This window comes from Physella acuta, unplaced genomic scaffold (assembly GCF_028476545.2).
Source record: "Physella acuta isolate Inbredline_101_S28 unplaced genomic scaffold, ASM2847654v3 ptg001476l, whole genome shotgun sequence".
Classification (NCBI taxonomy): domain Eukaryota; kingdom Metazoa; phylum Mollusca; class Gastropoda; family Physidae; genus Physella; species Physella acuta.
The window spans coordinates 5,001-139,184 of NW_026732991.1; the positions used below are offsets into that span (position 1 = coordinate 5,001).

The 134,184-nt window shown below is 39.7% G+C and overlaps 6 protein-coding genes and 1 long non-coding RNA gene across 7 annotated transcripts; 3 read left to right on the forward strand and 4 right to left on the reverse strand.

The window, feature by feature from the left end:
• Positions 1-9,803: 9,803 nt before the first annotated feature.
• On the reverse strand, positions 9,804-17,665 carry LOC131928205 (10 kDa heat shock protein, mitochondrial). Its single transcript, XM_059284150.1, has 4 exons — positions 17,525-17,665; positions 10,744-10,905; positions 10,183-10,272; positions 9,804-10,086 (listed from the first exon to the last, which is right to left on the reverse strand). Exons 1-4 carry the CDS (start codon positions 17,525-17,527, stop codon positions 10,036-10,038), a joined length of 306 nt encoding a protein of 101 aa, XP_059140133.1. The 5' UTR covers positions 17,528-17,665; the 3' UTR covers positions 9,804-10,035.
• Positions 17,666-17,889: 224 nt separating this feature from the next.
• Positions 17,890-23,323, forward strand: LOC131928204 (60 kDa heat shock protein, mitochondrial). Its single transcript, XM_059284149.1, has 13 exons — positions 17,890-17,970; positions 18,408-18,603; positions 19,418-19,670; positions 19,904-19,986; positions 20,085-20,180; positions 20,280-20,373; positions 20,467-20,635; positions 20,956-21,055; positions 21,141-21,248; positions 21,463-21,600; positions 21,868-22,042; positions 22,280-22,458; positions 22,713-23,323. The coding sequence occupies exons 2-13, from the start codon at positions 18,436-18,438 to the stop codon at positions 22,863-22,865; spliced, it is 1,716 nt and encodes a 571-aa protein (XP_059140132.1). The 5' UTR covers positions 17,890-17,970; positions 18,408-18,435; the 3' UTR covers positions 22,866-23,323.
• A 13,937-nt stretch (positions 23,324-37,260) lies between these two features.
• LOC131928206 (cingulin-like) lies at positions 37,261-52,138 on the forward strand. Its single transcript, XM_059284151.1, has 8 exons — positions 37,261-37,574; positions 38,052-38,168; positions 38,363-38,566; positions 46,903-47,151; positions 47,553-47,681; positions 49,373-49,483; positions 50,432-50,771; positions 51,626-52,138. Exons 1-8 carry the CDS (start codon positions 37,350-37,352, stop codon positions 52,015-52,017), a joined length of 1,767 nt encoding a protein of 588 aa, XP_059140134.1. The 5' UTR covers positions 37,261-37,349; the 3' UTR covers positions 52,018-52,138.
• Positions 38,879-45,359, reverse strand: LOC131928207 (cilia- and flagella-associated protein 299). The gene is made up of 5 exons (XM_059284152.1): positions 45,238-45,359; positions 44,425-44,602; positions 43,495-43,621; positions 42,757-42,920; positions 38,879-39,212 (listed from the first exon to the last, which is right to left on the reverse strand). Exons 1-5 carry the CDS (start codon positions 45,288-45,290, stop codon positions 39,039-39,041), a joined length of 696 nt encoding a protein of 231 aa, XP_059140135.1. The 5' UTR covers positions 45,291-45,359; the 3' UTR covers positions 38,879-39,038.
• A 1,599-nt stretch (positions 52,139-53,737) lies between the features above and the next one.
• LOC131928208 (cilia- and flagella-associated protein 299-like) lies at positions 53,738-58,946 on the reverse strand. The gene is made up of 5 exons (XM_059284153.1): positions 58,767-58,946; positions 57,541-57,718; positions 56,329-56,455; positions 55,575-55,738; positions 53,738-54,211 (listed from the first exon to the last, which is right to left on the reverse strand). Exons 1-5 carry the CDS (start codon positions 58,820-58,822, stop codon positions 54,047-54,049), a joined length of 690 nt encoding a protein of 229 aa, XP_059140136.1. The 5' UTR covers positions 58,823-58,946; the 3' UTR covers positions 53,738-54,046.
• A 1,966-nt stretch (positions 58,947-60,912) lies between these two features.
• LOC131928203 (uncharacterized) lies at positions 60,913-63,440 on the reverse strand. The gene is made up of 3 exons (XR_009383741.1): positions 63,307-63,440; positions 62,081-62,143; positions 60,913-61,046 (listed from the first exon to the last, which is right to left on the reverse strand). It is a non-coding gene; the product is annotated as an uncharacterized LOC131928203 (long non-coding RNA).
• A 535-nt stretch (positions 63,441-63,975) lies between these two features.
• Positions 63,976-69,145, forward strand: LOC131928209 (proline-rich protein PRCC). The gene is made up of 7 exons (XM_059284154.1): positions 63,976-64,338; positions 65,475-65,641; positions 66,000-66,050; positions 66,212-66,892; positions 67,186-67,263; positions 67,703-67,906; positions 68,094-69,145. The coding sequence occupies exons 1-7, from the start codon at positions 64,059-64,061 to the stop codon at positions 68,178-68,180; spliced, it is 1,548 nt and encodes a 515-aa protein (XP_059140137.1). The 5' UTR covers positions 63,976-64,058; the 3' UTR covers positions 68,181-69,145.
• The last annotated feature ends 65,039 nt before the right edge of the window (positions 69,146-134,184 follow it).

The following is a 134,184-nucleotide window of genomic DNA, read 5'->3' on the forward strand; positions in this document are numbered from 1 at the left end:
AATGATCGTTTGGCCATTGGTTGTTGATGAACCAGTAAAACCTTGGTTTAGCTCCTAAAACACTCCAGGCTATAATAGAAAACCTAGCGAATATCATATCTTGACCATCGCCTCGTGTTAGTCTAAACACAAACTAGGTCTGCCCAGCGCCTTGATGCACGTATGAGCAAAGTCTGATATTCTTAAAGTCAAGCTCAGGACCCAGCAGTACATATAGAATACTAACCTAACTAGAAGTGCTAGCCATAACGTATAATCCAGTACATTGTAGTAGGTCCAAGATACTACTCAGTTCTGCTTCTCAAACAGTTAATACACTTTATATCTCCACCCGTTTTAATGTACACGTGTGACGCAACAACAAAAAAAGTAGGTTGAAATTTTTTTTTTCTTGCTCAGATTTAACCCAAAAAAAACAAAAACAACGAACAACTCTAAACTGAATTTCCTACCTAAATAATTAAAATGAATATCTTGTTGAGCGGTATTGTTTGAATGAATTCCCTAAACATTAGACATCAACCCGCGTTGTCAACTATTGTTGAATCTTTCAAAAGCACCATCTGACTCCAGACAAGAACAGATAACTCTGTCATCACAAAGGACAGTTAGACCGCGCCACATCAGAATCGATGACTGGCTGCGACCGAATATAGGGGCGCAGTATGTACGCACAACGGTGCGTAACTCAGATTCAGGGGATGAGGGGATAACTCATTTTCATGATCATAGCTTTAAAAGCATTTTATTTTCAGAGGTGATGGGCCATTATGTTAGACAGGCGGTGTGATGTATTCATACTAATTGATTAGCTTGTCGCGTTATGCCAATGTGGTGTATGCAAATGAGTGGATAGTTGTCCCACAATGAAAGCTGTAATTATTCTTGTTTTAAAACAGCTTGTTGTTGCAGGAAAATGGTTGTAGCTGACAGCAGATTTCATGTGGTAATGTAACTATATATATATATATATATATATATATATATATATATATATATATATATATATATATATATATATATATATATTTATTTATTTATTTATATTTATATATGTTCTGTATAAGTGTAAGCATGAGTAAAATTTGACTATCGTGTGACCTTCCGAAAATAGCATTACAGTAGATAAGGAAAACGGAAGTTTACTTAGCATAGAAGATTACATAATAAAAACTTGACGATTAGCATTTAAATCTAAGGGAGCCAACTACCCCGATCAGATTGGGGTCAAGAAAGACAACTTGCTGCACAGATATCTTGGCTAAATCAGCAAGACCAGCCTGACTGGGGGTGGATTACGACGGCTTTACTGAATGGGTGCGTAGGTCTGTATGGTGTTTTATATGCTGCGTGCATCTTATATGTTCCCGTGTATTTTATCTGATCATAATATATTCATGTATTTTTTCTTATCCTTATGGATGTTATTGGACGACGTGGCCAAGCGGTAGAGCGCTAAACGGCTAACTCGACAATCTCGAGTTCAAATCCAGGTTCAAGTTTGAAGAATGTCCCTGAGTCCACCCAGCTCTAATGAGTACCTAACTCCACGTCACGTGCCCCATGAACCATGAGTTTGTACATAAAAGAAGCTAGAGTTCTCTGTAGAAGTAATTAAAAAATCGTTTTGAACCACCATTAAGATGCCAGAATTTAAGGTATAAAACCAGGTAAACAGTTGGTTCACCTGCTGCCACTAGAGCTCTGGGACCAGGCGTCTTTTTAACATTCAGGTAAATCATGAGTTTCTATAATAAAACTATTCGATGAACCATTCACGTGATCCGGAAACTTCAATACTAACATTACCAAGGTAACAATTTCGCGTCAATCGGGACCTTCAATACTAAAATTACTTGTGGAACCATTTACGTGAATCGTGAGCTTAAAAAAAATTATTCGCGTAACCATTTGCGTGAATCTGGAATATCAATGCTAAAATTTTTCATGAAACAATTTCATGTTAATGGGAAATGTCAAAGCTAGGATTATGTATGTGACAATTTTTGTGGATGGTAACTTCAATACTCAAATTACTAAGGTAACGATTTCGAGTAAATATGGAACTTCAATACTCAAATTTTTCTAGAGAATGTAGAAGAAATAAAACAAAACCGATGTTGTTTCATTAATTTGTGTAGAATGTTCGTGTTTGGTGATGGCGTTTGGAGATACAGCCGGGAATAAAAGAAGCGCCCTTTAGAGCAGGATAGAACTATGATACTCATGATGGATTCAGGATAATCCTAAAAAAAAACAGGATAATCCTGACAAAACCAAGAGAATCCTGACAAAACCATGATAATCTTGACAAAACCAGGATAATCCTGACAAAACCAGGAGAATCCTGACAAAACCAGGATAATCCTGATAAAACCAGGATAATCCGGACATAACCTAGATGATCCTGACAAAACCAGGATAATCCGGACAAAACCAGGATAATCTTGACAAAACCTGGATAATCCTGATCCTGACAAAACCAGGATAATCCTGACAAAACCAGGATAATCCTGACAAAACCAGGATACTTCTTATAAAAAAGACACTCCTGATAGAACCAAGACACTCCAGTTCAGTACTTAGAAGATGTTTTCGAATGTCCATAACTTTGTATATCCACATCCATGGAATCACGAATTTCAGCTCATCACAGTTTACTTTTCACATTTTTTTAAACACAGTAAATATAATTTTCATTTAAAAGTTAAACTATAAAAAACACACATCCAGGTGAAGAAATATATCCAATATTTTGAACAAAAACACACACACCACCTTACACATACAGTATTTTTTATTGTCATATCTAAGGCATGGATATGTCATATGTAAGACATGGATATACCTTATTTAAGGTATGGATATGTCATATCTAAGGTATGGATATGTCATATTTAAGAGATGGATGTAACAATCACAAACTGTAAGTATCCGTGTTGTCGTTGTACCAATACACTAAGGCCGAACCAATGAGATCTACTTAGACAATAAGTTAGTAAGCCAGAGCGCAGTCTTGTGGTCTGTCCCTTCATGCGTCGCCATTTCTAGCGCGCGGGGCACATTTTCGACCAGCGCACGTGTGGACGGAGCTAGAGAATTGGCGCGTGGCTCCACGTTTGGCTTCACGCGCTGGTGGGGAGAAACTTCATTGAGGCAGTCGACTGCGGGACATTCTCAATGGGCTTGGGGTTTTTTGTTTCAAAGAAAGGAATCGGCAACACCTTTGTGGATGTCTGCGTTTGTAAATACTAAATGAATTCATAAAATACTAACAGAGACAAATGGGAACACATTTTTCAACATTAGGAAACATACACACACACACACATATATATATATATATATATATATATATATATATATATATATATATATATATATATATATATATATATATATATATATATATATATATATATATATATATTATATATATATATATATATATATATATATATATATATATATATATATAATATATATATATATATATATATATATATATATATACATATATATATATATATATATATATATATATATATATATATATATATATATATATATATATATATATATATATATATATATATATATATATGTATATATATATATATATATGCCATCTTTGTTTTCTATATCAATTGTTAGACCAGTTAAACAAAAAAAAAAGTGAACTTGTTTCACTACACTAAATTATCATGTTCCAAGTATATCCTCATGTAGAGTTGATGCGATGTCGTCTGCGTAGCTTGGCAGGTAAAGCTCATGGTTACTAAAACAGAAAAGTCCCCGGTTCGAATCCCGAATCAGATGAGGCTTGATAGTATGGGACAGCATTCCATAGTTGGTTCTTGGAAGCAAATCCAGAAAGAAAAGAGGTCTGAAATCGAAATCAACGGTCCATATGACGTACAACTTACTGACACGTAATACTTAATTGTGTTGAAAGAAATTTTAGAAATCCCCCAAATCCCAATTAAGAACGAAGAAGAGTGAATTGTTTTATCATTGTGAGACTAAAAATGTTTTAATCATTACTTCCCTTGTGACAGTTGTTTCAATCATTACTTCCCTTGTCAGCGTGAACTCTATGATAGCCATCGGTGAGTGATCTCTTTTTCGATTTTTAACCCAGACTAGGTGAACTTTCGTTGAAGTTATTTCCCTTGCCTGGGTGGCTGCGGCACAGTAACTGTCAAATCCTCGTTTTTACACCTTGCACACCCACATAAGTAACTCATCTCCAGCGAATGGATAGATTAAACGCTGGACAGCAATAGACAGACACTCTTTAGTTTTATTTTAAAAATTAAAATAAATAAATAGATATCCAGACAAATAAAATAAAAATAAAATCCCTTTCCAACTGGGTAATAATTTATTGAAAAGCAAACACAAAACGTATGCCGAGCTAAATATAGATTCCGGTATGGTTTTGTTACACGACAATCACTGAGGTTTCCAGCAATCATTTCAAATAATCATTAGATTAAAATGAGTGTGTTGACAATAATATAGTGTTGTTTTCAACAAAATACCATTAAAACAGCGATTTCTCTGTAAAACATTTGCTGAGCCCGTTAAAAATTAAGTATATCGATTTTATATGTCGAGTTTATTTGTATTTCACATTTAAAAAGTCTTCAGTTTCCAAAATATACTTTTTAAAATTCAAAAGCGGGTCTTCACACTTTCTAAAACTCCCCATTTCCCTACCCTTCGTTATAGCCTACATCTTACTTCCAGTTACCGTTCTTATCCCATTCTTGCATTTAAAAAAAAAATTAGAAAAATCAGAAAAGATAAAGAACAGTCATAAATAAATTCACTAAACAAAAAATCTACTTTCATCACAAAGTCAGGGGCCATATGCAAGGAATAAAAATTATTTCTCCAACATTTCTCTTTAAATGGGATAAGAACGGTAACTGGAAATAAGACAGTGCCCAGACAAAAATTACTGGAGTTATCGTCACTTGGTAGGATTCAGCTAGTTAACAGCACATAAAATAATTACCAGAAGGAATGGTGTTTAGCTATGTTTTCTTGAATAAATGAGGACAATTTTTAGAAGTGCACAAATTAGGCCTAAGGCAAAAAATATAATTGAAATATTTTGTTTTCACTCATTTTTAAAAGTAAGCATTGTTAATCGATTTTATAAAGTAGGTCATTATAATAATTATAACTGATTTCAAGTGATAGGGGTCGTCCATAAATGACGTCACACTCGTAGAGGGGTGTGGGTGGGGGGGGGGAGTGGGGTCCGTAATTTTGTGACCCATTGTGTAATGATGGGGGTGGGGGGTTGTTCAGATGGTGTGTCGTCACACTTTTGCATTATAAAAAAAGCAATGAAACTAATTTAAGCCGTTATTTCGCGTTTTAGAAAACTGTTTTAATAAATTGTAATAAACAATTGATTAAAATTCTCTATGTTGACAGAGTTCAGACAAGATTTTGGAAAAAAATATCGTGTTTTTATGAAAAATCCAACTGCAATTTTGAGGGGGGGGGGGGTTGTAGGCTGAGGTGTGACGTCATTTTAGGGGGGGGTCTGGCTTTTTGTGACGATGTATAAAGGAGGAGGAGAGGGGGGGAGGTAACATTCTCAAAAAAGGGCGTGACATTTATGGATGACCCCCATAAATATAAATAATTTTAAAATTAAAAATATCTTGTAAATGAATTTTTTTACGGTCTTACTCTGAAGCTTACCATCTAAGATTTTTTTTTTTCTTCTTAAAACTCTTTCATAAAATAAATTCACAAAACAAAGGGCTAATTGTTTTGTTTTTGAAGATTGATGTTGATGCATGTGTGATTTTGTCCACCAGTACAATGTACACGTATGTTTAGAATTTGAAAAAAAAAATAAAACTTGCATATGACGTCACGGATCGTTTAGTATGTAAACATCCGCCATCGCGGTGTACATGTCCGCATTCAAAATGGCGATCTGTGCTGTGATACTCGAAGTGGCAAATCTAAAGTGATTCCTTTATTTCGACCTGGCCAAGGGTTATATTAAACCAAGGTGATAGAGATCAGCAATCAGCAGAACGTAGACGGTGTCAATGTTTAGCCAATAGGCCTATTTATCGAAGTGGTGTGAGTGAAGCAGCGGAAAATAAAGTTAGGGACAATAAACTTCATTTCAATTAACAAAACAACTGTTGATTAAAACAAATATGCCCGGCCTTCATAAATATTAATAGCAATTGACCAAAGTCAAAAGTAATAATAAAATCTAATTGGAATATTTATTTAATATTTAGATCTCGATCTAGAATTCAGCTCTAAATCTAATCATGCTGTTAACCGAAATTAAATCTAGATTATAAGTTTAGAGTGACTGGCTACGCCGGGTAGGCATAGAATCTAGAATCTACGTATTAAATTTAATTTAATTACAAAATTAATTACATTTAATTAGGCCTACAAAATTTAGACCAATATTCGATTCATAATACAAACAATAATTAACATATTAAAAAAGGCCTAATAATAAAAATGTAATTGTCTCTAAGATCTAGAATCTAGCTCTAGATTCTAATCATTTTATTTAGCAAACGAAATTATCTGAAATTGACATAGATTGTATGACTAGACTTAGATCTAGAATCTGCTACTGAAGATTGTAAAAGTAGTTGATATTTTAATTTTTTGTTGTTGTAGAAAGCTTTAATAAATTACTTAGGCCTACCTACCCAGTGTTTTCTTCCAGACTTTTTTCTCCGGGGGTGCACTTGAAATTTTCGGGGGGGGGGGGGGGGCTGACAACAATTTCCGGGGGACGGACGGACACTGTCAAAAGTATATATTTTCCTATATAAATTCCATTTCGTTTGGGGGGGGGGGGGGGGGGCGGTAGACTTTCTTCGGGGGGGGGGGGGAGCCTAAACCCCCCCCCCCCCCCCCCCACCCCCGAAGAGGAAGCCTGGAAGAAACTCTGCTACCTAGAATGTGTGTAATTACAGTACTATGTATCTGATACTGGACTGAGTTTAGTTAAATTTAGAGGCAGATCAGTGGTACTGATTTCCCCTTTGTTTCCCTGCTGGGCCCTGAGGGTAATAAATTACATAAGAGATGCTATCTCTCGTTGGCTGATATCTAAGAGCAGCAATCCATGTTACCTACAAGGAAATCACGTTTTATGATTGGTGTAGAAACGATTGGGGGCTGCGTGTGAAGTAGAAAATAGGTAAGAAATTTTGAGGGAGGGAAGTGGTACTGATTCCCAGAGTTTTTTCCAGACATCTCGTCGGGGGGAGTGGGGGGGGGGGAAGGAGTAGGTAAGCCTACCGCCCCCCCCCCCCCCCCCCGAACGAAATGGAATTTATATAGAAAAATATATACTTTAACAGCAAGGCTCTCAATATATAATGAACACATTTTTGAGACACGCCCACCGCTGCGAACAGCTGATTGTTTACTCGCAAGTGTTCACCACCGTGGCGGCGGACGTAGGTATCACGTGATTTAGGTCACGTGTTTGCAAAGACTCCGTAAATGTGCATATTAAGCTGGAGTTCGTTACCTCCAAATCACTGATTTACATGCAAATCTACATTGAACACATCATACATTTTTTTTTTAATTTAGATTAAATTCTGATTATTTTATGTGAATTATTTTAACATTTTATTTTTTAAGGTTCATTTTGATCACCCCACACAAATTGAACTTAAATTCAAGTACTAACACAATGCAAACATTCTCAAAAGCCCGAATAATCCAAACGTGTGTTTCCTACAATCAATCAGTGGGATTACATGGTAAACTAAAGAACTGAATATTCACAGTATGTTACTGAATTTATCCAGCTCTTATAGGGTTCGTCCATAAATGACGTCACACTAGTAGGGGGAGGGGGGTCAGTAATTTTGTGGCGGTGTGTGATCTGAGTTTCTTCCAGGCATCTCTTCGGGGGGGGGGGGGGCTTTAGCCCCCCCCCCCCCGAAATTTTTTTACCGCCCCCCCCCCCCCCCCGAACAAAATGAAATTTATAAAATTTATATAGAAAATATATACTTTTAACAGTGTCCGCCCCCCCCCCCCCGAAGAAAGTCTACCGCCCTCCCCCCCCCCCGAAAATTTCAAGTGCCCCCCCCCCCCCCCCGAGAAAAAAGTCTGGAAGAAACACTGTGTGTGATGAGGGGGAAGGGGGATTCAGATAGTGCGACGTCACACTTTTGCATTATAAAAAAACAATTTTAGACGTTATTTTCTTATATTTTGCGTTTTAGAAAACGGTTTTAATAAATTGTTATAGGAATTGATTAAAATACTTTATTTTGACAGAGTTCAGACAAGATTTTTGGTTTTTCGTGACGACGTGTGACGGAGGGGAGGTAAAAATCGTCCAAAAAAGCGTGACGTCATTTATGGATGACCCCATAGGTTCCTGATTCAAAGTAGTTAATAGTAAGTCAATGTTAAGGCTCCACAGTTGATTTTCTTATACTGACTTATACCTTGCTGTCATGGGCTCAGTTGCTCTGATGAGTTCTGAAACTAGCAGACCTGTCTTTACCTTTCCTTTTTTTCTCTCTCCCGGCCCAGTGCCTTAGAATACTGCTTTGCCTAGGCCATGTCAGTTTTTTTTTTGTTTTCACTATGCTCAGTATACTCTTAGTGTAAGGTTTTTTTTTTTTTTGTGAAGTTGCATTTGTGACCCTTTCCTGTATTTCATGAGTTATGTGATCTGTTGAATCAGGTACTGTAGGTAGTACAAAACCCTTCCCTTGTGCAGACCCCCCCCCCCCATCAACAGATCCAAGGTGCTAAGATCACTGTAGTGCTCACATGGGTGTCCGCCTACTAAACTGCCAGGATACATTCCTCCCCAGTATTCTCAACAGCTTCCCAAACATAGTGATCAGATGAAAGGTCTAGTAATCCATGAGACAAACACACCCACAGACATTCTATCAACTTTACAAATATATTGACTAGTCATGTCAATTCTTAACAATGGCTATAGATATCTACACTGTGAAGGGTATTGCAATCTGTTTCTTTTCCAAGTATGTAACTGCAACTGACTCCCAACCCAGTGTCAATTTCATATTTACATTAGCAAAAGTGCCCCCCCCCCCCCTGGAAAGTTGGATTTTCTATATTGGTAACACTCTTAAAGGTAATTTTCTTTATGGTCACATCAGCGTATTAAGGTTTGTAGCCCTTTAATCCCCTAACACAGCAGGTCAGAAGTGGTACTAACACACCGGCAGTCTAACCCTTCTGTTGCCCTATAAGGGCCGGCTGTCCCACATCCTAGCTACACCTCCAGTACTATCAACTTACATATTTAATATGAAAGCAATTAGTCTGGAGTAGTCAAGTGCTTCTACTTCTAGTAATTATCACAAAAGTTTATCATCCCTAGATCAATGGTAGCAAATTATTGATATTTATATTTTACGAAAATAGGGCATACAAATGCCCTTTTCAGCAATTCACTGTAGAATGTCAACATCAGTTGTGACTTGGTAATGGTATTGACAAAAAGTTAAACTATGCAAGTCTTTTAGAATAGGTACACAACACAATTTATAATCTTAAGTGTTGCCAAAGAATCTATAATTCCTCCTGGACTATCATTGTTAATAACTCAAACTGGTTGCTTAAAGTAAGTTAAAGGTTGTCAGGCAGGAGACAACACAAATCAGATATACAAATACATTAATGCATGTATATAGCACAGGGAGGGGAAAAAAAAAATATAAGGGAACAAGCTATAAATGCACTTTAGAACTTTCATATTTTGAACAGATACTACATATGACACAGGCATTTTTTAAAAAATCTGAGATTTATTGTCAAATAAAACAAAAGTAAAAATATTCAGTCAGACTAATCATTTGGACAATCAAATCACATTTAGCAAATATCTATAAATGCCTCTCATATCAGAACACATTGGTCAGTGAAGTATTGTAGAACTTCATAACTGATTACATCAAAGTCAAGCATGTATACATAATAGTCAAATCCAGCCACAACTACATTTATGTCCTATCCTTAGCTCTCGAACTTCCCAAGAAGATCGCTGTCTCTGAATAAATAATACTCCTGAAAAAAAAAAGCAATGTAGTACAAATAAGTGACGATACATATCTAAAATATTGCTAAGGGGATTGGCAATTACAAACAATATTAGCTACCCACCTTTTCTTCCAATACAACTTTAGTTCCACCATACTCTGGAAGCAAAACTTTGTCTCCAACTTTCACACTAGGTGGCACAACAGTACCATTCTGTGGAATGAAAAAGTCATAGTGCGTCTATTCCCCAAATAAATCAAAGAAGCTCTATATTCATTTTCTCATCAAGAGGGACCATCTAATTCACATCTACAGAGAGAAATTTTCAAATTTAAAATTACTGAGAAAAATATTCACTCCTTATTTAACAAACATCAAAGCTCATGAACTCAACAAAAGTAACAGGAAGGAAATTAATTTTTAATAGTTGTATCCCTTTAAAACCAATATATATTCACTGGCAATTTTAACAGCGCACAATATATGCCTATGATCAGTTGTTACGACAGTTCGTGGCTTAATAAAATGACAAGTACTTCTAAACTTCTTTAGTCTAAAAAACCGTTGTTACTAATTTACATACTTAAGTGAACACTTATCCTAGACCTCACATTTGGTACCAGTGACAAGTTTATAGTCTACAGCCACGAAGAAAATGAATTCAGAAAACAAGTGGAAGCTTACATCTTTCCTAGCACCAGTTCCTGTAGCAACAACTGTGGCCTCTACAACTTTTCCTTGCGATTTCTCTGGAAGCATGATACCACCTTTGGTTTTAACTTCTGGGAGAAATCTTTCAACAAGCACCCTATCAAACATGGGGATGAATCTTTTAAATGCTTGTGCCTAAATGAAGAAGATAAATGATTAAACACCAGGTCACCAGCCTTAGTCATACATGTTTAACATGATAATAGTGGTTTACTATTAATCACATAAATGAAAAATGTGATTTAGTGCATTATTAAGGTTAAAATGAGATAAAAGACCTTAAATTCAACAACTCGTCCTAATATTTTTCATATTATGGGAGGGGGAAGGGCTGCTGGAAAGACCAGTCTAATACTCTTTGACTTTTGACAGTAGATCTAGATAGATGGGTTGAGGCACTGGACAGTCATAAATTTTATAGAATCTAGAAAGGCTTACATATTTGTACATAGATCTATATTCTATATACTAGTTACTAGATCTAGTATATAGATCTAGCAAGATCTACCTAGCTAGATCGTTTAGCAGTAAAAAACAGGAAAAAAATGACAAAGTCTGTCACGCAGTTCCGGAATCCACCGGAAGAACTGGAAACCATACTTTCTATGGCGTCATCTTTTATCTTTAAAAAAAATGTTTACAATTTGGATAGATTTATTTTAATATTTATTTTAATTGTGCGTTAAATACTGTTTTATTGATTACGAGCCGACCCGCAGCGTATCATACGCCGCTATTTAGTTGTTTTATTTTCTACTTTTCAGTAATTCATAATTTGTGAATTCGACAGTACCAATGCTGCCACTGAAAATATTTGCTTTAAAACACCAAACCCCCCCCCCCCCGTGAAAGCAGCCTCCTCTTAGTTATTTCTTAGTTACCTCCTGTAAGTTTAATATCGAACTAAATTATCTGCCCCCTAATAGAAACCCGGCTCTACGATTTGTAAACATTTAGCGTGACCACAACTCACCAGACAATGTGGGGGTGGTAGTGATAGTGATAGAGGGGACTGCAAGGAGGCGCTTGCAGCTTGTTTTCTAACGGCTCCCAGAAGAGAATTATATATAGGCCCTATAGATTTACTATATTTAGTAGGCCTATACTAGATCTATAACTATTTATTTTATTTTAAAGTGTTTCAGCTAACTATTTCTGCTACTAAACATAGTTTAACAGGGTTCATAAGCAGCCTGGAAAAAAGTCTTGAATTTAGAAAAGTGAATTTCAGACTTTAAAAGTCTGGACGATTTTAAGTGAATTTCAGACTTTAAAAGTCTGGACGATTTCTCAGTTACTAGAGTAAAGTTCCACGTGTGGTCACACATAGCGAAAAATTCCGAACTCCCGATTTTCATCGGGCGCTATTTTATAACCGTTTCACACAGAAACAAACCGAAAGTACTTTATTACTCCACTGCCATTCTACTCTAATATGCATAAGTTGTTTTGTATTCATACGCATAGTATTTGAGATATTCATGTTTTAGTGACGAACCTCCTTGTGATCTATTTTTTCCCCCTTCTTTTTTTGCCTGCGGTCACCTGTCCCTGCTTGTGATCACTAGCGTATTTTTTACATTTTGATCCAATTTTAATAATTGAAATTAACATTTTACTCATTTAAACGTGTTGTTGATTGTATAATTAATAGATTTGCAAAACCAAATAATAACACGTGAATTAAATTTATTAACTACAAATTACGGATGACCCAGTGATGACTCAAGGGACGCAACAATAATAATCATAACAAAGGGACGTAACAATCACTAACAAGACAAAACGTAACATTTGCTTCAATTGGATTGTATGTAGAGACACAAACTAGATTTAGAAGACGTAGATGATTGAAATAATTTAAAACAACAGAAAAAAATAGAAATTATACAGGTCCTAGACTTAGCTTGAAATATAGAGCATCTAGATCTAGGCTAGTCTAGCTAAAGTCGTTGGTGACCACAGCGAGGGTAAAACACAAAAATCGTTACCCCAGCTGTGGTCACCCCCATTTCACCACTAAGATTCTTTTAATAGCCTTAACTACAGTATTTTGAGTGTCCCGCACATAAATAGAAGCTATTTATAGTTAACCTAGTTATAAAAAGCTTTGATTGGTTGGTTTTATTCATCTCATCCAGGACCTAGAGGAGTTTACACTTTTCGGACACACACCAAAAATTACGTAGGAGCGAACACTTCGTCGGTTTTTGGCTCATAGAAACTTTAATTAGCATGTCTCACGCGAAACCACGGCGCCTGCACGTAAACTGTTCATTTATGAACACTTCCGTGTCAAGTACTTCCGTTTCCTTTCTCAAGAATTATTTTTAGAAATTTTTTAACGTTGCATGGTACGCACATTTCTATTTTTACACCAGCCGGATGAAGTGACCTAGGGGCAAAACTTGAACCAATCAATGCTTAGCTAAAAGGTTACACTATAAATAGCTTCTATATATGTATGGAACATCGTAAATGTCAAGGTTAATGGGTTTTTTTTGTGCTTGAACAATAAAAAAGGGGTGTTCGCTAACTTATTTGGCCTTACATGGGAGCGGACAGCAACACAAAAATATTATTTAATAAGAATTTAGAGCATAAAAGGGGCTGGTTATTGAAGGGAAAGGGTCAAAATAAGGTCAAGAAGGCAATGGAATGCGAAAGAGGAGGGGGAATCATGTGACATGGCTGGCTTAGCAGCGTACTGCGCGAGCCGCAATGGCTGAATGGGATGAACTTTGGGAGTGTGGGAAAAAGGTTTTATACTATTAAAATTACCTCACAAACAATCAATAACACAATATAAATGCATATAATCTGTTTTTATTCATTAAATTGACTTTAAATTATTCTAAATGAACAAAAAGTGCTATGTCCGATGACGGGTAAAGGTGTCCGAACACATGTAAAACTGTATTACATGTGTTCGAACACACGTTAAGACCCCCCAGTCACTATAACAAGAATAGCTTAAGTTCTATGCGTATGAATACAAAATGACACACACATTATTAAAGTAGAATGGTTGCGGATAGATATGATACTTTTTTTTGTTTTCTATGTTAAGCGGTTACTGAATGAGACCGCATGGAATTTTTACGTTGCGTTTTTTCGCTATGTGTCCGAAAAGTGTAAGCTCCTCTAGAGCGAAAAAACGCAACGTAAAAATTCCATGCGGTCTCATTCAGTAACCGCTTAACATAGAAAACAAAAAAAAGTATCAAATCTATCCGCAACCATTTTACTTTAATAAAAAGATTTTTGTGTTGCTGTCCGCTCCCATGTAAGGCCAAATAAGTTAGCGAACACCCCTTTTTTATTGTTCAAGCACAAAAAAACCCATTAACCTTGACATTTACGATGTTCCATACATATATAGAAGCTATTTATAGTGTAACCTTTTAGCTAAGCATTGATTGGTTCAAGTTTTGCCCCTAAGTCCAACCCTAGGTCACTTCATCCGGCTGGTGTAAAAATAGAAATGTGCGTACCATGCAACGTTAAAAAATTTCTAAAAATAATTCTTGAGAAAGGAAACGGAAGTACTTGACACGGAAGTGTTCATAAATGAACAGTTTACGTGCAGGCGCCGTGGTTTCGCGTGAGACATGCTAATTAAAGTTTCTATGAGCCAAAAACCGACGAAGTGTTCGCTCCTACGTAATTTTTGGTGTGTGTCCGAAAAGTGTAAACTCCTCTAGTGCTTTTCATATGGGGGAACTAGAATCGCCTACGACGTCATACCTCTAAACTTGAAAATTTAAAAACTCGTCTTCCAGAAGGAGGGAAACAAAAGAATTTGACCTGGATATAGGCCTATTTAGAAATGGACATGCTTACAGTAGATATTGGTAGTTTCGTATAAAACATCTAAAAAAATATTATACGAAGCCATAAACAGGAATGTGACCACACCGTGGTTTTGACCACACGAGGAACTTTACATCATTTGGAGGGGGGGGGGGGGATGTGGGCATAAAAGTTTAGTCAGGCCTAGATCTACTTGATTTATTTAATTCTTTGATTACCAGAGTCTAGATCTTGGTAAAATCACGATATAGCGTCGGAAATTATTGGGTAATGTTCGTTGAGTTTCGGTAACATTCGTTACTGTAAACCATAGTTTATTTGACCGTTGGAAAAAAAATAAAGTCAAGTGCATTAAATTAATGTTTTAACTTAATTTAATGTTTAACTGACAAAATTAGCAACAATTAGTAAATCTAAATATTATTAATAAAGTCGAGTGTAGTAATTAATGTTTTTTTAAGAAAAACAGAAAAAACCTGCAGAAGATTTGCGACAACCAGCTCTAGTTCTATTAGTAAAATAAGACGATTAGATTTACTAAAGTTAAAAGTAGTAAGAAGAACTAGAATAATGTTTAGTAGCAGCAATAATTAGCACATACACTTAAAATAATTAGAAATACAAAATAATTAGCAAAACAGTATTTAAAATGCAACTAAAATCAATCCTTGCACATTTTTAAACATAATGTATTAAAAATAATATGGCGGCAAATAAATGATGGTTTACAGTATTTCCGGTGGTTTCCGGAACGGCTCGACACCGAACGCCATGGTTTTATTGTTTTTTACTGCTGTACAGTTCCGGAATAATAACCGACGCTATATCGTGATTTTACCTAGATCTTTATTCTAGTAACACTACAGACTACAGTACAGAAAGGCAGGCTAATAATAAAACTAATTTTATAGGCCAATATATATAATATAGTTATAGGATAGATCTAGATTCTAGATATAGAGAGTCTAGACAGGCCCTAAACCACGTGAGCTAGCTAGTCTCATAACGCGAGTTGAATTACCTCCCCTGACCCGCTTTTTTATGGCCACTTTCTAGTTCGTTTTTTTCGATCGCGTCTCGGCACTGTTGCTAAAAATAGCATTCGCGCAATACCATTCGGGTAAATCTGTATGGCGTCTGCTACACGTGATAGATCGTTGAATGGCCGACAAGCTGATATAAAAATTATTGCAACCGGATGCGATTTTCGTGGAAATTGAGCTAGATTTAGCAAAAGGCAGCTATATTTGTGTAAAATATTATTATTTATACTTCTACTTACACAGATATTTTGATAACTGCAGTTCAGCCGTCCATTTTTCTTTTAAAATGTATCTTTAGAATTTCTGTACCTTTTGGCAATCGGTCAGGAGCATTTGCGCACTAAACCCACCCCCCTACGGCAGATCCGATTTTTTTCCCAGTGAACTCGTACTGACCTCCCACATAGCTAAGATAGTACATTGATACTGATGGGAAAGCCTCTAAAATCTGTATTTCTACTAGAGATCTAGAAATAAATCTAGATCGTGGAGTTTTTATAATGCCTTTAAATTGAATGTCTCCAGTTTAAGATATTTTTTTTTCAAAACATAGCTACTTTTAGTACTATATTTAAGTATTTCAAACCCTTTTGGTAATTTCTTCTTAAACTTAGACCTAGATCTAGTGATTAGATATCTATATTTTGTACTTATAACTTGCAGGCCTATTAAAATAATAATAAAACAGTTTGCTTGATAACTTCATTAGGTCATTTCATAAACACAAATGTTATAAACATATAAAAATCACAAATCCATAGGTAATATCTGAATTCTGTAGCCTACCTTACATTTAAGCTAATACTGAATTAAAAAGAAATTACATTAAGGTTTGAAATTAATACAACTTGTAATTAAGAAAGAAAGCTTCAATTCTAAATACTACAAGATATAATAACAAACAATGAAACAAATTCAAAGCTTTTTTCAACCCATTTAGTCGAAAAGATTTTTATTTTTTCCGATATTGACCAAAATAAGTTTTTAAAGCTTAGGCCTACTGTTTTTACAAACATAACTCAATTTTATTAGGCCCCTGTAAACATTAATTAAGATTCCTCTGTAGACAAAGCAATCTATTTGGCAGATGAAGTAGAGTTCATGTTTCTTGACCTCGGCATATGAAGTGATTGTCCGTGTGGTCAGCGATATTCACAGCCGCCTTTACTTTTTACCTTTAATTTCCCCAATGTATATCAGGTACCCATCAGAAATGGGTGGACTCTAATTGAATTTTATTAAACAAACATTTTGATATAGGCCTAGATCTATAATCTATAACATTCCAAACAACATCTGTTCTGTAGAATTTACCTTTCTGCTTCCAAATGCGGTATTTTCCAATTGAAAATTCATCACAAAACATACAATAAATTATATAAATGGCATTTTATAAATTTATATAAACTATTTACTTTCACCTTGGTGTAAAAAAATGTAGGTATAAGCAAACAGATTTCAATAGTAAGAAAGAATCATGTCTTTTCTTGCTTACTAATTACTAGCTTTAAAACAAGTGAATTTGACTTTTTACCTGCGTTTTTGGTCGCGTTTCTATATATTTTATTTGCGACACTAAAAAAATTATATTTAATCAACCGATAATGCTAAATTAATAAAATTGGTACTGTTGGATTGCATTTTTAAAGCTCTACAATTATATGCTATTCTTTTTATAATTAGAAGAAAATTGAATTTATATGAGACTAACTATGAGATGTATGCATGCCATGCGTGAACAATCACAATACCGGTACAATTAACAATTCAATCAATTATTAATTACGTAGTAACATAGATCTAGATCTAGATTTAGATCTACAAACATTTCTTTGAGAACTTCACAGCATAAGCATGCATTTCAGCACAAAACAGATCTAAATTTTACGGACACCTACCATTGTGAAAATAACTCGACAAAATGTTCAGTCTTGATTCTAAACAGGCAGGATTATGAAATACTGAATAAGAAGGTGCCCTAGACCTGAACTAGTAGTACAAGCAGTCAGTAAATTCTAGAATAGCCTTTGACCTGTACGCTTAGGAGTGCGCATGTGCATAACCCGGTTTTAAGGGATCATTCATAATAATTAATTTAGCATTTTATTTATATGCATGTATTAACATAAAATAAACATAATCTTATAATTAGAAATTTTATTTTATCCGTATATGTATACTATATTTTTTTAAAACATTTAATTTCAATTTTAAAATAACATATTTTATGTCAATAAAACTTTTAACATACACCTCTTTGCAGCGAGGGCTGATGACATCTTTCATTTCAAGGTCTGCAGCAGTACGTTTTCTCAGTCTGATCTTGCGAGCTGAAACGACCAAGGTGGGTTAACTTAACTCAAGATACTAATTATTAAACCTTCTTTATTTTGTCATCAGTTATTCAACACTAATTTAATGCAGTATAGAGTAGTATAGACTCTAGATCTAATTATATTTTTGATGCATTTAATAATGTAGTATGGTTTTCGCTCTCCACGTGACGCATAGAACAAGCTTCTAGACTACCTCCACGTGGGTACTGGTAACCGGCAGCGTATGAATTAGTCACAAGTCTAAAATATGCACCATAACGTTTTCGACTTGCTTTTTGATACTTTTTTCGGTTAACAAATACCATTAAAATCTTGGTCGAGCTAGTCTAGATTTAGAATCTAGATTCTAGATCTGATGTCTTACGCAGTTCAATAAAAAGTGTTACATTTTAAATCTCAACTGGGCTAGATCTAGCTTTTGAGTTGTCAATTTTTTCTTTCTCAGGCTGATAAAAAATTAGCCTCACATCAAAATGTTGCGTGTAGCAAGTGTTTTCCGCACTGCAGCTGCAAAGAATCTGCTCCCAGCAATAACCAGACATTATGCTAAAGATATCAAGTTTGGTGCTGATGCTCGTGCCCTGATGTTGCAGGGAGTCGATCTTTTGGCTGATGCTGTAGCAGTTACGATGGGACCTAAGGTATCAATTTTTTTGTGCTGATTATTAAATGCACCTGTGCATTTATGACAGTTAAGTTCATCTTTTGAAGTTTGAGCGTTCAGTTATTTACGACCTACAGTTGGACAATCTAGATCAGTCTCATAAAATGGCTTTGTTAGCCTTCCTAATCCCTGCATCCTTCTAGCAGGAGTAAAACTATTGCTGTATCTATCACCATGCTAGCATAAAATTTCATATATCTGCCGCTTTTCACCAATTATTACTTAAAGCCTAAATTCACCTTCATTTGACCTTTGAGCTTCTTTAAAGTTACCTGCATAATATAAAAATACTTGTACACATTTTATGCTCTGCACTACTTTTTTAATTGTAGCCGTAGACCTAATTTTAAAAAAAAAGGATGGTTGAGGATACCAATGTCAAATACTATTACCCATCCAAAACTAGGTTGTCTGTAGTATCCTGATTAGTTTTTGAAATTAGGGATAGGGTTAGCATTGACATTAGTAAAACAAGTGTTTTTAGACTACTGTTAACCAAAGATATCTTTTATAGGAAGGTTCTATTATCTGAAACGGGTTTAAAAAATCCAGCAATCTGAAATTGCAGCCGTAAAGCAAATTTAGCAGTTGACTAGTATCATGGCAGATGGATTAGTCATTTACCCCTTTATTGCCATACAACCCTTTGATGACTGGCCTGCCCACAGCACAGTTTAGCATAACCCACATAATTTTTGCATTTTAATAGTCTCTACTAAACTACCTTAATCTCTAATTTCATAGGCTTATATTAAACTAATTGAATGTAGCCATTGTTTCTGTTCTTCTAGGGTCGCAATGTGATTTTAGAACAGAGCTGGGGTAGTCCAAAAATTACCAAGGATGGTGTAACAGTTGCTAAAGGAATTGATCTGAAGGACAAGTTTCAAAATATTGGTGCCAAACTGGTACAAGATGTTGCCAACAACACCAATGAGGAAGCAGGTGATGGTACCACAACAGCCACTGTCCTTGCAAGGGCTATTGCAAAGGAAGGTTTTGAAAGAATTAGCAGAGGTGCAAATCCTGTTGAGATTAGAAGAGGTATTTATTTTTTCTTTTTTTTTTTTTTTTTATTAACACCAACTATACCACCATTTTTCCTCATATGGATTAATGGTATGTCAATGGTGTGATATTATATTCCCATTTCTTGACTGCTACCTAATTTAGATTAGTAGTCTCTCTCTTGGGGAACATTTACATATTTGTTTTGTGCTTTGATGTTTAATTTTTGAAATAGGGTCTAATATATTTATTGTTCACTTGAAATGTAGGTGTAATGTTGGCTGTTGATGCTGTTGTTGAGCATTTGAAAAAAATGTCAAGGCAAGTAACGACACCAGAAGAAATTGCACAGGTATAAATCTGTTCATTTTGTTAGCTGAATTTTTTTTATTTTAAAAGTTTGTAAGGATATTTTATTACATTCAGCAATTTTGCCTGTATTTTTCTCAGGTTGCCACAATATCGGCGAATGGTGACAAATCAATAGGTGATTTAATTTCCAGTGCAATGAAGAAAGTTGGAAGGGATGGCGTTATTACAGTCAAGGTGAGTACACATAAATGCAGGTTTAATCACTTGTGTTTTACTGGGTTAATAAAGGTTTGTTTAGATGGGGTATTACTATGTCCACCATTTAATCTACAGGATGGGAAAACACTCAAGGATGAACTAGAAACCATTGAGGGCATGAAGTTTGACAGAGGCTACATTTCTCCTTATTTTATGAACACTGCTAAGGGTATGCTGTTTAATCAGATTTTTAGGGCGGGGAGATACTCTGGTTACCTATTTTCACACTTTCTAAACGTCAATTAAAAAATTTCCTTTCCAGGTGCCAAATGTGAATTCCAAGATGCACTGGTACTACTTAGTGAAAAAAAGATCTCAAGTATTCAGTCGATTATTCCAGCATTGGAACTTGCCAATCAAGCTCGTAAACCATTGCTTATCGTGGCTGAGGATGTTGATGGAGAAGCTCTTAGCACATTGGTTTTAAACAGGTAAACATTTTTCTCAATGCACTGCACTCGCATTGTTGTGATGATGAGACTTTGGACTAGAGTCACTGAATTTTATGTGATGACATTTAAGTCTTCTGAACTTCATAATTGCAGTTTCACATTTAATTTGCTTTGTTAAAAGGAATTTCTAAGCTAGTGAATGTTTTAGTCAATGATTCTACCCTGTACATTATGCACTTTCTGATATAATTGTTTATTACATAGTCACACATTTTATGTTCCAGATCTTATTTCTACTGGTATAATTTTCATTTTGTGATATTTTACAAGTATGAATATAGCAGCTGATTATTTTTCAGAATTAAAGTGGGACTTCAGGTATGTGCTGTTAAAGCACCCGGATTTGGGGACAACAGAAAAAACACACTGCAGGATATGGCTATTGCCACTGGTGGTGTGGTAAGTTCACTTGTGGATTTTGGCTTAATAAATTTTTTACACGCATAGTTAGCTTGTGTAAAATTTTAAACATTGCTATTAACAGGTTTTTGGTGATGATGGAAATCTGTACAAATTGGAAGATGTTCAAATGCAAGATTTTGGTAGCGTCGGAGAAGTGTCAGTAACTAAAGATGACACATTGTTAATGAAGGTACTTTTTTCCTACATACATTTTTTTTTATCAATATTTTCCTTGCACAAACCGGATTGGTGCCTGTCTTGTTGACTTTACACCCAACAATGTTGTGCTAGATTATCAGCTTGCAGCATTTTGTGTTGCAGTATTTAACTGCATTAAAATGCTCAGCTTACAAGTAAAAAATGAATCTGTATTTTTTTTTTTAACATGTTAATGTATTTTCCAGGGTAAGGGTAATAAAACAGAAATAGATAAACGTATTGCTCAGATCAAGGATGAAATAGAAATTAGTACTTCTGATTACGAGAAAGAAAAGTTCAGTGAGAGATTAGCCAAACTTTCAAATGGAGTTGCTGTTTTAAAGGTACAGTAAATTTAAATTTAGTGTTCTTATACTCTATTTAATGCTGATCCTGCCATTTGGTTTATTTTAAGCCACTTGCATTTATAGTCTACTCTGATTGATTGGTTTCACTCAGAATAATATGAATGCAATATTATTTGCAAGACACTTTCCAGACTGTATGTATCACCTCTGGCATTCAACTTGCAACATTTTGCATTCGCTTATATATATATTTTTTTTAAATTTTATTCTACTTTCTTTCATAAAATGAAAATGTATTTATAGATCGGAGGAACAAGTGAAGTGGAAGTGAATGAGAAGAAAGACAGAATCAATGATGCTTTAAATGCTACCAGAGCTGCGGTTGAAGAGGGTATTGTCCCTGGTGGTGGCACTGCTTTGCTCAGGTGTATATCAATCTTAGATTCTGTAAAAACAGAAAACGAGGATCAGATAACTGGTAAGATATCTTTGTATAGCTTGCTTTAAACTTACTTGTGCATCAACTCCTCCATTTAGTGACTATTCCTATATGGCTGTCATATGATGCTAAAGAAAGAGTAGCTCAATTTGCTTTTAAATGGCCTTGATGTCATTACATTTTGAGCTGACATTTAGTATGCATGTTATTTTAAATATGTCGCAGTATTGAGTTGAGACTAAAATAACCATATTCAACTTGTTTTTTTTTTACTAGGTGTAAACATTGTGAGGAAGGCACTAAGGGTTCCTGCTCTGCAGATTGCCCAGAATTCTGGTGTTGATGCTCATGTAGTTGTTGAAAAGGTTCTCAACTCTGCTGGTGATATCGGATATGACGCTTTAAATAATGTATATGTTAATCTCATTGAACAAGGAATCATTGATCCAACAAAGGTGAGTCTTACATTAGTTTGTGTGTATTGATGTATTTACAGATGCACTTTTGCCCTTTGGAAGATTTTCATAATCTTTCAAAATAATTTTATAAAGTGCTACATTAAAAGCTACCAACCTTTTTCATGTTTACATTTATTGTTAATGTGACAGAACGGTAGGCGACAATCTCATTTATTTTTTGTTATATTTATAAACAAAAATTTAGATGTTAAGAACTTGAGTATTTTTTAAAAAAAATAATTGTCCAACAGGTTGTTAGGACTGCACTTGTGGATGCTGCTGGTGTTGCCTCACTGCTTACCACAGCAGAAGCTGTTGTTGTAGACTTGCCCAAAGAAGAAAAAGAGATGGGAGGTATGGGTGGTGGCATGGGAGGTATGGGGGGCATGGGTGGTATGATGTAAATTTGTTGCATTAAGTTTTTATCAATCATACCTTTATAGCTGCAGTGGGATTTTACAGATTGTGTTCAATACTTTCAGTTGTTAGAATTTTCTATCCTATAAACTGTAATGAGAATATTAGGTGTTTGACTCTTGTAGCAAGCAGTGCCAGTTTAAAGATGTGAGTCAGGGGTAGTTTATAAAGACGTGATATTTAAGTGGTCCAGGCATTTATTGTGATTATTACATCCAATGAATATTGCAATTATCATCTATTCATACTGTTGATTAGCTATAAGCTGCCAATGTCTAGATATGTTGTACTGCTATTAGCAGTCACTTTTTTTGTTTCATAAACCATTATTTGCAGTATGCAAGAAGGAGAGGGTTATGTAAAGGAAGTTGAATGCTGTTTGAAAGTATTTGAATGTGGATAAATTTGATTTTTATATTTATAAATAATAAAACAATGTCTTTTACTTTTTTTTGTCAATTTTGTTTGTAACTCATTAGAAATGACTAGACTAAGATTTGAGTTGCACAAGATAGGTCCTAAAAAAAAGGACTGATAAAATCCTAAGGGCCTTAAAGTGGCATTTGAGGAATACCAGTTATTTTAAATCAAGATGGTCTCCAACTCTTATCAGCTGTTACCAATCTGAAAATAACTAACCTCTTTATTAAAGTAGTAAAAGAAGAAAATGTAATGTATGAACTGATTTTGGGGGTTTTAATTACCTCAGACTTAATAGAATACTTATATAGTTTGGATTTCAAAAATTCTGAATGTAAACTAAAGACTAACAAATTATTCAGCTAGTATGAATCTGAGGTTTGTTAACAGTTAAAGGGAAATAACCACACAATCAACTTGTCTACACCTCTACAATAGTTTACTTTCTTTTTTTTGTAATAATTGGGCTGGTCATGAAAAGTTGCACTATGTTCAGCAGATGTTTCCCGAATGAGCAAAATAATAATTTTGCTTCATGAACATCTTTCTTAATTATACTGTTGACGTTCGCTTCAGCAATAGGACAATTCTAATCGAGTCTCCAAATATGTTGTGCAAAGCATCATTTCTTTCTGAGCACGTAATTGTGAAAAAAGCTAAAGTGTTATCAGAGTTCTTTAAATTTCAATGGCTAGGTCGGGTGTCGCCCCCATCACGCACCAAAAAGAATTATAGGCTCTATATATATATATATATATATACTTTGTCGCCCTCCCCCACCCATTTTGCCAAATAGCATCAATTTAAAACTATACTTAATCAATAATTGAACTGACAAAAAGCTTAAGATTTTTTTTTACAACTTACAAGAAAAGGTTTTTATATTAATTACTATACAGCCCAGAATATTTTGTAGTTACCATAGGTATATAAGGTAACCATATTATTACATATTGGAAGCTCCAATTTCGACTTCCGAATGTTGAGATTTTTCACCGCTTAAATGCTACCATCGCGATATAAACATTACAATATTAATCTGGAGTACAGGCCGCTGTTGCCAGTTAAGCCTACAAATGCAAAAGTGCCTAGAGCTAAAAACGTTCCTGTATGCAGAAGTTACTATAAGTACTACTATAATGATTGAAAGATGGCAATGTGTGGAGAGCACTAAAGAACCAGAAAAATAAAGCCCTCACTAACGACCCGTTTTCTAACAAGCTATTGCACACGAAACTGGCGAGAATAATTGCCAGATACCCTGTTGTGAGGAATGGCAAAATACAGTAGGTGTCAGTCACAACTGTAGGGGTCCCGGGTCTAACGGCCATCTGCTGTGAATGGCTAGACTCACACGATCGATACAATAAGATCACCGTAGGCTGTATTCTGCTGTAAGAGAAAACTCAGAAATAGAACACTAAAATATCTAACACTAAAAAACTTGTTGAACAGATAAAACCTTTAAATATTAATATACTTGCTGACTTCAGTGGAGTTTTTTTTTCTTTCTGTTAAACGCAAAAAATGAGAAAATAAATATACTTAGGAAAGTCTAACACGGAAATATCTCTACAAATGCTACCCCTTCCCACCCCCAACCCAGACTAAAAGCCGCTTAATGTATTCACAAAACCACCCAAAGACTGGCACTGCATTGATTAGAGACATGGCCTGTTAATCAATAGAAATAGCGGCCAGATAGTGCTGCTACCCCAGTTGCTGTTGGCACACGGGGCTTAACGTAACGCCACTGTCTCAACATACCCATAGTGCTGGACTATTCTTATAAATATATGGCTACCTAAAGGTAAGTTGAAATATATATATATATATATATATATATATATATATATATATATATATATATATATATATATATATATATATATATATATATATATATATGTGTGTGTGTGTGTGTATAGGCATATATATAGGTATACAGATATATGTAATATACTTAGGCATATACGTAGGAATATATATACGCCTATATATATTTATATAAGCCTAAATAAATATGTGTATATATATAAATATATATAGGCCTATATATGTATATGTGTATATATATATATATAACACAAAAATAAATCTAAAAAATACTGTGAAAAACAGATACATGTGTACGTGGTGCTCACTTTTTTCTTCCTCTACGTTCTTAATTCTAGCAGTGGATTACCTCCACCACAATTACGTATTACGTGTTAACTGGTTAAGCGCCGTGCTAACTTTAAAGTTCAGTGATAATCCAATACCTTTCTGGTGGTGCTCGATCTGTTTACATAATTTAATCTTAAAGATTCTTTATATTCTTCCGTGTCTGTAAGTTTTGGATGATAATATCAGTTGTATTGAACAAGTCATTCGAGAATGATGTCACGATTTAACGTCATGGAAACCACTGTTTAAAATTATGGTAAACTAAACAATCAAAAACCTCCCGTTTAGCGAATTCCCGAGGACTTAATAATGTTCATTTAGTTTCTGGAGAACATACGTTTGTATACGGGTCCCTACATATTTCTTTTTGTTTGTCGATCTTCACGGGTCTGCAAGTCAATCGCCAGAATACCTGGCCAATGTATGAAGAGCGATTAAGCGTGACACGTTATACAAAGGGCCGTTGTGTGCCTCGGCTGACTTTAATTTTGTACCACTCGACGGAGTAGCCGCCCCTTTTGAGTGACTTGTAGCGAACTACGGAGTGCAAATGTTTATTTTCTTTCAGAGTTATCGATCTTGGTTGACGTTCAAAATAAGGGATTTAGGAGAGACAACACGGTTATAGGCGTAATAACAGACTTTATTCAAGTCAAAGCTGTTGGGATGTAGGCCTCTATCTGGCACACCATGACATTTACACAACAAGAAGCACGCCATTTTAGATAGTTTTCCTTTGATTTTCATCAGTCACAACATTTATAAAAAAAATGTAAAAAAAAAAAAAAAAAAAAAAACCCGGTAGGATGATCTACTAAAAAAATGTAAAAAAAGATTAGAAATAAAAATAATGTCAAATAAAATAACTTGTTAGTAATGAAAGATTTAACACTAGAGCTGTTCTTGACGACACAAACACGAAATCTTCATATCTACCTCACCACGGCCGTCACTGATAAGCTTTTTGTTGCTTCTAAAATCAATCACTGTCAATATGATAAGCTATAAATATTGCACACACCTTTCAGACGTAAATATTACACGGTAATTTCTGACATAAATATTAGACATACATTTCAAACATAAATTATACTAGCCGTCCCGGCCAGGCCCTGCTCTGGCTTCTGTGAAAAACCTTTCTGTTAAAGACCATTACCTGTGTGTTTAGTAATCATCATAAACCCGGCATTGCCCACCCAAACCACAACCAACCAAAACAATAAAACGCAAACATAACGCTAACACAATTACAAATACAAACGAAAACAAAAATCTAACAACAAACCCAACCACAACCACAAACACCAATACAAACACAAAGAAAAAACAAACAAAAAAGCAAACGAAAACAAAAACCTAACAACAAACCCAACCACAAACACCAATACCAAAAAAAAAAAAAAAAAAAAAAAAAAGGAAACGAAAACAAACCAAATCCAGACGCAAAACCAACCAAAAACACAAATACAACCCCAAACAAAAAAACACAAACAAAAACGAAAAAAGAAAGAACAAAAACGAACCAAATCAAAACGCAAACCCACCTAAACACAAAGAAAACACTAACGCGAACATAAACGCCCGGGGCGGAATCACCTGTTTTAGCTTAATGAACGACTATAGTACCCCAACTTATTCATAGTCTTTTGCACTCACTTAAACGAACGCGCCTGTTTCAATTTAATGAACAATTTTAATACTCCAAGCTTATCCGTAAAATACCTACAACATTTGCACTTGATCAATCCCCGCTAATTATGTAATTATTTTTTTTCCCAACACCAAAACAAAGTAATTAAAAAGTAAATTCTTTTCCACAAAATGCAATGGTTTTATAAAGGGAAGTAATTGTGTTTTCCTAATTTATCAAAGGGAAGTAAGTGCTATAGGGCTAAATAAAGACATAATTAGAATTTTTGTAAAAGATGATATTTTTTTAAAACTTGCGTTTAATGAACATGCCGACAATTATTACTATAATTTGAAAAAAAATGAAAATTATTTCCCAACACTTTCAATAGTAATTTTTTAACTCATAAATTTAGACAAATGCGCACGATAATTGTCTAACACTTAAATCCATCCAAGACCAACGACAAACATATGCGTTACATACAGAACTGAGCTTTATATATTAGATTAGACATACTTTTTCAGAAGTAATTATTAAGTAGGATTTCAAAGATAAATATTAGACGCAAATCTTCAGTTATCAAAGAAAACAAAGCGTGAGTGACCTCCCCTTAACTTTCTCAAATGTTCTTAAATTACACTACGGGGAATGGCAACTGTGGATATAGACATGATTTTTAATCAATTTAAATACTTAAAGTTTTAAAAATAGAATAGAATCGCGCAGAGTCGTAGCGACGGGGGGGGGGGGGGGGGGGGGGGGGTCATATGTCCCCATGCGCCGAACCTAGGGGCGCCAAAATAAGCTATTTTGAATTATAAATATAGAAAAAAAGGGGGTGGGCGCCAAAAACGAAAGTTTGTCCCCGGGCGTCGGGAGGGGTCGCTACGCCTCTGTAATCGCGATGAAAAAAAATTGCACACAAAGTGAACAGCAAACAATGTGTGTATAATAGTGCGGAACGTTAGGACTATATAAATTCAAAGGCGTTTTTTAAGAAATCGGAAATAGCATATTATAGTACTGCTTCCGGTCACAGGAAATAACATTAAATTTCAAAGAAATTACAGAATTAGATTATTTACTTACTTGTGGGGAAGTTTCATTTATCTATCAGAGACAGTACTAGAGTTATAGGCTTTTGAAAAACCGAAAGTAGAATACATTCCACTTCCGGTTATCGGAAATCGCTGAAAAGTTGATACAGAATAGATAAAATTTCATCAACCTAGCAGTAATGGCACACACGTTATCGTGTTCACAGACGTAAAACGCTGAGATTTTGATAAAACTGGATTTAGAATTTTTGCCCGATTAAAATAAGTACCTTATACTCCGTAAATGTGGTGTAAACGTTGAAAAATGTCAAAATTTCAAGTGATTTTTGTACACGATTACAATATTTCTTCTATACTCTGTATACGAGAAAGAAAAATAATTTAATTAATTACAAACCTATTCGCCTCAAAATTAATTAAAAAAAAAACTGAAATCAAAAAGTTCCCTCCTAAAGATTACTCTACGGATACTAATGTATGCTGATTACGTTTTTCCCAGTCGTTTTTAGTTTTGTCTCCATCTTCGATTTGTTACATTTACGAATTTTAATTTTTGGTTGACTTCCTTGTGCGGTGTGGTTAAAAATACCGTCTGAGTTAATTGACATTGAATATTTCTGGGTGAGGTTCCTATTTTAACTTCTCAATATTGCTCTAATAACAACAGAGTATTAATTTTTTAAAGGAACTTTTAATTTATCAAATGCGTCGATAGCAAGAAAATTGCAATTTGGCAATAAGGCCTATGAAGGTAAATTGATTAACACAACACGATCTATCCACTAATCCAACGTGCCCAGACCAGTCTAATCTCTAATACAAACAACGTGTCAATAAAACTAACAAACTTGAATCTACACTAAGTTCAAATAAACCGGGAGTGATATCCCCTAAACTTTCTCGAATATTCTTATATAACATTACGTGGGATGGCAACACGGAATATAGACATGATTTTTAATTGCTTACACTTTTAAAAATAAAATAGAATCTCGTAGAAAAAAGAATTGCGCACCAAGCGAACGCCAAAACAAAATGCGCATAATAGTGCGGAATATTATTAGTACTTTATAAATTTACATGCTTTTTGAGAAATCGGAAATAGCGTAAATTACTACTTCAGGTCAACGGAAATTACTCAAAATTTGAAAGAAGGTAGAGGATTAGATATTTTACTAACATGTGAAATTTCATTTATTTATCTGAAATAGTACTCAAGTTATAGGCTTTTGAAAAGTTCAAAGTGGAAAAAGTACCACTTCCGGTTATCGGAAATTGCTCAAAAGTTGATACGGATCTACGATTTTGATGAAATACTTATATACGAAATTTCATCAACCTATCTCTAACGGTACTCAAGTTATCGTGTTTACAGACACACAGACAGACACACAGACATACACACAGACATATGGACAAGATTGCAAAAATATGTTTTTTCCGACTCAGGGAGGTGTAAAACGTCGAGATTAGTAAAAATCTCAATTTTTTTTCACGATTACAAGACTTTCTCTATACTTCGTATATACGAGAAAGTAAAAACATTTTTTTGTCTAACCTACACAAAGATAATTTATTTCTAGTGAATATTTTTGTTAAGTTTTGTTTTTAAATTTCTCGATTTAAAATATTTTCTTATCCAATCCTACATTAAGTGCAATATTGTGTAGTTCTTCCATAAATTGATCTTATTAATTGCGAGGTTAAAGAATCAAATGGCAATTAATATAGATCTAGCACACCAACCTTCAATAAGCGATATATTGATTTTAAATGCTTTTTTTTGCGTCGTTAAACGCATGTGAATTAAAAGACAAAGAGCCATTGTGAAAAAAAAATCCAGCATGTTTTATCGACGTGACTGGGAAAGAGCAGCTAATTAACCATAACTCTGGACAGAAGATAGACGGTAGAGGCAAAATGTTGTTGGAGATTTTTAGGCGATACAGCAACGGGCATTTGAATTTAGATGACTTTTTAAAATTGCCAATGCAAAAGTATTCCGGATATTAATGCTAAATGAATTTTTTTTAAATTTTTTTTAAACTGGGGTCAGAAATGCCAGTTTGACCCAACCCTAGTCTGTCACATGTCAGGTACAGGCCAGGGACTATTGACACGACTGTGGTCAGTCACATGTCAGGTACAGGCTAGGGACTATTGACACGACTGTGGTCAGTCACTTGTCTGTGACAAGGACTATTGACACGACTGTGGTTAGTCACATGTCAGGTACAGGCCAGGGACTATTGACACGACTGTGGTCAGTCACCTGTCAGATACAGGCCACGGACTATTGACACGACTGTGGTTAGTCACATGTCAGGTAGAGGCCAGGAACTATTGGCACGACTGTGGTCACTCACCTGTCAGGTACAGGCAAGGGACTATTGACACGACTGTGGTCAGTCACCTTTCAAGACGGTGGTCAGTTAAATGCCAGTGACAGGTCAGGGACTATTGACACGACTGTGGTCAGTCACCTGTCAAGACGGTGGTCAGTCAAATGCCAGTGACAGGTCAGGGACTATTGACACGACTGTGGTCAGTCAAATGTCAGTGACAGGTCAGGGACTATTGACACGACTGTGGTCAGTCAAATGTCAGTGACAGGTCAGGGACTATTGACACGACTGTGGTCAGTCACCTTTCAAGACGGTGGTCAGTCAAATGCCAGTGACAGGTCAGGGACTATTGACACGTCTGTGGTCAGTCACCTGTCAAATACAGGCCAGGGACTATTGACACGACTGTGGTCAGTCACCTGTCAAGACGGTGGTCAGTCAAATGTCAGTGACAGGTCAGGGACTATTGACACGACTGTGGTCAGTCAAATGTCAGTGACAGGTCAGGGACTATTGACACGACTGTGGTCAGTCAAATGTCAGTGACAGGCCAGGGACTATTGACACGACTGTGGTCAGTCAAATGTCAGTGACAGGTCAGGGACTATTGACACGACTGTGGTCAGTCAAATGTCAGTGACAGGTCAGGGACTATTGACACGACTGTGGTCAGTCAAATGTCAGTGACAAGGACTATTAACACGTCTGTGGTCAGTCACATGTTAGGTACAGGCCAGGGACTATTGACACGACTGTGGTCAGTCACTTGTCTGTGACAAGGACTATTGACACGATTGTAGTCATTCGCATTATATTTGTCAATTTTTTTTTCTTAAAACGAATTACAGCTTTTTGAATTAGAATCTAACTTTCAGAAAACACAATGGTCTTCTAATACGGTTTAAAAAGTTTTTTAGCTTGACCCAAGAAGGCAATCGAATCAAATCGTACGCGACTAATTGGTCAACAAATATCACATTTTATCAGAGCTTACATCCTCAAGGGTCGGAAATTTGTTTTGGCTGATTGGCTGATTAGCCGTACCGGGGAGGAAATAAACGATAAAACCCAGTTCAAATCAAAATAACGATCTTAGCCCGTATCATAGTTAAGCTAATCGATAACGGAATCAATACGGATTAGGTATCGTCTCAAAGGTGCCAAATTTCCACCTGTATGTACGCTTCAGGGTTACCTGGGTCCGTCTTTTGTTTTCTTTCTCAAAGCACAAAGGGTTAACAAGACAATTTTTAATTTAACCCCTTCAACCCTGTGGCGGGCACACATAAAACGTCATGCAGGATATGTGTGTTACTTGAAAGTTTAGAAGGTACGATAACATTTTTTGTGTATTTGTGGCCAGACATTCTGATAACATTTGTTTTATATTGGTGTCATTGTCAAGAGAGTCTGATAACATTTGTTTTATATTGGTGCCAAGAAAGTCTGATAACATTTGTTTTATATTGGTGGCCAAAAAGTCTGATAACATTTGTTTTATATTAGTGCCAAGAAAGCCTGATAACATTTGTTTTATATTGGTGAGAAGAAAGTCTGATAACATTTGTTTTATATTAGTGCCAAGAAAGTCTGATAACATTTGTTTTATATTGGTGCCAAGAAAGTCTGATAACATTTGTTTTATATTGGTGGCCAAAAAGTTTGATAACATTTGTTTTATATTGGTGTCCGGAAAGTCTGATAACATTTGTTTTATATTGGTGTCCGGAAAGTCTTATAACATTTGTTTTATATTGGTGTCAAGAAAGTATGATAACATTTGTTTTATATTGGTGGCCAGAAAGTCTGATAACATTTGTTTTATATTGGTGGCCAGAAAGTATGATAACATTTGTTTTATATTGGTGGCCAGAAAGTATGATAACATTTGTTTTATATTGGTGGCCAGAAAGTATGATAACATTTGTTTTATATTGGTGGCCAGAAAGTATGATAACATTTGTTTTATATTGGTGGCCAGAAAGTCTGATAACATTTGTTTTATATTGGTTGCCAGAAAGTCTGATAACATTTTGTGTATGTTCTTCTTAATCCCGTTCGTGCCCAAGACACAAGGGGCAGATGAAGTAGAGTTCATCTGTTTCATTGACCTCGGCATATGAAGGGAAAGTGTGGTCAGCGTTATGCCCAGCTGCCTTTGTTTCCCTAACGAAAGTTAGATACCCATCAGAGGTGGGTGGAGGTTGCAATGATTCGAGACTCTCGGGTTAGCAGTCTGCCTCTCTGCTGCGAGGTCACGCTGTCCCATGTTTTGTGTATTAGTAGCCAGATAGTCTGATAATATCAGCCTATATTTTTCCACGCTTTTGTTTTAAATCGTATATAACGCCATACAAAATGGGGTTTAAAACCCCAAAATGATCAAATATATAAAATAAAAACAATTTGACTACTCTTAAGCCTTACTGCTACTAGACAAGCCCCTCTCCCCCACCCAACAGTACTTTCTACACTACAAGCCCCTCCCCCCAACAGTACTTTCTAAACTACAAGCCCCTCTTCCCCAACAGTACTTGCTACACTACAAGCCCCTCCCCCACCCAACAGTACTTTCTACACTACAAGCTCCCCCCCCCCCCCCAATAGTACTTTCTACACTACAAGCCCCTCCCCCCAACAGTACTTTCTACACTACAAGCCCCTCCCCCCAACAGTACTTTCTACACTACAAGCCCCTCCCCCCAATAGTACTTTCTACACTACAAGCCCCTCCCCCACCCAACAGTACTTTCTACACTACAAGCCCCTCTCCCCCACCCAACAGTACTTTCTACACTACAAGCCCCTCTCCCCAAACAGTACTTTCTACACTACAAGCCCCTCCCCCCACCCAACAGTACTTTCTACACTACAAGCCCCTCCCCCCCCCCCCCACCCAACAGTACTTTCTACACTACAAGCCCCTCCCCCCCCACCCAACAGTACTTTCTACACTACAAGCTCCTCCCCCAACAGTACTTTCTACACTACAAGCTCTTTCCCCAATAGTACTTTCTACACTACAAGCCCCTCCCCCCACCCAACAGTACTTTCTACACTACAAGCCCCTCCCCCCCACCCAACAGTACTTTCTACACTACAAGCTCCCCCCCCCCAACAGTACTTTCTACACTACAAGCCCCTCCCCCCCACCCAACAGTACTTTCTACACTACAAGCCCCTCCCCCCACCCAACAGTACTTTCTACACTACAAGCTCCTCCCCCCACCCAACAGTACTTTCTACACTACAAGCCCCTCCCCCCACCCAACAGTACTTTCTACACTACAAGCCCCTCCCCCCACCCAACAGTACTTTCTACACTACAAGCCCCTCCCCCCACCCAACAGTACTTTCTACACTACAAGCTCCTCCCCCCACCCAACAGTACTTTCTACACTACAAGCCCCTCCCCCCACCCAACAGTACTTTCTACACTACAAGCCCCTCCCCCCACCCAACAGTACTTTCTACACTACAAGCCCCTCCCCCCACCCAACAGTACTTTCTACACTACAAGCTCCTCCCCCAACAGTACTTTCTACACTACAAGCCCCTCCCCCCACCCAACAGTACTTTCTACACTACAAGCTCTTCCCCCAATAGTACTTTCTACACTACAAGCTCCTGTTTCCCAACAGTACTTTCTACACTACAAGCCCCTCCCCCCACCCAACAGTACTTTCTACACTACAAGCCCCTCCCCCCACCCAACAGTACTTTCTACACTACAAGCTCCTCCCCCAACAGTACTTTCTACACTACAAGCCCCTCCCCCCACCCAACAGTACTTTCTACACTACAAGCTCTTCCCCCAATAGTACTTTCTACACTACAAGCCCCTCTTCCCCAACAGTACTTTCTACACTACAAGCTCCTCCCCCAATAGTACTTTCTACACTACAAGCCCCTCTTCCCCAACAGTACTTTCTACACTACAAGCTCCTCCCCCCCACCCAACAGTACTTTTTACACTACAAGCTCCTCCCCCCACCCAACAGTACTTTCTACACTACAAGCCCCTCTTCCCCAACAGTACTTTCTACACTACAAGCTCCTCCCCCCCACCCAACAGTACTTTTTACACTACAAGCTCCTCCCCCCACCCAACAGTACTTTCTACACTACAAGCCCCTCTTCCCCAATAGTACTTTCTACACTACAAGCCCCTCTTCCCCAACAGTACTTTCTACACTACAAGCTCCTCCCCCCCACCCAACAGTACTTTCTACACTACAAGCCCCTCCCCCCACCCAACAGTACTTTCTACACTACAAGCTCCTCCCCCCACCCAACAGTACTTTCTACTCTACAAGCCCCTCCCCCCACCCAACAGTACTTTCTACACTACAAGCCCCTCCCCCCACCCAACAGTACTTTCTACACTACAAGCTCCTCCCCCCACCCAACAGTACTTTCTACACTACAAGCCCCTCCCCCCACCCAACAGTACTTTCTACACTACAAGCCCCTCCCCCCACCCAACAGTACTTTCTACACTACAAGCTCCTCCCCCAACAGTACTTTCTACACTACAAGCTCCTCCCCCAATAGTTCTTTCTACACTACAAGCTCCTCCCCCAACAGTACTTTCTACACTACAAGCTCCTCCCCCAATAGTACTTTCTACACTACAAGCCCCTCCCCCCACCCAACAGTACTTTCTACACTACAAGCCCCTCTTCCCCAACAGTACTTTCTACACTACAAGCTCCTCCCCCCCACCCAACAGTACTTTCTACACTACAAGCCCCTCCCCCCACCCAACAGTACTTTCTACACTACAAGCCCCTCCCCCCAAATACTTTCTGCTACACAATCTCCCCTTCCCCATACTGAACTTTCTGCAATATAAGCCCTACTCCTTTCACAAGTGCTTTCAACCACACAAGTCCCCCCCCCCCCCTTCCCAAGCTGAACTTTCTACTACACTTGTCTCTTATATACATAATAAAACATTTATCGGGGTTTTGCCTTAGCGCAGCAAGCAGACAAAAGCGTTGTGGTGAGATATGTATCAATTATGCATTCATTGTGTGTTGATATATTTCTGTTTCATTGGCCGCACCTATTTATTAGTTTGCTTTCAGCGTAGCGTTGTTTAAAGTTTTACACTTTAAAACATTGCACACGTCCTATTGATCTTTATTTATTTTTATTTATTTACACACATTATAGGCCGACACCTTCACCTCTATTATTATTACAATCTATGACACAAATATCTGCTTTGAAATGTGTAAAGTCTTTTAGGTTTATAGGAAGACTAAAAGAAAAAAAAATGTAAGAATAGGCAACCCTATTTTTTAAAAAAATATTACAATCTTATTCAGGCTTTTAATCAACTCAGAGGCGTAGCGACCCTTCCCGGCGCCCGGGGACATACTTTCAATTTGGCGCCCCCCTCGGGAGCAAATTTTCGATTTGCACCCCCCCCTCGAACTTTTCATTTGCACCCCCCCTCAAACTTTCAATTTGGCGCCCCCCTAAGGTCGGCGCCCGGGGACATATGTCCGTCCACCCCGCCCCCCCCCCTCGCTACGCCTCTGCATCAACTGTCAAGCCCACTAAATTCTAATTTCAGTTTGCAATATTTAAAAAAAAATTCGATTTTAAAATGGAAGATGTCCTTATTTTAAATACCATTTTTTTTTGCGAGTATCACAGTTATAGCCAACATTATAGAGTTAGGGTTAGGTTCAGGGGTGGCAGGTTAAGGTTATGGTTTAAGCCAGAGTTAGGATTAGGGTAACTACTCCAAGCGACTGTTTTAATAACTACAAACAAAACGTTTCTTATAGGTTAAACCAGTTGATAACGACCCCCCACCCCCACCCCACTACCGCACCCTGTCGGTGAAATAAGAGCTACCCCAGAGGTTTTGTCCTCCGATTAGATTGTAATTAAATCCACACAATGGCGGGGAGGCGTAAAACGCGGACTTATCCAAAGGTTTTAATTAGTTTTTTTTGTCTACGTAAACCTTTTCTTTTATGACGCACATCGATCTATCGGACTTAAAATTTCTATTCAGTAACCAATAAATAATTCATAAACACGGTCTGTTGGTAAAGAAGAAATAGCTTTAGTTAAGGTTTTGTTTCATTGAACAATGTTTGAAAGGGCGGGGCTAGTAGTCGATACTGTAACTACGGCATCGGTTTGGTCCAGGCATAAAGGAAGAATCGATATTGCTTCTCATTATACGAGACTAGTTGCCAAGTTTATACTTATAAATAAAAAATACGTCTGAAAAGCTGGTTGATAGGGTGCAGGAATTTTGAACGCAGCCGTGTTGATTAATTGGTAAATAAACAGAGCGTTTCTAGTATGTGTTATGGCGTATCAATCTTACATAAAGTTAAAATAGAAGTTTGATACTTTTGGAAATATTACTTTTAGGATAGGCGTGTGTAACTATAAGTTAAATATTTCGCTCATTTTATGCAAAAAGTGTGAGTTTATAGTTAGGTTACAAAGTGTATATTTTATAGTTTTATACATAATTAAAAAATACAAAGCAGGTGGTTTGTTTACTATAATTGTTTGGCGTTTTCATAGCCAACTTATCTGGCAACACGTATAGGAAAGTACGTAGTGTCTTTCATTGTAAAGGAGGAGATTTGTAACGTTGTATATCAAGATAATAAAACCATTACAAAATATGATGTTATTTAAGTCATAAGTAATAGCAGTGCATGTAAACTTTATTACTATTATTATTATTGTATTCACTGTGTTTATTTCTTCCAGATTTGACTCGTCTATCAACCGTGACTTAAAGTAATATTTTGTAAGTTAGGACTAAAATAAAAGTACTATGGACTACACGTAAAATAAAATTCTTACATGGATTCAATGGCACCAGGAACCAGCCTCAACTTCTATCGCAAGCGGCAAACGTTTTCAGCCCTGGGCTCCGAGCGGCCCCAGAGCCTTCAGTCGGTGTATAACATCGCCAGGGAGGTGGTGGCGGCCGTCCAGGGGAGGCTGCTCAACCTGGAGGTGTCGTACTACGGTCCTGAGGGAACGGCTGAGTCTCAGGCTAAACAGTGGCACGTCCCGCTACAGCTGGTACGTGTCTCTGTTCTGCGGGGGGGGGGGGGGGGGGGGGCAGGCAGGGGAGGTGGGTACCTGTGTTGGTGGGGGAGGTGGGTTTCAGTTTTGATGGGGGAGGTGTGATGGTAGGTGTCTCTGTTGGTAGGGTAGAGGGGGTGTCTTTCTTGATGGGGTAGGTAGGTGTCTCTGTCTTGGCTGTCTAGGTAGCTGTTTCTGTCTTGGTAGTGCAGGTGGGGTGGAAGGTGTTTTTATCTTGGTGGGGTAGGTGTGTGTGTCTTGGTAGGGTAGGTGGGTATCTCTGTTTTGTTGGGGTAGATACGGTGAAAGGTGTCTCTGTCTTGGTGGAGGTGTCTCTGTCTTAGTGGTGTAGGTGTCTTGTTTGTTCAGGCGGGTGTATCTGTATGTATGGTGCAGGTACGGGGGTGGATGTTACCGTCATAATTGTGTTTGTATGGTAAGCACATCCTTCTGATATGGTTGTTGTTTCCCCAGATCCTGCGTCCAGCGAGGCTCTCAGGACTGGTCAGCTTGCAGCAGTTGACGGACATAAGTGAACGACACTCGGACAGCACCGACATATTGACGGTAGACGAGGAATCTCTGATCACCGTAAGAAGATGAGATGTGTTTTGAAGATTAGAAAGAAACCACTCTCACATTTACGCAGTTGGCAGACTAATTAACATCAACAATAACAAGCTTGTATTATGATAAATTAAAAAAATCTTAAAATAATTACTAATAATTAATGATTCATTAATTCTAAAAAGAATAATACATTTTTTTAAACTTGTTTTTTTCAGATTCAAACGTTAGTTAACAAAACAATAAAGACAGTTCGCGAGGGTTTTTCCGAATCTATTTATAGCTTGACGAAACTGCTGGAGTACATGAAGAAATATTGTCTGAGCTTTAGTCAGCAGGAGGGCGAGGCGTACCTCGAGACGGCGACCAACTACGAGAAGCAGAGGCGTGACCTGGAGCACGCTATCAGGAGTAACTTAGAGGTGAGTAGGCGTGGCCTGCTATCCAGAGTTTCTTCCAGACTTTTTTCTTCGGGGTTGCACTTGAAATTTTCGGGGGGGGGGGGGGGGGGGGGCGGACAATGTCAAAAGCATATATGGGGCGGTGCCGAAGAGATGACTGGAAGAAACTATGCTGCTATCAGGAGTAACTTAGAGGTGAGTAGGCGTGGCCTGCTATCAGGAATAATTTAGAGGTTAGTATGACAAGTTCAACACAAATTTGAATCTCAAGATAAGAAATTTGAAACCATTGAGTTTGAAAAAAAATATAATTTTTATTTTAGTAAGTTAAGTTTAGGTAAAATATGCGTCAAATGTAAAAAAAAAAGTAAAAAGAAATATTAAAACACTGTTTGTGCATGTAAAAAGATCAATTCAAAGATGTCGTCATATGTTGCTGTCTCGCGCATGCGCCTCGTCACCCTCTGTGCATCAAGGGTTGATGACGACAAGATTACAACTTCCGCCGGTTGTAATGGTCGAACACCACCACGCTGATGTAGTCGGAGGCCCGCACTATGGTACGGGACGAGTTGTCCCCGGGGGTGTTGAGGGTCGGGTCAGGGTTGACGATTTTACCATCACGTTTGTTGCGGAATACCATCCCGTTGGGGCTTTTGGCGATTACCTGTGGATGGTATCGACACTGGGGGTTAAAGCCAAACGCGTTTGTACATCTAAGTAATGATCCAAAAGTTTTGATACATGTTAAACCAAATGTTCGTTTTTTTTTTACTTTGTAAAATTAGTATCTCTCTTAATGAAACAAGTTAATAAAAAGTCTAGTGACAATTTAAGCGCAATTTCCTTAATTAATTTTTTAAATTATAAATAAATTAATAGGGTACAAAAATAACGTTTGAATTAATAAGTAAAAAAAAAAGACAACTATATTAACCTATATCAACGGAAATAGTTTTATTTTAACGAGTAGGCCTACAAGATGCTCAGTTTAAATTAATAAAAAGTCTTGTGACAATTTAAGCGCAATTTCCTTAATTGATTTTTTTTTAAAATGTGAAAAAATGATTAGGCCTAGCGAAACAATACCTTGTAATTGTAACTCCCTATCACTCTCATATAAATTGTAAATAAATTAATAGGGTACAAAAATAACGTTTGAATTAATAAGTAAAAAAAAAAAAAGACAACTATATTAACCTATATCAACGGAAATAGTTTTATTTTAACGAGTAGGCCTACAAAATGCTCAGTTTAAATGTTCTTAATTAATTTTTTGTGACCGAACGAAAGGATATTTTTGAAAACTTTCTTCGGCAATATTGTTCTAAATTATGGCAGGAATCGATTGGTAAATGTTTCAAGTCGCTAAGTGGTCTGGTTCTCGAGAAATGGAGCAAAAACAACTGCATTTGTTCGAGGTTTTTTTTGGCTTTTCCGGGAAATCCAGGAAGGAATTCCGGGAATTTTTTTGGCACACAATCATCCTTGGAACTTGCTTAACATATTTGCTTTTGGAACTAGTCCTCGATATTGCTTCGTTGAGGAGGAGATACGACTTAAAGCTGCGGACACACATCCATCCATCCATCCATCCATCCATCCAGAAATAACGAATTAATAATCGCAATTGTCAGTATGGAAATTGCGCTAAAAATAACAGCGAAGAAAAGTCACGAACATATCACAATAATTAAATTGAAAACTATAGAAAGTAATGACCATATTACAATAATTAATTAAGTAATGACTTTGAGCTTTAGTATACACCAGTATCATTACCTCATAGTTAGGAGAACTTCTTATATCATTACCTCATAGGAGAACTTCTTGTATCATTACCTTATAGTTAGGAGAACTTCTTATATCATTACCTCATAGTTAGCAGAACTTCTAGTATCATTACCTCATAGTTAGGAGCTTCTAGTATCATTAGATCATAGTTAGGAGAACTTCTTGTATCATTACCATATAGGTAGAGAACTTGTATCATTACCTCATAGTTTGGAGAACTTCTTGTATCATTACCTCATAGTTAGGAGTGCTTGTATCATTACCTCATAGTTAGGAGAGCTTGTATCATTACCTCATAGTTAGGAGAACTTGTATCATTACCTCATAGTTAGGAGAACTTGTATCATTACCTCATAGTTAGGAGAGCTTGTATCATTACCTCATAGTTAGGAGAACTTGTATCATTACCTCATAGTTAGGAGAACTTGTATCATTACCTCATAGTTAGGAGAACTTCTTGTATCATTACCTCATAGTTAGGAGAACTTGTATCATTACCTCATAGTTAGGAGAGCTTATATCATTACCTCATAGTTAGGAGAACTTGTATCATTACCTCATAGTTAGGAGAACTTGTATCATTACCTCATAGTTAGGAGAACTTGTATCATTACCTCATAGTTAGGAGAACTTGTATCATTACCTCATAGTTAGGAGAACTTGTATCATTACCTCATAGTTAGGATAACTTGTATCATTACCTCATAGTTAGGAGAACTTGTATCATTACCTCATAGTTAGGAGAACTTGTATCATTACCTCATAGTTAGGAGAACTTGTATCATTACCTCATAGTTAGGAGAACTTGTATCATTACCTCATAGTTTGGAGAACTTGTATCATTACCTCATAGTTAGGAGAGCTTGTATCATTACCTCATAGTTAGGAGAACTTGTATTATTACCTCATAGTTAGGAGAACTTGTATCATTACCTCATAGTTAGGAGAGCTTGTATCATTACCTCATAGTTAGGAGAACTTGTATCATTACCTCATAGTTAGGAGAGCTTGTATCATTACCTCATAGTTAGGAGAGCTTGTATCATTACCTCATAGTTAGGAGAACTTGTATCATTACCTCATATTTAGGATAACTTGTATCATTACCTCATAGTTAGGAGAACTTGTATCATTACCTCATAGTTAGGAGTGCTTGTATCATTACCTCATAGTTAGGAGAACTTGTATCATTACCTCATATTTAGGATAACTTGTATCATTACCTCATAGTTAGGAGAACTTGTAGTATAATTACCTCATATTTAGGATAACTTGTATCATTACCTCATAGTTAGGAGAACTTGTATCATTACCTCATAGTTAGGAGAATTTGTATCATTACCTCATAGTTAGGAGAGCTTGTATCATTGCCTCATAGTTAGGAGAGCTTGTATCATTACCTCATAGTTAGGAGAGCTTGTATCATTACCTCATAGTTAGGAGAGCTTGTATCATTACCTCATAGTTAGGAGAGCTTGTATCATTACCTCATAGTTAGGAGAATTTGTATCATTACCTCACAGTTAGGAGAGCTTGTATCATTACCTCATAGTTAGGAGAACTTGTTGTATCATTACCTCATAGGAGAGCTTATATCATTACCTCATAGTTAGGAGAACTTGTATCATTACCTCATAGTTAGGAGAACTTGTATCATTACCTCATAGTTAGGAGAACTTGTATCATTACCTTACAGTTAGGAGAGCTTGTATCATTACCTCATAGTTAGGAGAACTTGTATCATTACCTCATAGTTAGGAGAACTTGTATCATAACCTCATAGTTAGGAGAACTTGTATCATTACCTCATAGTTAGGAGAGCTTGTATCATAACCTCATAGTTAGGAGAACTTGTATCATTACCTCATAGTTAGGAGAACTTGTATCATTACCTCACAGTTAGGAGAACTTGTATCATTACCTCATAGTTAGGAGAACTTGTATCATTACCTCATAGTTAGGAGAACTTGTATCATTACCTCATAGTTAGGAGTGCTTGTATCATTACCTCATAGTTAGGATAACTTGTATCATTACCTCATAGTTAGGAGAACTTGTATCATTACCTCATAGTTAGGAGAACTTGTATCATTAGCTCATAGTTAGGAGAACTTCTTGTATCATTACCTCACAGTTAGGAGAACTTGTATCATTACCTCATAGTTAGGAGAACTTGTATCATTACCTCATAATTAGGAGAACTTGTATCATTACCTCATAATTAGGAGAACTTGTATCATTACCTCATAGTTAGGAGTGCTTGTATCATTACCTCATAGTTAGGAGAACTTGTATCATTACCTCATAGTTAGGAGAACTTGTATCATAACCTCATAGTTAGGAGAACTTGTATCATTACCTCATAGTTAGGAGAGCTTGTATCATAACCTCATAGTTAGGAGAACTTGTATCATTACCTCATAGTTAGGCGAGCTCCGACTGCCGACGTTCATTGTGTCCCAGTTAAAAAAACTCAGGTCAGTCTTCTGGGGCAGAAAACGTTTCTCCAGGTTGAAGATGGGACGGAAGTCTTCAGTGGCCAGTCGGTGGGAGTAGTCAATGTAGCCAGAGATCTCCTGGCCTGGTGGGTGGGGGGGGGGGGGGGGCGGGGGAAGGGGGGGTGCTAGCCGTTGGTCATTTGTATTCAACACGAAGCACTCTCATTCAACACGGATCACTCACATTCAACAAGGATCATTCGCATTTAACACGGATCACTCGCATTTAACACGGATCAAACCCACAAGTTTAAAAGGTCAAAGGTCTCAGTAGATGGAAACAGTGACCTAAAGAAACATGCATGTGACTAGCATAAATTTAAATATAAGATAGTAGGTATCGAGGTTATGTTTGCCTCATACAACTTAACGATGGTTTAGTGTTAACCAGTCATTTCTTGAGGCCTTTATCTCGAGGTGGGGGCTGGATGGGGGAGGGGTACTCTGAATCTTCCATGGAACACCTGAAACTTTGGGATGAAAGGGTTGGGCGGATAATGGCTAAAGTATATAATTTTTCTATTTAGATTTGATTTTGTTTTCTATTTTGGCTTTTTATTTGGGGGGGGGGGGGGGAAGTTATAAACACTCGTGTAAAGACCTAAAAACTAAGATCAAATTCCTCATATTCAAACACTTGCAATTTCTTTCAATTACCTTTTTCGTTGCGGTCGCGAATAAAAAATATGGAGGCACTTTTCCCCGTCCTGTTGCCCTCCTCTCTCATCTGCATAGCCCTCAGCATGGCGCTCTCATACTCCACTCCCGCACTCAGGAGGGTTTTCTGGGGAGAAACAGGATCAAACCTTCAGAACAGGCATATGTGACATGAGAGAAATAGGTTTAAACCTTCAGAACAGGCATATGTCACATCAGAGAAACAGGTTTCAACCTTTAGAACAGACATATATGACATGAGAGAAATAGGTTTAAACCTTCAGAATAGGCATATGAGACATCAGAAAAAGATGTTTAAACCATTAGAACAAGCATATGCAGCATCAGAATAATAATAAAAAAAACAATATCGTCTCCCAGAAACAAATTTGACAATCAGAAATAAAGATCTTAGTTTTCATACTCAGAAAGTCATATCAATCATCAGACAGGCTGCCGTCAGAAAAAGACAATTATTTAAAAAATAGACATCCAATAAAGTAGACAAGTATCGTGAGTCTAGCAATAGATCCCTACCACATTAAAAGTCATAAGTCATATTTTATAATAGTGATAAATGAAAAAATATCAGCCACAAATCCATACCACCTTAAAAATCTATTTTTAGCTACAGATCCATACAAACTAGTAATCTAGTACCAGTCTCCCATTCATACCACGTTAAAAATCTAGTACCAACAACACATCCATACCACGTTAAAAATCTAGTACCAACAACACATCCATACCACGTTAAAAATCTAGTACCAACAACACATCCATACCACGTTGAAAATCTAGTATCAATCAACACATCCATACCACGTTAAAAATCTAGAACCAGCCTCCCATTCATACCACGTTAAAAATCTAGAACCACCCACACATCCATACCACGTTAAAAATCTAGTGCTAACAACACATCCATACCACGTTAAAAATGGCCCTGCGGACTTCTATGGCGGCTTTCATGGCATTGAACTCCTCCTCTGAGAAGCCCTCTCTGGCACCACGGTAGCCCAGCTCCACCAGCTTCCTCGCGATGTGGATGTCATCCACGTAATCCAAGTCCATCTTTGTCACCTGGGAGGACAGGAAGTCCTCATACCTGTGGGATACAGGACAGTTTACATAGCTGACCGACATTGGGATAAGGGAAGTTTACATAGGTGACAGACATTGGGATAGGGACAGTTTACATCGCAGGTGGACATTGGGATACAGGACAGTTTACATAGCAGATGGATATTGGGATAGGGACAGTTTACATAGCTGATGGATATTTGGATAAGGATAGTTTACATGTTTATATCCTCTTTGTGTTAGTGTTGTGTTTAGATGTTTATTTTCTCTTAACTCTTTGTGTTACTGTTGTGTTTAGATAATGTCTGTTTTCTCTTTGTGTTACAGTTGTGTTTAAATGTTTGTTTCCTCTTTGTGTTACTGTCGTGTTTAGATAATGTTTGTTTTCTCTTTGTGTTACTGTTGTGTTTAAATGTTTGTTTCCTTTTTGTTTTACCGTTGTGTTTAGATAATGTTTGTTCTTAAGCACAGCGGTAGTCATATCAGCGTATTGTTGTGTTGATTCCTGGAAAGATTGTGTTGTGTTTAACTAGCAGTTGACTAGCATTACTAGTTTACAGTGTAACACTAGATCAATGGCCGACCTGTCTTCACATCTACACAGAAATCTACAACTAAGCCTAGATTTACCCTGTAGGGTATTAAGATGTACCAACTTACGTTGCGAATTCCGCAATACTTTTGCCCCCCGGCGCAAGAAAATCTTCCTCCATGGTTAAGTTTTCCGGAGTACGAACTAAACTGTTATTTTTAAAAAAAATTAATTTAATGCTACACAATAAAAACTTGACTCTGTCGTTATGGTCGCGGCGTTCAATATACATTTCTTTTGGTGCGGATGCAACTTTCAGAGGTTATACGACGTATAACAACTCTTTTCTATTGTACGTAGTTTTAAGCTTTTATTCACAGAATACGCGCTTGAAATCAATATTTCTTAAAGCATGGGTATAAACAATTCTGGCGCCAATATAAATAAAACTACGCTAATAATATGTTGGGGATTTTTACTTTCTCGTATATACGAAGTATAGAGAAAGTCTTGTAATCGTGCAAAAAAAAAATCGAGATTTTTGCAAATCTCACTGATACGGAAAAACATAATTTTGCAATCTTGTCCGTATGTCTGTGTGTGTGTGTGTGTGTCTGTCTGTCTGTCTGTCCGCGTGTAAACACGATAACTTGAGTACCATTAAAGCTAGGTTGATGAAATTTCATATACAAGTATTTTATCAAAATCGTAGATCCGTATCAACTTTTGAGCGATTTCCGATAACCGGAAGTGGTACTTTTCCTACTTTGAATTTTTCAAAAGCCTATAACTTGAGTACTATTTCAGTTAGATAAATGAAATTTCACATGTAAGTAAAAGATCTAATTCTCTACCTTCTGTTAAATTTTGAGTAATTTCCGTTGACTGGAAGTAGTACTTTACGCTACTTCCGATTTCTCAAAAAACTAATGTAAATTTTAAAAGTACTAATAATATTGCGCACTATTATGCGCTTTTTTATTTGGCATTCACTTGGTGTGCAATTAATTTGTCTACGAGATTTTATTCTATTTTTAAAACTTTAAGTATTTAAAATGGATTAAAAATCATGTCTATAGCCCGAGTTCCCATCCCCTGTTATTTTATATAAGAATATTCGAGAAAGTTTAGGGGAGATCACTCCCGGTTTATTTTTAAACTGCGCTTTTAAAAGTTAAATTTCAGAGTTTAACATTGAAAGAGGCCATGCTTGCATGAAAAACTAGCTGAACATTTATTCATTAAATTAATTTGATACAGAAAATCACTCTCATGGCTGACTTACTCTAATAAAAAACATTTAAATCATTAATATATTAAAATTAATAAAACTACCCATAAATAAATTCGAACACTTTGATATCAGAGAGATTTTATTGGAAAACTATCTTAACTTTTAGTTTACTAAATGAATTTAATGACCAATGACTAATTTGTCCCAGAATATCACCGTGATGGCGGACATTTTACAATAAACACTACTTTAACACAATTAATTAACCTAATGAATCATGACTAATTTTCCCCAGAATATCACTGTGATGGCGGACATTTTACAATAAACACTACTTAAACACAATTAACCTAAATCAATGAACCATGACTAATCTGCCCCAGAATATCACCGTGATGGCGGACATTTTACAATAAACACTATTTAAACACAATTAACCTAAATCAATGAACCATGACTAATCTGCCCCAGAATATCATCGTGATGGTGGACATTTTACAATAAACACTACTTAAACACAATTAACCTAAATCAATGAACCATGACTAATTTGCCCTAGAATATCACCGTGATGGCCGACAAGTTTGAGAAAGAATCCCTGCACGTGCAGCACTTTGACCAGACGATGAAGGAGATGTGTGAGCGGTACAGGGTCGAGCACAGCCCCATCGCCATGTTGTTCACTGTCGCCTGCAGTAACCTGCGCAACGCCTGCAAGGGTATCGTCATGTGGGTGGAGGCCGATATGGCCTACCCAGAGTTCCTCAGCTTTGACATCAAGGATTTGGAGAAGAAGAAGGAGCAACAGGTAATTGTTTCAGCTTAATTAAGACTATAACGCTTTTCTCTTCTGATATAGGGATGGCGTGGTCTAGCGGTAGAGCGCTAGACTCCTAACCGCGAAAGAGTTCGAATCCTGGTTCAAGTCCCTGAGTCCATCCAGCTCTGATGGGTGCCAGACTCACGTTAGGTAAAGTAAAGGTAGCTGGGCATAGTACTGACCACTCTATCCTTTCATATGCCGAAGTCGCAGAAGCAGGCGAACTCTACTTCATTAGCCCCATCAACCGCGAGGTTAAACAATGGAAATTCTTCATCTAATTAACTAAGATCAGATGGACCGTATCTAATGCTGATATTAGTCTCATACAGTCAATTCATGTGTTAAACCCTAACTTAACTAAAACCAAACAACCCTTCTCGAGCTAGACGCGGCTACACAGAGAAGCCCAGATGAAGGCCAGTATGAACGAATTCAGTGCTAAAAGTCTGAAAAAAAGTATCAGCGAAGGTCTGGAGGAGATAAAGAAGTTACGTCCTAAACAGAAGGCGTTACAGGTCAGTAGTTTTCTATACACAAGTGGAGGGGGAGGAGAAGGGTAAACTTAATCGATCTATGTATCTGTCACTTAATCAAACCTATCTGTCCCGTTGTCTGATTGACCGTTGGGCAGCTACTAGTGTACTTTAACAAGTATCTTCCATCCCCTTGTTTACTATCATCTTCATTGTCTCTCCCATAACTAGACTCTCTACTGTTACCCTCTCTCAGTGTTTCTACATGCCTATGTTTTTCTGGTACCTGGCGCAGTGCCTTGTATGACCATCTTTACCAATCTCGATGGCCTTGTAAAGCCATTGCAGCCTCTGAGTTTTCTATATGAACAATAATCATGAGGTCCCCAGTCCAGGGCTGTTGATACTTCTCTGTACCAATTGAAAGCCTGCTTTATTGTATAATCCGTGATTGAATTCTATGACATGCATTTAAAACACTACAAAATTGTATAATCCATTGAATGACACATGCAATGACATGCACATAACACACCACTCAAGTGGACGATCAAACATTCACATAACACACCACTCAAGTAGATGATCCAACATTCACATAACACACCACTCAAGTAGACGATCCAACATTCACATAACACACCACTCAAGTAGACGATCCAACATTCACATAACACACCACTCAAGTAGACGATCCAACATTCACATAACACACCACTCAAGTAGACCCAACATTCACATAACACACCACTCAAGTAGACGATCCAACATTCACATAACACACCACTCAAGTAGACCCAACATTCACATAACACACAACTCAAGTAGACGATCCAACATTCACATAACACACCACTCAAGTAGACCCAACATTCACATAACACACCACTCAAGTAGACGATCCAACATTCACATAACACACCACTCAAGTAGACGATCCAACATTCACATAACACACCACTCAAGTAGACCCAACATTCACATAACACACCACTCATGTAGACGATCCAACATTCACATAACACACCACTCAAGTAGACGATCCAACATTCACATAACACACCACTCAAGTAGACGATCCAACATTCACATAACACACCACTCAAGTAGACGATCCAACATTCACATAACACACCACTCAAGTAGACGATCCAACATTCACATAACACACCACTCAAGTAGACCCAACATTCACATAACACACCACTCAAGTAGACGATCCAACATTCACATAACGCACCACTCAAGTAGACCCAACATTCACATAACTCACCACTCAAGTAGACCCAACATTCACATAACACACCACTCAAGTAGACCCAACATTCACATAACACACCACTCAAGTAGACGATCCAACATTCACATAACACACCACTCAAGTAGACGATCCAACATTCACATAACACACCACTCAAGTAGACCCAACATTCACATAACACACCACTCAAGTAGACGATCCAACATTCACATAACACACCACTCAAGTAGACCCAACATTCACATAACACACCACTCAAGTAGACCCAACATTCACATAACACACCACTCAAGTAGACGATCCAACATTCACATAACACACCACTCAAGTAGACGATCCAACATTCACATAACACACCACTCAAGTAGACCCAACATTCACATAACACACCACTCAAGTGAACGATCCAACATACACACAACACACCAGTAGACGATCCAACATTCACACCACAACATCTTATGTGGTCCAGGACGAAGAGAAAAAGCTGCGGGTGGCCAACAAGGAGGTCCTGGAGGATCTCAACATCAAGGAGTACAGGAAGCTGGAGATGAAGATCAATGGCAGTGACAGGGAGACTCAGGTATGTCACAATACAGCTGGCACTGACAGTGGCAGTGACAGGGAGACTCAGGTATGTCACGATACAGCTGGCACTGGCAGTGACAGGGAGACTCAGGTATGTCACGATACAGCTGGCACTGGGTGAGATTCAGGTGACACTGACAGATATTGAGGTGACACTGACAGATTCATCTGTCACTGACAGAGATTTAGCTGTCACTGACAGAGATTTAGCTGTCACTGACAGAGATTTAGCTGTCACTGACAGAGATTTCGGTGTCACTGACAATATTTAGGTGTCACTGAGATAGCTTCATTAGCTACTGACGTAGACAAGATTATTGACTGGACATGCTCGTATCTCAAGTCAGGGGGCTTAGGTATTCTGACTGAGAATATAAAGCAAACAGACAGACACGGTAAACAATATAAAAAAACACCTAGTACAACAAAAGATAAATAGGTTGACTGATAGGATGGCAGATAGTTAAACAAAAGCATACACTGTAGTGTAGTCGGTCTTTAGAATGGCAGGCTTGTTGTTTCTGTTATTCCATGCCCGTCATGTATGAAATGTCACAGATATTTAGACAACAGTTGCTGCCTGGCATAGACAATTTAAATCAATAAAAATGTATTTCAATGCCCTTATCAAACAACTTTTTCATGGGGTAGGTGGAGTAGAGTTAACCTGTTGATGTGACTTCCGCATATGAAAGGATACTTGTAGGCAGCACTATGCCCAGCCACCTTTACTTTCCCTAACGTAAGTCAGGAACCCATCTCAGCTGGGTGTACTTAGTGACGTGTCATGACTCTAGTAAGGGACCCGAACTCGCTACTTTCGGGTTAGCAGACAAACGCTCTACAATTCGACCACGCCATCCCAAAAGTTTAGGCGTGGAAACAACACAAAAATCCCAATTATCCCCTCAGACTATTAATACACGAGCATTAAAAATTTTAGGAACAGTTCGAACGTCTCCAAACTGAAATTATCGACCTGAAAACTCGAAAACCCGCCATAGAAAGACGCCTTACGGACCTTGAGAAACAGCAGACGTGGATCAACGGCCGAGAGGTGCAGCTGCAGCAGAAGCAGGAGGCCCTGGAGAAGGTGCTGCAGGAACTCAAACTGTCCAGGAAGTCGGCTAGAAAAGCCGAGGTGGAGCTGGAGGCCTTGGACACGTGTATAGCCAGGCTGAAGGAGATTTATTTGCTGAAAGCCAGCAACGAAACGCTTAAAAAGATATTCCACAATATGCCGGTGTATTCCAAAACCAATCAAGGATTGAAAAAGAAAAAAGGTTAGTCTAGATACCGACGTTTAAAATCTTCGACCTATTTTTGATGAATTTACAACGTTATAAATTAAAAAAATCAATAAAAAGGCATACATTTTAAAATAATGTGAATCAAAATTAAAACAAACGATCCATATAGACCAATCGACTGTTTAGAATATTTTTTTCTCCCGCTAAAATCAAATCCTGAAAACTAGTCAGACAATTTTACAACTGTCACAATAGTAACATGCAGTAACGCCCACATGTGGATATATGTGTGTTTCTGTATGCCTGTGTGTGTGTGTGTGTGTGAGTGTTTCTTCCAGGCATCACTTCTATCACCCCCTCCCCCGAACAAAATGGAATTTATGGAATTTATAAGGAAAATATATAATTTTAACAGTGTCCGCCCCCCAAATTTTTTAGTTCCAGCCCCCCCCCCCCCCCGAAAATTTCAAGTGCCCCCCCCCGAGAAAAAAGTCTGGAAGAAACATTGGTGTGTGTGTGTGTGTCTGTATGCCAGTTTGTGTATCTGTCTGTATACCAGTGTGCGTGTGTGTATGTTTAATATAAAATAAAATGTCCCGTCATCTGCTATAACAACCACATCTTTACCCTCCAGACGGCCTGGAGAGATTGTGCCGATGTGTGTGTGTGTGTGTTTCTGTATTCCTGTGTGTGTGTGTCTGTATGCCATTGTGTGTGTTGACAGTAAAATCAAATGTCCCGTCCCCTGCTATAACAACCAGCATATTTACATTACAGACGGCCTGGAGAGACTGTGCCGGTTTGTGTGTCTGTATGTCAGTGTGTGTGTGTTGACCGTAAAATAAAATGTCCCGCCCTCTGCAATAACCAGCATATTTACCCTCCAGACGGCCTAGAGAGACTGTGCCGGTTTGTTGAAGCTGAGATCGGCCCCAAGTGGAGCCGCCTCTACCGCTGCCTGCCCTTCTACCCGAGCCGGGGTGTCGAGACTATCTCCTCAGACATCGACGACATCTCATCCAGGTTCCTGAGGAACACGCAGGAACAGGCGCACCACGCCTTGTGCAGGTGGCGACGGATGCACACCCGCGCATGCGTGGCGGACCTGCGTGACGCATTGGTGTCGATGAGGCGGAAAGACGTTGTCGAGAAATACGATGAGATCCGGCGGGCAAAGATGGGGCGAGATAAAACCACGTCTCCCAGGATATACCGCATGGTCCATTTTCCCAAGCTCAACCAGGGGGCCAGGAAAATTCATAACTACCTTGACTTTTAGTTTGTGTCGAGACAGTTTTTATTTTATATTTGCATTTATAGTGTTATATTTATGTTTAAGTTTTAAATAATCATTATGATTTTATGTTGAATTGTGTATTGTCATTTTACAGTAAACTACCATTGACAGTATATTTTATTTTTACACTTGATCACAAAATTAAAACTTTAATTTACAAATTGACTTGTGTGTGTGTGTCAGTGTGAGTGTAGGTTAAGGTTTTTATTTTGTTTTAAGTAAAACAAAGCTCAGTTTGAAGTAAAAGTTGTTTAAGTTGTAAACAAAAAGTTGTAGCCTGTCTGGCACTACCAAGTTTTGCAGATACGGGTTAAAAGGTTAAAATGTAAATTTCCTATATAATCGATATATTTTTAAAATTTTGTCCGGGGAAGGGTAGACTGGGGCGAGGGGAGGTGGTAACCCCCCCCCCCCCCCCCACCCACACCCTAGAAAAGATGCTGAAAGAAACAATGGTAACCAAGAAAACAGAGTAAACTAGAATAACATAAAGAAACAATGGTAACCAACAAAACAGAGTAAACCAGAATAACAGTAAGAAACAATGGTAACCAAGGAAACAGAGTAAACCAGAATAACAGTAAGAAACAATGGTAACCAAGGAAACAGAGTAAACTAGAATAACAGTAAGAAACAATGGTAACCAAGAAAACAGAGTAAACCAGAATAACATTAAGAAACAATGGTAACCAAGTACAGAGTAAACTAGAATAACAGTAAGAAACAATGGTAACCAAGAAAACAGAGTAAACCAGAATAACATTAAGAAACAATGGTAACCAAGTACAGAGTAAACTAGAATAACAGTAAGAAACAATGGTAACCAAGAAAACAGAGTAAACCAGAATAACATTAAGAAACAATGGTAACCAAGTACAGAGTAAACTAGAATAACAGTAAGAAACAATGGTAACCAAGGAAACAGAGTAAACTAGAACTACAGTAATAAACAAGGCAGTGAGATGTGTGGGTCCACCATTGTACTAGTTACACAGCAGATGTTTACTTGTTCTGTTGGTCAGATAGTCAATGACCGGGGTAAACAATGAGTGAAGGATGTACGGAGACGATGTATGTAACACGTCTGTCTCGTTGTCTCTACGTTTATTTAACTGACATCTACCACTAATCTAGATGACATATACCACTTATCTAGCTGACATCTACCACTTATCTAGATAACATATACCACTTATCTAGCTGACATCTACCACTTATCTAGCTGACATCTACCACTTATTTAGAAGTTATCTACCACTTATCTATATGACATCTACCACTTATCTAGCTGACATTTACCCCTTATCTGGATAACAAATACCACTTATCTAGATGACATCTACCACTTATTTAGAAGTTATCTACCACTTATCTATATGACATCTACCACTTATCTAACTGACATTTACCCCTTATCTGGATAACAAATACCACTTATCTAGATGACATCTACCACTTATTTAGAAGTTATCTACCACTTATCTATATGACATCTACCACTTATCTAGCTGACATTTACCCCTTATCTGGATAACAAATACCACTTATCTAGATGACATATACCACTACCTAGACGACATCTACTACTTATCTAGATAACAAACACCACTTATCTAGCTGACATCAACCTCTTATCTAGTTGACATCTACCACTTATCTATCTGACATCAACCTCTTATCTAGTTGACATCTACCACTTATCTATCTGACATCAACCTCTTATCTAGTTGACATCTACCACTTATCTATCTGACATCAACCTCTTATCTAGTTGACATCTACCACTTATCTAGATGACATCTACCACTTATCTAGATGACATACACCACTTATCTAGCTGACATCTACTACTTATCTAGATGACAGCTACCACTTATCTAGATGACATATACCACTCATTGGATACACTATATTTTGTTTGTTTATTCTTGTGTCCATAAGCCATAATGTGTGATGTATTGATGACGGCCGCTATCGACTCCAATAAAAATAAAAAGGTGAGAGGCCGGCTCTAACGTCGGTGATAGTGATCCATGACGAAAGCACTGAGGTACTCGTCAGTGCAGATGTTGGTGCGGCTCGAGTTGTCGCCGAACGGAGTGCCATAGTCGGGGTTGACAGATTTGCCATCCCGTTTGTTTCTGAAAACCATCCCGCGGGGGTTGGAGGCGACAACCTGTTGGAGGAAGAATTCGAAGCGGATAATAATGTAAAATGAAATAATTTAAACTCAATCTCTTATCTTTGATTTGTGGAGTTTACTTTTGTCTGCTGACCTACCTACCAGAGTTTCTTCCAGGCATCTCTTCGGGGGGGGGGGGGGGGGGGCGAAGCCCTCCCGAAAAATTTTTACCGCCCCTCCCGAACGAAATTAAATTTATATAATTTATATAGAAAATATATACTTTTAACAGTGTCCGCCCCCCCCCCCCCCGAAGAAAGTCTACCGCCCCCCCCGAAAATTTCAAGTGCCCCCCCCCCCCCGGAGAAAAAAGTTTGGAAGAAACACTGCTACCAACCTTGGCAGTTGTAGCACCCTCCGTAGGTGAGAGGGCAGTGATCTTGATATTTAACTTATCCTAATATAATAAAGCTGCATATTTGTAATTTATAACATTAATGATACTTTTACACGTATAGCATTGACGGTCAATAGAGCGTATTAACTGGGGTTTAGAAAAATGCTTGTTTGTTTTAGGCTAACCGCTAGTCGAATTTTGGACGTCTGAGAATGTTCTACTCAGCAAGTAGGAGCATAGTGTGTCTCGGCTGGCAATCTTGTGATCTGCCAATCCAATAATGAACCTCCCTCTTCTATTGGTTTGTTAGTAACGTGTTCCATTGATTTAACCTTTGACCTCCACCGCCCTCGACTCGAGGCGCGGTGTTGTGATGGTATCGAAGATGTTGTCGGCAGAGTTTCTTCCAGGCATCTCTTCGGGAAATCTACCGCCCCGAACGAAATTGAATTTATAAAGAAAAATTACTTTTATTAGTGTCCGCCCACTCTCCACCCCCCCCCCCCCGGAAAATGTTGTTCGCCCCCCAAAAATATCAAGTGCCCCCCCCCCCCCTCCTGGAAAAAAAGTCTGGAGGAAACATTAATTTTCGGTGCTTGTCCTGATCTACTGTGTATCCAACGAATACAAAGTAAATCACAGCTCAACCTCTGTCACAATTTGTAGGCAGTTTATGATACAGGGGTAAATAGTTACGTCAACAATTTAGGTATTGTTATCCAATAACATCAAAATAGTATTATTATTTTCATACAGCCCTACCATAATTATTAACTTTTATTTTAGACATTATTTTATGATATAAACCACAAAAAGGGATCTTTGGTCAAGTATAGTGTGTGTGTGTGGGGGGGGGGGGGGTTGGGGGGGGTGCTGCCAGTATTAGGTTGGGGTTTATGTCGCGGGTCATTTATATTCAAGGTGTTTGTTGACACGACACCGACTCGCATTTCACAATTTCACTTTAGTCAGAGACGTTTCTTACTTCTCTTAAAAAGAGCTACACAACATTTTCCTTACCTCGTAGTTGGGAGAGCTACATCCAGAAATTTGTGTCGTTTCCCAGTTATAATAGCTCAGGTCTGTGACGCGCGGCTCAAACTTTTTCTCCATGTTGAAGATGGGACGGAAATCTTCTGTTGCTAACCTGTAGGCGTAATCTATATAGGCCGAGATCTCTTGACCTATAACATATCAGAAAAAATACTGATGTAAGAAAATATGTCGACAACGAATATCACATTAAAAATTTAGAGTATGTTCTTGACTAAAGGTGATGGATCTTTAGACGAAAAATCTCGATTTTTGCGTCTGTTGATATCACTTGTAAAGTCGTGATTGGTATTAGAATCAATGCTAGAGTGAGTTCAAAGGTTACTTAGGACTAGGGGGGGGGGAGGTGGAAAGGGCTGTTAAGACTTCCAGGTGGGCACATCAAACTTGTGTGTGAGTGGGGGCAGTGGGGGGGGGGGGGACGGGGGTGGGGACATTGGTTAAATTATAAGTTTTCTCTATACGTATAGCCTATATTTTCTACTTTGACTGATTGGGAGAATGGGGGGGGGGGGGGGGGGGCGGAGGGCGATGGATGTGCTTCTGGGAGGAAGAGGGGGGGGGCTGAGAGCAGTCTGAAAGTAACACTGCCAAGATGTGGAGAGATATTCCAGAATAGATTATGTAGTAGATTACATTTTTAGTAGATTACATTTTGTAGTCTGTATTACGAAGTAGAATACATTATGTTGTAGATTACACAATACATGAGTGTACTGACCTTGTTTGTTGTATGTTCTGACGTAAAAGATGGACGCGTTTTTCCCGTTTCTGTTTCCCTCCTCTCTCATCTGCATAGCTCGCAAAAAGCCGTCCTCGTACGTTTTGCCGGCGCTTAACAAAATTTTCTGAAACATTCAGAGTCACGACAAGACAGACTTTATGTAATGGGTTCGTTAATTACACGTCAGTACCACTCCGTAACAACCTAACTCACCAGACAAGAAAAACATGTCACACAACACCGATTTAAACTAATTCACCATTCTCCATACTGTAACAACCTAACTCAACAGACCGTAAAAACCTAACTCACCATTCACCAGACCGTAACAACCTAACTCACCAGACCGTAACAACCTAACCCACCAGACCGTAACAACCTAACTCACCAGACCGTAACAACCTAACCCACCAGACCGTAACAACCTACCTCACCAGACCGTAACAACCTAACTCACCAGACCGTAACAACCTAACCCACCATTCACCAGACCGTAACAACCTAACTCACCAGACCGTAACAACCTAACTCACCAGACCGTAAAAACCTAACTCACCAGACCGTAACAACCTAACCCACCAGACCGTAACAACCTAACTCACCAGACCGTAACAACCTAACCCACCAGACCGTAACAACCTAACTCACCAGACCGTAACAACCTAACCCACCAGACCGTAAGAACCTACCTCACCAGACCGTAACAACCTAACTCACCAGACCGTAACAACCTAACCCACCATTCACCAGACCGTAACAACCTAACTCACCAGACCGTAACAACCTAACTCACCAGACCGTAAAAACCTAACTCACCAGACCGTAACAACCTAACCCACCAGACCGTAACAACCTAACTCACCAGACCGTACCAACCTAACTCACCAGACCGTACCAACCTAACTCACCAGACCGTACCAACCTACCTCACCAGACCGTAGCAACCTAACTCACCAGACCGTAACAATCTAACTCACCAGACCGTAACAACCTAACCACCATTCACCATACTGTAACAACCTAACTCACCAGACCGTACCAACCTAACTCACCAGACCGTACCAACCTACCTCACCAGACCGTAGCAACCTAACTCACCAGACCGTAGCAACCTAACTCACCAGACCGTAACAACCTAACTCACCATTCACCGTACTGTAACAACCTGACCCACACTACAGAAACAAGCCACCTCCCACCCCAACTCACCACATTACGTATAGCCTTGCTGATCTCAAATTTATTTTTGAGCATGTAGAACTCGTCCTGTGTGAAGCCATCGCGAGAGCCACGGAAACCCAGCTCGACAAGTTTTCTGGCAATGTGAGCATCTTCAAGGTAGTCCAGGTCGGATTTAGACACCTGGCTGTTCAGGTAATCCTCGAACCTGGGGAGGGAGAGAGATTATCGTGTTAGTGGGAGGAGATTATCCTGTGGGAAGTTATACGACATCACCTGGTAATGGTTATTAAGATTAGTGGAGTTGCTTCTAGCGGCGTTACCAGCTCTAGTGTCACTCGCTGCGGTAGTCTATGGTATCACCATATACGTCAACGAGGATATATGACATACTAAAACTATAGGTAATTCGTTGTCATCCCAGACTAATGGTGTCACCCCCACACCGATGGTGTCACCCCCACATAGATGGTGTCACCCCCAAACCGATGGTGTCACCCCCAAACCGATGGTGTCACCCCCCACTGATGGTGTCACCCTTACACCGATGGTGTCACCCCCAAACCGATGGTGTCACCCCCCACCGATGGTGTCACCCCTACACCGATGGTGTCACCCCTACACCGATGGTGTCACCCCCGCACCGATGGTGTCACCCCCACACCGATGGTGTCACCCCACACCGATGGTGTCACCCTGTATCTAATGATGAATATTTCCATAACAACTTATGTAAGTAACTGTGAAAAGTATTTCTCATTTTATTTGGCTAGATTTTGTTTCGGTGTCACCCTAAAGTATGGCACTACTCGGTGGTATCTGCACCCCTCACCCTTGCCTTATGTGGGGGGGGGGGTGGGGGTGGGGATGCTACTGGGTATTATTTCAACTGTCAATAATCCTAACTCTATCCTTTCCTGATAGTTGTACAATATTATACTGATCGCTGTTTAATACAGTGCGGTATTTATTTAGGGTGTTTCGCCTGGTGATATGACTGTGATGGGTACAGTTTGGGCATTAGCTAGGCTTGGTCTACCAAGTAAACGTATGAGACATATTTAGAAAACTCACTGGTATTGTTAAAATTACAGTTAAAAGTTTACTGCTAGTTCAGTGAACATGTGATTAACATAGTAGACTCTCGGTTTTAATTATATCTAGATTCTAGATCTAGATCTAGAGTAAGTGCTTGGTCTAGAATAGGGCCTAGATTCTAGATCATGGGAATTAAAAATCCCACCCATTAGACTTACGTAGAGAACTCCACTACGCTTCTCCCACCAGGAGTTATGTATTCATCCGCGTCCATGATTTGAAGTTTTCAACCGATCAGAATGAGGCCGCGCTGACAGATGTTTAAAGTTAAATCAATAGACAAGTAGCCTGGACACAGTTGTTTCATCTACAGGCTGATGCGCGTCTGTTTTTTGTTGTCTGTGTGGTGCGCACTTGTGCGTGAGTACTTCCTGTAGTCAGTATCACATTTTTTTTTGCTGCGTATTTATTTAGTTTTAGATCTATAGCCATTGAGATGATAAGCATTGATAAAGTCAGGACCTTGAGTACGTAGATGAAAAGCGTTATTGAGATTTTTATAAACAGAATGACGGGCTGTATAATATACAGTACTAATGATAGTGTGTATTATAGGGCGACACATGGACGCTGAGTTTTGATGGGCGACAATACCATACTCTGTTCTTTGATGACAATATTTGAGTTATCGTTAGCTTGAAGAAACATGTACATTGTGTTTTGTGACATCTATTTCTTTGACTGTATGCAATTATTTGTTATCGAGCTCAGAAATATACTACACATAGCCTCATGGGCACTATGCTTTGACCCTTTGTTGGCCTAGGTTGTTGAAAATTCTTTTCAAGTTCTCTCTTATGAAAATTCTTTACATAAAGAATTAAAATTTCTAAATTTGTACAGATTTAGGTTTAAATTTAAAAAAAAAAAAAAAACAGCTTAAAAAATTTCTAACCAACAAACACAAAATTATTGTTCGGACTCCAGTAGTCTTTATTTTTGTACTTTTCTTCAGTAAAATAACGCCGTTGTGGTTTTAGTTGACCAACTTAACACCATACCTTTATTTTGTTGTCAGATATTTTGTATTGAATGCTTAAATCACACCTTTTTATTGAAATGTTGATTTTTTTTAATTTAAAAAAAAAACTTAAAAATTGGTCTTTTATAAATTTTGGTCTTAATAGGAAAGTACAGTGAATTTTTGTCTTAATGTTAAAACATTCTAACGTTTACACCTCAGCATATACTACTGTACCATACATTACATAGGGCTGGAATCCTGTTTTTGATAAATAGCATTTAGTGAAGCGTTAAAAGTCATAGTGTTATAGATGTTTATATAAACAAATATTTAAAAAACATTTATAATAATAAGCTTTTAAATGTTAAATTCTACGTGAATTAAAAAGCTTATTATAGAAAAATTTCTTTATCCAAACTAAGTAGATAATGGATATCTGTTTACCAGTAAGTAGATGATGGGTGTCTATACATCATCGATAAATAGATGATGGGTACCTATTCATCATCGATAAATAGATAATGTGTGCCTGTTCTTATCGATACATAGATGATGGGTGTCTATTCATCATCGATAGATGATGGGTACCTATTCATCATCGATAGATGATGGGTGTCTATTCATCATCGATAAATAGATGACGAGTGCCTATTCATCATCGATAAATAGATGATGGGTGCCTATTCATCATCGATAAATAGATGACGAGTACCTATTCATCATCGATAAATAGATGATGGGTGCCTATTCTTCATCAGTAAGTGGAGGATAATATATTGATAGGGACATCATTCATGTCCATTAATTCTATAAGGAAGGGATTTCCTCCGACACAAGTATTACGTGTCAGCTGGTAAGGCGCCCTACCAGACCGTTGGCCACAATTTCAGCCTGCTTTTCTTTCTGAATTTGTTTTCATAGCATTAATCCAACCAAGAGCAAACTACAATGTTGCAATTTAGGAGTTTTCTTCCCTATCGAGCCTCATCTACCCGGGAGTTCGAACTCTGGTCTCTGCGGTTTAGCAGCAATGATCTCTATCGACCCGACCACGACGACCCATACCATGGGTATGTGATGATTTCAGCTACTCTGTAGGCTATCTGATTTAGGTGCTGACCATTTTTGTGCTTATATGTCTCACACAAACAAAAGGATGGCAAACCTTTTCAATTATTCCCCCCCCCTCCCACCAAACAACTAGTATTCATTTCAAACAAAACTTGACATTTTACACATTTACCCCGAGGTCGATCCAAAATGACAAACACGAGAACTATATGGGCGAACCGAAACCAATACAGCAGAAAAATAAATAAAAACGAACTTCCAACTTTTAACACATTTTTAAAATTTTTAATTTACATTTGGCTTTGAAACAAAAAAAAAAAAACTGGCAATGGCTAGGGCTTTTCTGGAGTCGCTGATGTGACGTTGTTGTCAGCTTTATTCGCTTTACGACGGGGGTTCTTCACTGTGGATAAATAGATTACATTTTATACGATCTTCACTGTGGATAAATGGATTACATTGAATACATTCTTCTCTGTGGATAAATGGATTACATTTGATACAACCTTCATGGTGGATAAATGGATTACATTGTATACAATCTGCGCTGTGGATAATTGTATTACATGCTGCAGTCCCCACCATCCCACCCCACCCTCAGTGTCCAACACCCTCAGGGTCCAACACCCTCAGGGCCCAACACCCTCAGGGCCCAACACCCTCAGGGTCCAACACCCTCAGGGTCCAACACCCTTAGGGTCCAACACCCTCAGGGTCCAACACCCTCAGGGTCCAACACCCTCAGGGTCCAACACCCTTAGGGTCCAACACCCTCAGGGTCCAACACCCTCAGGGTCCAACACCCTTAGGGTCCAACACCCTCAGGGTCCAACACCCTTAGGGTCCAACACCCTCAGGGTCCAACACCCTTAGTGTCCAACACCCTCAGGGTCCAACACCCTTAGGGTCCAACACCCTCAGGGTCCAACACCGCAGCTGATATTCTGGTAGGATGGAATAAGCAGCGTGATTCTAAGCCTAATTAAGCAGTGTTTACTTCATCATTAAAAAAATTAGTTACCCTTTCTAACCTTGCGGTGCATTGGGCCGATGAAGTGGGGTTCGTATGTTTCTGTGATTGCGGCATATGAAAGGATACTAAGGTCAGCACTATTCCCAAACCGTCTTCACTTTCCCTAACGTGTGTCAGGTACCCATCAAAGCTGGGTGGACTCATGGATGTCCTAAGTACTCGGTATCCGACTTCTAGACAGTCGGGTTAGCAGTCGCGCTCTATACCATCAGATCACGCCCTCCACACCAGTGCTTACATCATAATACCAATCTATCTACTAATATTTTTACTCAGGTCCCAGGCGGGGGGGGGGGGGGGGTGGGGAGGTCAGCCCCAGGCTTTTCTAGCGACACAAAGAATACGTTGATTTGATTCAGCATGTCGACGTGTTTACAACAAGAACCAAACCAGTATCCACTCACATTCTTTTAGACGGTTCTTTCTGCCATCATGTCCTGTTGTGGTGTCTGGACGCTCATTCAGTTCTGGTAGTGATTATATATATATATATATATTATATATATATATATATATATATATATACACATGTATAGGACCAATACAATAATGTTCTCATCAATAAAACACACATGACACTGTAGACTTCAACTAAAACAGTAGCAGGTAAGCGTACAAGGTGGAGTGGGCCATTGGCGTCACGTGCATGGTTTCTTTCAGACTTTTTTTTCCGCGGATGGCACTTTAAAATTCCGGGGGGGGGGGGGGGGGGGGGGGGCTAAAGTTTTCGAGTGGGGGGGGGGGGAGAACTTGTAAAAGTATGTTTTCCATATAAATTACATGGCAATGTCTATGCGTATTTACACTGTAAGGCAACATCTACTCAAAGTATTACCATTTATGGCAACATATAACACTGTATTGCAACATCTATATATAGTATAACACTGTATTGCAACATCTATCTATAGTATAACAATGTATTGCAACATCAAGCTATCGTATAACACTGTATTGCAACATCTAGCTATCTATAGTATAACAATGTATTGCAACATCTAGCTATCGTATAACACTGTATTGCAACATCTAGCTATCGTATAACACTGTATTGCAACATCTAGATATAGTATAACACTGAATTTGAAACATCTAGCTATAGTATAAGACTGTATTGCAAGATCTAGCTATAATATAACACTGTATTGCAACATTTAGCTATAGTATAACACTGAATTTAAACATCTAGCTATAGTATAACACTGTATTGCAACATCTAGTTATAGTATAACACTGTATTGCAACATCTAGGTATAGTATAACACTGTATTGCAACATCTAGTTATAGTATAACACTGTATTGCAACATCTAGTTATAGTATAACACTGTATTGCAACATCTAGCTATAGTATAACACTGTATTGCAACATCTAGGTATAGTATAACACTGTATTGCAACATCTAGATCTAGCTATGGTATAACACTGAATTTGAAACATCTAGCTATAGTATAGACACTGTATTGCAACATCTAGACAGAGGATCTAGATCTAGCTACAGTATAACACTGTATTGCAGAGATCTAGCTATGGTATAACACTGAATTTGAAACATCTATATAGTATAGTAAAAAACACTAGATCTAGCTACAGTATAACACTGTATTGCAACATCTAGCTATAGTATTACTTTTAGGCCTTGGACCACTTCCCTGTGCACCGTGTCCGTCCATTCTGTTTTGAAGTCAATATTAATTTTATTATTTAGATCTATGGATAAGGCAGTCTATCAATAATATCATTAATGAACCTGTTGCTCGGGAAAAAAAGTAGACGTCATAACCTTTTATCGAAAATGAGGCCATATTTATGCCTAATTAGGCGATGGTTTTGAGATTTCTTTCCAATTTTTTTTTTTTTTAGTTCTATTTTTTTTTTTATTTGGTTGGAGATGGGGGCAGTGGAGAGTTAATTTAAAAAAAAAAATATTCGCGTAGTGTGTCCGTTCCCCATTAAATCAACATTCATCATTGCGATAAAATTTTAAAATTTAAAATCCTTGATTTGGCAGGACTAATGATAACGCCTTCTGTGACATCAGTCTGAGGACTTTAAAATCGAATACTTTATAATAAGAGAACTGGAGAAGCTGATACGTTTTAGGAGTCGTGACGAAATATTTTTTTGTTATAAATTATTTGACCGACTAGATTATTTATAATTTTAATCAAGTCCCCCCCCCCCCCCAAACCTTACAAATACGAAATAGAAACGATGAAGGGAGTTAACTATCTTTGATATTTTACTTATTATGCTAATTTAGAGTAGCTCCCCTTTATTATCTTAGATAAATTGCACTTCCGGCCAAACATAAACAGTAGTATCGTGGAAAGACAACAAACCCATTGTGCAACTCATTTCTTGACGTTTTGAAAGTGTGCAATGTCGTTAGGTCTAGTAGCATACGGAGCTAGCGACGATAGTGATGCTAGTGATACGGAAGATGTTTCCAATATTCCAATGTCATCAGACGCACCTGATGTTACTTCGGGTCACATCAGTGACGAGGATGACATGGGAGCTGTTAGCTCAACATCAGTTTTCCCATCTGCAGTTGTAACTACAACAAGCAGTGAATTAAATAATGAAGTTTTGCAGACTACATTTACGTTAACAAAGAATGATGATGCAGTGAATTCAACGTCACTTACATCATTAGAAGGTAGGCTAGGTAAATTCCGTTAATCTCACGACAGCGTCAGAAATTATTCGGTTATGTTTGTTGAGTTTCATTAGCATTCGTTAGGCCTACTGTAAACCATAGTTTATTTGATAGTTGAAATAAGAAAAAGTCAAGTGCATAAAATTATTGCTTTAACTTAATTTAAAGTTTAAAGTTTGACAGAAAATATGCAACAATTAGGCCTAATTAGTAGTAATTAGGGGGCCTAGTTGATCTAAAATCTAAATATTATTAATAAAGTTGAGTGTAGCAATTAACGTTTTTTTAAGAAACTCAGAGAAAAACGTGCAGAAGATTTGCGAAAACTAGATCTAGTAAAATAAGAAAATTATATTTACTGAAGTTAAAAGTAGTAAGAACTACAACAATGTTTAGTGGCAGCAATAATTAGCACATACACTTAAAATAATTAGAAATACATAGGCCTAATAATTAGCAAAACACTATATTTAAAATGCAACTAAAATCAATCTATGCACATTTTAAACATTTTGTATTAAAAATAATAAAGCGCCAAATAAATGATGGTTTACAGTATTTCTGTTGGTTTCTAGAACACCGTGACAGACTATGCCATATTTTACTGTTTCTTACTGCTGTACCATTCCGGAATAGTAACCAACATTATATCGTTATGTATTACCGTAAATTGCTTATGCTAGCAGACAGTACCCCAAAGACAAAGTTTTTTTTAGTTTGGTAGTTATTCTTGCTACATCCAAAATTTACTCAACTTTTCATAACATACTTGTCAGGAATACTATTTAATTCAATACTCCTAAATAATTAATGAACTCTAAAATAGTACATGTTCTAGATAATCTACTATTTGTGTAAAGGAATAGATTTTAATACAATGTTAATTTTTTTCACTTGATAAATTATATTTGGAATCACTGTGAGTGACAATACATTTTAAATGAAATAATTTTGAGCTAACACCCTCAAATTTAGTGCCCTCAAATAATAGATTAAATATGGATGTTTATTATTTAGTGGCTATGTTTTTTTTAAACCATCATACTATTATCTTTAAAATAAAATGTTTTTTTGGCATGGTTTGTTTAGTTAATGGTTTGAAATAAAATATTGTGACATTTGAAATTTTTCATTAGATTTACCAACACCAAACCAGCTGTCTGCTGATGTGAACTCTGAAGTTGAGGAAGAAGAATTAGAAGATGAAGTGAAACCAAAAGCAGCAGAGATTGCTGATGCTCCACAGCCACCTAAGAAAAAGTTGAAACAACCAGTGAAAATTACAATTCCATCATTACAAGAGGTATTTGTGTAAATAGACATTCATAGCGCTCATTAAATGACATGTTGAAGACTAAGGATTGAGCGTATATAACACTAAACTTAAAATGAGTCACTTTTGCTCACATCTTTATCTTGAATAAAATTATCAAAATCAACCACCTCTATATATCAAGAAGATATACATTTCTATGAATGATGTGTGTGCCAGCTTATTAATTCATTTGCAAAAACTAAAATATGACAATGTTTTAGTTATAACATTGCTCCATATTATCTATGCCACATAAACTACAAAATATCAGCCATTCACACTTTATGTGTATAAAATATATACATAATGCATTAAACTAAATAGGAAAAATTCTTTTATCCTTAAGGTGCCACAAGAGGATGAAACAACTCATGAAAAACAAACTGCACCATCTTTGGTAAGAGATATGTATTGATATATTCCTATATTTCTACTTAAATTAAAAGATGACATAATGTATATAGAAATTAGTCAGAAAATATGTGTTGAAAAAATTACTTATATGATTTATATATTTTCACTATTAGCTAATGTATAATAAATGATATTCATTTACAGGTGAGATCAAGTCTGTTCTCTTTGCTGCCTGCGCCAATGCATTCAGCTAAAAAGGAAATCAACAGACCCCTGATCCCACATAGTCTCGGCAAAAAACCAGTGCAGACGAAAGCGGCTGCTAGCAACGTTGCTTCAAAGAGTTCTAACCAGTCCTCACAGTCCCACACATCATCTGAGGCAGCCATGTCTCCTAAACGTCTCACAACTTTCAATGCACTGACAGGCTATGAGAGTGACAGTGATGATGAAGCCGGATACAAAGATAGCGCAACCAATTTTTTTTCATTAGATGTCACGTCCGAAGTGAATCCAGCTCAGACCTCAACCAAAGCACATGAAAGGCTTCAGAGCGAGGAGGTCTCTAGTTCAGAGGTGGAACTGAACCCAGCCAAACGGGGTGTGGGTGATGAAGATGTGGATAACAACGCAGTCACAGAGGAGGGCCCAGCTGAACCTCCTGAAGAGCCTGAGCCTGGTGCTGTGAATGACGCCCCACTTGATTTTAGAAGTGTCAATCGTCTCTCCTCCTGGACTGGTTCATCCTACAGTTTTCTCAGTCCTGTTGGGCCATCTGGTCCTGTTGGGCCATCTGGTCCCGTTCACCAGCAGCCATCATTTTCTACCTACAGCAGCTCATTTTCAGTGCCTTCTAATTCACAGTATAACCTAGTGAATTCAGAGGTAAGATAGAAGAGCTGATGCTTCTAAAGATTATGTTTAAAGAAAAGGGTATATAGCAAAGTACATTTACTTCTGATATTACTATCCCTAGAACTGATTGAGTATAGTTCTTATGACTGTGATACATTAAGTGAGTGTATAATAAGCGCATTTACTTTTCTCAGCATCACATGTTTATGAAAGTCCTTTTAAAATTAATTAAACTTTGAGTAAAATGAAAATTACCATACTTATTTTTAAAAATTATCATGCACTGTATCATTTTTTAAAGATTAATACTGATTCTTCTTAAGGGCCTACAAGAAGATATAGACAATATGCAGAATACTGGGACAGATGAAGACTTGCAGAAATTTATGAATGATAAAGAGGTAAAACTATAATCACTGGAAATTTTAAAACTACATGTAAAAGAATTTTAATAATGCCTCTATGATGTTGTGTTACATATTTTTATATTGATCTGTATGTGTGTGTAATGTAGTAAGTAAAGTGCCCTTTTGAACCTGATGGGTCCATGGAGCAGTTGGAGTAAGTTCCCATTTCAGTAAGCCTGGCATATCAGGGGATAATGTGCACTATTTCCAGCTGCCTTTACTTTCTTTTACATGAATTTGGTACCTATCAGACTCAGGGACATCCTATGCACTTAAGCTTGGGATCTAACTCGAGACTTTTGAGTTAGCAATTTTACTCTCTACCATCCAACTACATGCATGTGTATGAATATATTAATGGTTAGTGAGCTCTAGTTGGAACATTAAAGGCTTATATGTCAGTAATATATTGGTTTTGTTCTGCTCTTTAAAGTTCCAGAAATTACAAGGCAAGCGCAAACGAGGATTTGACGAGGCCATCAGTTTTGTAGATGCTAATGTTGATGATTATGTAGATCCAACTGAAGCGTCCAAGCACCTGACTGAAGAAAGTGAATATGTCTCCCACAAAAGCAAGGACAACCTGCCCACAGCCCAACAAAGACGTAAGAAGCAGATCACATATCTTGCATACCAGGTACTTACTATTTTTACATGTATAAGTACAATTGTGATACCGTAACACCATCTTTAACATAGGCTCTTGCAATCCAGGCACTCCATTTATTTTTTTAATAATGTTTTCTTTCAAGATCTAACAGTTTTTTTATAAGTACTAGTACAAACATGTGATGTTGAAAGTATCTTTTAATATTTTTTTTCAGGCCAAAGAACGAGAGCTTGAACTTAAAAATACTTGGGCTCAAAACAGGTTGACAAAAAAACAGACACAGTCCAAATATGGGTTCTAAGTCATTGACACAGTCTAGCCTGGGTTCTAAACCATTGGCTATGTCTGTAGAGTGAGAGACCATCCCTGTGTAGTCTGGTCACAGTCTCTGGTTTAGCAGCTAATAGTTTCATAGTATATACTAGCATTCTGCTCTTTTTCTTAAGCAGTTTTATTCTCTATTTGTTAATTGCTGTTGTTGATGCAGCAATTATTTTAAAATATTTTCACTTATTTCCACTAACATAAGAGCAGCCAAACCAATTTTTTTTTGCATAATGTATCCCAGGACAATTGTATTGGGATTATATTAAAACAATGTACACTTTAAGTTCAGTGGGGCAGCATGTTGCAAGTACCTGGCTGGTCATACAGATGCAACTCTTGAATTCTACAAAGTTTCACACTTTGGGTTCCTCGTTGCCTGGATTTGTAGGCATTGTGGGAATCAGTTAAGTTTACACTCCAGGGTTTCAATGTACCATTGGAAAGAATTTCTAGATAAACTGCACTTTTACAAATGTTCTGTTTTTAAAAATCTGAAAATGCTTTGCTCCATTGTTTGGCATGTTTTTTTTTATAATTGTGATGTGGTGTGAGGTATGTTGCTTATTTTGGTGATAATTAATTCAATACTTACTCAAAGAAGTATATTTCTGGCTTGGAAAATTACTAAGTGTGGATAAAATGAACTCGAAGAAAGTTTCTAGTATGCAAGTTTGAGTGTATAGTGAATTTTTTTCTACAAGTTTGGTGCATGTTCTGTCCTTTCATCATAAAAAAAAGTCACCTAACAGAAATGATAGCAGGTGAATCTTATCACTAATGCCACCCATTATACGATGAATTTTCTGGAAGTATCATGATTTTTTATGTGAAAAATTGTAATTATAAATGTCATCCCTCTAATGTTTGACAGCTTGTTTATTGGAATAGTTTCCTGTAGTCAGGATTTTGTGGAATAAAGTTCATTTTTTATCCAAACTACTCAAATTTTTTGTTTTCAGACATTGTTTCAATAATCATTTGTTAATCCAGACTGTTGAATTGTCAGCTTTGATACATACTATAACATGGGTTTAGTATTTTAAAAGAAAACAAAACACAAAAGTTTATGAAATACTTTTATTACCATGATAAATGTGAACATTTATTATTGAAGATGACAAATATTAAAACTTTAAATTAAAAGTGTAACAATAGAATGAACAAATATAAATACTTTTTGCAAAAGTGTGAGTCTGCTCTAACTTGTTTATATAATTCCTATCCCAGCCTTGTAACAATTGCAATCAATAGCTGCGGGTGTATGTTACCATTCATGCATCATTCCAAAAGTGGACACAGTCAACAAGTAACATATAATTGTTAATTTTTATAGCTACTCAAAAGGGTAACTTCAATTATTCGCCTCTCTTATGTTTCCAATTTAAACAAAAAAAACCAAAATGAATAGAGAGAATAACTACATGACAAATGACTGAGAATGGCAGAAGATATACCCAGGATACGGTTTGACGCTCTGGTCTTTCCCGTGAGCTCTATGGTGACTACGTTCATTCTAAACAGTGTGATAGACAATGGATAAGATGGGGCGCTACAGTCGCTCCCTAAATTGAATCAGGCGTGCAATTTGGCTGCAAAAAAAAAATTTCAGTTTCGGTTCCCAAAGGCTCACATGGGCCACTGAGGGGCCTGTAATACATTTTCGGTTTAACGATTTAGGTTATGGGTAACGAGTTGAAGGTTAGGGGTAATGAGTTGCAGGTTAGGGGTAACGAGTTGCAGGTTAGGGGTAACGAGTTGCAGGTTACTGGTTATGAGTTTCAGGTTAAGGGTTATAATTTTTTTGGTTTACCAGGTTTTCGTTTTTCGGGTTAATGTTTTTGGTTTAATATTTTAGGTTAAATGTTTTAGGTTACGGGTTACGATTTGCAGGTTATGGATTATGGTGTTTTGCAGTTTACCGGTTACGCTTTACGGTTCAATTTTAGGTTTTTAGATTTCAGGTTTTTGGTTTTTGTTTTAACTTTTTGGGTTTAACATTTTAGGTTTAATATTTTAGGTTAATAGTAATGAGTTGCAGGTTACGGGTTATGGATTACTGTTGCAGGTTATGGGCTACAGTTTTTGCAGTTTACAGGTTATGCTCTAAGTTTAAGGTTTTAGATTTAAGGTTTTAGTTTCAACGTCATAGGTTTAATATTTTATGTTACGCATAACGAGTTGCAAGTTACGGAAATAGGGTTACAGTTTTTGCAGTATACGGGATACATATTAGGTTTTAAGATTTTACATTTTACGGGTTGCAGGTTATGGGTTTAAAGTATAACATTTGAGGTTTAATGTTTATGGTTTTTTGGTTTTGGTTTTATGTTTTAAGTTTAACAGGTTACGGGTTATGTTGTACTGTTTTCAGTTTAAGTTTAGGATTTGTGTACTTGCAGTTTTTATAGCAGTTATTTTTTTACGAGATAAGGTTGCTGGCCTTATATTTCAACCCCCAACCTGGAGGACCAGTGTGCTAGCTTTGGTCTGATCCCTACCCACGAAGATCTTCCCAGCTTGGTTGAACCTACCAGGAGTTTACACTCCCGCTGGTATAGCTCTTGGGGTCATCGAGATACACAAGCTGCCAAGCCACGACAAGGCTCTAGCACCTGATGGCAGTCGCGTGACGGGTTTTCGAGTAACGGGTTTACGGATATTCGGTTACCGGTTATCGATTGCGGATTACGGGTTATTAACGGTTACGGTTTACGTTGTACAGGTTACGGTTTTCGGTTTACGGGTACGGTTTACGAATTAAGGTATATGGATTACAGTTTGACGATTACAGATTTTGGGTTACCAGTTGTCGATTACTGGTTACGGGTTACGATGTAAGGGTTACATTTTACGAATTAAGTTGGTTTGATTATGTTTCACGGTTTACGTTGTTTCGGTTATGGTTTTTGAGTTGCGGGAATGAATTACGGTGTAAGGGTTATGGTTTACGGTTTGCCTTTTACGGTTTACGTTGTACTGGTTATGGTTTTGGGGTAACGGGTTATGAATTACGGTACATAGGTTATGGGTAACGATTTCACGGCTACGATTTTACGGTTCCTGGTTATCGATTACTGGTTACAGCTTGCCGAGTACGGGTACGGGTTACGAATTACTGTATATGGGTTACAGTTTGAAGGTTACGGTATTCGAGATCGATTACGGGTTACGGGATACGTCGTACGGGTAACGGTTTTTTGGTTAATGGTACGGGCTACGAATTAAGGTATATGAGTTACGGGCTACGGTTTGACGGTTACAGTTTTCGGCTTACGGGTTATTGATTACGGGTTACGGTTTGACGGTTAGATTTGTCGGGTTGCGTTTCTCGATTAAGGGTAACGGTGAAACGGGTTATCGATTACGGGTTACCGATTACGGAAATATGGTTACGGGTTATGTTTAAGTTGTTTCGGTTACGTTTTTCGGGTACGGGTTACGGTGTAAGGGTTTCGGTTTTTTGGTTTGCCACTTACGGTTTATAATGTACTGGTTACGGTTTTGGGGTTACGGGTTTGGGTTAGGAGTTTCATTATATGGGTTACGGGTTACGATTTCATGGTGACGGATTTCAGCTTACGGGTTATCGATTACGGGTTATCGAATACGGGTTACGGTTTGACGGTTACATTTGTCGGGTTACGTTTCTCGATTACGGGTTACGGTGTAACGAGTTATCGATTACGGGTTACGGATTACGGAAATACGGTTACGGGTTACGGTTAAAGTTATTTTGGTTACGGTTTTCGGGTTACGGTTATCGATTACGGGTTACGTTTCGACGGTTACAGTTTTCGCTTTAGGCATTATTGTTTACGGGTTACGGTGTAACGGGTTATCAATTACGGGTTACGGATTATGGTAATTCGGTTAAGGGTTACGGTTGAAGTTGTTTCGGTTACGGTTTTCGGGTTGCGGGTACGGGTAACGTTTAAGTTGTTTCGGTTACGGTTTTCGGGTTGCGGGTACGAGTTATGGTGTAAGGGTTTCGGTTTTCGGTTTGCCACTTACGGTTTACGTTGCACTGGTTACGGTTTTGGGGTTACGGGTTCGGGTTAGGAATATCGGTATATGGGTTACGGGTTACGATTTCATGGCGACGGTTTTCAGGTTACGGGTTATCGATTACGGGTTACGGTTTGACGGTTACATTTTCGGTTTACGCTTTATCGATTACGGGTTACGGTGTAACCCTTTATCGATTACGGATTATAGTAATACGGTTACGGGTTACGGTTAAAGTTATTTCGGTTACGGTTTTCGATTACGGGTTTCGTTTCGAAGGTTACAGTTTTCGGTTTAGGCATTATCGTTTACGGGTTACGGTGTAACGGGTTATCGATTACGGGTTACGGATTACGGTAATTCGGTTACGGGTTACGGTTAAAGTTGTTTCGGTTACGTTTTTCGGGTTGCGGATACGGGTTACGGTGTAAGGGTTACCGTTTACGGTTTGCCATTTACGGATTACGTTGTACTGGTTACGGTTTTTGGGTTACGGGTGCGGGTTAGGAATTTCGGTATATGGGTTACGGGTTACGATTTCTCGGCGACGGTTTTCAGGTTACGGGTTATCGATTACGGGTTATCGATTACGGGTTACATTTGTCGGGTTGCGTTTCTCGATTAAGGGTAACGATTTAACGGGTTATCGATTACGGGTTACGGATTACGGAAATACGGTTACGGGTTACGTTTAAGTTGTTTTGGTTACGTTTTTCGGGTTGCGGGTACGGGTTACGGTGTAAGGGTTTCGGTTTTCGGTTTGCCACTTACGGTTTATAATGTACTGGTTACGGTTTTGGGGTTACGGGTTCGGGTTAGGAATTTTGGTATATGGGTTACGGGTTACGATTTCACGGCGACGGTTTTCGGGTTATCGATTACGGGTTGCGTTTCGACGGTTACAGTTTTCGGATTACGCTTTCACGATTACGGGTTACGGTATAAGGGTTACGGTTCACGGTTTGCCATTTACGGTTTACGTTGTACTGGTTACGGTTTCTGGGTTACGGGTTCGGGTTAGGAATTTTGGTATAAGGGTTACGGGTTACGATTTCATGGCGACAGTTTTCAGGTTACGGGTTATCGATTACGGGTTACGGTTTGACGGTTACATTTGTCGGGTTACGTTTCTCGATTACGGGTTATGGTGCAACGGGTTATCGATTACGGGTTACGGATTACGGTAATACGGTTAGGGGTTACGTTTAAGTTGTTTCGGTTAAGGTTTTTGGGTTGCGGGTACGAGTTATGGTGTAAGGGTTACGGTATTTGTTTTGCCCCTTACGGTTTATGTTGTACTGGTTACGGTTTTGGGGTTACGGATTCGGTTTAGGAATTTTGGTATATGGGTTACGGTTTACGATTTCATGGCGACGGTTTTCAGATTACGGGTTATCGATTACGGGTTATCGATTACGGGTTACGGTTTGACGGTTACATTTGTCGGGTTGCGTTTCTAGATTACGGGTAACGGTGTAACGTGTTTTCGATTGCGGATTACAGTAATACGGTTACGGGTTACGGTTAAAGTTATTTCGGTTGCGATTTTCGGGTTACTGTTATCGATTACGGGTTTCGTTTTGAAGGTTACAGTTTTCGGATTACGCGTTATCGATTACGGGTTACGGGATAAGGGTTACGGTTCACGGTTTGCCATTTACGGTTTACGTTGTACTGGTTACGGTTTTGGGGTTACGGGTGCGGGTTAGGGATTTCGGTATATGGGTTACGGGTTACGATTTCTCGGCGACGGTTTTCAGGTTACGGGTTATCGATTACGGGTTATCGATTACGGGTTACGGTTTGACGGTTACATTTGTTGGGTTGCGTTTCTCGATTACGGGTAACGGTGTAACGGGTTATCGATTACAGGTTTCGGATTACGGAAATACGGTTACTGGTTACGTTTAAGTTGTTTCGGTTACGTTTTTCGGGTTGTGGGTACGGGTTATGGTGTAAGGGTTTCGGTTTTCGGTTTGCCACTTACGGTTTATAATGTACTGGTTACGGTTTTGGGGTTACGGGTTCGGGTTAGGAATTTCGGTATATGGGTTACGGGTTACGATTTCATGGTGACGGTTTTCAGCTTACGGGTTATCGATTACGGGTTATCGTATACGGGTTATCGATTACGGGTTATCGATTACGGGTTAAGGTTTGACGGTAATATTTGTCGGGTTACGTTTCTCGATTACGGGTTACGATGTAACGGGTTATCGATTACGGATTACGGCAATACGGTTACGGGTTACGATTAAAGTTATTTCGTTTACGGTTTTCGGGTTACGGTTATCGATTACGGGTTACGTTTCGACGGTAACAGTTTTCGGTTTAGGCATTATCGTTTACGGGTTACGGTGTAACGGGTTATCGATTACGGGTTACGGATTACGGTAATTCGGTTAAGGGTGACGGTTAAAGTTGTTTCGGTTACAGTTTTCGGGTTGCGGGTACGGGTCACGGTGTAAGGGTTACGGTTACGGTTTTCGGGTTGCGGGTACGGGTTACGGTGTAAGGGTTTCGGTTTTTGGTTTGCCACTTACGGTTTATGTTGTACTGGTTACGGTTTTGGGTTACGGGTTCGGGTTAGGAATTTCATTATATGGGTTACGGGTTACGATTTCATGGTGACGGTTTTCAGCTTACGGGTTATCGATTACGGGTTATCGATTACGGGTTACGGTTTGACGGTTACATTTGTCGGGTTGCGTTTCTCGATGACGGGTAACGGTGTAACGGGTTATCGATTACAGGTTACGGAAATACGGTTACGGGTTACGTTTAAGTTGTTTCAGTTACGTTTTTCGGGTTGAGGGTACTGGTTACGGTGTAAGGGTTTCGGTTTTCGGTTTGCCACTTACGGTTTATTATGTACTGGTTACGGTTTTGGGATTACGGGTTCGGGTTAGGAATTTCGGTATATGGGTTACGGGTTATCGATTTCATGGTGACGGTTTTCAGCTTAAGGGTTATCGATTACGTGTTATCGATTACGGGTTATCGATTACGGGTTAAGGTTTGACGGTTATATTTGTCGGGTTACGTTTCTCGATTACGGGTTACGATGTAACGGGTTATCGATTACGGGTTACTGATTACGGAAATACGGTTACGGATTACGGAAAAACGGCTACGGGTTACGTTTAAGTTGTTTCGGTTACGTTTTTCGGGTTGCGGATACGGGTCACGGTGTAAGGGTTACGGTTACGGTTTTCGGGTTGCGGGTACGGGTTACGGTGTAAGGGTTACCGTTTACGGTTTGCCATTTACGGTTTACGTTGTACTGGTTACGGTTTAGGGGTTACGGGTGCGGGTTAGGAATTTCGGTATATGGGTTACGGGCTACGATTTCTCGGAGACGGTTTTCAGGCTACGGGTTATCGATTACGGGTTATCGATTACGGGTTACGGTTTGACGGTTACATTTGTCGGGTTGCGTTTCTCGATTAAGGGTATCGGTGTAACGGCTTATTGATTACGGATGACGGATTACGGAAATACGGTTACGGGTTATGTTTAAGTTGTTTCGGTTACTTTTTTCGGGTACGGGTTACGGTGTAAAGGTTTCGGTTTTTTGGTTTGCCACTTACGGTTTATAATGTACTGGTTACGGTTTTGGGGTTACGGGTTCGGGTTAGGAATTTCATTATATTGGTTACGGGTTACGATTTCATGGTGACGGTTTTCAGCTTACGGGTTATCGATTAAGGGTTATCGATTACGGGTTATCGATTACGGGTTATCGATTAAGGTATAAGGTTTGACGGTAATATTTGTCGGGTTACGTTTCTCGATTACGGGTTACGATGTAACGGGTTATCGATTACGGATTACGGCAATACGGTTACGGGTTACGATTACAGTTATTTCGGTTACGGTTTTCGGGTAACGGTTATCGATTACGGGTTACGTTTCGACGGTTACAGTTTTCGGTTTAGGCATTATCGTTTACGGGTTACGGTGTAACGGGTTATCGATTACGGGTTACGGATTACGGTAATTCGGTTAAGGGTGACGGTTAAAGTTGTTTCGGTTACGGTTTTCGGGTTGCGGGTACGGGTCACGGTGTAAGGGTTACGGTTACGGTTTTCGGGTTGCGGGTACGGGTTAAGGTGTAAGGGTTTAGGTTTTTGGTTTGCCACTTACGGTTTATAATGTACTGGTTGCTGTTTTGGGGTTACGGGTTCGGGTTAGGAATTTTGGTATATGGGTTACGGGTTACGATTTCATGGCGACGGTTTTCAGACTACGGGTTATCGATTACGGGTTACGGTTTGACGGTTACGTTTTCGGTTTACGCTTTATCGATTACGGGTTACGGTGTAACGTGTTATCGATTACGGATTACAGTAATACGGTTACGGATTACGGTCAAAGTTATTTCGGTTACGGTTTTCGGGTTACGGTTATCGATTACGGGTTTCGTTTCGACGGTTACAGTTTTCGGTTTAGGCATTATCGTTTACGGGTTACGGTTTAACGGGTTATCGATTACGGGTTACGGATTACGGTAATTCGGTTACGGTTACGGTTAAAGTTGTTTCGGTTACGTTTTTCGGGTTGCGGGTACGGCTCACGGTGTAAGGGTTACGGTTACGGTTTTGGGGTTACGGGTTCGGGTTAGGAATATCGGTATATGGGTTACGGGTTACGATTTCTCGGCGACGGTTTTCAGGTTACGGGTTATCGATTACGGGTTACGTTTCGACGGTTACAGTTTTCGGATTACGCTTTATCGATTACGGGTTACGGTATAAGGGTTACGGTTCACGGTTTGCCATTTACGGTTTACGTTGTACTGATTACGGTTTTGGGGTTACGAGTTCGGGTTAGGAATTTCGGTATATGGGTTACGGGTTACGATTTCATGGTGAAGGTTTTAGCTTACGGGTTATCGATTACGGGTTATCGATTACGGGTTACGGTTTGACGGTTACATTTGTCGGGTTGCGTTTCTCGATAACGGGTAACGGTGTAACGGGTTATCGATTACAGGTTACGGATTACGGAAATACGGTTACGGGTTACGTTTAAGTTGTTTCGGTTACGTTTTTCGGGTTGCGGGTACGGGTGACGGTGTAAGGGTTTCGGTTTTCGGTTTGCCACTTACGGTTTATAATGTACTGGTTACGGTTTTGGGGTTACGGGTTCGGGTTAAGAATTTCGTTATATGGGTTACTGGTTACGATTTCATGGTGACGGTTTTCAGCTTACGGGTTATCGATTACGGGTTATCGATTACGGGTTAATGTTTGACGGTAATATTTGTCGGGTTACGTTTCTCGATTATGGGTTACGATGTAACGGGTTATCGATTACGGATTACGGCAATACGGTTACGGGTTACGATTACAGTTATTTCGGTTACGGTTTTCGGGTTACGGTTATCGATTACGGGTTACGTTTCGACGGTTACAGTTTTCGGTTTAGGCATTATCGTTTACGGGTTACGGTGTAACGGGTTATCGATTACGGGTTACGGATTACGGTAATTCGGTTAAGGGTGACGGTTAAAGTTGTTTCGATTACAGTTTTCGGGTTGCGGGTACGGGTCACGGTGTAAGGGTTACGGTTACGGATTTCGGGTTGCGGGTACGGTTTACGGTGTAAGGGTTACAGTTTACGGTTTGCCATTTACGGTTTACGTTGTACTGGTTACGGTTTTGGTGTTACGGGTTCGGGTTAGGAATTTCATTATATGGGTTACGGGTTACGATTTCATGGTGACGGTTTTCAGCTTACGTGTTATCGATTACGGGTTATCGATTACGGGTTATCGATTACGGGTTAAGGTTTGACGGTTATATTTGTCGGGTTACGTTTCTCGATTACGGGTTACGATGTAACGGGTTATCGATTACGGATTACGGCAATACGGTTACGGGTTACGATTAAAGTTATTTCGGTTAAGGTTTTCGGGTTACGGTTATCGATTACGGGTTACGTTTCGACGGTTACAGTTTTCGGTTTAGGCATTATCGTTTACGGGTTACGGTGTAACGGGTTATCGATTACGGGTTACGGATTACGGTAATTCGGTTAAGGGTGACGGTTAAAGTTGTTTCGGTTACGGTTTTCGGGTTGCGGGTACGGGTCACGGTGTAACGGTTACGGTTACGGTTTTCGGGTTGCGGGTACGGGTTACGGTGTAAGGGTTTAGGTTTTTGGTTTGCCACTTACGGTTTATAATGTACTGGTTGCGGTTTTGGGGTTACGGGTTCGGGTTAGGAATTTTGGTATATGGGTTACGGGTTACGATTTCATGGCGACGGTTTTCAGATTACGGGTTATCGATTACGGGTTACGGTTTGACGGTTACGTTTTCGTTTTACGCTTTATCGATTACGGGTTACGGTGTAACGTGTTATCGATTACGGATTACAGTAATACGGTTACGGGTTACGGTTAAAGTTATTTCGGTTACGGTTTTCGGGTTACGGTTATCGATTACGGGTTTTAGTTTCAAAGGTTACAGTTTTCGGTTTAGGCATTATCGTTTACGGGTTACGGTGTAACGGGTTATCGATTACGGGTTACGGATTACGGTAATTCGGTTAGGGTTACGGTTAAAGTTGTTTCGGTTACGTTTTTCGGTTTGCGGGTACGGCTCACGGTGTAAGGGTTACGGTTACGGTTTTGGGGTTACGGGTTCGGGTTAGGAATTTCGATATATGGGTTACGGGTTACGCTTTACGGGTTACGGGTTATCGATTACGGGTTACGTTTCGACGGTTACAGTTTTCGTATTACGCTTTATCGATTACGGGTTACGGTATAAGGGTTACGCTTCACGGTTTGCCATTTACGGTTTACGTTGTACTGGTTACGGTTTTGGGGTTACGAGTTCGGGTTAGGAATTTCGGTATATGGGTTACGGGTTACGATTTCATGGTGAAGGTTTTCAGCTTACGGGTTATCGATTACGGGTTATCGATTACGGGTTAAGGTTTGACGGTTATATTTGTCGGGTTACGTTTCTCGATTACGGGTTACGATGTAACGGGTTATCGATTACGGATTACGGCAATACGGTTACGGGTTACGATTTTAGTTATTTCGGTTACGGTTTTCGGGTTACGGTTATCGATTACGGGTTACGTTTCGACGGTTACAGTTTTCGGTTTAGGCATTAACGTTTACGGGTTACGGTGTAACGGGTTATCGATTACGGGTTACGGTAATACGGTTAGGGGTTACGTTTAAGTTGTTTCGGTTACGGTTTTTGGGTTGCGGGTACGAGTTATGGTGTAAGGGCTTCGGTTTTTGGTTTGCCACTTACGGTTTATGTTGTACTGGTTACGGTATTCGAGCTTCGGTTTGCGGGTTACGGTATTCGAGCTACGGTTTGCGGGTTACGGTATTCGAGCTACGGTTTGCGGGTTACGGTATTCGAGCTACGGTGTGCGGGTTACGGTATTCGAGCTACGGTTTGCGGGTTACGGTATTCGAGCTACGGTTTACGGGTTGCGGTATTCGAGCTACGGTTTGCGGGTTACGGTATTCGAGCTACGGTTTGCGGGTTACGGTATTCGAGCTACGGTTTGCGGGTTACGGTATTCAAGCTACGGTTTGCGGGTTACGGTATTCGAGCTACGGTTTACGGGTTACGGTATTCGAGCTACGGTTTGCGGGTTACGGTATTCGAGCTACGGTGAGCGGGTTACGGTATTCCAGCTACGGTTTGCGGGTTACGGTATTCGAGCTACGGTTTGCGGGTTACGGTATTCGAGCTACGGTGTGCGGGTTACGGTATTCGAGCTACGGTTTGCGGGTTACGGTATTCGAGCTACGGTTTGCGGGTTACGGTATTCGAGCTACGGTTTGCGGGTTACGGTATTCGAGCTACGGTTTGCGGGTTACGGTATTCGAGCTACGGTTTGCGGGGGTTTGCGGGTTACGGTATTCGAGCTACGGTTTGCGGGTTACGGTATTCGAGCAACGGTTTGCGGGTTACGGTATTCGAGCTACGGTGTGCGGGTTTTTACGGTTTACGGTTACAGTTTTCGAGTTACGTGTTTACGAATATTCGGTTACGTTTTTTCGGTAAACGTGTTGCCTTTTACGGTTTACGGTTGACGGTGGACGGTTGACGGTTTACGACGGTTTACGACGGTTTACGAAGGTTTACGACGGTTTACGACGGTTTACGACGGTTTACGGTATACGGTATACGGTATACGGTATACCGTTGACGGTTGACGGTTTACGGTTTACTTTTTACGGTTTATGGTTTACGGTTTACTTTTTACGGTTTATGGTTTACGGTTTACTTTTTACGGTTTATGGTTTGCGGTTTACGGATTACGAGTTACGGAATTCGGGCTATGGTTTGCGTGTTGCGGGTTACGGTTATTTGGTTACGGGTAACGGTTTACGAGTTACGGTATGACAGTTACGGTTTTTGGCGCTACAGGTTTGCGGGTGACGTGTTACGTTATTCGGGCTACGGGTATTCGTTTACGGGTTACGGTTTACGAGTTACGGAATGACAGTTACGGTTTTTCGGTAAACGTGTTACGGGTTACGGTGTACGGGTTACAAAGTAAGGGTTATGGATTGCCATTCGAAAAAAAGTTTGACGGTTACAGTTTTTGGGTTTCGGGGTACGGTATTCGGGCTACGGTTTGCGGGTTCCGGAATTCGATCTACGGTTTGCAGGTGGGGTTTACAGATTACCGTTCATGGAAAGCGGTTTGACGGTTACGGTTTTTGGGTTACGGGTTACGGTTCTCTGGCAACAGATTTGCGGGTTACGGGTTACGGATATTGGGTTAAGTTTTCGAGTTACGTGTTTACGAATATTCGGTTACGGGTTACGGTTTACGAGTTACGGAATGACAGTTACGGTTTTTCGGTAAACGTGTTGCCTGTTACGGACTACGGTTTACAAGTTATGGAATGACAGTTACGGTTTTTCGGTAAACGTGTTACGGTTTACGGTTTACGGGTTACGGTGTACGGGTTACGAAATACGGGTAAAGAAGTAAAGAATTACCGGTTATGGATTACCAGCTACGGTTTGGCGGTTACGGGATTCGGGTGACGGGTTTCTGGTTACGGGTAATGGCGTAAGGGTTACAAAGTACGGGTTTACGGATTACCATTGCGGAAAACAGTTTGACGGTTATTGTTTCTGGGTTACGGAATTCGGGCTATGGTTTGCGTGTTGCGGGTTGCGGTTATTTGGTTACGGTTTTCAAGTTCCATGTTTTCAGGGATTTGGTTACGGGTAATGGTTTACGACTTACGGGATGACAGTTACGGTTTTTCGGTAATTGTGTTACGGGTTACAGTGTACGGGTTACAAAGTACGGGTTACGGATTACCGTTTACGGAAAACAGTTTGACGGTTACGGTTTCTGGGTTACGGGTTACGGTATTCTGGCTAACGCGTATTTGGTTACGGTTTTACAAGTTACGTTATGACGATTCTTCGGTAAACGTGTTGCGGGTTAAGGGTTGCGGAGTACGGCTTACTAAGTACGGCTTACGGATTAACTATAACGGGTTACCGATTGACGGTTACGGTTTTTGGGTTTCGGTTCTCGGGCAACAGGTTTGCGGGTTACGGGTTACGGTTATTGGGTTACAGTTTTCGAGTTTACGTGTTTACGGATATTCAGTTACGGGTTACGGTTTACGAGTTAAGGAATGACAATTACGGTTTTTCGGTAAACGTGTTACGGTTTACGGGTTACCGTTTACGGGTTACAAAGTACGGGTTGCGGAAAACAGTTTGACGGTTACGGTTTCTGGGTTACGGGTTACGGTATTCGGGCTACGGATTGAGGGTTTCGGAATTCGATCTACGGTTTGCAAGTAGCGGGTTGCGGGTTACGGTTTATGGAAATTACGGGTAACCCTTACTGTAACCCTTGATATTTTAGATTTCAGGTTTTCGGTTTAACTTTTTAAGATAAACATTTTAGGTTTAACATTATTTTAAGTTAAGGGTTACTAGTTGCAGATTGCAGGTTGCAAATTACGAGTTGTAGGTATTGAGTTACGGGTTTTTATTTGCAGGTTACGTGTTACGGGTTACGACTTGCAGGTTAGGGTTTATGAATTGCAGATTACAGGTTACTGGTTGAGGTTTTTGCAGTTTTGGGATTACGCTATAAGTTTTAGGTTTAACTGTTAACGTTTTGAGTTTAAAGTTTTAGGTTTAATATTTTATGTTTTATGTTTTATGTTACGGGTTGCGAGGTACGTGTTACGAGGCGCAGGTTACGGGTTACGGTTTCACGGTTACCGGTTACGGTTTTTACAGCTTACCGGTTATGTTTTACATTTTCAGTTTAATGTTTAACTTTAGGTTTAAGGTTTATGTTTAATATTTTGGGTTTAACGGGTTAGGTTTAATATTTTAGGTTACGGGTTTCTAGTTAGGGTTATTAGTTCCAGGTTACGAACAGCCAGTTGCAGTTTATGATTTGCAGGTGACAGGTCATGGTTTTTGCAGTTTGAGGGTTACGTTTCAAGTTTTAGGTTTCTCTGATTTCGGAATTTTGGTTTTATTTTTAACGTTATAAATTCAACGTTTTAGGTGTAATGTTTTACGTTAACATTTTAGGTTTAATATTTAAGCTTTAATGTTTTATGGTACGGGTTAAGAGTTGCAAGTTACGGGATACGGTTTGACGGTTACGGTTTTTGAGTGACGTGTTTACGGGTATTTGGTTACTGCTTACGGTTTGTGATTTATGAGTTACGGTATGACAGGTAATGTTTTTCGGATTATGTGTTACGGGTTACAGTTTGCGCGTTAAAGGTTACGTTGTACGGGTTGCGGGTTAAACGTTACGGCTTACGATGTAAGGGTTATGGTATACGGTTACGGATTACGGGTCACGGTTTGGAGGTTACGTTTTTTTTGTAATAGGGGTTACGTAATCGGGTTACGGATTACAGTTTCTCGTTTGACGGTTACGATTTTTCATATACGGGTTACGGGTAACATGTTACGGATTACGTATTATGTGTTTCGGCATGACGTTGAAGGTTTTTCGAGTTAATTGTTACGGGCTACGGTAAGTGGGTTATGGGTTACGGTATTCGGGTTACGGTTTGCGAGTTAAGGGTTACGGTTTGACGGTTACGGTTTTCGAGTAACGATATGAATGTAATGGATTACGGGTTAGATTTTGCGGGTTACGGGCTACTGTGTACAGGTAACGGGTAAAGAGTTGAGGGTTACGGTTTTCGTGTACGGTTTAATGGTAACGGTTTTTCTGAGTACTGGTTACGGGTTACGATTTGCGGATAACGGTGTATGAGTTACGGATTATCGGTTATGGGTTACGGTTTAGCATTTTCAGACACAAGTTAGGCTTTATGTTTTAGGTTTTAGGTTTTAGATTTCATATTGTGGGTTTTAGGTTTAACGATTAGGGGTTAACATTTTTGGTTTAACTTTTAGGTATAATATTTTAGTTTTTAACGTTTTTACGTTACGGGTTACGAGTTGCAGGTTACGGGTTGCAGGTTACGGTTTACAGTTTTTGCAGTTTACGTTTTACGTTTTAAGTTTTAGGTTTTAGATTTCAGGTTTTCAGTTTTCGGTTTAATATTTTAGGTTTAAAGTTTAGGTTACTAGTTATGAGCTGCATGTTTAACATTTTAGGTTTTATAACTAAGGTTTAACGTTTTAGTTTACATGTTGCATGTTGCAGGTTGCGGGTTACGAGTTGCAGGTTACAGGTTACGAGTTGCAGGTTATGATTTTTGCAGCTAACCGGTTCCGTTTTAAGTTTTAGAATTATGGTTTTAGATTTCAGGTTTTCCGTTTTCGGTTTATCGTTTTAGGTTTTACGAATTAGGTTGATCATTTTAGGTTTGATTTTTTTAGGTTACGGGTTACGAGTTGCAGTTTATGTGTTACGGTTTTTGCAGTCAAGTGGTTACGCCTTAAACTGTAAGTTTTATGTTTTAGATTTCATGTCGGTTTTAGGTATAACGTTTTAGGGTGAACATTTTAGGTTTAACGTTTTAGTTTACGGGTTACGAGTTGCAGGTTGCAGTTTATGAATTGCAGGTTACGAGTTACGAGATGCAGGTTTCTTGTTACGAACTGCACGTTACAGGTTACCAATTACGAATTGTCTGTTACGTGTTTCAGGTTACGTTTTACGGTTTTTGCAGTTTAGGTGTTGGGTTTTAGGTTTTAGATTTCTGGTTTTCTAATTTAGGTTTAACGTTTCAGGGTTTCATTTTAAGTTTTAACGCTATAGGTTTAACTTTTAGGTGTAACATTATAGGTTAAACGTTGTAGGTTTTGGGTTTAAGATTTTAGGTTTAACGTTTTAGGTTTAACGTTTTAGGTTTAACATTTTAGGTTTACCGTTTTAGGTTCAATTTAAACGTTTTAGATTTCAGGTTTTAGTTTTAATGTTTTATGGTTTATGTTTATTGATTTAGGTTTAAGGCTTTAGGTGTTTATATTTAGGTTTTAGGTTTTTGGTCTTTGGCGTTTTGAAAAAAATTCGAACTAATGTTGTACTTATGTACTTGCAGTTTCTATAGCAGTTCTTGTTTTAACGAGATAAGGTTGCAAGCCTTATATTTCAACCCCCAACCTGGAGGACCAGTGTGCTAGCTTTGGTCTGATCCCTACCCACGAAGATCTTCCCAGCTTGGTTGAACCTACCAGGAGTTTACACTCCCGCTGGTATAGCTCTTGGGGTCATCGAGATACACAAGCTGCCAAGCCACGACAAGGCTCTAGCACCTGATGGCAGTCGCGTGACGGGTTACCGTTTACGTTTGGCGGGTTGCGGGCTGCGGTATTCGAGCTACGGCGTGCGGGCTGCGGTATTCGAGCTACGGCGTGCGGGCTGCGGTATTCGAGCTACGGCGTGCGGGCTGCGGTATTCGAGCTACGGCGTGCGGGCTGCGGTATTCGAGCTACGGCGTGCGGGCTGCGGTATTCGAGCTACGGCGTGCGGGCTGCGGTATTCGAGCTACGGCGTGCGGGCTGCGGTATTCGAGTTACGGCGTGCGGGCTGCGGTATTCGAGCTACGGCGTGCGGGCTGCGGTATTCGAGCTACGGCGTGCGGGCTGCGGTATTCGAGCTACGGCGTGCGGGCTGCGGTATTCGAGCTACGGCGTGCGGGCTGCGGTATTCGAGTTACGGCGTGCGGGCTGCGGTATTCGAGCTACGGCGTGCGGGCTGCGGTATTCGAGCTACGGCGTGCGGGCTGCGGTATTCGAGCTACGGCGTGCGGGCTGCGGTATTCGAGCTACGGCGTGCGGGCTGCGGTATTCGAGCTACGGCGTGCGGGCTGCGGTATTCGAGCTACGGCGTGCGGGCTGCGGTATTCGAGCTACGGCGTGCGGGCTGCGGTATTCGAGCTACGGCGTGCGGGCTGCGGTATTCGAGCTACGGCGTGCGGGCTGCGGTATTCGAGCTACGGCGTGCGGGCTGCGGTATTCGAGCTACGGCGTGCGGGCTGCGGTATTCGAGCTACGGCGTGCGGGCTGCGGTATTCGAGCTACGGCGTGCGGGCTGCGGTATTCGAGCTACGGCGTGCGGGCTGCGGTATTCGAGCTACGGCGTGCGGGCTGCGGTATTCGAGTTACGGCGTGCGGGCTGCGGTATTCGAGCTACGGCGTGCGGGCTGCGGTATTCGAGCTACGGCGTGCGGGCTGCGGTATTCGAGCTACGGCGTGCGGGCTGCGGTATTCGAGCTACGGCGTGCGGGCTGCGGTATTCGAGTTACGGCGTGCGGGCTGCGGTATTCGAGCTACGGCGTGCGGGCTGCGGTATTCGAGCTACGGCGTGCGGGCTGCGGTATTCGAGCTACGGCGTGCGGGCTGCGGTATTCGAGCTACGGCGTGCGGGCTGCGGTATTCGAGCTACGGCGTGCGGGCTGCGGTATTCGAGCTACGGCGTGCGGGCTGCGGTATTCGAGCTACGGCGTGCGGGCTGCGGTATTCGAGCTACGGCGTGCGGGCTGCGGTATTCGAGCTACGGCGTGCGGGCTGCGGTATTCGAGCTACGGCGTGCGGGCTGCGGTATTCGAGCTACGGCGTGCGGGCTGCGGTATTCGAGCTACGGCGTGCGGGCTGCGGTATTCGAGCTACGGCGTGCGGGCTGCGGTATTCGAGCTACGGCGTGCGGGCTGCGGTATTCGAGCTACGGCGTGCGGGCTGCGGTATTCGAGCTACGGCGTGCGGGCTGCGGTATTCGAGCTACGGCGTGCGGGCTGCGGTATTCGTGCTACGGCGTGCGGGCTGCGGTATTCGAGCTACGGCGTGCGGGCTGCGGTATTCGAGCTACGGCGTGCGGGCTGCGGTATTCGAGCTACGGCGTGCGGGCTGCGGTATTCGAGCTACGGCGTGCGGGCTGCGGTATTCGAGCTACGGCGTGCGGGCTGCGGTATTCGAGCTACGGCGTGCGGGCTGCGGTATTCGAGCTACGGCGTGCGGGCTGCGGTATTCGAGCTACGGCGTGCGGGCTGCGGTATTCGAGCTACGGCGTGCGGGCTGCGGTATTCGAGCTACGGCGTGCGGGCTGCGGTATTCGAGCTACGGCGTGCGGGCTGCGGTATTCGAGCTACGGCGTGCGGGCTACGGTATTCGAGCTACTACGGTGTGCGGGTTACGGTATTCGAGCTACTACGGTGTGCGGGTTACGGTATTCGAGCTACTACGGTGTGCGGGTTACGGTATTCGAGCTACGGCGTGCGGGCTGCGGTATTCGAGCTACGGCGTGCGGGCTGCGGTATTCGAGCTACGGCGTGCGGGCTGCGGTATTCGAGCTACGGCGTGCGGGCTGCGGTATTCGAGCTACGGCGTGCGGGCTGCGGTATTCGAGCTACGGCGTGCGGGCTGCGGTATTCGAGCTACGGCGTGCGGGCTACGGTATTCGAGCTACGGCGTGCGGGCTACGGTATTCGAGCTACGGCGTGCGGGCTACGGTATTCGAGCTACTACGGTGTGCGGGTTACGGTATTCGAGCTACTACGGTGTGCGGGTTACGGTATTCGAGATACTACGGTGTGCGGGTTACGGTATTCGAGCTACTACGGTGTGCGGGTTACGGTATTCGAGCTACTACGGTGTGCGGGTTACGGTATTCGAGCTACTACGGTGTGCGGGTTACGGTATTCGAGCTACTACGGTGTGCGGGTTACGGTATTCGAGCTACTACGGTGTGCGGGTTACGGTATTCGAGCTACTACGGTGTGCGGGTTACGGTATTCGAGCTACTACGGTGTGCGGGTTACGGTATTCGAGCTACTACGGTGTGCGGGTTACGGTATTCGAGCTACTACGGTGTGCGGGTTACGGTATTCGAGCTACTACGGTGTGCGGGTTACGGTATTCGAGCTACTACGGTGTGCGGGTTACGGTATTCGAGCTACGGTGTGCGGGTTACGGTATTCGAGCTACGGTGTGCGGGTTACGGTATTCGAGCTACGGTGTGCGGGTTACGGTATTCGAGCTACGGTGTGCGGGTTACGGTATTCGAGCTACGGTGTGCGGGTTACGGTATTCGAGCTACTACGGTGTGCGGGTTACGGTATTCGAGCTACTACGTCGTGCGGGTTACGGTATTCGAGCTACTACGTCGTGCGGGTTACGGTATTCGAGCTACTACGGTGTGCGGGTTACGGTATTCGAGCTACTACGGTGTGCGGGTTACAGTATTCGAGCTACGGTGTGCGGGTTACGGTATTCGAGCTACGGTGTGCGGGTTACGGTATTCGAGCTACGGTGTGCGGGTTACGGTATTCGAGCTACGGTGTGCGGGTTACGGTATTCGAGCTACGGTGTGCGGGTTACGGTATTCGAGCTACGGTGTGCGGGTTACGGTATTCGAGCTACGGTGTGCGGGTTACGGTATTCGAGCTACGGTGTGCGGGTTACGGTATTCGAGCTACGGTGTGCGGGTTACGGTATTCGAGCTACGGTGTGCGGGTTACGGTATTCGAGCTACGGTGTGCGGGTTACGGTATTCGAGCTACGGTGTGCGGGTTACGGTATTCGAGCTACTACGGTGTGCGGGTTACGGTATTCGAGCTACTACGGTGTGCGGGTTACGGTATTCGAGCTACTACGGTGTGCGGGTTACGGTATTCGAGCTACTACGGTGTGCGGGTTACGGTATTCGAGCTACGGTGTGCGGGTTACGGTATTCGAGCTACGGTGTGCGGTTACGGTATTCGAGCTACGGTGTGCGGGTTACGGTATTCGAGCTACGGTGTGCGGGTTACGGTATTCGAGCTACTACGGTGTGCGGGTTACGGTATTCGAGCTACTACGGTGTGCGGGTTACGGTATTCGAGCTACTACGGTGTGCGGGTTACGGTATTCGAGCTACTACGGTGTGCGGGTTACGGTATTCGAGCTACTACGTCGTGCGGGTTACGGTATTCGAGCTACTACGTCGTGCGGGTTACGGTATTCGAGCTACTACGTCGTGCGGGTTACGGTATTCGAGCTACTACGGTGTGCGGGTTACGGTATTCGAGCTACTACGGAGTGCGGGTTACGGTATTCGAGCTACGGTGTGCGGGTTACAGTATTCGAGCTACGGTGTGCGGGTTACGGTATTCGAGCTACGGTGTGCGGGTTACGGTATTCGAGCTACTGTGTGCGGGTTACGGTATTCGAGCTACGGTGTGCGGGTTACGGTATTCGAGCTACGGTGTGCGGGTTACGGTATTCGAGCTACGGTGTGCGGGTTACGGTATTCGAGCTACGGTGTGCGGGTTACGGTATTCAAGCTACGGTGTGCGGGTTACGGTATTCGAGCTACTACGGTGTGCGGGTTACGGTATTCGAGCTACTACGGTGTGCGGGTTACGGTATTCGAGCTACGGTTTACGGTTTTGCGGGTTACGGTATTCGAGCTACGCTTTACGGTTTACGGTTCACGGTTCACGGTTTACGGTTTACGCTTTAAGTTTTATGGTTTACGGTTTTCGGTTTACGCTTTATCGATTACGGGTTACGGTGAAACGTGTTATCGATTGCGGATTACAGTAATACGGTTACGGGTTACGGTTAAAGTTATTTCGGTTGCGGTTTTCGGGTTACGGTTATCGATTACGGGTTACGTTTCGACGGTAACAGTTTTCGATTAAGGCATTATCGTTTACGGGTTACGGTGTAACGGGTTATCGATTACGGGTTACGGATTACGGAAATACGGTTACGGGTTACCTTTAAGGTGTTTCGGTTACGTTTTTCAGGTTGCGGGTACGGTATACGGTGTAAGGGTTTCGGTTTTCGGTTTGCCACTTACGGTTTACGTTGTACTGGTTACGGTTTTGGGGTTACGAGTTCGGGTTAGGAATTTCGGTATATGGGTTACGGGTTACGATTTCTCGGCGACGGTTTTTGTGTTACGGGTTATCGATTACGGGTTACGTTTCGACGGTTACAGATTTCGGATTACGCTTTATCGATTACGGGTTACGGTATAAGGGTTACGGTTCACGGTTTGCCATTTACGGTTTACGTTGTACTGGTTACGGTTTCTGAGTTACGGGTTCGGGTTAGGAATTTTGGTATAAGGGTTACGGGTTACGATTTCATGGCGACAGTTTTCAGGTTACGGATTATCGATTACAGGTTACGGTTTGACGGTTACATTTGTCGGGTTACGTTTCTCGATTACGGGTTATGGTGCAACGGGTTATCGATTACGGGTTACGGATTACGGTAATACGGTTAGGGGTTGCGTTTAAGTTGTTTCGGTTACGGTTTTTGGGTTGCGGGTACGAGTTATGGTGTAAGGGTTACGGTATTTGTTTTGCCACTTACGGTTTATGTTGTACTGGTTACGGTTTTGGGGTTACGGATTCGGTTTAGGAATTTCGGTATATGGGTTACGGTTAACGATTTCATGGCGACGGTTTTCAGATTACGGGTTATCGATTACGGGTTACGGTTTGACGGTTACATTTTCAGTTTACGCTTTATCGATTACGGGTTACGGTGTAACGTGTTATCGATTGCGGATTACAGTAATACGGTTACGGGTTACGGTTAAAGTTATTTCGGTTGCGATTTTCGGGTTACTGTTATCGATTACGGGTTTCGTTTCGAAGGTTACAGTTTTCGGATTACGCGTTTTGGGGTTACGGGTGCGGGTTAGGAATTTCGGTATATGGGTTACGGGTTACGATTTCTCGGCGACGGTTTTCAGGTTACGGGTTATCGATTACGGGTTATCGATTACGGGTTACATTTGTCGGGTTGCGTTTCTCGATTAAGGGTAACGATTTAACGGGTTATCGATTACGGGTTACGGATTACGGAAATACGGTTACGGGTTACGTTTAAGTTGTTTCGGTTACGTTTTTCGGGTTGCGGGTACGGGTTACGGTGTAAGGGTTTCGGTTTTCGGTTTGCCACTTACGGTTTATAATGTACTTGTTACGGTTTTGGGGTTACGGGTTCGGGTTAGGAATTTTGGTATATGGGTTACGGGTTACGATTTCATGGTGACGGTTTTCAGCTTACGGGTTATCGATTACGGATTATCGATTACGGGTTACGGTTTGACGGTTACATTTGTCGGGTTGCGTTTCTCGATTAAGGGTAACGGTGTAACGGGTTATCGATTACGGGTTACGGATTACGGAAATAAGGTTACGGGTTATGTTTAAGTTGTTTCGGTTACGTTTTTCGGGTACGGGTTACGGTGTAAGGGTTTCGGTTTTTTGGTTTGCCACTTACGGTTTATAATGTACTGGTTACGGTTTTGGGGTTACGGGTTCGGGTTAGGAATTTCATTATATGGGTTACGGGTTACGATTTCATGGTGACAGTTTTCAGCTTACGTGTTATCGATTACGGGTTATCGATTACGGGTTATCGATTACGGGTTATCGATTACGGGTTATCGATTACGGGTTACGGTTTGACGGTTACATTTGTCGGGTTACGTTTCTCGATTACGGGTTACGATGTAACGGGTTATCGATTACGGATTACGGTAATACGGTTACGGGTTACGGTTAAAGTTATTTTGGTTACGGTTTTCGGGTTACGGTTATCGATTACGGGTTAGGTTTCGACGGTGACAGTTTTCGCTTTAGGCATTATCGTTTACGGGTTACGGTGTAACGGGTTATCGATTACGGGTTACGGACTACGGAAATACGGTTACGGGTTACGTTTAAGTTGTTTCGGTTACGTTTTTCGGGTTGCGGGTACGGGTTACGGTGTAAGGGTTTCGGTTTTCGGTTTGCCACTTACGGTTTACGTTGCACTGGTTACGGTTTTGGGGTTACGGGTTCGGCTTAGGAATATCGGTATATGGGTTACGGGTTACGATTTCACGGCGACGGTTTTCGGGTTACGGGTTATCGATTACGGGTTATCGATTACGGGTTACGGTATTACGGTTACGGGTTACGGTTAAAGTTGTTTTGGTTACGGTTTTCGGGTTGCGGGTACGGGTTACGGTGTAAGGGTTACGGTTTAGGGTTTGCCATTTACGGTTTACGTTGTTCTGGTTTCGGTTTTTGGGGTTACAGGTTCGGGTTAGGAATTTCGGTATATGTGTTAAGGGTTACTATTTTACGGCGACGGTTTTCGGGTTACGGGTTATCGATTAAAGGTTACGGTCTGACGGTTACAGTTGTCGGGACACGCTTTATCGATTACTGGTTGCGAGTAGCAGGTTTTTGTTACGGTATGACAGCTATGGTTATTCGGATAACGTGTTACAGGTTACAGTTTGCAGGTTATGGGTTACGGAATACGTGTTTAGGGTTGCGGTTACCGGGACGGTAGGACTGTTACGGTTTCTCGGGCTACTGGATATTGGTTACAGTTTGATTACCGGTTATTTGTTACGGTTTCGCAGTTACGGTTTTTGGGATACGGGTAACATATTATGGGTTTTGAATTATTTTATGACAGCTACGGTTTTTCAGGTTATTGTTACGTGTTACAGTAAGCTGGTTACGGGTAACGGTATTCCAGTTACAGTTTGCAGGTCAGGGGATACGGTTTGACGGTTATGATTTTAGAGTTACGTAATTACGGGTATTTGATAACAGGATCGGTTCAAAATTTACGACATACTCTATGACAGTTACGGTTTTTCAAATTACGTGTTATAAGTTACAGTTTGCAGGTTACGGTGTACGGGTTACGGGTCAAAGGTTACTTGGTACGGTCTGATGGTTATGGTTTTTACGCGTTAGTGGTTATGGGTTTTAGATTTCAGGTTTTCCGTTTTAGATTTAACGTTTTAGGTTTAACGTTTAAGGTTTAACGTTTTAGGTTTAACGTTTTAACTTTAACGTTTTAGGTTTAGCATTTTAGGTTAATGGTATTGAGTTGCAGGATACGGGTTATGGGTTATGGGTTATGGGTTACTGTTGCCGGTTACTGGTTACAGTTTTTTCAGTTTACAGGTTACGATTTATGTTTAAGGTTTTAGATTTATGGTTTTCGGTTTAACGTCATAGGTTTAATATTTTAGGTTACGCGTAACGAGTTGCAAGATACGGAAATACGGTTATGGTTTTTGCAGTTTACGGGATACGCCTTGAATTTTTGGGTTTTAGGTTTTAAGATTTTACATTTTGTGCGTTTCGGGTTGCAAGTTACAGGTTACGGGTTTAAACTTAAACATTTTAGTGTTTTTGTTATACGTTTAACAGGTTACGGGTTTATTGATTATGGCTTACGGTTTACGGTTTAAGGTTTACGGTTTGCAGGTTACAGGTTATAGGTACGGGTTGTCGTTTACGGTGTATGGTGTACGGGTTATGGTGTACGGGTTACAGTGTACCTGTTACGGTGTACGAGTTACGGTTACAAATTATGAGATAGGGTTCACTGTGTTCGGGTTACGATTTGCAGTTTACGGGTTATAGTTTGCCGGTTACGGTTTTCGGAATATTGGTTACAGTTCGCGGGTTACGGATTACTGTGTATAGTTTACGTTTTACAGTTGTTTTTTTTTTGCAGTTTACAAGTTACTCTTTACGTTTTATGTTTTAGATTTTCGCTTTTAGGCAGTGGCGTAGCGACCCTTTTCCGAGGACAAACTTTAAATTTGGTTGTTTCCCCCCCCCCCCCCCCCCTGGGACAAACTTTCGATTTGGTGCAGCCGCCCCCCCCCACTTCCCCACCCTCCCATATATTATTTATATTTATAATGGAAAACTACAGCTAAAATGAGCTTTTAATTTTTTTACCCTTAACCCAAAAACCGTTTGCGGGTTAAGTGTATGAGTAACGGGTAACGGTGTTACGGTTTTTCGGGATACATGTTACAATTTCGGTTTCGGGTTACGGTGTACCGTTTACGGTGTATTGGTTACGGTTCGAGGATTACGGTTTTCGGGTTACGGTTTATAGGTTACTGGATACGGATTACGTTGTGAGGGTTACGGTCTGCGGGTTACAGGTTACAGGTTACGGGATACGATTTACGGGTTACGGGTTGCGGTATACGGGCTACAGTGTACGAGTTACGGTTACTGAGTAAGATTTACGGTGTACGAGTTAGGGTTAACGGTGTTCGGGTTACGATTTGCAGTTTGTGGGTTATGGTTAGCCGGATACGTAGCGACCCTTCCCCGGGGACAAACTTTCACTTTGGCGCCCCCTCCACCCCCGGGGAAAAACTTTCAACTTGCCCCCTCCCACATATATTATTTATAATGCAAACTGCAGTTAAAATGAGCTTTTGATTTTTTTCCCAACCCATTTTGGCGCCTTCTAAGGTCGGCGCCCGGGGACATATGTACCCCCCGCTCCCCTCGCTACCCCCCCCCCCTCTGGTTTTAGTATTAACATTGTAGCTGACGGGTTAAGAGTATCAGGTTTTAGATTTTCAGTTTTCGCTTTTCGGTTTCATAATTTCGTTTTAAGGTTTTCGGTTTAAAGTTTTAGTTTTTACGTTTTAGGTTTAACGTATTAGGTTTATTATTTTAGATTACGGGTTTCGGGTAACGAGTTACAGGTTATGGTTTGACGGTTATGGTTTTCGAGTTACGTGTTTATTTGTATTCGGTTTCGGGTTACTGTTTATGATTTACGAGTTACAGTATGATAGTTACGGTTTTTCGGATTTTGTGTTATGGGTTACGGATTACGGTGTATGGCTTGCGGGATAAAGATTACGGTTTACGGGAACGGTTTGACGGTTACAGTTTTTCGGGTTAGTGGTTACGGGTTACGTAGGCTTTAGATTTCTGGTTTTCGGTTCAACATTTTAGGTTTAACGATTTAAGTCTAACGAATTAGGTTTAACGTTTTAGGTTTAATATCTTAGTGTTAACATTTTAAGTTACGGGTTGCGAGTAGCAGGTTACTGGTTACGGTTTTTGCCATTTACCTATGATGCTTTAAATTAAAGTTTTAGGTTTAAGAGTTCAGGTTTTCGGTTTTCGTTTTAATGTTTTAGGTTTAACAATTTTAGTTTAATGATTTAGGTTTAACGTTAGGTTATGGTTTGCGGGTTACGAGTTGCAGGTTTTCGAGTTAAGTGTTTACGGATATTCGGTTACTGGTTACGATTTATGATTTACGAGTTACAGTATGACAGCTATGGTTTTTCGGATCACGTGTTACGGGTTACAAATTGCGGTTATGGGTTACGAGACACGTATTAAAGGTTGCGGTTACAGGAACGGTTCGACGGTTACGGTTTTTCAGGTAACTGGCTATCGGTTACGGGTTTTTTATAGCAGTTCTTTTTTTACGAGATAAGGTTGCTGGCCTTATATTTCAACCCCCAACCTGGAGGACCAGTGTGCTAGCTTTGGTCTGATCCCTACCCACGAAGATCTTCCCAGCTTGGTTGAACCTACCAGGAGTTTACACTCCCGCTGGTATAGCTCTTGGGGTCATCGAGATACACAAGCTGCCAAGCCACGACAAGGCTCTAGCACCTGATGGCAGTCGCGTGACGGGTTTTCGAGTAACGGGTTTACGGATATTCGGTTACCGGTTACGGTTACGGGTTATCGGTTGCGGATAACGGGTTATCGATTGTGCGATACGGGTTACCGTGTGCGGGTTTCGGTTTACGTTGTACAGGTTACGGCTTTCAGGTACGGGTACGGGTACGGGTTACGAATTACGGTTTGACGGTTACGGATTTCGGGTTACGAGTTGTCGATTACAGGTTACGGTGTAAGGGTTAAAGGTTACGTTTTACGGTTTACGTTTTTTCGGTTACGGTTTTCGCATTGCGGGTATGAGTTACGGTGTAAGGGTTATGGTTTGCCTTATACGGTTTACGTTGTACTTGTTACGGTTTTGGGGTTACGAGTACGAGTTACAAATTACGGTACATGGGTTATGGGTTACGATTTCATGGCTACGGTTTTCGGGTTACGTGTTATCGATTACGGGTTACGGGATACGTCGTACGGGTAACGGTTTGCTGGTTACGGGTACGGGCTTCAAATTACGATATGTGGGTTACGGGCTAAGGTTTGACGGTTACAATTTTCGGGTTGTGGGTTATCGATTACGGGTTGCGGATTACGGTAATACGCTTACGGGTTACGGTTAAAGTTGTTTCGATTATGGTTTTCGGGTTGCTGGTACGGGTTACGGTGTAAGGGTTACGGTTTACGTTGTACTGGTCACGGTTTTGAGGTTACGGGTAAGGATTACGAATTAAGGTATATGGGTTACCAGTTTCGATTTCACGGCGACGGTTTTTTTGGGTTACGGGTAATCGATTACGGGTTACGGTTTGCGGGGTACTGGTTAGGAATTACGGTATATTGGTTTACGGGTTACGGTTTAACGGTTACAGTTATTGGGTTACGGGTTATCGATTACGGGTTACGGTGTAATGGTTACGTTTTACGGTTAACATTGTACTGGTTACGGTTTGGTGTTACCGGTACGTGTTATTAATAACGGTATATGGGTTACGTGTTACGATTTCACGGTGACGGTTTTTGGGTTACGGGTTGAGGGTTACGGTGTAAAGGTTACGGTTTACGGTTAACATTGTACTGGTTACGGTTTGGTGTTACTGGTACGTGTTATTAATTACGGTATATGGGTTACGTGTTACGGTTTAACGGTTACAGTTTTCGGGTTACGGGTTTTCTGTTACTGTTTATGGGTTATGGTTCGACATGTTTTGTTTTCGAGTTACGGGTTACGTTGTACGGATTACGGTTTTCGGGTTACGTGGACGGGTTACTTATTACGGTAAATGGGTTTAGGGTTACGATTTCACGGTTACGATTTTTGGGTTACGGGTTATTGATTACGGGTAAAGAATAAAGTCGTCCGGGTTATGGTTTGCGGTGTACGGGTTAAGAATTACGGTATATCGGTTACGGTTTGACGGTTATGGTTTTTGGGTTAAGGGTTTTCGATTTTTTACTTGTTACGGTGTAAGGGTTTCGTTTTACGGTTTACGTTGTACGGGTTACGGTTCCTGGTTACGGGTACTGCTTAAGAAATACGGTATATTGGTTACGGATTACGGGTTATTGATTACGGGTTACGGTGTAAGGGTTACGTTTTACGGTTTTCGTTGTTTGACTTATGGGTTACGTGTTACGTCGCACGGGTTACGGTTTGCGGGGTACGGATACCGGTTACGAATTACGGTATATAGGTTACGTGTTACAGTTTGACGGTTATGGTTTTCGGATTACGTGTTTTCGATTACGGGTTAAGGGTTGCGGTGTAAGGATTACGATTTACATTTTACGGGTTACGGCTTGTGGGTTAAAGGTTTACGTGGTACTGTTTACTGGCTACGGGTTGGGGGTCACGTTGTACGGGTTACGGTGTACGAGTTGCGGTTAACGGTGTTCGGGTACGGTTTGTAGTTTACGGATTATGGTTTACCGGTTACGGTTTTCGGGTACCGGGTTTCGGTTGATGGTTTACGAGTTACGGTGTGACAGTTACGGTTTTTCAGGTTACATATTACGAATTGCGGGTTGCGGGTTTCGGTGTACGGATTACAGTGTATCGGGTACGGTTTAAGGTTATTTTTTTTCGGGTAACGGGTTACGATTATGTCGTTTATGGGTCTTTGGTTACGGGTTACGGGTTATATAGGTTACGGTTTGACAGTTACGGGTTTTCGAGTTTCGTGTTACTGGTTACGGTGTAAGGATTACGGTTTACGTTGTACGAGTTAAGGTTTTCGGGTTACTGGTACGAGTTACGGGTTATCAATTACGGGTCACGTTGTGAAGCTTTGATTTACGTTTTACGTTTTACGGGATACGGTTTTCTGTTTACGGGTTCGGGTAACGAATTAAGATATATGGATTACGGGTTACGGTTCGACGGTTACGGTTTTCGGGTTACGGTTTATTGATTATGGCTTACGGTTTACGGTTTAAGGTTTACGGTTTGCGGGTTACAGGTTAGAGGTACGGGTTGCCGTTTACGGTGTATGGTGTACGGGTTATGGTGTACGGGTTACAGTGTACCTGTTACGGTGTACGAGTTACGGTTACGGTGTATGAGATAGGGTTCACTGTGTTCGGGTTACGATTTGCAGTTTACGGGTTATAGTTTGCCGGTTACGGTTTTCGGAATATGGGTTACAGTTCGCGGGTTACGGTTTACTGTGTATAGTTTACGTTTTACAGTGTACGAATTAGGGTTAACGGGATTCAGGTTATGGTTTGCGGGTTACAGGTTACGCTTTCGGTTACGGTGTTCGTACCATTACAAGTTACGAGTTACAGTTTGAGGGTTACGGGTTATGGTGTACGGGTTACGGGTTAAACGTTATGGTTTACGGGTACGATTTGACGGTTACTGTTTTTTTGGGTTAGTGGTTAAGGGTTGCGTTTTTTTTTTGCAGTTTACAAGTTACTCTTTAAGTTTTATGTTTTAGATTTTCGCTTTTAGGCAGTGGCGTAGCGACCCTTCTCCGAGGACAAACTTTAAATTTGGTTGTTCCCCCCCCCCCTGGGACAAACTTTCAATTTGGTGCAGCCGCCCCCCCCCCACTCACACACTTCCCCACCCTCCCATATATTATTTATATTTATAATGGAAAACTACAGCTAAAATGAGCTTTTAATTTTCTTTCCAACCCATTTTGGAGCCTCCAAAGGTCGGCGCCCGGGAAAATATCTACCCACGCCCCCCCCCCCCCCCCAGCCTTGCTACGCCTCTTGTTTTAGGTTTAACATTGTCGTTTACGGGTTACGAATATCAAGTTACGGTTTAAGGGTGATGAGTAGCAAGATACGAGTAATGGTTTTTGCAGTTTACCTATTACCCTTCAGGTTTTTGGTTTTAGGATTTCAGTTTTCGGTTTAATGTATTCTGTTTAACGTTTTAGGTTTAACATATTAGGTTTAATATTTTAGGTTAAGGATTACGGGTTGTGGGTTACGATGTACGGTAAACGGGTTACGGTGTACCCGTTACGGGATACCGTTTGTGGTGTACTATTTACGGTTTACGGTTAATATTTTCGGTTACGGGTTACGGTTTGACGGTCAAGGTGTTTTGTTTATGGGTTACTGGTTATCGGTTACGGGTTATCGGTTACATGTTAAGGGTTATTGGCTACGGGATATAGGTTACAGTTTGTCGGTTACATTTTTTCGAGTTACGGGTACGAATTACGGTATATGGGTCATGGGTTATGGGTTACGGTTTGACGGTTACGGTTTGACGGTCACGGTTATCGGGTTATGGATTACAGGTTACGTGTGACGGTGTAAGGATTACGGTTTATGATTTATGGTTTATGTTGTACGGGTTACGGTTTTCGGGTTACGGGTACGGGTTAAGAATTACGGTAAATGGGTTACGGTTTTCGGGTTACGGGTTATCGATTACGGTTTACGGTGTTCGGGTTACGGTTTACAGTTTGCGTGTTATGGTTTGCCGGTTACGGTTTTCGGAATATGTGTTACAGTTCGCGGGTTTCGGGTTACGGGTTACGTATCCGGTTACGGTTTTTGAGTTACGTAATTACGGGTATTTGATTACGGGATCTGTTTATGATTTACGACATACTGTATGACAGTTAAGGTTTATAAAATTACATGTTACGGGTTATAGTTTGCGGGTTACGGGTTACGGGTTATGGTGTACGGGTTATGAGTTAAAGGTTACGGTTTACGGGTATGTTTTGACGGTTACCTTTTTTTCTGGTTGTGGTTAAGGGTTGCGTTTTTTTGCAGTTTACTAGTTACTCTTTAAGTTTTAAGTTTTAGAATTTAGGTTTTCGGTTTTACGAGTTACAGGTTACGGGATAAGTGTTATCGTGTACGGTGTACGGGCTACGGTGTACCGGTTACAGTGTATCTGTTAGGGTGTACGAGTTACGGTTACTGTGTACGAGTTACGGTTACTGTGTACGAGTTACGGTAAATGATTTACGGATTACGAATAACGGTGTATGGGTTATGGTTTGCTGGTTACGGTTTACAGTATGCGAGATAAGTTTATGTGTAACGGGTAACGGTGATACGGTTTTTCGGGATACATGTTACAATTGCGGTTTCGGGTTACGGTGTACCGGTTACGGTGTACGAGTTATGATTTGCTGGTTACGGTTTACAGTTTGCGAGTGAAGTGTATGAGTAACGGGTAACGGTGATACGGTTTTTCGGGATACATGTTACAATTGCGGTTTCGGGTTACGGTGAACTGGTTACGGTGTACCGGTTACGGTGTACCGGTTACGGTGTGCCGGTTACGGTGTATCGGTTCGGTTCGACGATTACGGTTTTCGGGTTACGGTTTATAGGTTACTGGTTACGGATTACGTTGTGAGGGTTACGGTCTGCGGGTTACAGGTTGCGGGTTACAGGTTACAGGTTACGGGATACGATTTACGGGTTACGGGTTACGATGTACGGGCTACAGTGTACGAGTTACGGTTACTGAGTAAGATTTACGGTGTACGAGTTAGGGTTAACGATGTTCGGGTTACGATCTGCAGTTTGCGGGTTATGGTTAGCCGGATACGGTTTTCGGAATATGGGTTACAGTTCGCGGGTTACGTTTTACTGTGTACGAATTAAGGTTGCCGGGGTTCAGGTTATAGTTTGCAGGTTTCGGGTCACGTTACCGGTTACGGTTTTTGAGTTACGTAATTACGGGTATTTGGTACGGGATCGGTTTATGATTTACGACATACGTTTTTTCAAATTACGTGTTACGAGTTACAGCTTGAATTATATGGTGAACGGGTTACTGGTAAAAGGTTACGGTTTACGGGTACGGTTTGACGGTTACGGTTTTTTTTTGGGTTGGTGGTTAAGGCTTGCGGTTTTTTGCATTTTACCAGTTACTCTTTAAGTTTTATGTTTTAGGTTTCCGCTTTTAAGATGAGGCGTAGCGCCCCGAAAAATTTTCAATTTGGCGCCCCCACCCCTTCCCATATATTATTTATAGTGTGAACTGCAGCTAAAATGAGCTTTTACTTTTTTTTTCCCCAACCCATTTTGGCGCCTCCTAAGGTCGGCGCCCGGGGAAATATGTACCCCCCGCCCCCCCTCGCTACGGTTTTCGTTGTAGAGTTACGGTTTGCGGGTTACAGGTTATGGGATACTGTTTACGGGTGATAGGTTATGGATTACTGTGTACGGTGTACGGGTTACGGTGTACCGGTTACGGTGTAGCTGTTACGGTTATTGTGTGCGAGTTACGGTGAAGGGTTTACGGATTACGGTTAACGGTGTACGGGTTATGGTTTGCTGGTTGCGGTTTACAGTTTGCGGGTAAGTGTATGGTTAACGGGATACGGTTGATGGTTTACGAGTTACGGTGTTACAGTTCTTCGGAATATATAATATTACAAATTTCGGGTTGCGGTGTATCAATGACGGTTTACGGTTAAAGTTTTCGGGTAACGGGTTGCGTTTTTTTTTTCATTTTACCAGTTACTCTTTAAATTTCATGTTTTAGGTTTTCGCTTTTTGGCAGAGACTTAGCGACCCTTCCCCGGGGACAAACTTTCAATTTGGCGCCCCCTCCACCCCCGGGGAAAACTTTCAACTTGCCCCCTCCCACATATATTATTTATAATGGAAACTGCAGTTAAAATGAGCTTTTGATTTTTTCCCCAACCCATTTTGGCGCCTTCTAAGGTCGGCGCCCGGGGACATATGTACACCCCGCCCCCCTCGCTACCCCCCCTCTGGTTTAGTATTAACATTGTAGCTGACGGGTTACGAGTATCAGGTTTTAGATTTTCAGTTTTCTCTTTTCGGTTTCTTATTTTCGTTTTAAGGTTTTCGGTTTAACGTATTGGGTTTATTATTTTAGGTTACGGGTTTCGGGTTACGAGTTACAGGTTATGGTTTGACGGTTATGGTTTTCGAGTTACGTGTTTATTTGTATTCGGTTTCGGGTTACTGTTTATGATTTACGAGTTACAGTATGATAGTTACGGTTTTTCTGATTTTGTGTTATGGGTTACGGGTTACGGATTACGGTGTATGGCTTGCGGGAGAAAAATTACGGTTTACGGGAACGGTTTGACGGTTACAGTTTTTCGGGTTAGTGGTTACGGGTTACGTAGGTTTTAGATTTCTGGTTTTCGGTTCAACATTTTAGGTTTAACGATTTAAGTCTAACGAATTAGGTTTAACGTTTTAGGTTTAATATCTTAGTGTTAACATTTTTAGTTACGGGTTGCGAGTAGCAGGTTACTGGTTACGGTTTTTGCCATTTACCTATTATGCTTTAAATTAACGTTTTAGGTGTAAAAGTTCAGGTTTTCGGTTTTCGTTTTAATGTTTTAGGTTTAACAATTTTAGTTTGATGATTTAGGTTTAACGTTAGGTTATGGGTTGCGGGTTACGAGTTGCAGGTTTTCGAGTTACATGTTTACGGATATTCGGTTACTGGTTACGATTTATGATTTACTAGTTACAGTATGACAGCTATGTTTATTCGGATCACGTGTTACGGATTACAAATTGCGGTTATGGGTTACGGGACACGTATTAAAGGTTGCGGTTACATGAACGGTTCGACGGTTACGGTTTTTCGGGTAAATGGTTATCGGTTACGGGTTTTTTATAGCAGATCTTTTTTTTTTACGAGATAAGGTTGCTGGCCTTATATTTCAACCTCCAACTTGGAGGACTAGTGTGCTAGCTTTGGTCTGATCCCTACCCACGAAGATCTTCCCAGCTTGGTTGAACCTACCAGGAGTTTACACTCCCGCTGGTATAGCTCTTGGGGTCATCGAGATACACAAGCTGCCAAGCCACGACAAGGCTCTAGCGCCTGATGGCAGTCGCGTGACGGGTTTTCGTGTGACGGGTTTTCGAGTAACGGGTTTACGGATATTCGGTTACCGGTTACGGTTACGGGTTATCGATTGCGGGTAACGGGTTATCGATTGTGCGTTCTGGGTTACCGTATGCGGGTTACGGTTTACGTTGTACAGGTTACGGCTTTCAGGTAGAGTACGGGTACGGGTACGGGTTACGAATTACGGTTTGACGGTTACGGATTTCGGGTTACGAGTTGTCGATTACAAGTTACGGGTTACGGTGTAAGGGTTAAAGGTTACGTTTTACCTGATGGCAGTCGCGTGACGGATTACGGTTACGGTTTTCGGGTTACGGGTTTTCAATTACGGGTTACGGTGTAAGGGTTACAGTTCACGGTTTATGTTGTACGAGTTAAGGTTTTCGGGCTACGGGTTACGAATTACGGTATATGGGTTACGGTTTGTCGGATACGGTTTTCTGGTTGTGGTTATCGATAATGGGTTGCGGGTTACGGGTAACGTTGTGTAAGTTACGGTTTTCGGGTTACGGGTACAGGTTATGAATTACGATATATGGGTTACCGGTTACAGTTTGACTTATAGAGTTTTAGGGCTACGGATTAATGATTACGGGTTACGGTGTGAGGTTTTGGTTTACGGTTTACGTTGTATGAGTTACGTTTTTTGGGTTACGGTACGGGTTACGAATTACTGTGTGTGGGTTACTGATTACGGTATGACGGATACGGTTTTCGGGTTACGGGTTATCGGTGTAAGGGTTACGGTTTACGGTTTTCATTGTACGGTTTACGGTTTGCTGGTTGCAGGTTATGGGATACGGTTTACGGGTTACCGGTATAGGCTACGAGTTGCAAGTTACGGTTGATGGTTTACGATTAACGGTGTGACAGTTACAGTTTTTCGGGTTTAATATAACATATTGCGGGTACGGGTTACGGTGCACAAGTTACGGTGTATCGGCTAGGCTTTATGGTTTACGGTTTTCTTTGTACGGGTTATGGTTTGCGTGTTGTGGGTTATGGCATACAGTTTACAGGTTATAGGTTACGGGTTTCGGCTCGCGATGTACGGGTTACCTTTTGACGGTTACGGTTTTTGGGTTACGGGTTATCGATTTCGGATTACGGGTTACGGTGTACGGGTTACGGTGTATCGGTTAAGGTGTACTATTAATAATTTTTGGGTTACGGGTTACGGTTTGCCGTCTAATGATTTTTAATTACGGCTAACTGGTTATCGGTGACGGGTTGTCGGTTACAAGTTAAGGGTTATTAATTACGGGTTAAGGGTTATAGGTTACGGTTTCACGGTTACGGTTTTTCGTGTTACGTGTTACGGGTTACGTTGTAAAGGTTACGGTTTACGGTTTACGTTGTACTGGTTACGGTTTTCGGGTTACGGGTACGGGTTACGAATCACGGTATATGGGTTACAAGTTTCCGGTTACGATTTGACGGTTACAGTTTTCGGGTTACGGGTTATCGATTACGGGCAACAGTGAAAGGGTTACGGTTTACTGTTTTCGTTGTACGGGTTACGGTTCGCGTGTTACAGGTTATGGGATACGGTTTATAGGTTACGGGTTGTGGGTTACGGTGTACTGGTTATGGTGTTCCTGTTACGGCGAATGAGTTACGGTTACTGTGTACGATTTAGGGTTAATGGTGTATGGATTACGGTTACCGGTGTACGGGTTATGGTTTGCGGATTAAGGGTTCGGGTAACGGGTAACGGGTAACGGTTAAGGTTGTTTTTTTTTTTTTGCAGTTTTCTCGTTACTCCTTAAGTTATAATTTTTAGATTTCAGGTTTTCGTTTTTAGGCATAGGCGTAGCGACCCTTTCCCAGCGCCCGGGGACAAACTTTCATTTTGGCGCCACCCCCCATATATTTTATATTTATAATGCAAAACTGCAGCTAAAATGAACTTTTAATTGTCTTATTCCAAACCATTTTGGGGACATATGGGTTACTGTTTATGATTTACGAGTTATAGTATGATAGTACGGTTTTTCGGATTTCAATTTATGGGTTAGTGTTTGAGGTTTACTTATTACGGTTCACGGTGTATGGGTTACGGGTTAAAGGTTACGGTTTGACCGTTACGGTTTTTCGGGTAAGTAATACGGGTTACAATTTGCTTAATAACGAATACTGGCTGCGGGTTACGGGTTACGGCTTTCTGCAGTTTACCAGTTACACTTTAAGTTTTAGATTTCAGGTTTTTGGTTTTATGTTGAACATTCTAGGTTGAACGTTTTAGGTTTAACGTTTTAGATTTAATGTTTAGTTTTAAATTTTCAGGTTTAACATTTAGCTTTAACGTTAAGGTTTAACGTTTTAGGTTTATTATTTTTAACGTTGTATGTTTAATATTTTAATTTACGGGTTACGTGTTGCAGGTTACAGGTTGCTGATATGGCTTACGGTTTTTGCAGTTTATGGGTTTTGTTTTGTGTTTTAGGTTTAAGATATCTGATTTTCGGTTTTCGGTTTTTTGGTGTAACGTTTTAGGTATAGTATTTTACATCTAACGAATTAAGTTCAACGTTTACGGTTTTATATCTTAGTGTTAGCATTTTAGGTTACGTGTTACGAGCTGTAGGTTATGGTTTACGTGTTGCGAGTAGCGGGTTACGGTTTTCAAGTTACGTGTTTACTTGTATTAGGTTACGGGTTACGGTTTATGGTTTACGAGTTATGGTATGATAGTTGCGGATTTTCGGGTAACGTATTTTTGTTTACGGGTAAGGTTTGACGGTCAAAGTTTTTCGGGTTAGTGGTTACGGGTTACGGTTTACTTTTTTACAAGTACTTGTTGCGGGTTACAGGTTACGGTTTTTGCAGTTTACCAGTTACGCTTTCAGGTTTTCGGTTTTAGGTTTAACGTTTTAGGTTTAACGTTTTAGGTAACGGGTTACGAGTTTCAGGTTACGGTTTACGTGTGGTGAGTAGCAGGTTACGCTTTACGGTATTTGCAGCTTACCCATTATGCTTTACGTTTTAGGTTTTAGAATTCAGGTATTTTGTTTTACGTTTTCAGTTTTAGGTTTAAAGTTTTAGGTTTAACGTTTTAGGTTGAACGTTTTAGGTTGAACGTTTTAAGTTGAACGTTTTAAGTTGAACGTTTTAAGTTGAACGTTTTAGGTTTGATACTTTAAGTTGCGGGTTACGTGTTGCAGGTTATTGGTTACGGCTTACGAGTTTCAGGTTACGGGTAACTGGTTGCAGGTTACAGGTTGCTGGTAAGGCTTACGGTTTTTGCAGTTTATGGGTTACGTTTTATATTTTATATTTCTGGTTTTCGGTTTTCGGTTTAACGTTTTAGGTTTAATATTTTACGTCTAAAAATTGAGGTTTAACGTTTTAGGTTTTTATATCTTAGTGTTAACATTTTAGGTTACGGGTTACGAGTTGTAGGTTATGGTTTACGTGTTGCGAGTTGCAGGTTACTGGTTACGGTTTTTTGCAGTTAACCTATTACGCTTTAAATTTTAGATTATAGGTTTTAGATTTAAGTTTTTCGGTTTTCGCTTTAACGTTTTAGGTTATGGGTTACGGGTTACGAATTGAAGGTTTTCGAGATACGTGTTTACGGATATGATTTATGAGTTATGCTATGACAGCTAGGGTTTCCCGGATTACGTGTTACAGGCTACAGTTTGCAGGTTATGGGTTACGGTTTATTGGTTACAGGATACGGGTTAAGGGTTGCGGTTACGGGAACCGTTTAACGGTTATGGATTTTAGGATACGGGATACGGGTTGTTTATTACGTAGTATGGGATATGAGATACTGTATGACAGCTACGGTTTTTGGGTTATTGTTACGAGTTACAGTAAGCTGGATACGGGTAACGGGTTAAGTTATTCGGGTTACAGTTTGCGAGGTAGGGGATACGGTTTTAAGGTTTCGATTTTTTAGTTACGTAATTACGGGTATTCGGTTATAGAATCTGTCTAAGATTTACGACTTACGGTTTGACAGTTACGGTTTTTTCGTTTACGTGTTGCTGGTTATGGGCTGCGGGTTTAGAGTTTCAGGTTACGGAAACGGGTTTCAGGTTAGCGGTTACGAGTTGGAGGTTACAGGTTGCAGTTACGGCTTACGGTTTTTGCAGTTTATAGGTTACGTTTATGTTATATGTTTTATTTTTTAGATTTTAGATGTCTGATTTTCGGTTTTCGATTTTTGGATTTTGATTTAATGTTTTAGGTTTAAAATTTTGGTGTTAACATTTTAGGTTACGGGTGACTAGTTGCAGGGTACGGTTTACGTGTTACGAGTAGCAAGTTATGTGTTACCAATTTTGCAGTTTACCTTGTACGCTTTAAATTTTAGGTTTTAGGTTTTAGATTTCACATTTTGGTTTTTGGTTTACAGTTTAACGTTTTAGGTTAAACGTTATATGTTTTACGATTTAGTTTACGGGTTACGAGTTGCAGATTAGGGATAAAGAGTTGCAGGTTACTGGTTATGAGTTGCAGGTTAAAAGTTATAATTATTTTTTTTTTGTAGTTTACCGGGTTATACTTTAAGTTTTAGGTTTTTAGTTTCAGATTTCAGGTTTTCGGTTTAATGTTCTCGGTTTAATAATTTAGGTATTATATTTTAGGTTTAACGTTTTAGGATACGGTTTTCGAGTTTCAGGATACTGGTTATTGTTTTCTGCAGTTTTCTGGTTACTAGTTCAGGTAACGGATTACGGCTTTTGCAGATTACCGGTTACGCTTTAAATTTCAGGTTTTAGATTTCAGGTTTTCGGTTTAATGTTTTCGATTTGTTACGTGTTAGGTGGTACAGGTTGCAGGTTGCAGGTTACGAGTTGCAGGTTACGAGTTACAGCTTTCAGGTTACGGTTTTTTTTTCAGTGTACCTATTACGTTTTAAGTTATAGATTTTCGGTTTTAGAAATCAGGTTTTCTGTTTTAGGTTTAACATTTTAGGTTTAATGTTTTAGGCTTAATATTTTAGGTTCAATGTTTCAGGCTATAAGTTACGGGTCACAAGTTGTAGGTTATGAGTTACAGGTTATGGGTTACAGTTTTGGGATACGGATTATGGGTAATGGGTTACGGTTTACGTATTATGGGTTACGGGTTACGGTATTCGAGTTATGGCTTACGGGTAACGGATTACGGGTAACGGGTTATGGATTATGGTTTGGCGGTTACGGTTTTCGAGTTTCCTTTTTATGGGTATTCGTTTACTGGTTACGATTTATGATTTACGACTTACGATATGACAGTTACGGTTTTACAGATTATGTGTTACAGTTTGCAGGTTTCATTTTCGGAGTTTCAGGTTACGAGTTTCAGGTTACGGGTTATGGTTGTTTTTTTGCAGTTTAACTGTTAAACTTTAAGTTTTAGTTTTAAATTTTAGATTTCAGGTTTTATGTTTTAGTTGAGTTGCAGCTTACGGTATACACGTTTAAGGTGACGTGTTACGAGTTGCAGGTTACGTGTTATGAATTTTCAGTTTACTGGTTATGCTTTAGGTTTCATGTTCTTGGTTTTAGGTTTAACATTTCAGGTTTAAGTTTTAGGTTTTAGGCTTTATCTTTTAGGTTTTATTTTTTGGTTTAATGTTTTAAGTTTAACTTATTAGGTTTAACCTTGGAGGTTAAACGTTTTATGTTTAAAGTTTATTGTTTTAGTTTTTTGGGGTAAAGTTTTATGTTAAACGTTCTTAGGTTTTCGGTTTTCGATTTTTTTTTAGGTTTTACATGTAGATTATGGGTTGCAGGTTAAGGCTAGAAGTTACTGATTACTGTTTCCAGTTTACAGGTAGCGGGTTGCAGGTTACAGAATACAGGTTACTGTTTGGTTTACTTTTTCCGTTTTACATGTTATGAGTTGCAGGTTGCAGGTTACGGGTTTGGTGTTGCAGTTCACAGATTACGTTTTAAGTTTCCGGTTTAAAGGTAGGGGGTTGCAGGGTTACGGTTTGCATTAACCAGGTTACATGTCACTGTTATTGTTTTTTTATGGGTTACCAGTTGCAGGTTACGGGTTTTGTGTTGCGTATTGCGGGTTACAAATTACATATTACGGTTTTTGCAGACTACGGGTTACAGTTTATGGTTTTCTGTGTTCGGTTTACATGTAGTGGGTTGCAGAGTTGAGGGTTATGGGTTGCATGTTACAGATTACAGGTTACTGTTTGGTTTTTTCTGTTTCTGTTTTAGGTGTTATGAATTGCATGTTACGGGTTACGAGTTGTAGGTTACAGTTGCAGGTTACAGGTTGCATTCTATGGGTTTAATGCAGTTTACCTGTAACGCTTTAAGTATTGGGTTTTAGATTAAAGGTTTTCGGTTTTAGGTTTAATGTTTTAAGTTCAACGTTTTAGGTTTATCATTTTACGTTTAACGCTTTATGTTTATCATTTTTAGTTTTTCGGTTTTTGCAGGTTACGGGTTGCAGGTTATAGGCTACTGAATATTGTTTTTGCTTAACAGATGGTGGGTTGCAGGATTGCGGACAGGGAAAATGGAAAGTGGGCCGACCAAAGAAAACACGGAAAAGAACGGTTGAGGAAGAGGCGAAAACAGCTGGACTCACATGGGCACAGATTAAGGGAGCAGCCCAAAAACAGAGTCCGCTGGAAATGTGTAGTTGCAGCCCTTTGCTCCCCAGGGGCCACAAAAGGAATGATGAGGATGAGGATTGCGGGTTATGGCTTGCAGGTTACGGGTTACGAGTTGCAGGTGACTGGTTAAGAGTTGCAGGATACAGGCTATAAGCTGCACGTTACGAGTTGCTGGTTACGGGGTACGGTTTTTAGAGTTTCTAGGTTAAGCTTTAAGTTGTAGGTTTTAAGTTTTAGATTTCAGGTTTAACGTTCTATGTTAAATGAGTCAGGTTTAACATTTTAGGTTTAACGTTTTGGGTTTTATAGTTTAATGTTTTAGGTCTAACGTTTTAAAAGGTTCAAGGTTCAGTGTCTTAGAACCAAGGTTTAAGATTTAATGTTTAAGATTCAAGGCTCAAGAACCAATGTTTAAGGTTGAGGGTTCAAGGCTCAAGAACCAATGTTTAAGGTTGAGGGTTCAAGGCTCAAGAACCAACGTTTAAGTTTGAGGGTTCAAGGCTCAAGAACCAACGTTTAAGGTTGAGGGTTCAAGGCTCAAGAACCAATGTTTAAGGTTAAGGGTTCAAGGCTCAAGAACCAATGTTTAAGGTTGAGGGTTCAAGGCTCAAGATGCAATGTTTAAGGTTGAGGGTTCAAGGCTCAAGAACCAACGTTTAAGGTTGAGGGTTCAAGGCTCAAGAACCAATGTTTAAGGTTGAGGGTGAAAGGCTCAAGAACCAATGTTTAAGGTTGAGGGTTCAAGGCTCAAGAACAATTGTTTAAGGTTTAGGTTCAAGGCTCAAGACAACGTTTAAGGTTGAGGGTTCAAGGCTCAAAAACCAATGTTTAAGGTGAGGGTTCAAGGCTCAAGAACCAATGTTTAAGGTTGAGGGTTCAAGGCTCAAGAACAATTGTTTAAGGTTTAGGTTCAAGGCTCAAGACAACGTTTAAGGTTTAGGGTTCAAGGCTCAAGAACCAATGTTTAAGGGTGAGGGCTCAAGGCTCAAGAACCAATGTTTAAGGTTGAGGGTTCAAGGCTCAAGAACAATTGTTTAAGGTTTAGGTTCAATGCTCAAGACAACGATTAAGGTTGAGGGTTCAAGGCTCAAGAACCAATGTTTAAGGTTGAGGGTTCTAGGCTCAAGAACCAATGTTTAAGGTTGAGGGTTCAAGGCTCAAGAACCAATGTCTAAGGTTTAGGTTCAAGGCTCAAGAACCAATGTTTAAGGTTGAGGGTTCAAGGTTCAAGTACCAATGTTTAAGGTTTAGGTTCAAGGCTCAAGTACCAACGTTTAAGGTTGAGGGTTCAAGGCTCAAGAACAATTGTTTAAGGTTTAGGTTCAAGGCTCAAGACAACGTTTAAGGTTGAGGGTTCAAGGCTCAAGAACCAATGTTTAAGGGTGAGGGTTCAGGGCTCAAGAACCAATGTTTAAGGTTGAGGGTTCAAGGCTCAAGAACCAATGTCTAAGGTTTAGGTTCAAGGCTCAAGAACCAATGTTTAAGGTTGAGGGTTCAAGGCTCAAGAACCAATGTTTAAGGTTTAGGTTCAAGGCTCAAGAACCAATGTTTACGGTTGAGGGTTCAAGGCTCAAGAACCAATGTTAAAGGTTGAGGGTTCAAGGCTCAAGAACCAAGGTTTAAAGTATAAGTGTCAAAGTTCGAGATACAAGGTTCAATGTTAGTTTTAAGGCTGAGGGTTCAACAATAATAATTTCACATACAAACAACAACAAGAACTTGACGGCTAATTGTCTAACTACTTATGACTTAACAGCTATGTGTATTGATACTGATGACTTGATGATTACATGTTTGGTACTGGTGACTTGGATTGGTTTGTTGGTTGGTTGTCTGTTTGTGGTGTTAGTTGTGGTTCAATGTTTTGTGTTCGACGGTTGGTTGTTTGTATGTTAGTGGGTGAGTTGTCGTTTCTTGGTGGATAAAGGTTGGTAGGTTGGTTGTTGATGGTTGTCGGTTAATTGGTTGATTGTCTGTTAGTGGGTTAGTTGTCGTTCGTTGGTCGGTTGTCGATTAGCGGTAATGGTAGTGGTCGATTGATTTGTTGGTTGGTTGTCGGTTAGTTGGTTAGTTGTCGTTCGTTGGTTGATTGTCTTTTAGTGGGTTAGTTGTCATTCGTTGGTCGGTTGTCGTTCGTTGGTTGGTTGTCTGTTAGTGGGTTAGTTGTCATTCGTTGGTCGGTTGTCGTTCGTTGGTTGGTTGTCTGTTAGTGGGTTAGTTGTCGTTCGTAAGTCGGTTGTCGTTCGTTGGTTGATTGTCTGTTATTGGGTTAGTTGTCGTTCGTTGGTTGGTTGTCTGTTAGTGGGTTAGTTGTCGTTCGTTGGTCGGTTGTCGTTCGTTGATCGGTTGTCGTTCGTTGGTTGGTTGTCTATTAGTGGGTTAGTTGTCGTTCGTAAGTCGGTTGTCGTTCGTTGGTTGATTGTCTGTTAGTGGGTTAGTTGTCGTTCGTTAGTCGGTTGTCGTTCGTTGGTTGGTTGTCTGTTAGTGGGTTAGTTGTCGTTCGTTGGTTGGTTGTCTGTTAGTGGGTTAGTTGTCGTTCGTTGGTTGGTTGTCTGTTAGTGGGTTAGTTGTCGTTCGTTGGTTGGTTGTCGTTCGTTGGTTGGTTGTCTGTTAGTGGGTTAGTTGTCGTTCGTTGGTTGGTTGTCTGTTAGTGGGTTAGTTGTCGTTCGTTGGTTGGTTGTCTGTTAGTGGGTTAGTTGTCGTTCGTTGGTTGGTTGTCTGTTAGTGGGTTAGTTGTCGTTCGTTGGTTGGTTGTCGTTCGTTGGTTGGTTGTCTGTTAGTGGGTTAGTTGTCGTTCGTTGGTTGGTTGTCTGTTAGTGGGTTAGTTGTCGTTCGTTAGTCGGTTGTCGTTGGTAGGTTGGTTGTCGGTTAATGGATTAGTTGTCTATAGTTGGTCATTTGTCGGTTAGTGGTGTTAGTTGTGGTTCGTAGTTTTGTGGTCGATGGTTGGTTGATTGTCTGTTAGTGGGTTAGTTGGTCTGTTTTCGGTTAATGGTTGTGAATTATGTTTGTTGGTTTTCGGAAGTTTGTTGTTAATATGTTGTTTTGGTTTACTGTGTACATATACTACGTACTTACTGATTTTCATCTAGCAGATGGGTCGTCTAGGTGATTTGTCCTCTAGCTGATGGGTCCTCTAGCTGATGCGTCCTCTAGCTGATGGGTCCTCTAGCTGATGGGTAATGTAGCTGATGGGACCTCTAGCTGATGGGACCTCTAGCTGATGGGACCTCTAGCTGAAGGGTCCTTTAGCTGATGGGTCCTCTAGTTGATGGGTCCCCTAGCTGATGGGTCCTGTAACTGATGGGTCCTCTAGCTGATGGGTACTGTAGCTGATGGGACCTCTAGCTGATGGGTCCTTTAGCTGATGGGTCCTTTAGCTGATGGGTCCTCTAGCTGATGGGTCCTCTAGCTGATGGGTCCTCTAGCTGATGGGTCCTCTAGCTGATGGGTGCTCTAGCTGATGGGTCCTCTAGTTGATGGGTACTGTTGCTGATGTGTACTGTAGCTGATGGGACCTCTAGCTGATGGGACCTCTAGCTGAAGGGTCTTTTAGCTGATGGGTCCTCTAGTTGATGGGTCCCCTAGCTGATGGGTTCCTAGGCTAAGGGTCATGTAACTGAAGGGTCCTTTAGCTGATGGGTACTGTAGCTGATGGGACCTCTAGCTGATGGGTACTGAAGCTGATGGGACCTCTAGCTGATGGGTCCTTTAGATGATGGGTCCTTTAGCTGATGGGTCCTCTAGCTGATGGGTCCTCTAGCTGATGGGTCCTCTAGCTGATGGGTCCTCTAGCTGATGGGTCCTCTAGCTGATGGGTCCTTTAGCTGATGGGTACTGTAGCTGATGGGTCCTTTAGCTGATGGGTCCTTTAGCTGATGGGTACTTTAGTTGATGGGTCCTCTAGCTGATGGGTCACCTAGCTGATGGGTAGTGTAGCTGATGGGATCTCTAGCTGATGGGTCCCCTAGCTGATGGGTACTGTAGCTGATGGGTCCTCTAGATGATGGGTACGCTAGCTGATGGGTCCTCTAGCTGATGGTTCCACTAGTTGAACGGTCCTTTTATTGATGGAGCCTTGTTGTTGTTTCCTCGTGTTGTTGGATTTTTTCTTGCTGGTTCCTATTGATTACATAGAAACAATGTTGATAAAAAACAGTCGTTGCTTATCCAACGAACAAATCATAATCCACACACAGAATCAACACACAGAATCCACACAGCTTTATACAATTAACATTTGTAACAAAGATAACTAAGCTATACAACTGAGCTAGTTCATCTTGTGAGGTCTTTACTACAGCAAAAAGTGAACACACAATGTAATAGGTTTTGACATGCGTATTACGTTTCATTTATCCTCGTTCCACCCCTCTCACCCCCTTCAACCCCCTCCCACCCCCTCCCACTTAACATATCTAACTGTAGTCATCAGACAACATATAAATATATAATTATATATGTATTGTTAACCTTGCTTAGATCTTTTTAAAACTATGTTCTGTATCACTAAAGCATCCATCGACATTGTGAAGTATCAAGGGTATAATTCTGAAATCTTTCTCGTAACTTGTTTTAAAAAATGTAATACTACATCACATAAATCCAATGCGTTTCTATTTGTATTATTTTCTTTGATATGTTTTAAAACGAAGGTGTTTTTTACCCTATACGTTCATCCAAGAATGCTACTTTAACAACTCACAAAGTAAGAGAGAACCAGTCTTTGATGGATTTTATTAGATAATTAAGATGCCTCTTACGAGGAAGTTTAATTTTCCCGATATTTTCTACCTCAAAGTCACCCCCCCCCCCCCCACACACACACACTTACACCACTCGCCCCATCCATTTAAAAAAAAAGTGCGGGTGGACAATTATATATATATATATCTCATATTTGACTTTAATATTACATTCTATATTGGCCGTAGAGAGGGTGGCATGTCAACCTCCTTCCCATAGTCACATACTATCCTCCCTGAAGGGGAAGTTACCAAGCTTGGATAATGCTGTCGACAGTATTAATAGAGTTATCGCGCTTAACAAATAAGAATTAAAAAAAAATGTGGATTGAAAGTTAAAAAAAAAGATTTGACATATGTCTTACTCATTGTTGATCCTGATCAAAGACAATTTCATAGAAAGATAATTTCTTTTAAAAAATACCAATTAGAATACAGATGTAAAGCTGTTGTGTGAAGTCTTAGGGGGAGGTGAGGGGGAGGGGAAATTTGGCATTAATGACGTCCTAATTGTTTGCTGGGAGGTGTAATAACGTCCTAAATTTATGCTGATATTTATAATGACGTCCTATTTTATGATGGGATGTGTAATGACGTCCAATTATTTGCTTTGGATGTGTAATGACGTCCTAATTGTATACTGGAATATATAATGACGTCCTAATTTTATGCTGGGATGTGTAATGACGTCCTATTTTTTTGCTGAAATGTGTAATGACGTCCTAATTATATGCTGAAATGTGTAATGACGTCCAATTTGTTGTTTGGGATGTGTAGTGATGTTCTAATTTTATTCTGAGATGTGTCGTGACGTCCAAACTATATGCTGGATTGTGTAATGACGTCCTAATTTTATGCTAGGATGTGTAATGACGTCCTAACTGAATGATTGGATGTGTAATGACGTCCTAACTGAATGATTGGATGTGTAATGACGTCCTAACTGAATGATTGGATGTGTAATGATGTCCAAATTGTATTCTGGAATATGCAATGACATCATAATTGTATGCTGAGATGTGTAATGACGCACTAATTGTACGTTGTAACGTGTAAAGACGTCCCAATTGTTTGCTGGAATGTGAATTGACGTCCTACTTATATGCTGGAATATATAATGATGTCCTAATTTTATGCTGGAATGTGTAATGACGCTATTAGTGTATGCTTAAATGTGAAATGACGTCCTACTAATATGCTAAAATGCTGATTGACGCTCTTCTTATATGCTAAATGTGCAACGACGTCCTACCTGTTGCCTGTAATGTGTAATGGCGACGTAATTGTAAGCTGCAATGTGTAATGGCGTCGTAATTGTAAGCTGTAATGTGTAATGGCGTCGTAATTGTAAGCTGTAATGTGTAATGGTGTCGTAATTGTAAGCTGTTATGTGTAATGGCGTCGTAATTGTAAGCTGTTATGTGTAATGGCGTCGTAATTGTAAGCTGTAATGTGTAATGGCGACGTAATTGTAAGCTGTAATGTGTAATGGCTAGTTCTTGTATGATCAGAGGTGTAATGTCTTCCTAGTTGTATGCTAGGATGTATGCTGGAATATGTAATGACGTCCTGCGTATATCCTGGAATGTATAATGACGTCCCAATAATATGCTGGCATGTGTAATGACGTCCTAAGTGTATGCTGGGAAGTGTAAAGACGCCCTTATTGTAAGCTTGAATGTGTAATGACGTTCTACTTGTATGCTGGGATGTGTATTGACGTCCTAACTGGATGCTGGGATGTATAACGACGTCCGTATTGAATGCTGGAAGCAGTAATGACGAACTTAAATGTATGTTGCGAGGCGTAAGGACGTGCTAACTACTTTAGAGAATGTGTAATGACGTTTTAATTGTATACCTGTAGGTGTAGTGACGTTCTGCTTGTATACCTTGAGGTGTTATGACGTCTTAATCGTATGCTGTTATGGGTAAAGACGTCTTTATTTTCGAGAATTCGTAATGACGTCCTACTTGTATGCTAGAAGGTGTAATTGCATTCTACTTGTTTGTTGGGAAGTGTAATGAAGTTCTAATTGTATGCTGGGAGGTGTAATAACGTCCTACCTGTATGCTGCGATTTGTAATGACGTCCTACTCTATACTGGGAGGTACATTGACGTCCTACTTGTATGCTGCTCATGTTGTTGATGGGTCCTATTGATTACATAGAGGCGATGTTCATAAACAAACAGTCCTTGCTTATCCCCGCGAACAAAGCATAATCCACACAATCCACATACAGATTGCACACACAGAATCCACATAATTTGTGTACCAAAGAAGGTAGCTAAGCTTTACAGTTGAGATAGTTTATCTTGTGATGTCTTTACAATAGCCAACACACGTCAAGAAAATTCCCACTTCGCTGATTAACACAAACAGTCCGTTTTTTTTAAAAATTCAAAATAGTTGTTGAACACACCGTGTAATGGGTTTGGACATGCGTATTACATTTCATTTATCCCCCTTCCACCCCCCTCCCCCTCCATAGTCCGAGCCACCAGTTGTTTCCCTTTGCCCATCTCCCATTGGTCGTCGAGTGAACACTAGCTCAGCTACCCACATGTCAAAACACACTGGCACTTGTTAACCTTGCACTAGATACTGTCCTACACCCATCGAACATACACGAATGTCAGACAATCTCACTACACATTGTTTACACGCAGAACTTTTACGTACACACAAAACTCCGTCATCACACAACTTACACAACTGTAGTCACCAGACAACATATAAATATATCAGAGTATATTTGTTAACCCAGCTTAGTTCTTTTTAAAACTATGTTTTGTGTCACTAAAGCATCCATCGGCATTGTGAAGTACCTAGGGCAGGGGTTCCCAACCTTTTTTTACTCTAGAGCACATTCTAAAATATCGGTAGGGTGGCGGGCACCACCTATTTTAAATCGACAAACTCCCTCCAGAGGTGCAGCGACCCTTCCCGTCACCCGGGGACAAAACTTTTGATTTGCACCCCCCCCCTCAAATTTTCGATTTGCACCCCCCCCCCCCTCAAACTTTCGATACCCCCCCTCAAATTTTCGATTTGCATCCCCCCCCCCCCCCGCCCCTCAAACTTTCGATTTCCATCTCCTTCAACCTTTCAATAATGTTTATGAAAAAAATTCTGTCTCTGTCGAATAGTGAGAGGCGGGCACATACGAATCGTTCGGCGGGCGCCATGGCGCCCGCGGGCACGGGGTTGGGAACCCCTGACCTAGAGTATAATTCTGAAAATTTTCTTGTTTTTAAAATGTTATACTACATCACATAAATCCGAAGCGTTTCAATTTGTATTCTTTTCTTTGATATGTTTTAAAAGGAAGGTGCTTTTTTCCCCCATACGTTCATACAAGAATGCTTCTTAAAGAAAGCAATAGAGAACTAGTCTTTGAAGCTTCATGTATTTTATTAGATAAACAACATGCCTCTAACGAGGAAGCTTATTTCACCGATTGTTTTTTACCTCATAGTCACCCCCCCCCCCCCCTCTCTCTCTCTCTCACACACACATACACACACACACACACACACCACACACACACACCACTCGCCCCATCCATTTACCATAGTGTGGGTGGACGATGATTCAATTATATATTTCATATTTGATTTTAATATTGCGTTCTATATTGTCCGTAGAGAGGGAGGGGGTGGCATGACATACCCCTATCTCATAGTCTCATATTCAGATATTATCCTCTCTTAAAGGGAAGTAACCAAGCTTGTATGATGCTGTCGGCAGTATTAATAGAGTTGTCGCGCTTAACAAAGAAAATAAATATTTGTATTGCCCCTGTTCATTTTATGACAGTAGGTCTACGGCCCTAGTGGGGTTGGGGAAAAGGGGAAGGGGTGGGGGATCGAACGGTTATGAGTAGTGGTAGATGGTTCAGGAAGTGTGATGTCCCACTCTTGCATTTTAAAAAAAAATGTGGAACTGAATTTTTAAAAGATATTTAGCATATTTTATTTTAAGTTGTAATAAAAGGAAATACAATGTTGATCCTGATCAAAGACAATTTGATAGAAAAGACAATTTTATTTAAAAAATACTAATTAGAATAGAGGTGTAAACCTGTTGTGTGAGGACATGGGAGGGGGGGGGGGCAGGCAACATATTGCGACAGTGTATACATTGGGTAGCTTGTATTGTGACGATGCATAACTGGGGTGGCATATTGTGACGACGTATAACTAGGGGTGGCATATTGTGACGATGTATACTGCTAGGTGGCATATTGGGACGATGTATAACTAGGGGTGGCATATTGGGACGATGTATAACTTGGGGTGGCATATTGGGACGATGTATAACTAGGGGTGGCATATTGGGACGATGTATAACTAGGGGTGGCATATTGGGACGATGTATACCGATGGTGGCATATTGTGACAATGTATAACTGAGGGATTAGGGTAATTATTGACAAGAATAAGGCAACGAGTATCGAGGTACTACAACACGGCCGCAAAAACATCGTTCATGGCACCAAAAAAAATCATCTTGTCTGCAAGGTCTGTAGGCTCTCCACATATTCTCTTGTTGTCCGGCATTGACCCTAAACCACATCTAGAAAATATGAAGGCATTTGTTTTTAATTGTAGATTAATTTACACCAATTAGTTAAATTTCACGATTAAAAAAAATGATAATGTTTAATTTATCACAGTTATTATATGTTGCTTAAAAGCGAGAAGTTTAAATGTATGATATACATGATTTACAGGATAAAGACATTTTGTATGTTTACTGGATAACGGCATTTTGTTTTGATAACCTACAAGCGTACTGCAGGTAGAAATGTACACACACTGAGTTGGAACAGCCTACAACCGACTCATTTATGGGAGTCATAGTTAGATGACCCTTAAATTAAAACATATTATGTCTTATATTAAATAAAATAATATAAAAATAAAGCTTGCCGAACAAGAGATGCATACCTTGTATTAATTAAAAGTGTTGGATAAGCTAACTTTAAAGATTATTAATGAAGGGGTGTCATTGGAAGGTGTCATATTGACAGAGGCCCTTCTGTCGGGAGCCAAGATGACAGGAGCCTATTTGTCGGGAGTCGAAATGAAGGGAGCCGTTTTGTTGAGAGCCTAAATAACGGGAGCCTATATGACGGGGTCAATTTGTCGCTGGCCCTTTTGACGGGGTCGATTTGACGGGGCTCTTATGTCGGTGCCGTTTTGTCATTGGCCGTTTTGACGGCGTACGGCATTAGTCTATTGGTTATTTCGTTTACCACTGATCCTAGCAGACGGAGACAAGCGTACAGAGTTTCTTTCAGGCATCTCTTCGGAGGCCCCCACCCCACCCCTCCGGGAAAAATTTAGTCCCCCACCGTCCCCGTAAATTTCAAGTGTCCCCCACCCTCCCACCCCCTCGGGATAAAAATCTGAAACAAACACGCTAAGCGTAAAGTCTTTAAGTCTGGCTTCACTTTTCCCATTGTTATTTAAATCTGAAATGTCCACCCCCACCCTATTTCCCCGTCAATTTTACCAAACACAGTGGCGTAACATTACTACATTTCCCTCCCCCCCCCCCCCTCAACCAAACCATCATGCTTAAAATAATGAAACAAAAGCTCTGAATTTACGCCAGTGGGCGCGGGAAAGATATGTGGGTGGAGGTTGCCTGGTGTACCATGACGTGAACCCGTGGGTGGGATGTCTTTTGTTGTCCCTGGTTTATCAACCTTTGACAACAACAACAACAACACAGCTATTTTTAGAGCCGGTTAATGCAATAGAAAATCCTCACGGATTCGCTGTTTGGCTTTTTTCCCCCTATGCAATATTCACTTCACACACAATTAAAAACGTTGACATTATTTTTTTTTCAAAGCGTGAATTCAAGTGTGTTCAGTGTGTGCTACATGAAGCAAATCGTAACACACTTTACAATAACATAGGAAGTCTCACGAAGCTAAGCGGAGCAGACTCGAACAGTAAAATGTCACTGTGTCAGACTTGATTGACAAAACTCGATAATTTTTGTCTTATATAAAGGCAAAGTATGTTGTAAACAATACATCTAAATTTTGATATAAACAATGTTTTTTTTTTAAATCTGTTATAAAAAAAAAACACGTCTTTTTGGGATCGTATTGACGGTTAAATTCTTGAAGTCCACTTGTATCGGTATATCCAGACTTGAAATAGATTTGTTCACATAAAATTTGTTATGTGAAATTTATGGTGCTTTGGTACTGGTGTATATGTTGATGTGTATATTGACTATGTGCTGATGTATATGTGGGTTTGGTGCTGCATATGTTGACTTGGTGCTATTGTGTATGTTGACATGGTGCTATTGTGTATGTTGACATGGTGCTATTGTGTATGTTGACATGGTGACGATGTGTATGTGACTTGGTGACGATGTGTATGTGACTTGGTGACGATGTGTATGTGACTTGGTGACGATGTGTATGTGACTTGGTGACGATGTGTATGTGACTTGGTGACGATGTGTATGTTGACTTGATGACGATGTGTATGTTGACTTGGTGACGATGTGTATGTGGGTTTGGTGCTGATGTATATGTGGGTTTGGTGACGATGTATATGCGGGTTTGGTGCTGATGTATAAGTGGGCTGATGTACGAACTTTATTCAATGTTAAGAGAGTACCAGTAATCTTTTGTTAGGGATTAACATTAGCGACCACTAACGTTAGCAATCAAGTATTGCTTTCATAGAAGTTTCAATAAAATGGATATATACAACTTTATTATAGCCCCTACTAGGTTTAGCATGGTCTCTCTAAATAAAAGCGGTGGTCTGAAAAATGAGCCAAGAGTTTTTATCCGTCACAAAATGAAGTTTGTTTTATCGTCTTAGTGTTGAACTTAAATATTTTTTTCGGTTATAATGACACTTTAAAATTAAACAGTAAGACGAAGTTGAAAGTTTAAAAGGTGCTGCCAGATTTATTCCTTCCAGTCTGCTTTTTTCATTGATTGAGTAGACACACTTCACCGCCTAATCTTTTAGCTTAATCATCTGCCCTTTAATGCTGTCGACAGTAGGTCATTAAGAGTATAAATCACCGTGTCTAGAGCAAAACAACTGTGAAGACAACTCACTCCAGTCAGCTGATTGGTCCAGTGATTGCTGCGGCTAAATCCGGTAATCTCCCCTTGCCTTTTGTCATTGAATATTGTAATCTTTTACTTATTTTTGAAATTCCTTATTTAGTATCTAATTAGATTGAAAGTTAGACATTTTTTCGTTCCAAGACCATAAACTCACAGACAAATAGAAGCTCGTACAAAATACAAATAAAACTGTTAATTTTAAGCAATTTATTTAAAATAATTTAACATCACAATTTCGTTTTGATTAATAGAACAGCTGGAATTTGTATAACATCAACATTTAATTCAACAGAAAGGCAATGATTGAAATGACTAAGCTAAAAATTAAATATAAATTCAAGATGATTTAAATAAATCGTCGAAACAAAATGGCTACCCAAAATAAGGACATCTGCCAGACAAAAAACTAACAAAAATAACATCAATCATCATTGGTAAATTTGTATTAAATATGGATTTCTTCAATCAAGCCCTTTGATAGGCTGTAAATACAGAACAATGTACAATATATAAAGAGATTTTTTCCAAAAATGAAAGTGCTTAGAGAAAAGTATCTTTCCAAAAGAAATTAAAACTATAATTTTATAATATCTTCAACATATACTAGCAACAAGAAATGTTTTTTCTTCCTGCTCTAAACAGTAAAATGTTTGTTTTTTAAGTTTAGATTGAGTAAATTAGATAAGACTTCAACTCTGGATTTCTAACAAAAATAAGCGAATCAAATAAAATACCTGTGGTAAATATTAAACATGTAATTATCACGGAAACAAGAAATGTTAATGACATTTGGGAAACAAGAAATGTTAATGACATTTGGGAAACAAGAAATGTTAATGACATTTGGAGTAAGAACAGTGTACACGGTACACACCAATACGACATTTGAATGAAACATCTGTACATCGTACATAACAAATATGACATCTTTGGTAAAACTCGTGTGTACATAGTTAACATCAACCTGATTAAAAAGTGTAATCATGAAATGTAGTATTATACTTTTGAAAATAAACATGTACATTGTACATACCTATAGTTTCATCACATAAACAGTTGTATACATAGTACACAATTTGATACATGGAAAACAGTTGGACTTGTACTGTGAGTTTCTGGTAACGTTGGGTATAAATATGGATGATAAATGGATGAAATGTGTTGATGACATGGGTTGATAAATAATGGGTAATACATGACAAACAATGAGGTAAAGGGTGATACATTTTGATAATGGAGGTGAGACAGTTTAACAGGTGAAACAAGGTGATAATGCAAGTAATACCTTAAAACAGGTGAGATACCCTAATCAACTGATCCATAGTTCAATATTATAGATTGGGAGGTGTTTTTGAAAGCTCTCATGTTATACTTCCAATAAAGTGAGATTACATTAATACATCTGATAATGGGATCCATATAAACTTATCATATTAAAAAAAGAAAATTAAAAACAAAGTATAATGACATGCATGAGCACCGTTAGAGTTAATTTCGTCTACTTTTCACGCACTGGCAACTGTGTTAATTGCGTTATTAAAACGAGAGGATTTCCTTAATTAAATGTGTTTAATATTTAATAAATGTGCTATAAAACGTTTTTGTACTCGGTTTCCTCACCTCTGCTTACAAGTCCAGTAACGCGTGTATTTTACCAATGCTTATAGAGAAAAATGAAATGAAGATTAATTTATATTTACATAATTTTGACCAATGAGCTTTGAAAAAAAATAAGATTAATTTATATTTAGATCATTTTAACAATGTGCTTAAAAAATGAAGAATAATTTATATTTAGATCAATGTGCTTTGAAAAAAAATAAGATTAATTTATATTTACATTATTCAACAATGTGCATAGAAAAAAGTTAATTAATATTTACATTATAAATACAGCATAAATTGTGTGTCAACATTGCAAAACACACTAAGGACAATTACCATAATATGCATACATTATCATTTACATCAAAACTTTTTAGAAAGCACAGATAATAAATAAAATTCTATTTTACTTTACAGCACCCCTCCACAGTAAATTTTTTTACAGTGTTGTTTTATTTTCTTTCTTTGTTTCTTTGCTTTTTGTCTTTTTGTTCTTGCCCGATTTGTTTTTCTTTTGAATTTTTGTCTTTTTGTTCTTGCCCGATTTGTTTGTCTTTAGAGTTTTTGTCTTTTTGTCTTTTTTTGGTTCGTCCAATAGGTTTCGCTTTTCTTTTTTCACAAGTGTGTACATAGGTTCTAGAACTTTCCTAGCCTGGTGTAGAACTGCACACTCCAACTCCTGTTTCTTGGCGTCGCTAGGTTTACCCTCTTGACTCAATTCCCGCCAGATTTTCGTGACGTTCTTTTTGGCTTTTCTGCCATGGTCACATTTACCTCCCTTTGTTGTTCCGCCTAGGTCCTCAGCTTTGCACGATGCAGTTAAAAAGTCTCCCATAATATCTCTGTGGTTGTTTTTATTAGTTTTATTTAGAAGGCCTTTGACGAGAAAGTAAGTGGCAGTCAAGTCAATATGTACCTGTAGACACATATAAGAACAATCATGATTTAGGTCGTAATATTGTAGCAAAGTCATAATTTATTCGGAGTTTGTCTTTCTTCACATGTATGTTATGGGGAGACAATTCAAAACATCACAATTGACCACACACACGCATGTATACACAATCAAACAATTCAAGGATAATAATCACTTAATTAATCTCAAGAGGTAATTATACTTTTCATTCAACCAGCTCCCTATACGATAACAACCAAGTATTCAAGTGAGTTGGGCTTGGTGTTTAAATCCTCCATCATATACTAAATTAAGAACGAAGAAGAAGAAGAAGCGACTCAACATTAAATTTATCTAAACGTCTTTAGCTTTCTACCTTTTGTATTGTATAATCGTTTTCTGAATTTCGGAAATATACATCTAGATGGAATTTTTCTTTACAAGTGTTGAACAACTGTGGTGCTAAGTTTTTCTCTATCTGTAAATATTGTAAATATTTTCATGAATAATTTTAGATATGTAAGTTCAATGACTATTTTTTTTTATAAATATTGTAATAAATAAATAAATAATATGATAATTCAATTGATTTTTGTAAAACTGTAATAATTAAATAAATAATATGATAATTGAATTAATTTTTGTAAAACTGTAATAATTAAATAAATAATATGATAATTCAATTGATTTTTGTAAAACTGTAATAGTTAAACAAATAATATGATAATTGAATTAATTTTTGTAAAACTGTAATAATTAAATAAATAATATGATAAATTAAATCAGCTCTACGTGTTCGATATATATGTTCATGTAACGTAAGGTCTTGTTCGGTCAGTTCTAACTTTACCTGTTTGGTATTTATGTTCATGTAACGTAAGGTCTTGTTCGGTCAGTTCTAACTTTACCTGTTTGGTATTTATGTTCATGTAACGTAAGGTCTTGTTCGGTCAGTTCTAACTTTACCTGTTTGGTATTTATGTTCATGTAACGTAAGGTCTTGTTCGGTCAGTTCTAACTTTACCTGTTTGGTATTTATGTTCATGTAACGTAAGGTCTTGTTCGGTCAGTTCTACCTTTACCTGTTTGGTATTTATGATCATGAAACGTAAGGTCTTGTTCAGTCAGTTCTACCTTTACCTGTTTGGTATTTATGTTCATGTAACGTAAGGTCTTGTTCGGTCAGTTCTAACTTTACCTGTTTGGTATTTATGTTCATGTAACGTAAGGTCTTGTTCGGTCAGTTCTAACTTTACCTGTTTGGTATTTATGTTCATGTAACGTAAGGTCTTGTTCGGTCAGTTCTACCTTTACCTGTTTGGTATTTATGTTCATGAAACGTAAGGTCTTGTTTGGTCAGTTCTACCTTTACCTGTTTGGTATTTATGTTCATGTAACGTAAGGTCTTGTTCAGTCAGTTCTACCTTTATCTGTGTGGCATTTATGTTCATGTAACGTAAGGTCTTGTTTGGTCAGTTCTACCTTTACCTGTTTGGTATTTATGTTCATGTAACGTAAGGTCTTGTTCAGTCAGTTCTACCTTTATCTGTGTGGCATTTATGTTCATGTAACGTAAGGTCTTGTTCGGTCAGTTCTACCTTTACCTGTTTGGTATTTATGTTCATGTAACGTAAGGTCTTGTTCGGTCAGTTCTACCTTTATCTGTTTGGCATTTATGTTCATGTAACGTAAGGTCTTGTTTGGTCAGTTCTACCTTTATCTGTTTGGCATTTATGTTCATGTAACGTAAGGTCTTGTTCGGTCAGTTCTAACTTTACCTGTTTGGTATTTATGTTCATGTAACGTAAGGTCTTGTTTGGTCAGTTCTACCTTTATCTGTTTGGCATTTATGTTCATGTAACGTAAGGTCTTGTTCAGTCAGTTCTACCTTTATCTGTTTGGCATTTATGTTCATGTAACGTAAGGTCTTGTTCGGTCAGTTCTACCTTTACCTGTTTGGTATTTATGTTCATGTAACGTAAGGTCTTGTTCAGTCAGTTCTACCTTTACCTGTTTGGTATTTATGTTCATGTAACGTAAGGTCTTGTTCGGTCAGTTCTAACTTTACCTTTTCGATAGCATTGTTCAGGTGGTTAAGGGTCTTATTCAGGAATTCCTCCAGCCCATCCAGCCGATCAGCACTTATGTGTGGCGGCATATTGTCTTGACTGTTTTTCCCTCTTGTACAAGGACAGGCAGTAGAACGACGCATCACTGACGAGACCGCAGCTGGACATGCAACAATACAAAAAAAAATTAGAACTTCTGCAACGTAAGGATGGGACGGTGTGGTCATGTGGTAGTTCGGATCTAGTTCGGCTAGTGACACCACGACGTCCCTGAGTCCACTCAGCTCTGATGGGTACCTGACTTGGGAAAGTATAGGCGGTGGTGCATAGTGCTGACCACACCATCAATTCATAAGCCGAGGTCAAGAAACATGAATTTTACTTTTTCTGCCCAATGGATCGCTAGGTCTATAGAGGATTATTTACTACGTTTGTGTATGTGGGGTGTATGGTGTCACCACTTGAATACAGGTATATAGTGGTGATTGTGCACGTACATATGGTGTGTTGAGGGTTGTATGCAGGTATATAGTGGTTAATCAACAACAGGTATATAGTGGTGATTGTATACATACATGTACTGTGTGGAGGGTTGTAGACAGGTATATAGGTATATATATATATATATATATATATATATATATATATATACCTATGGTGTGTGGAGGGAGCTATCCCATGTATACAGGCAGAAGGTAATTACTTATACACATGCTGACACTGGGTAGGGTTTCATTACAGAACATAAAAAAAAAATTAACCGAGTTAGCAGCTAATCGACTTATCTATCTAGTATAAGGATTTTTAAACAAACTTTTAAAGTCTGTAACCTGATTTAACAAAATTATACTGCAGGAAAATATTGCAGTGTAAAATACTGACTTATATTATTCCAACGAACATAGACATTTAGAAATCGAATTAACTGCATCTAGGTCGTATCTTCTTGCGACTTTAGTTAAAACACTAACCTATTTTATATATTTAATTCTTTCTATGATTGAAATATACGAGTAAAAATCTCTACTTACATATAGCCAACAGCACTGCAAAACTGAACTTCATTTTCGCTTGAATTTTTTCTCTGACATTGGTCTAGATTTCTCTGTCTTATATAGAGAGGCATCGTGAGTCCGTTTGAGGAATCCCCCACAATAATCGAAACTGGAGCAGTCTATTAATATCCATTTATTTTTCATTTTTTTTTTATTTCGTCAAGAAAATGATCAACGTCTTAGATCGTCTTAGAAAATTGGGACATGCGCTATAAATAACTTGGTGACACGGACGGGCTTTAAATTTCCTGAATGACTCGACCCGCAAGCGCTATCGGAACTACTTTTGGGCAGGGGAGATTAGCGGGTAGCAGTTTTGTGGTGTACGTTATGTCAGGGGTACAATGAATTCCCCAGCAAGAGTTAAGGGGGGGATGGTGGTAGGAGAAATGGGTGGGGGTGAATGGGATATGGGTACTGCTAGTCGCATAGTTTCAATAATTAATTATTTCAGCGTTAATTATGTTACATATTGAGGTGTCTGTATACGGTTATAGATATAGAGGACAAGCTTATGGCAGAAGTCTGACTGAAGAACATGCTTAGTACATGTATTATGTTTGATTTAACAAGCTTGTTTCATTCAGAACCTCGCCTCAAAACAAAAAAAAAACCATAAACGCTTGTTTGTTCATAAGACATTGACTATAACTTTAAACACGCCACATTTAAAAAAAAAAGTATGCCTACACAAGTATTTTATACCTGTTTGTTATTTTATTACTTTAAATGTAATATAGACAGCATGATAGGATATGAAAGCTTTTCCTAAATTTCTATATTTGACCCCCCCCTACCCCCACCCCGGGGCAGATGATGCCCATTAGCTGGGGGCAGCAAACCAATCTAGGAGATAAAACGCCGAAATCAAACAAGGGTGGAACCTCTTGGAATCACCGACTCTGGTTTCCTTTCGGCAGCTTCTGCAACCGAAGTTGGTACCCAACGTTTTGTCTAGCAATTTTTTGGACTAAACCTGTTAGGCCGAGAGGGGAATCACTATACAAGGGTAGCCCTTGTACCCCTTGGTCGTTACCCTGGTAACGCCCCTTGGTCATCTCTGGGCTCATCCTTAATAATGTTAATTATCTAAATAAGTTAACTTTTACATGAAAGCTCATACACATATTCATAGACCTGTTTGTTTCTTATGTTAATCGTACTTTTGGTACTGAGGCCCAGAAATTTTTAGCATAACAGTACAACCTAACACCGTGTGTTATCTAACTTGACGTGGTGTCTGAGGGTTCACAATATTGGACGGGGGTCTCGGTGTTGGTATCGTCTGTACTAGAACTCGAAACGTTCCCTAGATACCGAATTTTAACTGAAGTTTCCCTAGTTACCGAAGCTCTACTAAACTTTCCCTGGATACCACATCTTAACTTAACTTTCCCTAGTTACCGAATCTCATCTAAACTTTCCCTAATTACCGAATCTCATCTAAACTTTCCCTAGTTACCGAATTTAAACTAAACTTTCCCTAGTTACCGAATTTAAACTAAACTTTCCCTAGTTACCGAATTTAAACTAAACATTCCCTAGATACCAAATCTGCAGGCGGAAACACTGTGAAAAATATGAGTTTATGAGAGTACAGGTTTATTTGCTGTTTGTTGTTGATTAACCACGTACATATAGGAATCTCATACTTTTAACATAACATGTTCTGTGTCAAATAAATGTTTATCTTCCACATTAGGTAGGACAGATGAAGTAGAGTTCAACTGGTTCTGTGACCTCGGCATAGATAATGCCATCTATGTCCCGCCTAACTCATCAGCTGTGGATGGACACATTTTGTTTTATTCCGTCTACGCTACTAAACAACCACGACTTGAAATTCTTTTTTTGCAGTATGTCCATAATATTCAGACAAACCTTTCGAGCCAAAGTCACCAACGGGCCATGAATATTGATAATTAATTATGTGTTTTTGAAGGTGTGGGGTTGGCAATGTAGAAACCTCTGTCCTGTAACGAACCTGGTGGGGGGGGGGGGGTAGCAATACTCTTCAGTTCCAGCACCTGAGGATGGGAGAGTCCCTGTGATGTCAATCAACTCAAACTGTAACTACCAGGTCATCTTTTAAGGTGTTATAATAACTCGTACATATCTTTTACCCCCCCCCCCCCTCCTTCCCCTCCACCTACCCCAATCTGACCCCAATCCAAAACGAAACCTAATCGGAGAGTCCCTTTATCAATCGAAGAGTGCTGTGGACCTACATCTTCTGTCACCTGGTGTAAGGGACTCGTCGTCTTTCGGTTGACACGTTCAATCTGTTTTTCCCGTTGGCTTACCTACACAGGTAGGTCAGTCTTGGCATTATGCCGTGGCTATAGACTAGCAGAACTTTCGCTTTTATTCACTTGCGTGTACAGCTCACTGGGGACGGATAATGGAATATTTTAACGCTATTTAAAGTTAGTTATGTATTAATTTTAAAATATGTACCCAAAGTACGCCACTTCAGGTGCTAAGTCTCAGCAATGATGTAACTCTATGTACCAGCTCGCCGTACACGATTTACAACTTACATGCATCAATGGAACAACCTACCTTAAGTATTTTGTAAATCTTGTCCCATTGATGTATGAAATTGACAACCTGTTCATTATTATTAATGTTTTAATTTCGTTATATTTACATTATGGATAGGAAAATAAATTACTACTGTGAGCGTCTTAATATATACAATAACTTGTTCACAAGGATTTACTTGTTTCTTGATCTTATGTTTGTTATAGTCTTAATTTTATACTGCTGACAAAAAAGACGTGGTACCTATAACACCATCTGAGCCAGATGTTCATTGAAATCCCCTATATGTGTGATAGTGAATTTGTGTGAACGGTCTGGGCGTCATACTGTGCATTATTATGGGGACTAGGATAGCGTGGTTGGGCGGTAGAGGGCAGTGTTTCTTCCAGACTTTTTTCTCCGGGGGGGGGGGGCACTTGAAATTTTCGGGGGGGGGGGGGGGCGGTAGACTTTCTTCGGGGGGGGGGGGGGAGGGGCGGACACAGTTAAAAGTATATATTTTCTATATAAAATATATAAATTTCATTTCGTTCGGGGGGGGGGGGGGCGGTAGAATTTTTTCGGGGGGCTTCGCCGCCCCGAAGAGATGCCTGGAAGTAACTCTGGTAGAGGGGACGACTGCTAACCCGCAAGTCTCGAGTTCGGTACCAGAACTGTTCAACATTAATAGCACAGCGCTATGCAGACGAATCATTCATTTTCCAAAGTAAAGGAAACAGATGAACTCTACTGCATCTACCCCACTGCAATACAACATAAAATGGTGCTTTATTTGTGACTGTACTTTTCAAATGTGGTGATGAAATACGGGGGAAAAAACATCAAAACAAACAGCGACACGATAACATGGCGTCACAGTTGTAGCAATAAAAAAATGTATGGACAAATCTGATCGTGATATAGCTCCCACACACGTGATTTGTGTGTTGGGAATGATCGTGCCGTCCCCACTAAATTGATTAGTGTGGGGAATGATCATGACTTATCACTCACGACACGTGATTTGTGTGGGGAAATGATCATTTCTTAACACCCACGTGATTTGTGTGGGGTAAATGATCGTGACATAGCCCCCGCACACGTGATTTGTGTGAGGGAAACACTTGACACGTCATCACCACAGATACAGATGAAAACGAAACAAAGTCGATGATTTTATGTTTACTATAACTCTAACACGAGATTAAACCTAATGTTTGAGCTAAACCACCCGAGTTAAGATAATTAACATGTCGGTTAATGTAAAGGTAAAGGACTAACTTTAAACCCGTATTAAGAGCGATTTCATTGGTTCGTGAGTTTTAACATTTTTCTGGACCATCTCATATGTTTCTGGACCTTCTGGATCACTTATTGTATACTTAAGTTTTAGTTACTAACATTGTCAAGAATATTGTCCTAGCTAATTTATTTTCCACTTCCTTGTCTTGTATATGTTTTTCTTAATAAACTGTTTCTACGCCGTATGAAAAGAGACGAGTGTATCACTCAGAGAGAAGTTTATTCACGAGCACAAGTTTAGACTAACCCATCAGTTAGTCACCCACAAGGGCGGTGCTAGTTCATTAGGGGTTTTAACTTATCATTAGTTTTACCAGTGGCGTAGGCAGGGGGGTTAGGGGGTCATAACCCCCCATAGACCCCTCGGTATATATAAAAAGTATGAGGGGGGGGGTGCAAATCGAAAGTTTGAGGGGGGGATGCAAATCGAAAGTTTGTCCCCGGGTAAAAATTGGACCCCCCCCCCCCCTTGAGACGATCCTGGCTACGCCACTGAGTTTTACCATAACCCGATCTTCACACACATACAAGAGGATAACCCTAACGCAGGAGAATGTTATTTTTACTTGTGTATTTGATTTATTTTTAGTTTTAAAAATATGATTTATTTTTAGTTTTAAAAATATGAACTTTTTAAAAAGCAAGTGTTACGAAATACCACGAATAGGATCTGACAGGAACTATTTAAGATAAAGAGAAATGACACACCAAAGAAAAGAAATAAAATAGCAGCATGGGTCCTAAATATTGCACTTCTATTTATATTCATTTACATTACTATCTTATTGTCAATATTTTAATAAATAAATATTGTAGCGTACTTGATGTTATCTCTTTGTCTTCTATTTATTTTCATTTATATTACTATAAAGGAAAATATGATACATTAATATATCTTACTGTCAACATTTTAATAAATAAATATTGTAGATTACTTGAGTCATGTCTCTGTCGTCATTAATGTTTTGTTTAAAAGTATCCAACCATGAATTGACGTGACAAGAATCGCGTAAAATAAAAGCTTGTAAAATAAGCTACATTGAGCAAAGATTACATAAGCGGTAATTATTTTTTATTCTATACTTGTAAACACCACAATGAAGCTTTTACTAAATATTTGTTTAGAAAATGTTTGCCAATCTCGAATCAGGTACTAAAAACAGTTGGGTGAGTTATTACTTGGATTCAATCAAACTCGAGACTTTCATGTTAGTAGTCAAGTGTTGAAGCACTTGGCCATGCAGTCCAACTATAAACATAGGTCTACCCTTTTTGTTAGCATGATACGTGGCAGAGGCGTCGCGAGGGTGGGGGTGGGGGTGGGGAGTGAGGACCGCACTGGGTGACACCAAGGCAAAAAATAGCAATATATATATATATATATATATATATATATATATATATATATATATATATACAAAAAATATATACAAAAAAATGATAACTCCACTTAATTAAAATGATTAACTAGAGTGAGTTAAATAGTCTTTTAAGAGCAAAGTTGACAAATCCCAACAAGGGTGGAAGGGGGGGGGGGGTGACACCATGACGTAAACCTGCTAATGATAGAGAAAAAAAAATGCTACATCCAGCTGTATTAATAACAGATTATAGATACAAATCGTTAGTATTATCTAAGCAACTATTTAAATTTTAATTTAAAGCAATCACCGTGGGGTGGGGCTGAGGGGGGTGGTAGATCAACTGAACGTTGCAAAATTTTCTTGAGGAAAACGGTTTGGTTGGGAGTCGTAATAACTTATGTGTTAACCTATGTATAGGGTGGAGGAGGGGGTGGGGTAAAAAATAATTATATATACATATATATATATATATATATATATATATGTATATATATATATATATATATATGTATATATGTATATATATATATATATATATATATATATATATATATATATATATATATATATATATATATATATATATATATATATATATATATATATATATAATTATTCTGTTTTGCAGTGGGTGGGGGGGGGGGGGGTGACACCATTAGGTTGCCGCACCAGGTGACTTTCGACCTCGCTAGGCCACTGGTTAGTGGAGATGTAAAACAGCTGTAAAACTTGGTTCTAGTACGATTAAAAAATATTTGTTCGTATTTGACACTTAGACTTTGTCATCTTGGTAGAAATAAAATTTAAATAAACCGGGAGTGATCTCCCCTAAACTTTCTCGAATATTCTTATATAAAACAACAGGGGATGGGAACTCGGGATATAGACACGATTTTTAATCCATTTTGAATACTTGAATTTTTTTAAATAGAATAAAATCTCGTGGAAAAAGAATTGCACACCAAGTGAACGCCAAATAAAATGTGCATTATAGTGCGCAATACTATTAGTACTTTATTAATTTACATTCTTTTTGAGAAATCGAAAATAGCGTAAATTACTACTTCCGGTCAAGGAAAATTACTCAAAATTTGACAGAAGGTAGAAAATTAGATCTTTTACTTAGATGTAAAATTTCATTTATCTATCTGAAATAGTACTCAAGTTATAGGCTTTTGAAAAATTCAAAGAAAAAAGTACCAATTCCGGTTATCGGAAATCGCTCAAAAGTTGATGCGGATCTACGATTTTAATAAAATACTTATATATGAAATTTCATCAACCTAGCTGTAACGGTACTCAAGTTATCATGTTTACAGACACACATACACACAGACATACGGACAAGCTTGCAAAATTATGTTTTTCCTTATCAGTGAGGTGTAAAACGTCGAGATTTGTAAAAATCTCAATTTTTTTTGCACGTTTACAAGACTTTCTCTATACTTCGTATATACGAGAAAGTAAAAAAAAAAAACGAAGAGTAATATAGGCCTAGTCCATAGCAGGGCGTGGGTCTTGTCTATAGAAACTAGAATACATTCATACGATATACTCTCTATTATTATACTACTAGGGCAGGCAAGGTCGGACTAAACTAACCGACTTATGTATCTACATCGCTTCAAGTATGTGGCCCTGGCATTTAACTACTATTTGAGAACCAGGAAGTGACCTCAATAACAGATCATTTTCCCCCCCCCCCCTCCCCCCGTATCAATGCACCAGCACTGGTTTACTTGTGCACCACTTTGTCCTATGTGTGCCAGGTGTGAAGCTCTACAACTACCGTACTTATGTCTGTAAACGTTGGGCTAGGTGTGAAACTCTACAACTACCGTACTTATGTCTGTAAACGTTGGGCTAGGTGTGAAACTCTACAACTACCGTACTTATGTCTGTAAACGTTCGAGCCAGCCAGTGGTAAGCGTGAACTAGAGCAGAACAAGTTATAGAAATACACGGTCCGCGCTAATGGCTTTGGTCGGCGTTTTGTTCCGTGCTACGCTGGTGTTACCGAGGGTGTTCTGAACAATGGTACAGTAATATCATCAAAAGTTTAACATGAAAGTAGGGGCACCAAACAATGGTACAGTAATATCATAAAAAGTTTAACATGAAAGTAGGGGCACCAAACTACAGAGGCGTAGCAATCCATTCCGGCGCTCGGAGCGAAATATCCATCTTGCCCCCCCGCCCCCACCCCCCCCTTTTTGTATATAGTTATTCGCATTGCAAAAAAAGTACCCCTTCCCCCCCCCCCCCCCCACTCCACAGTAGAAACCGTTGAATCAGTCTGTAAAGACAAGTACCAGTCTATATTTTTTTTAAAACTCCGACAGTGTAACTCTGTAATGCAGCTCTGATTTGAGCTTTACTTTTTTGTCTACCCCGTATAGCGCCCCCTAAGAGTCATAAAAAGTAAAACATAAAAGTAGGGGCACCAAAACTATGGTACAATAATGACATCAAAAGTTTAACATAAAAGTGTGGGCACTGAGAAT

What these genes read in the sequence shown, in the direction of transcription:
- LOC131928207 (XM_059284152.1), bottom strand. Translation starts at nt 45,290, where the DNA reads ATGGAGGAAGATTTTCTTGCGCCGGGGGGCAAAAGTATTGCGGAATTC. An exon ending in AGTATTGCGGAATTCGCAAC is followed by an intron (nt 44,603 to 45,237) that starts GTAAGTTGGTAC and finishes TGTATCCCACAG; the next exon opens with GTATGAGGACTTCCTGTCCT. An exon ending in GCAGGGCCATTTTTAACGTG is followed by an intron (nt 43,622 to 44,424) that starts GTATGGATGTGT and finishes GTTTCTCCCCAG; the next exon opens with AAAACCCTCCTGAGTGCGGG.
- LOC131928206 (XM_059284151.1), top strand. Translation starts at nt 37,350, where the DNA reads ATGGATTCAATGGCACCAGGAACCAGCCTCAACTTCTATCGCAAGCGG. An exon ending in CTATCAGGAGTAACTTAGAG is followed by an intron (nt 38,567 to 46,902) that starts GTGAGTAGGCGT and finishes AATTTGCCCTAG; the next exon opens with AATATCACCGTGATGGCCGA. An exon ending in GCAGTGACAGGGAGACTCAG is followed by an intron (nt 49,484 to 50,431) that starts GTATGTCACAAT and finishes TAAAAATTTTAG; the next exon opens with GAACAGTTCGAACGTCTCCA.
- LOC131928205 (XM_059284150.1), bottom strand. An exon ending in GAACTGGTGCTAGGAAAGAT is followed by an intron (nt 10,273 to 10,743) that starts GTAAGCTTCCAC and finishes TTCATTCCACAG; the next exon opens with AATGGTACTGTTGTGCCACC. An exon ending in AAGTTGTATTGGAAGAAAAG is followed by an intron (nt 10,087 to 10,182) that starts GTGGGTAGCTAA and finishes TTTTTTTTTCAG; the next exon opens with GAGTATTATTTATTCAGAGA.
- LOC131928209 (XM_059284154.1), top strand. Translation starts at nt 64,059, where the DNA reads ATGTCGTTAGGTCTAGTAGCATACGGAGCTAGCGACGATAGTGATGCT. An exon ending in CAATTCCATCATTACAAGAG is followed by an intron (nt 65,642 to 65,999) that starts GTATTTGTGTAA and finishes TTTATCCTTAAG; the next exon opens with GTGCCACAAGAGGATGAAAC. An exon ending in AACAAACTGCACCATCTTTG is followed by an intron (nt 66,051 to 66,211) that starts GTAAGAGATATG and finishes ATTCATTTACAG; the next exon opens with GTGAGATCAAGTCTGTTCTC.
- LOC131928208 (XM_059284153.1), bottom strand. Translation starts at nt 58,822, where the DNA reads ATGGACGCGGATGAATACATAACTCCTGGTGGGAGAAGCGTAGTGGAG. An exon ending in AGCGTAGTGGAGTTCTCTAC is followed by an intron (nt 57,719 to 58,766) that starts GTAAGTCTAATG and finishes CTCCCTCCCCAG; the next exon opens with GTTCGAGGATTACCTGAACA. An exon ending in CAGAACATACAACAAACAAG is followed by an intron (nt 55,739 to 56,328) that starts GTCAGTACACTC and finishes GATATGTTATAG; the next exon opens with GTCAAGAGATCTCGGCCTAT.
- LOC131928204 (XM_059284149.1), top strand. Translation starts at nt 18,436, where the DNA reads ATGTTGCGTGTAGCAAGTGTTTTCCGCACTGCAGCTGCAAAGAATCTG. An exon ending in CACCAGAAGAAATTGCACAG is followed by an intron (nt 19,987 to 20,084) that starts GTATAAATCTGT and finishes TATTTTTCTCAG; the next exon opens with GTTGCCACAATATCGGCGAA. An exon ending in AAACGAGGATCAGATAACTG is followed by an intron (nt 22,043 to 22,279) that starts GTAAGATATCTT and finishes TTTTTTTACTAG; the next exon opens with GTGTAAACATTGTGAGGAAG.